The sequence below is a fragment of the Gymnoscopelus microlampas genome, assembly GCF_963454915.1.
Source record: "Gymnoscopelus microlampas genome assembly, chromosome: 22".
Taxonomy (NCBI): Eukaryota; Metazoa; Chordata; class Actinopteri; order Myctophiformes; family Myctophidae; genus Gymnoscopelus; species Gymnoscopelus microlampas.
Genome location: NC_139959.1, coordinates 28,141,481 through 28,285,659, shown reverse-complemented (window position 1 = coordinate 28,285,659; position 144,179 = coordinate 28,141,481). Strand labels below are relative to the sequence as shown.

The following is a 144,179-nucleotide window of genomic DNA, read 5'->3' as shown; positions in this document are numbered from 1 at the left end:
CAGAGAAGAAGCCCCTGGTGCCCCGCGTTCCTCGCACCAATTCCTCATCCACAGCACCCACCACCGCTGGCAGCACGAGAACTACCTCCCGCCCTGGCACGGCATCGGGCCCTGACATACGTAGCGCCCGGTCCAAAATCGGCTCCATAGATAACATGAAGCACCAGCCAGGGGGAGGGAAGGTACGTAAGGCCCTGGTTACTTCAGATGTTATTCTCAATAATCATGTTCCTCCCTCACACACGTCTGTGGGGACCTCTGTTTTAAATGCTGAGAATTGCTGCTTTGAAATGATGTCTGAAAATATTTGATCTAAGAGAGCAGCGGGGTCCGGGCACCTAGGCTGCAATGTAGCCTGACCGCACGTTGCGGGTTCGAGTCCCGATCCCGACGGCCTTTGCTGTGCGTCACACCCCATCTCTCTCTCTCTCCCCATTTCCTGTCAGCCTACTGTCCTATCTATCATAAAACATAAAAAGAATGAAATAAATCTTTAAGAGGGCAGTGGAAGCCATGGAGAAGTTCTCTTCCACCAGAATTTTCCAAATGATTCCTTTCGGCGGCAGTATATCAGGTGATGGGTTCACCTGTAGGTTCTACAAATAAAAAGGAGGCGAGATCAAATTAAAAATAAAATAGCAAGAACAAAGCATAAATAAAATGGAATCAACTAAAAGCAAGAGTAAAAAAGAACAGCCCCAGTAGAGGATGTGATATGTTTAGCAGCATGCATTTTTCTGACAGGTAATGTGTCGAGGATCCACTGATTCACATGCTTCATAAAATACAGCCCGAGCGATTTATCGGCAATTGACTTTTTGGAATATATAATTGTCGGCAATTATGCAGGCAATTGTCCCGATTTTTAACCACTTTCAACCTGACGTCTCTGTTTTTGGGTGTTTCATTATAGGCAAAAGTAGTATAAGTAAAAATGAAAAGGGAATAAGACTGAAGTGGTTGAATACAATAAAGTATATAAATATTATTTATATTTACTTGATTGTTTGTTCATTGCGTAATTAAATGTCCTATTTCAATATATTGATGATGAATGTATGTGCTTAATTTTACAAAATATCAGTCAACACATTGATAACGTGTGGTCTAGGATGCTCCATATTCGTGATCGGCATTAGACAGACCCAAAAATCTGGCATCGGTCGGGCTGTAGTTTAAAACACCATCAGCTCCTCCTACACCTTGCATGGTATATTCATCCATTGACAAGCATTAGTGTCAAGGGGAATAAAGCAGAATAGACAGGCTACTTCCTTGGTATATTCATCTATTAAGCCTGATTCATACTTTGTCAGAAATCAGGCATTTGCGTGATGGCCATTTATGCTCTGGTATGGCTGGGCTGCAGAGTAATCACCCCTTAACAACTACACTCATCTTAAATAACATCTCAATGCACAACCTCTTTCTTGAGTTGCCCTTACTGGATCTCACCATTTCAAACTGCTTTACGTCCTTTCATTGTCTACACACAATCTCTCACTAGTGTTTCATCTTTTCTCCTGGCTGACACCGCTCATGATTGAAACACTCAGTTTCTAACATGCAAATTAGCTTGCTAAATAAACCCTGTGTCACCGCAGTGCCAGAGGATGTGCATGAAAGGCAGCCACGGTGTTGAAGCATGTGTATGGTGGCCCCACCATTTAATGAGCTGACTGCGTAAAGTGGTGTTGCCATTACACTGTAAGTCCAGATATTATCAATTAGTCAGTTGCATTGTGAGTGGAAAAGATGAGAATTGTGCATTTTTCTCTTTCTGTTCACTTTAATTGAATGGTGAAACAGGCTCAAATCACGCTATTAGGTCATTGACAAATGCTAATAAAGTGGATTCTGCAAAGAAAGAAATTATATTATTAAACGTAGGGCAAAATGTTTGGAAATTTGTGTTTGGGAGATTATTTCTCTGCTCCAACAATGCATCTTGGCCAGAATCTTATACTGTTGGAAAGGCTGATTATTTAAATGGTGCCCCATTTGTAAGGAACGTGCATTTGTGGGACAAGCAACTGAGTGTTTTGGTTGCGCCCGTGACAAATCTATGCCAATGCCAAACGTATCCTGCGTATCCTGGTGTTGCTATTGTTTTACTACCCAAGGTTGCCCATGATCCTATGGGGAGACGCAGAGCCCCCCAGAGCACCCCATGTAGCCCCAGGTACAGTACCATGAGCATTGGCCAAACAGCAGAAGATTTGAATTTTTTTTCATGGCCACAACCCAGATACTCAGCTGCTCTGCTCATCACACAAATGCATTTTCCATACAAACGGGGCACCATGTAAAAAGGAGATAAAAATACATGAAATGTATTTTTAAGAAGCATTGTTACAACAGAGAAATAATCTGCCAAACACACATTTTTGTTTCACCATACAATGAGTTTGAATGGAAAGACCTCCAATTCGGCGCAAAAGGGGTAACAAAGAAAAAAAACGGACAATATTTTGACTTACATAATCAAATCTTTGTTCCTACTCTCTCTGGTCATGTGGGTCATGCAAGTTGCCAGTTGAGGTTGTTAGGGCATCTAGTGACCTCCTGGTTGGAAGGTTTTCCAGGCACGTCCAGCTGGGGGGAGGCCACGGGGCACACCGAGAACCAGGTGGAGGAATTATATCTCCACGCTGGCCTCGGGAAGACCTCTGGACCCCCCCTAGTCAGAGCTGGCTAATGTGGCCTGAGGGAAAAGCAAGTCTGGGGTCTCCTGCTGGAACTGCTGCCTCCACAACCCGACTTGCGATAAGTGGTTGAAATGATGTTGGACACTTAAAGAGTGTCCAGGGTTCCAATCCCGTCTTGGTCTTGTGTTGCGAATCCTCCCTCTGTTCTTTCCTGTGCCGCTTCAATGTCTATGAAAAGTGCTTTGAAGATAAACGTTTAAGAACCCCGTGTGAAGCACTTCTCCTCTCCCTTCTCCCATGTTTCTTCACCCAACCTCCTTATCTGTCTTTTCCTCCCTCATCCCTTTCTTCTGTATACCTCATCATTACTCATTGCCTTTTTTCCTCCTAAGCTTCCAACTTTTCTTCCTCGACCTACTACTCCTACCCTACTTCTCTCTCTTCCTCCCCACATTCCTCTCCACCTTCCTCGTTGTTGTTTGTTGTTGTTTGTTGTTGTTGTTGTTGTTGTTGTTGTTGTTGTTGACGTTGACTCAGGCCCGGGCTTGTCTCCTCAGGTGTCCTCTGCCTCTCAGAACAGGGGCGATGCCTCCAAAGAAACCAGCCAGGGCAAAGTGAGTTCATACCCCTCCATTACCACTCCCACCACCACAAACCTCCATTGATCCATCCATCCATCCACCCACCTACCTACTGTACCTACATGTATCTGTCTATATGTCTATCTATCTATGTGTCTGTCTGTCTCTGTCTGTCTGGTGATATTGACACTTTTCCCCATGTGTTCATTTTTGTTACAGACAGACACCTCCAGTTGATCTGGCTGAGTTTAAGCAGAATTACAAAGCAATAAATAGTATCTTCAGGTCATGCTTTGATTTTCACTTGGTGTCACAGATCCCATCAATGGTGTTTTTTTGTGTGTGGTCATTTACTCTCTCCCTGCCTACCGGTTTCACTCATTTTGGCTACAGGTCAAAGATCAGAGGTTAGACCAGATTAGGCCATTCCTGTCGTTGTGGGATGTTGGTCTCTCCTCATGCTTGGTACTGAACTGTATCGTTTCAAAGTTAATACAAAATAATAAGCTCAATAAAAGTTAATATAATCCTTGCATTTTGCAGTTTATTGACAGTGGACACTTCTTTACTGTCTTTACAAAGATGTGCACCTGTCTAAGAATCTAACTGAGCAGTAGCTTTCACCCACTAAAACGGGGAAAGCATCTGTGTCATCTTACATTTTTTGCGTTGGCTATTCAAAATCGTGAAAGCGTGAACTACTGATTTAGGAAGCATTTGTAGAATCAGCCTCAGGTCTTAACCCATTCAATCCGGGAACGCTTCTGGGGGGTCCCTGGAACAAAATATTTTCAGATAGGGGGTCTGCAGCATAATACATTAAAATACCTTGACATGAAAAAGTTTGAGAACCACTGATATAGCAACATAGGGTTTTCATAAAAGGATTTTGAAGACATTTGTAGATGCGTTACCGGATTGAATGGGTTAAGCGCGACGGAGCATAAATTAGGCATTATTCCAGAAAGTTCTTTCTGATGGTGTTAAAGCTGGCTGACAGTAAGGTGCTACAATTGTCTACAAAACATATTGGCTCACCTTGAGCAGGCTACAGTATGTGCTCATGGCCGAAGTGTCCTTGAGCAAGACACTGAACCCCTAACTGCTCCCGATGAGCAGGTTGGTGCCTTGCATGCCTCTGTCGTCGGTGTGTGAATGTGTGTGTGAATGGGTGAATGTAATGGACATTGTAAAGCGCTTTGGATATAAGGCGCTATATAAATGCAACATTTACCATTTATACTGTATGTTTGGGTACAGCTAAAGGCCATGGCAGCCTGTGTGGTCATATGGGCCTCATTAGGCTGCTTAAACTATCACCAACACTCTCTCTCTCTCTGTGTGTGTGTGTGTGTGTGTGTGTGTGTGTGTGTGTGTGTGTGTGTGTGTGGCCTATATATAAGACATTTCACCTTTTCTTAGTTTTTGCTCTTATTTATCGTTCCCTAACATCCATTCTACCAAACAAAACCCTGACATTTGAATACTCAGGTGTTTATTTTTATTTCTGGGTATTTCTGAAAATGTGCAGTGTGGCAAAAGCTTAACAACAAAACAAAACTATGCCTTCACTGAAAACTCCCTCAACTGTGCCCCCTGCAGTCAGAACTTTTACCATTGCAGCTGAAAAACCTTAAAAAATGGTCATGCTTTATCTGAGTGGGTTTCCTTTTTTTTAGGGTAGAACCTTTTGAAACACGTTTGAAGGACCATCATTTTATTTAAAGAAATATGCTCTTTAACAACTACTGTACAGCTGCTGTGCCATTATAGTACTGTACTGGAATTTGCACTGTTAAAGCTATAATCCCCATGTTATATGTCTGTTTTCTCTCTCTGACCGACGCTGAGAGATCATTGCAATGATGGCCGAACTGCAATAAAGATGGTGGTGTGCAATAGTGTGTACAATGCAGTGTGCCGTCGGCTTCAAATAACTATTGACATTGTCAACCAGTAGGTAGCCTACCTGACACCAGGGTTTACATTTCTCAGTGGAAGTAGAGAGACATCCAACCCTGCAGAAGTGCAGTAATAGTTATAATGTATTAACATACTCTGCTATACAGATTTGTTCAAATACAAATGTATTCATTAAAATAAATCCTGGATTGTAGCTTTGACTGCAGTATAGTATTCTATTGTTGCAACAACCTCATATAAAACAGTACAACTGTGGTTTTGGGTTGATCAGTGGCCAGGTTTTGGTATACTATGCTAACCTATTTCTCCTGTGCTATGAAAGAAAAAAGCTGACAGAAATAAAACGGAAGTCTATTTTCCAAAAATCTATTTAATGACTTTCCTAAACAAACGCGTATGTGTTATTCGTTGGAGAATGTACACTGTAACGGAACATCTCTCTCAATATTGGACAGGGGCAGGTCGATAATATATGTGTTTTGATGCATGTGTGTGCTATTAAATATCCTGTGTGGCATCCTGTAGCTCGCTCTATTTCCCACTCCAGATTTGGGCAAATCTATACTTGAGTACTTTTAGTAGTAGTACCATTTTGTCTTCAGTGGTTTGTGATAGTGCACCAAACAAATGCACTTATTATGATATTTGAAGACAAAGGCACTTTCAAATATACTTTTGCCCTGGTCTCAGTTCCTTTCTCTGTCCCCTCTGTCTTTTCCTCTCTAACCATAACCATGGTGTTGAATACTCCCTCCTCCTCTTCCTCTCTCTCCTCCTGTTGTCTCTTGCTGCTGTGCTGTGACCGTTTAGGTTCAGATAGTCTCCAAAAAACTGGACTTCAGCCATGTCACCTCGCGCTTGGGCTCCAAGGACAATATGAAGCATGTTCCTGGTGGAGGGAAAGTAAGTACTGGCCCAGCCGTTGGCTAGAGCTCGTATGCGTTGGGCCATTTGTCACAACAGTAAGTTCTGGCCCAGCCGTTGGCTAGAGCTCGTATGCACTAGGCCATTTGTCACAACAGTAAACCAAGTACTGACCCAGCCGTTGGCTAGAGCTTACAGTATGTCACAACACCTCTGACTGTACTCACTGTTAAAACGTTGCGTACCTGAAAGAGTAAAGATGGGACAGTTGGTGTGTGCAGACTCAGAATTTGGGCAAACGTCACCTGGGAAACGTTGACGGAAGGCATAGCAGGGGGATAAACTATCATTGAAAGTCTTCATTTAGGAACCTGTAGTTAAATGTTATGTATCATAATTCCCCAAAAGGCGAGGCGATAGGCTGCTCGGCGCAGGCGCTTGCTCACCTAGTGGCTCGCTTGTGGGTGAGCCTCGAGGCCTTGGTGTTGTATCGGCCAGCACGCTAATCGTCCTTTTGCACAAGCGCAATCCTTACGTCAAAATGTACCACTGGCATTGCTGAAACTAACACTCAGAATGTTGCTGTGCAGTACTAGCCCTTGCCAAGTCCCATTTCTTCTGTCCCTTGCTTCTGTAGACCCCTCCTTTTCTGTCCTGTCCTGTCCTGTCGCTAACACCAGTCAACCAAACTAGAGCCCCACCGATATATCGGTCTGTCCGATATATACTAATATACGTACTAGCATGACACTTTCTGTGGACATGGCCCCCCTTATGTGGGTTAGTTCTGACCTCCACCGTTACTGGGCTCAGACTTCCTCCACAAAGGCTAACTTGGTTTGATTTTAGGAGAAGCAATGAGAGGTTAATATCGTCACAAGGGCTAATGGTTCACCTGGGAGGTGACAACAACACAAGTCATCACAGACATCCACAGCATCTGGGGACCTTTAACTCTGTTTCTCTGTAACTGTCCTCTCCTGCATTTAATTATTTGGGTTGTAGTGGCTTTATTCTTACTGTTCTTATTGTGCTACAGTGTTTGTTGACACACATGATATCTCTAATGAACTGCTGTCACCTTTAAGTGACACAATGTTTTGATCTTGCTTGGCACAGAAAGGTTTTCTGTTTTGGTCCTTGAAATCCTCCTCCTTAGCTTGTGAGTGATATGTGTTTGTTTTTTGTCATCAAAGAATACTATCTATCAACTTGTTTGCATTGTTGGCCTTACCTTGATGAAACAAAGCAAGCCATGACCATAAAGACAACCAAATGTAATAATGAATAATCCAGTATTGCTGGAAATCACTGGAAATAAGCTTCTGTGCATCAAAAGAATCTGAGAGCAGGTTGTTTGTACAACTATAGTTATAGTTATTATGTACTGTAGAGTAGCTGAAGGGTTCATTACTACTTCTTTAAATCCCCAGTGTGAAATGTGCCTGAATTAGAAACATTCATTCTAAAACATACTAAGAAAATTGGCCTATTGCATGTATACTGCACATATGTGACGATAAAGTCTTTAAATATGAATTAACAGGTGCAAATACTCAACAAGAAGGTGGACCTGAGCAAAGTGCAGTCGAAGTGCGGCTCCAAGGACAACATCAAGCACAAACCTGGTGAGGTGCTGCTGGGAATTGTAGTCCTGTCCGTGCTATGTGACCTATTAAATACTGGCACTATTAGCCAGCTTGTCTTTAACCCATTACCAGACCGGGAACGCATCTGTGTGTCATTTTAAGCCTTTCTTAGGCTATTCAAAAATAGCAGATCTACAAGCTCATAGCGCGGCACTCGGTGCCGCGTTATGAGCTTGTACAATTTGGGGACAATTTGTACAATTTGTAAAAAAAAACATCCACGGACAATTTGGGGGGTCCTTGACATGAAAAAAGTTTGAGAACCACTGATATTATAGCAACATAAGTTCTTCTTTTTTTTTTAAACTGTTAGGATTTAGAAGACCGGAAGCAAAGATTTGAGTTAAGAAAATATATATATTCAGAGGCGTATGGTCATTGGGGCCAACAAGGCCATGGCCCGGTCTGTGTAAACCCAGATCCGCCAGGGCGAAACAACAAAAAAATCAACTTAACAACATTAGCAGCCCCTCACCCTATAAGTCGCCTTTGTATTCAAATGGGGCTCAGTTGCATTCGGCCGAATTGTTAATGAGTGGCCATTAGAAAACCAGTTTCGCCGCAGAGACGCGCACCTCTTTCCATTCAGAAATGTAATAGAAGAAGAACCGTCGTCACAAAACACCCTGCCCCGGGTCTAAACCGGTGGCCTCGGTCCGTCAAAAAAATGGGGCAGTGTGTTTTGGGACTATTTTGAATAGCCCAAAGTATATATATATTTTTTTATTTTATATTCTTTTTAAATGCTTGCCTATAATGTCATGCCCAAGATAGGGATGCCAGGTTGAAAATGGTTAACGTTTTTGGTTGTGCAGGCCTGCACAAGACGCGAGTGCCTATGGTTCGTCCGTGTGAGTCATGACACCAACTTTGTTTGTCTCTCCTAGGCGGTGGGGTCGTGAAGATCGATTCCCAAAAGGTGAGCTTCAAGGACAAGGCTCAGTCCAAAGTGGGCTCTATGGACAACCTGGGCCACGCACCTGGTGGTGGCAACATCAAGGTGACATTATCACTTCCAATTGTCACCCTTTAACCTTTGCCCTGTATAATGGACACATTTTGGATGTTTGCAGCCTCTCTCTTTCAATCTAATTTATTCGACTCTGGCTCACAAAACCTCATTTTTGTGGGGTTTACTGTTATGGGTCAAGTTCCTAAATTGGCTTCAGGCTTACTCCTCATTTGGAAGCAGAACCAAATACAAGCGGATCTGGTGTGATGTCACCTGTCCCCTCAGCCTACAGTATTCCATTTGTGTGTTGTGATCATTGTTTCCATGACCGCATCATTCATATACTTGTTGTCATCATATAATAATTTGCATGTTCAGTCCTCTGGAAATCACTCATGTTCTTTGATAAGCTACGAATGAACAGCAATCTAAAGTGTTACAGGGATGGCGCCTTTTTGACACCTGAATTCCACTTTGGGATTCAATAAAGATTCAATTTATCGTTTTGTAGGCCAGCGTGGGAGTTACCACCACTGCAGTCTTCCAATGGATTTTTTGCTATGGGTTTCAGATACATTACTAAGAAAATAAGCTGTGTAGAAAACAAAGGCTTATGATTTTAAAAGCTTTTATTCAAGATAATCTCCACAAATCAACACAGACTTATGATTGTTGTACCAAGCGCACAATTAATTTCAGTTGCAAAAAAAGATATATATATATATAAATAGATAAATTTCATTTGCAAAAAAAAATAAAATATATATATATATATATATCAATAAAATAATAAAGAATAATGCACAAATTGGCCTCCTGGTGGCGCTGAGGTTAACATTTGCTTTCTGCAAAGACTTTGCCTGAAATGTTGTAGGTCCCAAGCAGGCATAAATGCCGAAACAAGATTGCTGCCACTCAAAATTCAGCTCAATACCTGCACAGATAGCATCAGGTGTTGATATAAAAAAAAATATATATATATATATAGCAGTTATTCATTTTGATCACTTCTGCACCTCTGTCCATATTTTGCTTCATAGCTGACTTATTTTCTTATTCATAATCTATTCTATGCCATGTTTTTCCAATTAATTTCTCTATTATTACATCCAGTGTTGAACAGCCACAACCTGATTTGAGTTATTTTTGTAGCATTAATTCCTTCATCTCTCCACTGTAGCCTGGCTCCAGATCTGTGACAATATAACTTGGATTTTTCTTTTCTTTTTTTTAAATCTGCGTGAACTATTGAACCTACTAGATATTGTCACTGATAGGTAGAAACCGTCCCAAACCGTTTCCTTTCAGTAAACAGGTTTCAGAACCTGTGTTCCAATTGATCCAATGTAGTTATTATGTAGTCACTCTTGTTAGCTCTTGTTAATACTTTCCATTGGTTTAATATTTCTAAAGCCCACAGACATGCTTAAAGGTAGGGTAAGTGATTCACTTTGGTTAAAATAAGTGTTAAATAGCTCTATAGGCTGATAGTACTCATTGCTATAGAGTGTTCAGTAAAAGGAGTCTCCCACGTCTCTCCAGCTCTTTATTAAACAGAAAACGCATTTTCAGTGCTCTCTCCTGATTGGCTTAAATGTTGTCACCTACCTGAAAATGTACTATATTCTGTTTACTAAAAAGCTGGAGAGACCCCTGTGACCGAACAAACGCTCTGTAGCAATGATTACTATCAGAATATAGTACTTTTAACCTTTTTAATAAGAAAGAAATAATAACCAAAAGATATCACTTACCCTACCTTTAACCACTTTGAATCTGGCGTCCCAATTTTTTTGGGGACATTCTCTGCAATTTTTTCGCAAAAACAAGCAGATACAAGCTCACAACTTTTCACATTTCACATTTTACAAGTTTTTTTTTGCTACGTTTGCGCGACAAATCACATGATTAAGTATACAATAGGCCATTCATTTATGAAAAAACATAAAAATGTAATAATAATAGATACAAGGTTTTTATTTTATTGTTACATTAAATAATACATAATAATTATAGACATAATGTTCAGTCAAAAGCCCTACAAGAGTTGGAGCCAGGCTGTTTCCATCCCCATCTCCACCGATTGACACCCCCTGCTGTGTGTTTCTAGGCTGAGGGGGCCAAGGAGACAGAGGAGGGGAATGGGGCTCCACCAAGTGGTACCCCGACCCCAGCCCCAGCCTCCGAGCCGGGGCAGGCAGGGAGCCCTGCTGCCCAGGAGAATGGGCTGAAGGAGGGGGTCCCCTGTGGGAGCGAGGGCCTCCGGGACCCCCAGCCTCTGGACACACGCATCCCAGAGACAAGTAAGTAGTAGTTAGGTTGAAAAGGAGAGAGTTCCTGAGCCCCAGGGAGAGTTCCTGCAATTAAAATAGACTGTGTGTGTGTGTGTGTGTGTGTGTGTGTGTGTGTGTGTGTGTGTGTGTGTGTGTGTGTGTGTGCGCGCACGCGTTAGGGGTGTGGGAAAAAGTCGATACGAATCGCAATTCGTATTCGATATATTATATATATACAGTAGTGGTGTAACTATACGTTTTAACAACGATTCGATACATATCACGATACTTGGTTGTCGATACGATACATGAATGATACAGGTTAATTTAGAACGATACGATACGTTTCGATTCAGTGATTTAGTCGATACGATACATGAACGATACAGGACAGGTTAATTTAGAACGATACGATTCGATTCAATGATTTAAAATCGATATAGTAACTATTTATTTACCCAAAAATTCTGTGTGAAAAAAGAAATACCTGGATACTGGATATAAACCCCTCTTTCTCTTTTTTTCTTCTTAAAAGTACTTAGTATTGATATAATTGATTATTTGCATTGCAGAACGATTCGATACGATTATTTGCATTGCAAAACGATTCGATACGATACAAAGTCGAACGATACGATATTTAGCTGTTTGCATATCGATATAGTAGTTTGTTGAAAATTCAAAAAGATTTTTCGATGCAGTTACTATATCGTTACACCTCTAATATATTTTTGAGAAGTTCTGGGCTGAATCGGGAAAAAACTTTTTTTAATCGAGAATCGTTTTGAATTGGAAAAAAAACGTTTTGGAATCGAGAATCGTTTGTTTTGAAAAAATCGGAAAGAATCGGAATCATGACCCCAAGAATCGGAATCGAATCGTGAGATAGCAGACGATTCACAGCCCTAGTACGCGCGCGCGTGTGCGTGTGTGTGTGTGTGTGTGTGTGTGTGTGTGTGTGTGTGCAAATGGCAAACAGTAAAGGAAGCAACACATGCTGTATGACATATTTTTGGGGGGGTAACACTGATAGACAACAACTGCCTAGGAAACATGTTTAGCAAGTTTCCACTCCTTGTTTTACATTTGGCCATTGGAAGAAACCTCACATACCAGCATTGCATGTTATATTGTTGCCTTCACTGTGTGTCATTTGACACCATGGATTTGGGAAATCTTTCTCTTTCATCTGTTCCAATGTTCTATTTCCTAGTTCTTCTTACCTTTAAATCTTTCACCACATAGCATCCCTATTCTGGGGCCAACATTCAGTTAGGGGGCCTAGTATAAAGCCTCTGGGGACTGGTAAACTAAGTAGGGTAAAGTGTACTGTATACAGTTCATTTTGCTGTAATGTCCAGGTACTTTGCATTGATGCATCTTGATATTTAAGTGTGTTACAAATGGAGCCACGGTTCTCTACCATGTTTATCCTCTGCCTCCACTTTATTCACTTGGAGTTACCTGCCAATCTAGTTCTAATCTCTTTTCTCCCACTGAAAGGTTACAGACTTGCTAGCAGGATATATTAAATGATATAACTCTCATATTAGTACAGTGTACCAAATCCAGTTTTTCTTAACCAGAGTTTCGGTTATTACTTTCTGTGGTTTTCTTTCAGAGGTCATATTCTGCTAATCGCTAGGACTAGTTGGTATCCTCATTTAAAACAGTCAGAAATGTTCATAAACAGAAATACTTTGTGATTGCATGCCTACACTTGTTGTATCTGCTGCTTGTACTGTGTGAAAGACGGGGCAGAGGGATCCCATCGCACTGCAAATTGACACTACGGAAGCAAATGGAAAAAACTAACTACACATGCACTAACCTGACAGCACATAAATGATATTTTGAAATGCGCTGCAAATTCTTGAGCATACAAGAGCAGGGCTGCAACACAATGGAAATAATGCGCTGCAAATACAGCTGTTCTCATGATGATCTACTGATTATCACTTTTATTATTTTGTGACTTTTGCATTGTTTCTGTATTTGCATGAGATTTCTGAATTTGCAGCACATTTCCAAATGCAGTGCATGCGTTGTCAAATTTGTGAATGCGTTCTGATTTTGCGGTGCATTTCTTAAATATTGTCCCTGTGTTGTCAGATTAGTGCATGTGTTGTGTCAGTTTGCAGCATGTCGGGCTCTCACAGCCACTTTAAACGTGTTCTGCAGTCCGACATACCTGACCACCCCGTCATCTTTTGACTTCTTATTTTACAGGCATCTAATTCTGCTTTCTTGCTATCCCTCTATCCTCCTCATTCCAAAACCCCCACAACATCACCTGACCCCTCTTACCCAACTTCCCTCCCCTCCCCTGTCTCTTCTCTTCTCGCTGTCGTTTCTCCTCTGTTTCCAACCTTTCTGATGCAGATTGAGTCTTTCAAGCTCAAATTCCGCGAGAAAGCGCGCTCTCGCACGGACCACGGTGCCGACATCCTCACCTGGCCAGCCCTCGCGGGCGACAGCCCCCATCACCAAACACCCCCCCGCAGTGTCTCCCTCAACGATTCCCTGTACTCCGCAGGCTGTCCGGGTTCCCTCTCTGCCCCCTCCCTTCAGGTGGAGGTTAGGGGGTCGACAGTAGTGCTCTAACAGGACTTGGATTTTGATCCTTCTCTCTATGCCCCTCATCATGTTCCTTCCTCTTCATCCTCATATCCTCACAGCACTGCTCATCCTTAAACCCCACACCTTGTGAATCTGTGAATCAGAGCGCCATCCCCGACCCCACATCACTGGTATAACAGATCTGAAATCCCCCTCTACTGTCAAAATCGTCCTGTCACAGTTTGGTTCATGTGTGAACTTCGTCTTTTAGATAATGAATACACTACCCTCTCTTCCTCCGGCGCTGCTAGTGCCCCCTTTCGCCCCCATTTATTAGGCTGAGCTGACTGTGTATAGACTGAGCATTTGGGGGGCCGGTTATGAGCGTGTGTGTGTGAAGGGAAAAAAAGACGGGATTGCAGGGTTTCAGATGGATCCCCATTACAGTATACACACTGGTGTCGGGCTTCGCATTGTTGGATCCTCTGTTGTTGTCCCCGCCATACCCTACTACAGCCAGTGTTGCCAGATTCTGTGAGAGAAACAAGCAACCAGGTCTAGGAAAACCAGCCCAAAAGAAGCGACTGTGGGCCACATGTACTTTAACATGTACATCAGCTATTTGAAAATAGCAGATCTGCAAGCTCACAACGCGTCGCGATGCGACGCGTTGTGAGCTTGTAGATCGGCTATTTTCAAATAAAATCTTGCGGGGAAATTATTATAAGCAGATCTGGCAACCCCTGACTACAGCTCTCATTTCATCCATGAACTGACCACCACTTCCATAATTATATGGGACACCTTCCTTGGACTCACCTGTGGCTTCCGTATACAGAGTCAAATGTTTAGTGTACCTTTTTATTTGTGACCATAAGCGGGCTGTTGTGTGTTTTCCAGCGATCGCTGACGCAGCATAATTCATACTCACTGTTCATCTCAGCTAGTTCCTCACTTGCCCCCCCGCATATCCACACCTCTCTGTCTCTCCTGTCCATCATAACAGCAGGCACCTATACAAGCTGACGAACACACAGAAGTTACTAGACTACTAGTGGGCTGTTTGAACTGTTTTAGGCTATTTAACTCTTTATTCTCTGTGTTTGTGATGATGTGTTTGAGTGAATAATACTGTAACAATGAACTTTGGTGTTTTGTTTTGTTTTGTTCTGATCTTACTCTTTTGTTTTTTATCTCGTGCTCGATGACTTCTTGTTTCCGTTCCCCTCGTCAGTTTCGTTTTGGTTTAAAAAAAAAGGTTTTATTTCTTTATTTATTATATGTTTCGTCATGTATTAAGTAATACGGTGGATGGTCCTTTCGCCAATAGCACTCGAGAAACTCGTAAACACGCACAGGTTTGTGGAAACCGAGGCACACAGTCATTGAGAGGAAGCAAAAAGTTGAGAGGGCAGAAGGATGTGTAGGAAAAGAGGTGAGGACAACAGAGGTGTGAAGGAAAAGAGAAAAGTGACATTTGAGGAATATTGTACCTTTAGGACAAAATAATAGCTTTCAATAAATGGGGGCAGGGCATGTTACCAACTGAAAGAATATAGAGGACAATAGAGGAAGCCAACTCAAGTGTTGATGGTTTTATTGGGAATGCTGTCCAGAGGGACATGAGGAAGATGTCCCCACACTTTAAGGAACTGTGTGCCTTGTATGTGCCTCCTGTCCCGATTCCCCGAAAACTGCAGTACACAAGCATAATGGACGCTCGCACACAAACAGTGTTGAGCCAATCTCCATGGAGAGACATACGGACAGATAGAATGTCGTAGACATAGTTGACAAAACAACGAGAAACAGTAGAAGAAGCTGCCTGGCGTTGCTGTAGTTAAGATGTACCATCTGTCTGTCTGTCCTGGTAGTCATGAATAGGGTTGTGGACCCATTTGGGGGTGTTTTTTGAGGATTATGGTAGTATGTTTTTGGCAGTTGACAAAACATAAGGTTTGACTGGATGGGAAAAGGATGCATAAATATGTATTCATTGATTTTCTTGTCAAGGTATCGGCAGTGGAACAGTCGATGTGGCTTATCTTCTACTCTTGTAGCAATGTATTGAAGTATTGCCTCCAATTGCCTTTATAGTGCATGGCTAGATAACATAATATGCCCAGAGCTGAACGCCTTTGTGCATTATGACTTGCAGTGTTGTGGTTTAGTACTGTATCTCTGTCCTTGGGGCAATCCTAGATATAGTAGCTTTCCTTGTTATAAAGTCAAATAATGATTGAATGATAAACAGGCAGAAATAATTATTTTGTATTTGTTGGTAGCAGTTCTACATGTTGAACTCTTGAACAGACAATGTAGGATGTATTTACATTGCTGCAATCCATGTGAAGACTTCTACAGCAGGAAAATGGATGCGACATTTGCATTGCAGCACAATAGTGCAGCAATAATGCATTGTCAATCTATTATCCTCCATCATATAACGACTAATTGAATACACCATGGTCCCGAATTATTATTAACATACGTTCCCCAATCAAGTTATTATTTTATTTTTTTCTAAAAAGTATATTTACAAAAGGAAGTACACTGTCCCCCTAACCCCCCCCCCCCCCCCACCCATCATTAATGTAGTCTATCAGGTTATTTGAATCCACAAATGTCCCAGCCCTGATGTCCAAATCACAGATATACAGTACCATGAAACTGCAAAACGCAAATTAAATTGACACTTTAATGTCACTTTGTGTAGAGAGTTGACACAAGAGAGAGGGGCATGAATTAAAATCAATAGCACCTTAATGCTTGAACATCAAAGAACATCCACTGTGATGGAGCAGTGCAATTTGATTTAAAAGAATAAAAGTTGTAATATTACCCAATAAGAGCTTTGCACATGCTCTTTTTTACTAGTAAATACTCCTATTTTTTTTCTTCTTCCCAATGAACAAAATTCTATACATTTGAGGAATAACTTATCAAGCCAACCGAGAAGGATCCAGGTGTTTTGACAGAAATTGGCAATAACCTTTTACTGAGCGAAAGAGTGATTTCTTCTAAAAATTGAAAAGTTTTAAATATGGATGTAGGAATGCTTTTTAAGTCCAGTCCAGGGCAAGATGTTTGAAAATAGCAGCTGACGCCGTGGATAGCTTCTTATGCCACGGTTATCGCCTACAGTAGTTAAAATTTTCCTTGTGCCTGTTTGCAGCCGTGTTATCTTCAGCTTTTATCCCAGGGTTTTTATTTTACTGTTCTTTAGCACTCTATTGAGATTGCACACGGATGTATATATAGATACGTATGTTACCGTTTATGCACTCTGTATCGCCACAGGAACAAAAATAACAACAATAGGGGGCTTAAAGCCTAATTTATACTTTCTCATACAAGTGTTGCTCGCCAAAAATAACTTTCTTTTCTTTCTGATTTTCTTTAAATCGGTTATTTTCACGGAGCGACATAAATTAGGCTTAAGTTTGTTACTAAGTTAGTAACTTTATGTTCATCTACCTTTAATGAGTTAGTGTTTTATCATTCTGACTATTACGATTAATAATATGATACTATTATTATTGGGCAAGTCCAACGTTTTTGTAAGAAAGGGGTCGGTGAAGTGAAAGAATGTCTTTTGAGAAATAATGTACTAAAGATGCAACACTTTTGTATATGTATTTATCGTTGTGTTTCAGTTGCTACGTGGTGGTTGCGCTGAAAGTGTTATATTCCCTGGGTGGTTGCTAATATCAGGAACTTTTAGTGCAGCAACATTGTCTACTACACAGCCTGTTGCACACAAATAGTGCCCTGAAGTTCCACTTTGGAGGGGGGAGGGTGCACACAGCAAGGTTTTGCTCCAGCACACAAGGCTGAAAATCCCACATAACAGGCTTTGAAGCAATGGCTCAGATTTGAAACTTTAGCTGGCATGAAAAAACAAATGTTGTGGTGTGCATTTACCCTTAGAAACAACACCCAGGTAAACTTTTAAAATAATACCAGAAACCCCAGTCTTAAGAACTGAATATATTTTGATTTGCTGGAAATGTATCTTGATATTAACATGCAGGATACAGTGACCTCTGTGGGTTGGTAGGGAAATACAACAAAGAAGGATGGGACTGAATCTAATCTGTATGAGTCACATCGGACATACTGACAGTGGACCAGGGAATTCGTCGTTAAAGCAGGGTTTGGGGCTTGTGTAAAGTTTTTACTTTGGGAGCATTGTTGCCCATGCTGTTTTGGGGCATCAATAGACATTGACCCTTACATATGACAGTCCTACACAATAACACAGCAATACACTTGCATATACCTGCCCTAGAGTGTCACAGACATCCGCACCCTAACACAAACCTTGTTGAAGTTTAAGAAGACTAACTAATAGCTGTCAGGTTTGGCTTGTGTAATAAAGGCTCCCAAGTAATTTATGCTAGGAGTATTGTAGAGCTGCATCTACCACTAGTGCACACATACCCAACATGCAAGTGTACTACTAGTTACAACAACACTTACTGTACCTAAAGATCATCATGCGGAAACACTGGGATGTGTTTGCTAATTGCTAGACCTACATCATTTGCAGAATTTCCTTATCGTTTTATTTTTTGTTTTGTTTTTCATTAATTTCAAACGTTATTTTTTGGTTTGAAAGAAGTGTTTATTGTGATTACTTGTTAATTAGTGATGTGATTATTAAATATGAAATAAAATGCATAAAACTGTTCAACATTAGACTTGATGTCTTGATTGACTCCTTTACTGCTGTATCATATACATACACAGACATTCATGTCATTTATCTACAGTATGAACTGATAAGAATCACGGTAGCACTTTACAATAATGACCCGTTATAAAGCATTTATAAACGTTTATAAGTAGTTTGTAAACTATTAACAAATCATTAACAACCTGTTTGTTGACATTCGTAAATGATTACTAAAACCTTTATAACTACGGTTACAAATCATCTATAAAGGTATTAGTAACTATTCATGAATAAGCCATGTATAATACATCTGTAAATGATTATTAAATCATTTGTAACTGATGTTACATAATATATACAAGCTATTGGTAGCTTGTTCATGTTTAACATATGCTTTGTTAAACATTCCTAAACTATCTATAAATCCTTAGTACATGTTATTATGTGCCCTATAGTAAAGTGAAGACAGTTCATCATTTACAACTGTCTGTTAATGTGTTTGTTCATGTTTAACATGCTTTGTAAAACATTCCTAAAATATCTATAAATCCTTTGTACATGTTATTATGTGCCCTACAGTAAAGTGAAGACAGTTCATCATTTATGACTGTCTGTTAATGTGGACTTTCTCCTTACCTGTTGCAAACTACCTGGCTTTCATGAATGCAGACACCAAACAATTACTAGAATTATCATTCATGTTAAGCAAATGATGCGTAAGACATTCGTAAAGAGTATGTAAACCATTTGTGGTGTTAGGGACCAAAAAAGTCACTACAAAGTACTACCAATCAACTCTAAATTGCCTGAAACGTACTCCTAACAGGTTTTTGGGGGGACAATTTTGGCCTCCACACTTAGTGATTATTTCGGATTTAACTTTCGTTTCGGTGGTGACCAACTTTCGTTTCGGTAGTTTGATTACAAAATGTAAGTTGTGTAAAAAATAATCTGACTATACTAAGTTGTTATTTGTTTGTTTAAGTCAGGCTATACTCTACTCAGAGTCATAAGTTTACAAAATGTACTAAAGTACAGTGAACGTCTGTGCGGTTTGTCTTCATCACTGAAAATAACGTACATGTAAACTGATGTCATGTGCAGTTGGGGTGAAGAAACACAACCATTTCACTCCTAATAATACCTATTTGATTTGACATCCTGACTTGCTGCTGTAGCTGAGGCTTGAACCTGTTACCTGCGGCTCACTAGTCAGTGACTCTATCCATTCACCTACAGCTGTTTCCTTGGAATCTGCGGTTCTGAAACGTTTTGTTGTCAACCCCCCAAATTGACATGTATTTGGGCAGTGGACCCCAATGTGAAAAGATGTAGTGTCAGGGCCCCCCATGAAAAAGATTTATATCTATGCTGTAACACATTTTTTTTAAAGTTATTTGTCTTGTTTGTTGTTCAAGTCAAAGCACCAGGAAGGCTGTACTTGTCAGCCATCTGTTAGCTCAATGGGTTGAGACGCAGTATTCATGATCCAGAGGCCATGAGTTCAAATCCCATTGATGTCTTTCCTATGATTCTTTCCTTTGCAGACTGGCTTCCAGAAGATCAACTGAAAAGTACCAGGAAGGCTATATTTGTCATCCAACTGTTAGCTCAATGGGTTGAGACGCAGTATTCATGATCCAGAGGCCATGAGTTCAAATCCCATTGATGTCTTTCCTATGATTCTTTCCTTTGCAGACTGGCTTCCAGAAGATCAACTGAAAACTACCAGGAAGGCTGTACTTGTCAGCCATCTGTTAGCTCAATGGGTTGAGACGCAGTATACATGATCCAGAGGCCATGCGTTCAAATCCCACTGGTGTCTTTACTGTGATGCTTCCCTTTGCAGACTAACTTCTAGAAAAACAAGCTAAAACCACCAGAAAACCTGCAACTCTCAGCCAACAGCATAGCTCAACTGGTAGAGCGTCTGTCCAATAACATGACTTGACTTGAGTGGGTTCGATTCCCACTCGAGTCAAGTGTCCCCGGTAACTTGGGGCAACGGATAAATTGACTGATATCCTTAGTGATGCTTCCCTTTGCAGACTAACTTCTAGAAAAACAAGTTAAAACCACCAGCAAACCTGTAACTCTCAGCCAACAGCATAGCTCAACTGGTAGAGCGTCTGTCCAATGACTTGACTTGACTTGAGTGGGTTCGATTCCCACTCGAGTCAAGTGTCCCCGGTAACTTGGGGCAACGGATAAATTGACTCATATCCTTAGTGATGCTTCCCTTTGCAGACTAACTTCTAGAAAAACAAGTTAAAACCACCAGGAAACCTGTAACTCTCAGCCTACAGCATAGCTCAACTGGTAGAGCGTCTGTCCAATAACATGACTTGACTTGAGTGGGTTCGATTCCCACTTGAGTCAAGTGTCCCCGTTATCTTGGGGCAACGGATAAATTGACTGATATCCTTAGTGATGCTTCCCTTTGCAGACTAACTTCTAGAAAACAAGTTAAAACCACCAGGAAACCTGTAACTCTCAGCCAACAGCATAGCTCGACTGGTAGAGCGTCTGTCCAATAACATGACTTGACTTGAGTGGGTTCGATTCCCACTCGAGTCAAGTGTCCCAGGTAACTTGGGGCAACGGATAAATTGACTGATATCCGTAGAATAACTTGTAGGAGTGTGCTGGTTCAAATCCAGTACAACCCAGGACCGAGCGGTCCTGGGTTCGATTCCCACTAACGTCAAGTCCCCGGTAAATTGGGGCAGCGGATAAATTGACTGAACCAGGACACTCCTACAAGTTATTCTACGGATATCAGTCAATTTATCCGTTGCCCCAAGTTACCGGGGACACTTGCCTCGAGTGGGAATCGAACCCACTCAAGTCATGTTATTGGACAGACGCTCTACCAGTTGAGCTAAGCTGTTGGCTGAGAGTTACAGGTTTCCTGGTGGTTTTAACTTGTTTTTCTAGAAGTTAGTCTGCAAAGGGAAGCATCACAGTAAAGACACCAGTGGGATTTGAACTCATGGCCTCTGGATCATGTATACTGCGTCTCAACCCATTGAGCTAACAGATGGCTGACAAGTACAGCCTTCCTGGTAGTTTTCAGTTGATCTTCTGGAAGCCAGTCTGCAAAGGAAAGAATCATAGGAAAGACATCAACGGGATTTGAACTCATGGCCTCTGGATCATGAATACTGCGTCTCAACCCATTGAGCTAACAGATGGCTGACAAGTACAGCCTTCCTGGTGCTTTGTCTTGAACAACAAACAAGACAAATAACTTTAAAAAAATGTGTTACAGCATAGATATAAATCTTTTTCATGGGGGGCCCTGACACTACATCTTTTCACATTGGGGTCCACCGCCCAAATACATGTCAATTTGGGGGGTTGACAACAAAACGTTTCAGAACCACAGATTCCAAGGAAGCAGCTGTAGGTGAATGGATAGAGTCACTGACTAGTGAGCCGCAGGTAACAGGTTCAAGCCTCAGCTACAGCAGCAAGTCAGGATGTCAAATCAAATAGGTATTATTAGGAGTGAAATGGTTGTGTTTCTTCACCCCAACTGCACATGACATCAGTTTACATGTACGTTATTTTCAGTGATGAAGACAAACCGCACAGACGTTCACTGTACTTTAGTACATTTTGTAAACTTATGACTCTGAGTAGAGTATAGCCTGACTTAAACAAACAAATAACAACTTAGTATAGTCAGATTATTTTTTACACAACTTACATTTTGTAATCAAACTACCGAAACGAAAGTTGGTCACCACCGAAACGAAAGTTAAATCCGAAATAATAAAGTGTGGAGGCCAAAATCGTCCCCCCAAAAACCTGTTAGGAGTACGTTTCAGGCAATTTAGAGTTGATTGGTAGTACTTTGTAGTGACTTTTTTGGTCCCTAACACCACAAATGGTTTACATACTCTTTACGAATGTCTTACGCATCATTTGCTTAACATGAATGATAATTCTAGTAATTGTTTGGTGTCTGCATTCATGAAAGCCAGGTAGTTTGCAACAGGTAAGGAAAAAGTCCACATTAACAGACAGTCATAAATGATGAACTGTCTTCACTTTACTGTAGGGCACATAATAACATGTACAAAGGATTTATAGATATTTTAGGAATGTTTTACAAAGCATGTTAAACATGAACAAACACATTAACAGACAGTTGTAAATGATGAACTGTCTTCACTTTACTATAGGGCACATAATAACATGTACTAAGGATTTATAGATACTTTAGGAATGTTTAACAAAGCATATGTTAAACATGAACAAGCTACCAATAGCTTGTATATATTATGTAACATCAGTTACAAATGATACCTTTATAGATTTGTAACCGTAGTTATAAAGGTTTTAGTAATCATTTACGAATGTCAATAAACAGGTTGTTAATGATTTGTTAATAGTCTACAAACTGCTTATAAACGTTTATAAATGCTTTAGAATGGGTCGTTACAAATGATTTAATAATCTTTTACAGATGTATATAAATGGCTTATTCATGAATAGTTCACTACTTACTAATACTTTACAAATGATTTGTAACTGTAGTTATAAAGGTTTTAGTAATCATTTACGAATGTCAACAAACAGGTTGTTAATGATTTGTTAATAGTCTACAAACTACTTATAAACGTTTATAAATGCTTTATAACGGGTCATTATTGTAAAGTGCTACCAAATAAATTAACCAAGTCCAGAGCTCGATGAATGTTAGGGACCAAAAAAAGTCACTACGAAGTACTACCAATCAACTCTAAATTGCCTGAAACGTACTACTAGGCGTAAGTATGTAGTCGTAAGCCTGCCTTTAAATGTCCATTGGCCGCATTGACAATACATTGGGCGCTTAAAGTTAAATATCTCCAAAACTACAAATGATTTCAAAGAAAAAAATCTCAAGCATGCATGTCCACAGTAAGGTGGAATTGTTGAACTGTGAATGGAGTTTATAGGTGAAAGTGTTTTTTTGAGGTCCCTTAACCCTAACCCTAACATTCCATCCGCTTCCATTATAAATCTCTGAACTTTTAAAGGAGTACAATTCTAAAACCATTAAACATTTCAAAGATTCCTTTTCAGGCAAACATGTCCACAGTAAGATGAACATTTTAAAGTATGATTGAGGTTACTAGGCTTAAGTATGTAGTTGTAAGCCTGCCTTTAAATGTCCATTGGCCGCATTGACAAGACATTGGGCGCTTAAAGTTAAATATCTCCAAAACTACAAATGATTTCAAAGAAAAACATCTCAAGCATGCATGTCCACAGTAAGGTGGAATTTTTGAACTGTGAATGGAGTTTCTAGGTGAAAGGTTTTTTTTGTGGTCCCAAAATTGTCCATCGACCTCCATTCTAAATCTCTGAACTTTTAAAGGAGTACAATTCTAAAGCTATTAAACATTTCAAAGATTCCTTTTCAGGCAAACATGTCCACAGTAAGATGAACATTTTAAAGTATGATTGAGGTTACTAGGCGTAAGTATGTAGTTGTAAGCCTGCCTTTAAATGTCCATTGGCCGCATTGACAATACATTGGGCACTTAAAGTTAAATATCTCCAAAACTACAAATGATTTCAAAGAAAAACACCTCAAGCATGCATGTCCACAGTAAGGTGGATTTTTTTAACTGTGAATGGAGTTTCTAGGTGAAATCTTTTTTTTGTGGTCCCAAAATCATCCATCGACCTCCATTATAAATCTCTGAACTTTTAAAGGAGTACAATTCTAAAACTATTAAACATTTCAAATATTCCTTTTCAGGCAAACATGTCCACAGTAAGATGAACATTTTAAAGTATGATTGAGGTTACTAGGCGTAAGTATGTAGTTGTAAGCCTGCCTTTAAATGTCCATTGGCCGCATTGACAATACATTGGGCGCTTAAAGTTAAATATCTCCAAAACTACAAATGATTTCAAAGAAAAACATCTCAAGCATGCATGTCCACAGTAAGGTGGAATTTTTGAACTGTGAATGGAGTTTCTAGGTGAAAGTTTTTTTTTGTGGTCCCAAAATCGTCCATCGACCTCCATTCTAAATCTCTGAACTTTTAAAGGAGTACAATTCTAAAACTATTAAACATTTCAAAGATTCCTTTTCAGGCAAACATGTCCACAGTAAGATGAACATTTTAAAGTATGATTGAGGTTACTAGGCGTAAGTATGTAAGCCTGCCTTTAAATGTCCATTGGCCGCATTGACAATACATTGGGCGCTTAAAGTTAAATATATCCAAAACTACAAATGATTTCAAAGAAAAAAATCTCAAGCCTGCATGTCCACAGTAAGGTGGAATCTTTGAACTGTGAATGGAGTTTCTAGGTGAAAGTGTTTTTTTGAGGTCCCAAATTCGTCCATCGACCTCCATTATAAATCTCTGAACTTTTAAAGGAGTACAATTCTAAAACTATTAAACATTTCAAAGATTCCTTTTCAGGCAAACATGTCCATATTAGGATGAACATTTTAAAGTTTGAATGGGGTTTCCATTCTATATATTACATTTTGAATCATTACAGTCAGTTCACCTTCTTTTGGGTCTTGAGTCGAACCAATTACTCCCGCGGAGACATCAAATTTCTCTTTTGGGCCTTGAGTCACTACCGAAACGGGAAAAAAATTACTAAGTCCAGAGCTCGATGAATGTTAGGGACCAAAAAAAAAGACACTACCAATCGACTTTAAATTGCCTGAAACGTACTCCTAACAGGTTTTTGGGGGAACATTTTTTTTTCCGTTTCGGTAGTGACACCATTGTGTCACTACCGAAACGAAAAAAAAAAATACTAAGTCCAGAGCTCGATGAATGTTAGGGACCAAAAAAAAAGTCACTGCCAATCAACTTTTAATTGCCTGAAACGTACTCCTAACAGGTTTTTGGGGGAACAATTTTTTTCCCGTTTCGGTAGTGACACCATTGTGTCACTACCGAAACGGAAAAAAAATTACTAAGTCCAGAGCTCGATGAATGTTAGGGACCAAAAAAAACGTCGCTACCAATCAACTTTAAATTGCCTGAAACGTACTCCTAACAGGTTTTTGGGGGAACAATTTTTTTCCGTTTTGGTAGTGACACAATTGTGTCACTACCGAAACGAAAAAAAAATTAGCCTACTAAGTCCAGAGCTCGATGAATGTTAGGGACAAAAAAAAAAGTCACTACCAATCAACTTTAAATTGCCTGAAACGTACTCCTAACAGGTTTTTGGGGGAACAATTTTTTTCCGTTTTGGTAGTGACACAATTGTGTCACTACCGAAACGAAAAAAAAATTAGCCTACTAAGTCCAGAGCTCGATGAATGTTAGGGACCAAAAAAAAAGTCACTACCAATCAACTTTAAATTGCCTGAAACGTACTCCTAACAGGTTTTTGGGGGAACAATTTTTTTTTTCGTTTCGGTAGTGACACCATTGTGTCACTACCGAAACAAAAAAAAAATACTAAGTCCAGAGCTCGATGAATGTTAGGGACCAAAAAAAAGTCACTACCAATCAACTTTAAATTGCCTGAAACGTACTCCTAACAGGTTTTTGGGGGAACAATTTTTTTTCCGTTTCGGTAGTGACACCATTGTGTCACTACCGAAACGGAAAATGGTCAGTATCATGGTCAGTTTCATGGTCACCATGATACTGACCATGATATTGATGATACTGACCATAATTAACCATGATACCGACCATGATACTGACATTAAACTGACCATGATACTGACATGATACTAACCATGATACTTATGATACTGACATTATATTGACATGATACTGACCATGATACTGACATTTTCATGTTGAATTGTTGTTTAGTCATATCTGTTTTTAAACCGTGCTTTTTAACTTTATATGATTGATGATGTTTTACCTGTGGCACTTTGAGATTCCTTGTGAATGAAAAGCGCATTACAAATAAAATGTATTATTATTATTATTATTATTAAGCTGGCCATGATACTAACCATGATACTGACATTAAACTGACCATGATACTGACATTAAACTGACCATAATACTGTCATGATACTGACATTCTACAGACCATGATACTGACCATCATACTTGCCAGGAAACAACAATTTGAGCCGTTATTGTCTCCGACAGGCCGAGGCATGGCGAGAGAGTATGTTTTACCCCCGTCTGTCCGTCCGTCCGTCCGTCCGTGAACATCTCATCTCCGGCACCGTTAGCCCGGCCGCTGCGAAACTGTGCACACACACTCCCTGGATGCCAAAGCCGAACCTCTGTCCCAAAATGTTCAGATTGTCCTGTTATAGCGCCACCAGGAGGCCGATTTGTGCAAAACACATTTTTGGATATCACTCCTACAGATTTTGTCCAAACCTCACGTAAATCGGTACACAGTATCTATATAGTCATGCGATCAACACGGATCTCCCCGATGTTTTATATTCTATCCTGATTGGCTAAGATTGGCTTCCAAAGTTTGCTGGATTGGTTTGTTTTGAACAAAATGCCTCAAATCATCAACGCAGCGTGCGATTGCCGTGAAATTTTGCGCACACCTTCCCACTAGGCCCAGGAAGAAATGCCACCCTTTTCACATTGGCCTGTTATAGCGCCACCAGCAGGTCTAATTTAGCAAAACACATTATTGGTACAAAATGCCTCAAATCATGAATGCAGTGTCCGATTGAAAGGCCTAAGAAGAAATGGCACCCTTTTCACATTGGCCTGTTATAGCGCCACCAGCAGGTCTAATTTAGCAAAACACATTTTTGGAACAAAATGCCTCAAATCACGAATGCAGTGTCCGATTGAAAGGCCTAAGAAGAAATGGCGCCCTTTTCACATTGGCCTATTATAGCGCCACCAGGAGGCCACAATAACCTACCTGACCTGGCGGAGACCTGTGCTCCGAGGAGCACTTTTTCTAGTTACATTATTAGTTGCTACACACCCCCTTAGATTCACGAGGGATTTGCATAACAGGTTTACCGGTGAGTGTGCACGCGCGTGCATGTGACATCATTAAAATACCGTTCCCCTGAAAAAACTATCACCATTACACACAATACTGGATGTGCCACACCATGGAAGCATTGTAAATCCACTCTGCTTCACTCTTGCTTTTAGTTGATTTTTTCTCTTCTAAATTTCTGTGTTGTTATTCATGTCTTTACTGTTTTGCTCACTGCCTCACTGCCTGTTATGTATTGTTTTAGCCATTAATTTTATGCCAGTGTTTTTTGCCACTGTTTTTTATTGTGTATTAAAAATACGGCCACTGTTGCTTTTAAAGGAACCTCTCTTCTTTAGATCATGGGTCTTCAACAGGGGCTCCTCAGTTACAACAGGGGGGCCACCACATCTTGTATGCTAGGAACTCTTTATATTTTTACATTAACCATTTGAACCCTAGCATCCCTATTCTGGAGGGGAACATTTGCCACAAAATTGCAGATCTACAAGTTTGAGCTTGTAGATCTGATCTTTTTTACCGAAGAGATTTGGTGTAGAGGGAAAGAAGACCAGACCAAGTACAGAGCCAATGGTCAAGTATTGAGGGTTTAAGTGGTTAAATATATGAAAATATACATTAACATGAATCCAACATAATAGAAAACATAGTGTGTAAACAAACAAACACAAAACATAACACTGATGACAGTGCTGTGAAACAAGTCTATGAAGCTATCTAATAGAAATCTATGAAAAGGTTTAATCTGCAATACCGTTTTATACAGTATGTGGTGGGGGTCCCTGCTTCATCTCTCTCTCAGCTCAGGGGTCCTTAGCCTAATTTTGAAGACCCCTGCTTTAGATGGTACGGGGAGAATAAGGCTCAGGGTAAAACACTGTAGATGGTACAGAATAAAATTACAAATTAAATAGAGAGTACAAATGGTAAATATAAAGAACAGAGTAAATAGAGAGTAAATAGAGAGTGAATGTGAATATAACTTAATCCACTTTTCCACTACATTTTAAGTTTGTTTTGAAGACCACAAAGAGCTTATTAGGTCAATAACTGATATCATTGTATCTCTGCTTAAGTAAAACACACATAGCTAGAAAGAAAAAAAAACAGAGTTAACAAAAATGCTAAAAATGTAATTGAAAACACAGCAAGGTAATCATATGGGACATGGCTAAAGCAAGAACTACCTTTTCTTTTGTCCTTATATAGGCAAGTACAGTATGTGTATGCACTTGTGTTGACGTCTACCTGTGTGTATGCATGTGCATTTATCTTAGGTGTGTATGCGCATGTGCATAAGCGATTGTAGGGAGCATGCATGTGTAAACCACAGACTGTATATAAACAGTGTATACTCATAGATGTATTTACAGTACGTGTGTGTGTGTGTGTGTGTGTGTGTGTGTGTGTGTGTGTGTGTGTGTGTGTTAATAATAATAATAATAATTAGACCTATTTCATCCCACAGAGGAAATTCCGTTTTCAGATTCACCCAGCTGAGTGCTTCTCGATACATTGCCGGGGGCCGGGAATCGAACTTAAGACCTTCTGCTTCCCAGACGGGCTCTCTATCCCAGTGGTTCTCAAACCTTTTTTGTGCCAAGGTCCAAATTGATATGTTTTTCGCAATGGACCCCCATCTGAAAATAGTTTGTGCCAGGGACCCCCAGTAGAGAATATTTATATTAAAAATAAAATCCAATTCTAATAGCCCAACGCATAAATGCATAAAGTGGTTAAAATGATTGTGATGCTGTATTAACACATTTAGCTGGCACCCCCTGGAACCCACCCCCAAGGACCCCCCTGGGGGTCCCCGCAACCCACTTTTGAGAACCACCGCTCTACCCATTCAGCTATGGCCACCCCTGTGGCCGTGTGTGTGTGTACAGATTAAGCGTGTCTGTGCGTCGTGCACCACGGTTACACCAAACGAGCGCTAGTTTCATAGTAGTCGTGCATGTCTCCTTCAAAGGGCAGGGACGGAGGGTGGTTGGTGAGGCCCATGCAGAAAATGACGATGGTCCCCAGCGTCATGATCGGGGTGATCAAGAACAGACACAGGCGATCCACTGTACGGGCTATACCACTCCAGTTGTCCTTTTCCTGCAGGCAAGGTACAGGACAAGCACAGGGAAAGAAAGCGGGGATAAGACAGACGTTTCCCAAGAAATAGTACGCAGTACATTTAGGTTTTAGCTAAATCTGAAATAAAATAACATTTGACATTTGTCAGATGTCATTTGATGTCAGATATTTTGTGTTATCCTTTTAGCCTTAATGTCTGACAGTACCTCGTGCTGTTGACATTTCTGACTAATAAAGTATTGTCGTATCTCGGGTCCTGTACTTACAATGGTTGTTACGGCCAGATGCGACTATAGTATTCAATCAATCAATCAATATTCCTTGACAGTGAGAATACACCATGACCTACATTAAGTTACTAGATTTATAAAACAGTTACCACCACAAACAAGGCAATTGCTATCCCTTATATATGAATATTTTTTAACACGCTTTTTAAATAGCCATTGCAAATGTAAAATTAATCAATATTGAGCAACTGCTAATATGTTGAACTGTACAGGTGAAACACTGCACAGGTTTCCAGACAAGCCACAGTTTTTGTTTTTAAAAACTCTCCTCCTAATCCGACTTCATCAAGACTGCAAGTAACAGCTAGGCGACAGTGACACAGCGACACCTACTGGAGCAACAAAGTAGCTGCCAGTGGGCCGGACTTAAATTGTCCTGGTCATCTGGGGTCCCCAGATGACCATGAAGGGACAATTTAATGACTTTTAAGACCTTTTTGATACCCCAAAAGAAATTAAGAAAATAAAAAATACCATAACTGCATCAAAAGTAATCAACAAACTATACTATAAAAACTGGTCAAACATTGGCCAAATTGTCACATAATATAAGAAAGAGGCAAAAAAATAGCCGATCTACAAGCTCACAACACCTCGCGTTTCGAGGCGTTGTGAGCTTGTAGATCTGCTGTTTTCACAATATTTATCTGCGGAACCGAGTCAAACTAAATGTAATGCCTCAACTCCTACAATTCCATGTGCTTGTCAGGGTGGGGGGTCCCCAGTTCAAATATGATTAGGTTGGGGGGTCACGGCCTGAAAAGTTTGAGAATCACTGGATTAAAGCAAAATAAAACACACACACACACACACACACACACACACACACACACACACACACACACACACACACACACACACACACACACACACACACACTAGCGTTGTTTCCTAAACAATTAACACAATATGTAAAATTATGATGTTTTAGTGATATTGTTTCTGCTGTTCTACATACTGCCAACCAGGTGAAGAAATCACACATTTAACTTTTGCTCTTATATGAAATATCAAGGACTGTTAAGATTCTATGGAAGATGCTTCCATTAGAAGACATGCTGGCTTCTATGGAATCCAAATGACTGAAATCACGGCAACTGAGAACTTTAATCCATGGATATAATTGATAGAACAGATATAGTCAGACTTCATAGCCATGGTATGTGGTTCTTACACCCTACCTATTAACCAATTAGATTTTACCAACTCGTTTCATAACTATTTTAGGAAATACAAATGGCCTCAAAATATGTAATTTACTACATTTTATTAAGTGATCTATATGTACCAGTAGTCAATTTTGTCTTAAGATACCTATGCAAACGGTAATCATTATTCATTTAGACGTTTTTCTCTTCTGCGTGTCTCACCGTGTTATAGTCATTCTTGTTGGTCATGTGTTTGATGATGTAGTTGGCTCCATCTATTGCAGGCTTCATCTCACCATACAGCTGGTCTGTGACCTCCTCTGGGGCTTTCACCTCTACACACACACACACACACACACACACACACACACACACACACACACACACACACACACACACACACACACACACACACACACACACACACACACACACACACACACACACACACACACACACACACACACACACACTCTGAGTACACAAGTCTATGTTGGTGTGTTCGAGCCTCATGTTATTATTGAATCATCCAGTATAATATCGTCTCTGTTGGGTGGAAACTGTTACTTTTCAGGATTCAAATAAAGAAATAGCAAAAGTAGCAGATCTACGAGCTCAAAACCTGCGCAAATTTAATAGTGTTTAGAGAAGTTGTCAAAAACACATTTATGTGGTATGGTTATTATGACAAATATGACAGAAGTTAAAATATCAACAAAAGGTTAAAGCTCCAAAACAATTTCATTTAAAGTGCAACGTTTCAACCATATCGGTCTTCATCAGGCAAAAGATTATTTTGTGTGCGGATATCTTTTACTTCTGTTTATGAAACTATTATGAAAAATATACCAGTGAAAAGTTACATAAAAAGTTACACGGTATGGCTTTACGTTTTGCCACATTGTAGAAAACTTAAACTGTGTGTGTGTGCATGCAGAAGTATGTACTGTATATGTAGGCCTGACCTTGACTATTCGAATAGTCGACTAATCAGTCAAGGGGTGTCTGAGTCGACTGGCAATCTCTTAGTCGAATTATGAAAACATTTTTTTTCTTTTTTTCAAATGTATACATTTTTTTGTTTTTTTTTTCAATTATTCGACTGAGAGATTGGCCTAGTTTGTTATATTAATTAAATAATAGTTTGCCAAAAATAGGATATACATCATGATTTATTGGGAGAAACCAAGCAAGTATAAGTTAAATCAGACATTAAGGACCCCTACAGCCCAAACGGAATGTTCCTCTATTGTATAACATCTTTTTTGCATGATTCGACTGAGAGATTGGCAGTCGAATCAGACTGCCAATCTCGGTCAAATCATGCAAAAATATATAAATAAAAAAATTGGTGTTGCATTAGTCGACTATAGGCAACTATTGGCCAATCAGATTCGACTATAGAAATCCTTGGCCTATGTATTATGTGATGTGATTTTCCATGACAATAGTTAGTCATGGATCTGTGTGTATGCATGTGCATGTGCATGTGCGTGTGCGTGTGCGTGTGCGTGTGTGTGTGTGTGTGTGTGTGTGTGTGTTTCTATTACTATAATTGTGAGGATCAAATGTCCCCACAAGTATAGTAGAATATGAGAAATAGACGTTGTGAGGACCATTTTCTTGGTCCTCGCAAGAAAAATGGTTGTTTTATGGTTGAAAAAAGATTTTTAGGGTTACGCTTACAATTGGAAAAAGATTCCGGTTGGGGTTAGGATTAAACATCTAGAAGTGAGGTTTTCAGGGATTTAGAGATATAGGCATGCCTAATTTACTTAGTTGCGTGCTGGTGTCGTTCACTGAAGAATTGCTGATGTACAAGCTTGTGATGTCCTGGTGCGTGTTGCTCTCCATGGGCTTGTGAGCTTGTAAATGTGTGTGTGTGTGTGTGTGTGTGTGTGTGTGTGTGTGTGTGTGTGTGTGTGTGTGTGTGTGTGTGTGTGTGTATGTGTGTGTGTGTGTGTGTGTGTGTGTGTGTGTGTGTGTCCAGTAGCGTACCAACAGCAGGAGTAGCTCTGGTTGTCAGCCCATGTCTCACAGACTGTTTCTCAAACATCAGTTCGCTGCGGGACTTGATGCTGAAGTATTCCTCTGCCTTGGCGATGTAGCCCACCGAGCTGGATCGCCGAGGTAACGCCCCCTCCCAATTCGGCTCCGCCTCGTCAGGGTGGGACATGCGCAGGAGGCGGGGCAACCGCTCAAGGAAGATCTGGTGGAGGAGAGACGGCGATTGTGAGTTGGCGATAAATTGGACACTATGGTACGGCCATAAGGTATACATTTTCAATGTAAACTCACAGCTCTAATGCTTTTTGGGTTCGCGGGTGATTCAATGCCACAACTAGGTTCACATTTGTCAGCTAATGCACATTTACAAGCTCATGCTATGAGCTTGTGTATCTGCTATTTTTGAATAGCCAAAGAAATCTTATAATGACACAGCTGCGTTCTCGGTCTTAATGGATTAAGCCTTGTGCATGTGTGCGTGCACCGTACCCTCTTTGTCCATTCTGTCATGATGTGAGTGCTAGGAGTCCTGAAGTGCAGGTTTAGCACGACAACACAGCTCACCACCACTATCGTCACCAACACCATGATGAACATCAGGTACCTGACAAAACACACACACACACACACACACACACACACACACACACACACACACACACACACACACACACACACACATCATTCACAGTGGGAATCATCAATTATCAGGCAGGCTCTCTGTCTGTGTGTGTGTGTGTGTGTGTGTGTGTGTGTGTGTGTGTGTGTGTGTGTGTGTGTGTGTGTGTGTGTGTGTGTGTGTGTGTGTGTGTGTGTGTGTGTGTGTGTGTGTATTACTATACTTGAGGACCAAATGTGCCCACAAGTCCAGTAGAATATATGAGAAATAGACGTTGTGAGGAAATATTTGTTTTATGATTATGATTTTTTTAGAAGGTCAGGGGTCAGGATTAGACATTTAGGGGTTAGAATTAAGAGTAAAACACGATTTATACATAGTTGCATGCCAGTGTCAAGCTGATCTACAAGCTGACAACGCGTCGCATCGCAACACGTTGTCAGCTTGTAGATCTGCTATTTTACAGCTTTAGGCTTACGGTTAAAAATGCCATTCATAAAATCGGCACCCTAAAATGATGATGTCCTCACAAGTATAGAAATACAAACGTGTGTGTGTGTGTGTGTGTGTGAGACGTACTTGACAATGAGCGGTATGGACATGGAGGTCTCCGGTAGCCTCTGTGAGATCAGCAGCAGGAACACAGACTGAGCCAGCAGCACAGAGATGGACAGAGTCATCTTCTCACCGCCTACGCACGCACGCACGCACACACACACACACACACACACACACACACACACACACACACACACACACACACACACACACACACACACACACACACACACACACACACACACACACACACACACACACACACACACACACACACACACACACACACACACACACACACACACACACACACACACAAAGGAAGCAGGCAACAAACACAGACCAGATCAATATTCCACAGGTATTTAGGCCTGTCAAAATTATTGCCTAATGTCTTAATCGCAATTATTTGAGATGATCGCAATTATTTTTGCATACTCGTTTCCATGTTGGAAGATGTCTTAAACGTATATATATATATATATATATATATATATATATATATATATATATATATATATATATATATATATATATAACGTGCTACTGTTGCACTATCGTCAACCATGAGTGCTATCAGAATATAAAGCAATTTAACACTTATTTTACCAACACCTTTAACGGTAGGAGTAAAAAAGAAGAAAAAAACGTATGTAACACCTCTGTGATTACTTTAAGATTAACCGTTAAAATCACTCACTAAAGTCATCACTAAAATCACAAATCTTCCAAAGTTGAAAGTGGCAACTGACTGTCAGCAGGCAGATAGTAGACCAGCGAGGCGAGGAAAGAGATGAGCACAGAGGGGATGATGACGTTGATGATGTAGAAGAGGGGCTTCCTCTTGATGATGAGGTAGAAGGTGATGTCCTGGTGTTTGTTGCTCTCCATGGGGATGTGCTTGTAGGCGTTCCTCCTGGCCGGCCGGTGGATGACCTCCCACTCGCCGTTCTCTGATGGAGAAGAGAACACGGAACACACGGGTATGAAAATATATGCAAGGGATAATGCATGGGGAGGTAGTCATTATTGAAATTTAAAGCCCGACAGGGCGATTAACCACCGAGGCGCAGCCGAGGTGGTTAATCGCCCTGAAGGGCTTTAAATTTCAATAATGACTACCTCCCCATGCATTATCCCCCTTATTACACGGCTACTTAATAAATACATAAATACATTTACCCAAAAGTAACAACAAAACGAAGTATTTCCTTGCTTACGGCAATGAAAGTATTCCATAAGTATTGGGCTGGGCGGACAAGTTCGCCTCGCAAAAACAAATGACGAAATGGAAAAAAACTCGCCCCAAAACACACTCGCCCCCCATTCTATTTACTGCCGATTTGCCTGTAATACCGCCGGATTTGCCCCGGGGCGACTATGTTTTGGGGCGAGCGTTTTGGTATTCCCCCGTTGTTGCGCCACGATAAACAAGGAAGTGTAGTGGATCAAATAGAATGACTTTTCGGTTATTGCATCGTCTATTTCTCACTTCAAATGTTTTCAAAAACATTCTTGAGAGCAACGTTTAGTTGTAAATGACATTGGTTGTTTGTTTACATGGCTGTCATGTTGGATAAAGCATAAAATCAAGCAGCGCAGGTTGATATGAGCAGGTGTTCTGAGTCTCTGATTAGACAGCGGTCCGTTATTGAGCTCATCGGTCATTATCCAGAAATAATGACCGATGACTGACCAATCAGAATCGAGCATTCAACCAAGCCGTGTAATAAACATATATATTTCTAGATGTTCTCCTGAACTCGTATTTGTTGACCTGGCACTCTCCTACCGTGTATTCACTCCTACCGCGTATTCAGCGGTTATTTTAGGGTGAGGTTTTAGGGTTATTATTAACCCATTAAGACCTGAGGCCGATTCTACAAATGTCTTCTAAATCCTAACAGTTTTCTGAAAAAACTCAAACTATTTCATGTCAAGGACCCCCAAAATGATGTGTATTTGGCCGTAGACCCGCATTTCAAGATATTTTGTACCAGGGAACCCCAGAAGCAAAGATTTTAGTTAAAATGTTGGCTTTAAAAAATAGCCGATGTACTAGCGCATAGTGCAGCACTAAGTGACGCGCTATGAGCTTGTAATTCTGCTATTTTTGAATAGCCTAAGTATCAAATAATGGTTAAAGTGGTTAAAATCTAAAATGACACAGAAGCTTTCCTGGTTTTAATGGGCTAAGGGGAAGAGTTAAGTGATGGTGAGGGTTAAGCACTTTCAACCTGGCATCCCCATTCTGGGCATGTCATTATATGCAATTCTTTCAGAAAAATTCAAAGAGCTTCAAACATTGTGAAAATAGACTCATAATAGACTCATAACCCTTCGCATTGTGTTGTGAGCTTAAAGGGCAAGACCACTTTGGTAGAGGTTTGGGTTGTGTAGTTACCTTGCCATGATGTAACTCCTAAGGTGGGCAAGAAATAAAAAATAATTAATCCATTGATTAGAAATTGATAATTCAAAATATGCTCCTCATTGACTTACATTGTACGGTAAAAGTCCTCTCAAAGTCACTCTTTTAGCCCAAAAACGAACGCAAACAAAGTTGATTCAGACAATATAGAACATCACCATACCCAGTACTGTTTTTTTTATTTTTATGAAAATGTTAACTTCCTGTTGATTTTGCCATTTTTAATAAGTAGAAAACCCGGACTGGATCGGCGGATCCGGATCCAGATCTTCAAATAGTAAAATCAACAGGAAGTTGACATTTTTATTAAAAAAAAAAAACAGTACTGGGTTTGGTGATGCTCTATATTGTCTGAATCAGCTATGTTTGGGTTCATTTATGTGCTAAAAGAGTGACTTTGAGAGCTGTTTTACCGTACAATGTAAGTCAATGAGGAGCATATTTTGAATTAACCATTTCTAATCAATGGAGCAATTATTTTTTATTTCTTCCCCACCTTTAGAGTTACATCATGGCAAGGTAACTACACAACCCAAACCTCTACCAAAGTGGTCTTACCCTTTAAGTGGTTATGGCTGTCACTGATGAAAGTCATTGAAATATCAATGTCTTTACGACTCAGTACCATAATGCAAGTGCGTGCGTGTGTGTGTTGTGGATGGGGATCTACCTGTCCAGCTGGCAGGGTCAATGATGATCCACTCCACCGTAAAAGCATTTTCATCCTCGTCCACATCCTCCTTCAGATGCATGGTGATCTCTTTGGTGTTGTAGGTCAGAGAGCTGCAATGTACCAGGGGGGGATATGGAGTTTATGTTTATTAAAGGATCCCCATTAGAGACAGATGAATGAGCCTCTAGTCTTCCTGGGGTCCTGAACAAAGCAAATACAATGCAGACATACAAGTAAAAAAAACACAAATTCAAGTATAAAAACAATCAAAACAATTCATACAAAAAGACAAATTAACATTGTAAAAATCAAATCAAAAAGTCGAGTCAAATTAAACAAATACGCAAATGACAGTTACATACTTGGCAAGATATCTCTTAATGTATTTTTTAATTTGTTTAGTTTTTAACTCACTGCCAGACTTATTTCTGGCTGCGTTTGCCCACTGCCAGCGATTTTCGTTTTTCTTACCTTTTCAACTGGTCACAGAATATTTATATCCATGTATAATCGATCGCCCGACGGTTGCTAAGCACGGAGGGTATCACTGTGCTGCGTTGAGTCACCGTGACCCCCTCTTCCCTTGTTTACAGGCTCTTTAATATAGCATGTCTCACCAAAGTGCAGGGGGAAAAAAGATACTGCTGATTTCCCAAAAACGCTAAACAGGAAGTGGATCACGTGATCTCCTGAATCTGTTTGACTTGAGGGTGAAAATGGTCACTCAGGTGACACCATAAGTCGTCCTTGGCAGTGAATGTGGACCACGTGCATTTACGACTGCAGGGCGTAAAAGTTACCACCATCACTTTGACAGCAAATACTTATTAGGTTTTAGACATAGTCTTTTGAATAAAATTCCATTTAGTTTTAGTCATATTTTAGTCATCTGAAATTTTTTAGTTTTAGTATAGTTTTAGTTGACTAAAATAAAAAATTGGCGGGCCGTGATGGCGTCGTAATGCCTGATATACACGTAGCTGCATCCGGAAAGTAGCAGATCTACAAGCTCACAGCTTGTAGATCGGCTATTTTAGGAGCACGACAACTGCACGCAACCAACTACCAAGCATAAATTACTTCTACGTCTTTCAGTTCTACTGGATCTCTTCTCCACTAGTCCCTCCCTAACATTTTAATCTAGTTTTTATTTGTTGACAAAATTGTCAATATATCTAGTCATAGTTTTTCTCAACATACCGTAGCTTTTACTTCGTTTTTATTTCGTTTTTAGTCACTGAAAAAAGGTAGTCGCCGAACATTTTTCAACAACTGCTGAAGAGGTGTGTTGTTCAGTCTGCAGTGTGTGCCGTGTCAGAGGTCTTACGTGAATTTGAGGGTGCAGTTCTGCCAGTCGAAGGGGAAGAAGTTGACGTTGATGGAGCAGGAGGACCTGAAGATGGCCGGAGGCAGCCAGTACATCAAACCGTCGGGGTAAATCAGCACGTTGCAGTAGTAAGCCACCTGGAACTGGGCATCATTACTGAAACGCAGGATTATTACATTTTCTTATTTTTAGTTTACCAGGAGGTCTCATTGAGAGCAGAAATGGCCAAGATAGCAGCCATATAAAAACACAAAAAACACAACACATTAAAATACAACATATCTCGTATATTTCTCGTTGAGTTGAGTGAGCCCAACATATTTTTTAATTAACTTGTTGTCGCATTAAATTGTTTGTTTGCACCCAAGCCTCTATTTTGCCCCAGTAGTGTTACAGATTATGTTTGATGTACTGGCCAGTGCGTCTTATATACAAATAAGAGGAATGAAGAGAGAATCTTACTTATTCTCCAGAACAATCTCTGGCAGCCACACCATGTAGGGCGGGAGGCGCAGGACGCCGATGTCATCAAATAACGTGACATTCCACGACAACCTGTAGTCATTCCAAGTCTTTACAAACACACACACACACACACACACACACACACACACACACACACACACACACACACACACACACACAATTATAATGATAACGATAAAACCCTGTTATCCATGATACGTGGTGAAAGGGGAAAAAGTTCTCATTGACTTACATGTTCAATCCAGACATTGGTCAGCAGTGTCTCGTCTACCTCTTTCTAGAGGAGGAAGAAAAAGACAAAAGCAGTTGATCCCTTGCACATCATTTGCTACAGGAGGACTGTTTGGTTTTATAAATCCTTATATTATCCTTATTATTTTGTACAATACAATTACTATATTACGTTTCTATCTCATTCTTTTTGTTATTTTACGGTTATCCACACTGTTGGCTAGCAAGGCAAGGCATTTGCAAGTTTACTTGTGTAGCTGTAGCACTTCAAGGCAATTAAAGGTGCTTTACATAGGCATAAAAGGGCAAAGACGAAGGCATTTAAATGCATAAAGAAATATAGAAATAAAAACAAATGAGATAGGCTTCAAAAGAAACAGGTGTAAGCTGAATTATTTTATTTATTAATTCTTGAATTTAGATTAACAAATTATTTTCTCCCCTTTTTTCTCCCAATTTAAGTGTTAAGTCCCCACACATTTCTGTGTTGCCACTGCTATTGTATCCTACTGGCTCGCCTGCCAGTGAGGAGCCCCCACCAGGAGGACGTAGCACCTCTGTACTACTCCTCCTGTCCCCCGATATGTCCCACCCACCCAAGCCCATAGGTGTCACTAGGCAGTGACAAATATCAAGGGGCAGAGGCTTCTCCTCAAGGACATGGGAATCAAAGGCCAGGCCCAACGTCAGGCCATCAAAGCCCTGTCTAGTGCTGCTGAAAGAGAAAGCTCTGGATCAGGAGGAGAGACAACAGCTGGGCTCCGAAGTGACGCCTAGGTCCAAGACGACATCAAGGGGCGTGAGGTCTAGAAGGGGGTAAGGCAGAGGGGGGCACACCTGGGACACCAGTTGTTGCTGTTGAACCCTCTGGAGGTGTCGTAGGCCTATTCAATGAAACACCCAAGATGGAGGGCGCCCACCTGACGACCCCAAACTCTTAGCCCCTTCCACCCAACCCTGTGATGACTATCATCCCCACCCACGTTTCTCAAGCTATACACAAGGATTGTAACACCTAGTCCCATTCAGGTATGCGGTCAGGCGCAAGCTTGGCTCAGGGAGGAGGACGCCCCTGCCATGCAGAGTCCATGGCACTTTGGGTAATAACATCATATCCTGTGTTTGTAAAACAACATCGCCACCCAGCTTCACTCCCCCGAACACAGCCAATTGTGTTTGTATATACTGTAGATGCTTGGCCAAGCCGGGTGGATGGTGGATTCAAACCCTCTGTGGTGGTGGACACTTTACCCCTGCACTCGGATGAATTGTTTATAATAAAAGGCAGTGGAGAACATACAAGTTATTAGCCTGGATTTCAAAGTAGTCCGAGTTGGTGCAAACCTCAGATCCTCTGGAGGTTTTTCCAACTATGTGTGGCATAATAACGAAATGCTTCCTCACCATGTTTTTTTTTGTCTGGGAAGAGTTACCCGGGAGCAGTATGTGTTGGCGCCCCAGCCTGTGTCTTCCGTGAGGAAGAAGCCCTACAAACCCACGGTGAGGCCTTTCAGGAGGGCCTTTCAGGCAAGCCGCAAGTGGAGCCTGCAGTACCACCACGGCCCAAGACACCATCACGCCAGAGTGAAATGTTTGGAGCGGGGGAGTCTGGTGCAACGCTCAGGTCCTGAACCTGGTTAGACGAAGGAGGGGCCCGGACAGGAGGCCATCCATAGAGCCTAGTCCCTCCACGTGCCAGAGCCTCCACTGGTCCCGGCAGAGTAGTTCCGGAGGAGTGGACAGAGGGGCCCTGTCTTTCCCTAAGAGGACTGACCGTGGGTAGCTACTGGGACGTAAGTCGGGGCTTGATCAACCCCGGCTGGGTCACCTGGGCGAGGGTGTATGTTGCGAGACCCAAAACACCAGTCGACCCCAGGCTACAACACTGATGATACGTCCCAGGTGCATCCATGTGATGTTTTTTTATTTTTATTTAGGTCCCAGATGACCTGAGAGTGAGACTTCTAGTTCTAGTTAGATATCTAGCAGCTACATTCTGAAGGAGACAGCTCCCTGAGACCTGAGAAACGACCATTACAGTAATCTGACAGGAGATACAACTACGAATATCTTCTTGTTTGACATGAATGTTTTAATTACTGCTATGTTTGTAAAATGATAACAGGTTGACTTTGTTATCGACTTGATTAAGATTTAGACCTGTATCCATAATTACACCAGGATTTCTGGTTTGCTTGGCCTTTATCAGAGACAGGGGAGTCGCAAGGTTAGTACCAACACCTAAGATAATTACTGTATCTCCGTTTTGTCTTCATCGTCCCATAACACTTCTGTCATATGAATAACACAATATTACTCCACGATCATCTCAGACCATCTCCTGACTCTGATCCTAATAAAGTGATGGACAGTGCCCACACATAAACACACGCACACACAGCATACCAGAGAGATGAGATTGGAGAGAGTGAGAGCTAGGAACACGTCTACAGAAGTATCTTGATGCTCCACAGGCCGTATCTCTTTGTTGTAGCCTCGCTCTTTGAACAGGTAGTTGATCAGACGCTCTTCCTCGTTCCTGGCCCAGCACTCTTGAAACACACACACACACACACACACACACACACACACACACACACACACACAATCATTCAGAGAGTAAAATGCACACTGCTGAATAGGAGTGAACTCTTGGGTCATATTTCAAACTGTGCCTGATTTATAATGCCCTGCGTGCCGGTGTCGGGCAGTGCGCATCAATTTACAAGCTCACAACGCGTTGCAATGCCACAGGTTGTGAGCTTGTAGATCGTCTATAAATCAGGCATAACATGGCCACTGCTGTCGTGCTGTGTCAAGTGATTCTGTGGGAGGATTTAACCTGTAGCAGTTAGCCAGCTGTTGAAAGCATTTTTTTGGGGGGGGCAAAATAAATTCAAATAATAGACACATACTGTCACGCATCTTAAATTGAGTCAAGTACCCTACATACAGTGGTGTAAAGTAACTAAGTAAATGTACAGGGGCGGCCATAGTGGTTAGTGAGCCCGCCTAGGGAGCCAGAGGCCCTGGTTGCCCCAGGTTCGATTCCAGGCCAGGCCAGCATATGTGTCGATGAAATGAAATTTGTCCCTGAGCAAGACTCTTAACCCCTAATTGCTCACAGGTTCTCATTGGAAACAAGACCGTAAGGACTTTCATGAACGACCTGTTAAAAGGAATTATCCTTATGTACTCAAGTACTGTACTTATGCACACATTTGAAGATTGTTTTACTTTACTGGATTATTTAACATTTTCAATACTTACTTAGTTCTACCCCACTACATCCCAGAGGCAAATATTGTACTTTTTACTCCACTGTCAACGATTTGAAAACTTTAGTTACTAGTTATTTCAAAACACTCATTAACCACTTTATGCCTATATACTTCAGTTATTTGAAAATAGCAGATCTACAAACTCCTTGTAGATCTGCTATTCACATTTTGAACACTTGTGAAACAGGACATTCTACATAATGAGTACTTTTGGTACTTAAAGTACATTTTGATGCCAATACTTTTGTACTTTTTACTCAAGTAAAATTTGGAATACCGGACTTTTAACTGTAATACAGTATTTCTACATTGCAGAATTGATACTTTTACTTAAGTAAAACATTTGAGTACTTTTTTCTTCCTACATAATATGTAGGCAGTGGTGGAAAAAAGTAATCAATTGTTATGTAGTACATAAAAATAAGTACTCAAATGTTATGTAGTGCATACAAAAATTACTCAAATGTTATGTAGTACATTTAAAAAAGTACTCAAACGTTATTTAGTACATACAAAAGTACTCAAATGTTATGTAGTACATAAAAAAAGTACTTAAGTACATAAACATCAAAAATAAACAACATGAAATAACTTTTCATACATACCTGATGACAGGAGAATGAGCAGGAACACAGTGACCTGTCCTGGGACAATCTTAAAGTCCATGCTTGTTGTGTTGTGGACCTTACTGTGTGATCAGTCCTTATACCAAGGACCTCTCTCTGCTTGGTGACTGACAGACAGCAGCAGGTGCAGCAACAGGCGACAGCCGCCGGTATGGTGACAAAATACGAGCCGTGCGTTATCCACCATGGCTATGCTGTCAGTGTCTGTCACGGACACTGGTGACCTATCGAAATTGGTGACCGCGTCGATGCATGCTGTAAATTAGCCCTGGACTCCAGAGCGTTAGTGAGTTCTCTCTTAACGCCCTGCCAGACGCTCGCTGGACGCTCATAGACGAGGAATTCCACTGCCCTGCGAGGGCTCCAACACACTGTAGTAAAAAAATAAACAAAACCACTTCGCTACTCACCGAAACAAAGACTGTTTTGTGTTGTTGAAAGTCTATTCTTGGAGGTGGGAAGCCTCAGCACCCCACTTTCTCTGTAAAAATGCCCTTTTTGGGCAGAAAATAAAATATGTCCGCCAGAGGGAAATGATTGTATTTATTCCACTGCGCCCTCTACAGATCTTGTCAATGGTCATTTATATTGACCAGGTCTGTAGAGGGCACAGTGGAGTACATAAAATAATACACTTTCGCTACTCACCAAAACGAAGACGGTTTTAAGATGTTGAAAGCCTACTTTCCTAAGTGGGAACACCCTGAGCCCCCCACCTCAAGTCTTAAATACACTTTTTGGCCAGAAAAGACAGAAAGAGAGAAGAGAAAGATTAACACTCCACTGCGCCTAGTTGCCTAAATATTGACAAGATATGTAGGGGGCGCAGTGGAGTTCTAACAGGACCAGAGCTAGCTGTAAATACTGTTTTGTTTCTTTCAATGAGAAATAGATTTTATGGGAGAACGACGATAAAGAAAAGAATAGTTTATCGACACGACATAAATATACATTATCAGGATAAATGCTGCACGCAATAGCCAATTCCACCAGCTTAACATTTATATTGACGCCGAATGAAAAAAAGATATAGGCCTATTCATGCCAAAAGAAAAAAGTTTGAGTCTTATTGGCGACACACTTTGATGGGTCACCAATTACTGCGTAACCCGAGTGTGCTGGGATATGGCCGTGATGCAGAGCCTTGTGTCAGGAAGGAGTCAGGACAACATGTCATGGCAGGAAGAACAGCTGTTGTTCAAAACATCCCAGAGACAAGACACATCATCACCTTCAAACGGCGTTTGTGTTGTTTCAGCTCACTGCACCTACACGTGGAAGCCACACTATTTCCACCAAAGTGACATAAGCACCTCAAAAACAAGTGGTGGAAAAAGTTAACGTAAGTACTTAAGTACAAAAGTATTGGTATCAAAATGTACTTAAAGCACCAAAAGTAGAAAGTACCCATTATGCAGAATGTCCCATTTCACAGGTTTCAAACGTATACATTTTTTTTGAAAATAGCAGCTCTATCAGCGATTTCTAAATAGCCAAAGTTTATATAGGGCTGAAGTGGTTAATGTGTTATGTAATAATAATCCAAATCTACGAAGTAACTAAAGTAAAAAAAATAATAGTGGAGCAAAAGTAGAATATTGTGGGGTCCTCAGATTTGCTTAATGTGCAAAATTGTTTTTTTTTTTTCACTCAACAGTAAACAAACCAACATACAGTATGTAAGTGTATACAGGGTATCTGCAAATTTCTGAGGTGATCTTAAAAAGTGACCCAATACCTCTAAAATGGAAAATAAATAAAATAATGCCATTACTGTGTCTCAAGTAATCAACAAACTATACTATCAAAATCTTGAAAATAGTCGATCTACAAGCTCTGGGAGTAAAACAAAATGTAATGCCTCAACTCCATTGCAAATATGATTACTTTGGGAGGTCATGGCCTGAAAGGTTTGTCCTAGTCTACTATTGCTATTCATAATTATTTCTTTATTGCTTCTACAATGATGAGTGATGAAAACCAAAGAATTTTACCAAAGAACATTAAACGAACATTTTGTCAAAAGCAAAACAAATCTTTGTCGTCCAAATTTTCACTGATGAACTTGCAGTGGCATATTTGACCACCAACATCAACTTTTTGATGGATGAAAGGGGTCCCATCAACAGCCAAAACTTCAAGCACTCTGACAAGCAAGGGTTTACTTTAAAAAGCCTTTAATTAGACAGCAGGGCTATACCATTTAAAAACAATAAAACCAAAAATGCATTTGATTTGCTTTGTCCACCACTGGGAATAATTACTTAGTATCTCAAAATGAGAAACTTACTCTCAATAATTACTAGCTTATGTCTGAATAATAATGACTTAGCATCTCAAAATGATGAAAAACCTTTTAAAATATATATTCTTTCCCACTGTAACTCATTTTTCATGAAACAAAACACAAGACATAAGGCAAAAAGTAGACAGTATATGTTGCCAGACATAGATAAAACAGACAATACTAAATAGTTCATTTAATTTACAGTAAATACCATTTAAAATTATTTTATTATTTTGCTTTCTCGTCGTCATCCTCTATCTTTGTGTAGGGGTGTGTTACTGTTTTTCGTATGACTTGTTTGCGGTTGTTAGTGTGTGTGTCCATCACAGTGAGAGGTTGACGTCATTCTTCGCCTTGCCGCTGCTCAGGCTGTGAATCATGGCGATCATGGCAGAGTGTTTGTTAAGCTCGTCCTCCTTCTGTTTCAGCTTGACCTCCACCTGGCTCTTCTGCAGTTCAAGAGATGATGCCTGTTGATGGCCAAGAGATATTAACAAATGCCTGGGCTCAGCTCTGGCTGGGCCTAGCTGGTCCAAACACTATAGGCATTATTGCACTGCCATCTGTGCCCCTCAACTGGAAAATGCAATTGTGCTGGAACTTGGCAGCCAGGAATGTTCTAAACTAACCAACACAATTCCTCCATTACATTTGTTCTCTGTCCACAAGCCTGTCACAACAATCTTCTGATGAACTTCCAGGGGTCCAGACTCACAGGAACTTGCAACATTGGTGACACAGAAACAAAGATGGTTTTAAGGTGTTGAAAGCCTACTCTCCTCGGTGGGAAGACTCTCAATCTTGTCAATAGAAAAATTCCAATGACCAGATCTGTAGGTGGCGCACTGGAGTTACTAAAACATTCATCCGTCCGGTGGAATATTTTATTTTCTGGACAAAAATTACATTTGTTCTCTGTCCACAAGCCTGTCACAACAATCTTCTGATCAACTTCCAGGGGTCCAGACCAAGGGGCCAGCCTGACATATTTACAATGAGGCCGATACGGAAGAGGGACAGTTCATATGAATGGCCTGTATGGCGCTGTTTTACCCCTGCAGGTGTCAGAAGAAATATTCTCTCATTGTAAGTGGATGGGTTTTTGACGAACTTTAGACTAGATTTTCTTACCTTAACACATTTCACGCCAGAGTTTAATATCATAATGTACTCACCAGTGCCAGCGATTTACTGTTGTTTTTTTGTTTTTTTTACGTCGCCACAGACCTCGCTAAATACCTTAAGATCGCGCGTTAAACTGTTTGTAGACACACAGGGTAGCTGTGTGAGTGGCCCAGAGAAGACCGTTTCAATCGGCGACATTCCATTTTGCAGTAGCCGCGGTTTCTGTTAAACAGCGTTCAGTGAGGAGAAAAAAAACTCAGAGATAATGGCGGATTAGGGGAAGATTTAGAGCGCCGGCGGATGGGAAACGAAAATCTCCGGATACGGATATTTCCATATCCGGGTGTGCTACAATGAAATGTGTCACTGCGAGGGAGGCCTACAATGAAATGTGTCACTGCGAGGGAAAAAAAAAAAAAAAAAACTTCGCGTAGAACTACAAAAATTCCAATGACCAGATCTGTAGGTGGCACACTGGAGTTAAACTGGAGAACATTTATCCGTCCGGTGGAATATTTTATTTTCTGGACAAAAAGTGGATTTTACACAAAGGTGGGGGTCTGACTGAAATTATTACAAAACACAGTACAAACAGGGAAATAATGTGAAATTATTAGATGTTAATGTTTTTATTTTCAAAGCACGCGCGTGTCTTACCCTGATGCTGGCGTCCTTCCTCGCCTGCTCCGTTTTGTTGAGTTCCTTCCTCAGAACATCCGCAGTCTCTTCCAGCTCACTCTTCTCTCTCTCCTTTTCCTTCCCTCTGTCCTCCTCCGCTCGCAGTTCCTCCCGCAGACCTGACAGACACGGGGGAAGCAGGGGGATTAGATACGGCACGACCACAGACAACAGCACAGCGAAAGATGAAAGACGATAGGGACACATGAGTGTCAACAGTAGAGACAGTTAAGACAGAGATAAACCAGCAGATTAATAAATATATCAAACAATCTATATACTGTTTTATTTCAATGAATACAATATCTATGTAGATTTCATCTATACAGTTAAAAAAATAAAGATCGTTACCGTACGATAACACAACCCATGACAACACACAGCATTGACCTGCTGACCACACTGTTGGTGTCACAACTGACCTGTGATGTCACCGTCTCTCTGCTGCAGGTCCGACTGGAGGGTCTTTATCTTCTCCTCTCTGTCCTCCAACACCGACACCGTCCTGAGGGTTTCATGATTAGGGATGGGTGTATAATCGTTATTAGCTTTTATCGAAATTAAAAAACGCACACAATAATCGTATTGCAGAGATTTTAAATTATTGTGAAATTGTCCTCCGTCATACACTAGGATCAATCTACAAGCTTAAATGCGTTGCGAGCTTGTAGATCGGCTATTTTTGGCAAGCGTTCCCCCCAGAATAGAGAAGCTGGGGGTTAAAGATGTTAACAAAAGTGGCACTTAATGTTTGCAGCAAATTTTGATTATCGCGATAATATTGTTAATCACAATTATTCTTGCCACAATAATTGTGACATGTCATTTCCATATCGTCCCATCCCTATTCATGATTAGCAATAATAAACGGTAATGGCAGAGATTGTGCACAGATGTCATGCTTGGTTTTAATTCATTCTGTGCATGTGTGTGCGTGCGGTCGTCTTTACTTGTCGTGTTGCTTCCGCAGAGTCTCGTGGTTCTTCTTCAGCGTGTCATTCTGTTTGGTGAGGGAGATGTGAGCTGCCTGCAGCTCCTTCAACAAACGCTCGCTGTCGCTAAACCTGTAAAGACCACATCATCACAACCTTAATATTACAGCTGTAATAGAGCGCCGAAGTCTGACACCACTGCTGCTAGAGGGCGCTGTCCCCCCGGGTCATGGCGTGACCCAATAGGGGAATCTTAGATCAAGTCACATAAGAACTGTGTTCCAGAAATAAACAAATCAGCCAGGCGATCTTATTCAGGTATGTTCATTTTTGGAGCTTAGTTCTTATACGACGCAATCTAAAGATTTCTCTATGGGATTTGTAAGAGAAAAAAATAACGCAATGACCCAGAGGTAGTGGGAGTGACGTCAGGACTTCGGTACTCTATACATAATATTCATGTATGTATGTATGTGTCACAGCTCAAAACACCAAATCCCTAAAAACGTTTCTAACACTGAAAATGACAATGAAAGGTATTTGGTAAAGATTGTTATTTTCTGCTGTATTACAGAGCATGTGAGCGGAGCACTTGACCTAGCCTTGAGGACCATGCAGTCTTTTGATATTGCACTGTTTAGACTGATGCTAGGTTCTTGGTTTACCTATGATCCTAGATTACTGAGGCACTACACGTTTCTATGCATTTGATGTAGGCCTATGAGTTAACTTGCTTATTGTAAATCGCTCTGGATTAAGAGCGACTGCTAAATGCCTAAAGTGTAGGTCTGTTTTGCAAACCATATAGTATGGTACTGTACAGGCTTATGAAACAGCATAGTATGACTAAGTTACAGAAGTGGTAAATTGTATCACCAACTTCTTGTCATGGGTCGACTGAAAACAAAAGTGAGCGTGGGAATATTAATTACTGACACTACTTGCTTCACGTTATGGGAGGAAACCGATTACAAAAAGATAAAATAAGAGAGAAGTGACCAAGTAAAAGAAGGTACATTTTATGTTGAAATTTGTGGACCAGTAGATCATATCTCACACTAAATACAGTATACTGTTAATGGTGCTAAATAGCACTAAAAATGGTTCTCTGGCCCGTAACCATAGGGGAAGTGTGTATGTGCGCGTGTCCACTTTGCAGAAACAAGAAGATACGTAGAAGGAAGTATGGCTGATACAGTATCAATAGTGCAGCAAATGTGTTGCAAATATTCAGATGTATTGAAAAACGTATATTGTGACAACACTAGCCTATGTTTGGTGTTTAAAGTTGTTTAAAACGTATCCAAGACATTTTTATAGGTGGCTTTGACCAAATCCTTTATTATTAGTCTATTTACTATAAATGTAAAAGCTATATTTTATATCACAATCAGCCAAAAATAATCATGGGTCATTTCTGGTGGCCTTTAATGGGTCTGATTTTTTGGGCACTCCTTCTGAAATGGTGAGATACACCTTAAAGAATGTGTGTACCAAATTTGGTGCTTGTATCCGCCGCGTAACGATTTCACCATTTGTTGAGCTTAATTCCCCCTCCTATATGGGAAGGTATTGCAGAGTCCCCATTGGGTTAAAGCAGAATTTTGGACTAAAGTTTTATTACCTTTTCTATGATGTTATGATATCTTAGGATGAATGGTACAGTAGAAAAATGTCATAACTCCACCCCTGGTCCGCCACAGCTTAAAAGCCCTCTAAGCTGCCTCATTCACTAGAATGGGGAATCTCACTTACAGTTGAAGCGGATAGGCCTTAGGTTAGATCACATATTTTAATAGCTTTTTTTTTGGGGGTGAGATCTGATGTTCATAGTGACAGAACACTATGCAACCAAAAAAAAAAACAGAAGTCTCGCTAGACGAGATTGAAATCTCGAGATTGAAATCTCGTCTAGCAAGACTTCTGTTTTTTTTTTTTCTTTTGGACAGTGTTCTGTCACTATGAACGTCAGATCTCAAAAAAAAAAAAAAAAAAGCTATTAAAATATGTGATCTAACCTAAGGCCTATCCGCGCACCTTTTTAAGCTGTGGCGGACCAGGGGTGGAGTTATGACATTTTTCTACTGTACCATTCATCCTAAGATATCATAACATCATAGAGAAGTAATAAAACTTTAGTCTAAAATTATCCTTTAAAGGGCAGCCAATGAGGAAAAAGTGACGCACTGCCGCCTCAAAGCGGAGGGCCCAGGGGTCCTTGAGGGGGTCCGCAGCTAAATAGAGTACAGATTTAACACTTTTCCCATTTTATTTGTCTGCACAAAATTGTTTTAAAAGGTTTTTTTCGAAAAAAAGTTTTTCAATTTTCGATACGGCACATTTCAGTGTAACACCACTGGAAACGGAATTATTCGGGATCCGGTTTTGCCGAGCCCGTTGACTTCCGTTCTAATGACGAAACTGAAACCCCATTTTCTCGTTGTAGTTTTTCTCCTCGCTAATCACTGTTTAACATAAACCGCTCTAACTACAACATGGCGGCTCCGTTTGACACGTGGTTTTCACTGCTCGAACCAGGCAGATCTCCGCGATGTATACAAACAGTGCACAGCTCGATCTTAAGGATTTTAACAAGGTCTATGGCGACGTGAAAAAAACAAAAAAACGTTGGCACTGGTGAGTACATTATGAGATTAACCTCTGGCATGGAATGTGTTAATAGGTTTGCGTAGATCTACGCGACTGGCACTCAATGTGTTAAATGGGGGACCACTGCCAAATACATATCAATTCGGGGGTCCTTGACATGACAATGTTTGAGCACCACTGGCATTAAGAGAGGTACAGACCTGCCATGCAAGGTATTGTACGCTCCTTTGAGGGCGTGGTGTTCCTGGGAGTCCTGCTGCAGTCTGCTGTTGTGCTGCAGCAGAGACTCCATGTCGGCTTTGGACCGCTCCACCTCCGCCACCTGAGCCCCCAGCGCCCCCTGCAGGTCCTCCCGGCCGCGCTCCGCCTCCTTCAGCAGGCTGCCCAGCTTACGAGCCTGGAGGATTATATAGACAAACGCACAGAGGATGAACAGTCAATAATATCTCACATTTGTATATCGTTGCTGTCGGGCAGAAACCTTATCTCCACATTGCAAATGTTTGGTGTTCCGCCTACTTGATTATAATACAGTGTCACACAAAAGTATCAAAGTAGCAGATCCACAAGCTTGTAGAACTGCTACTTTTGAATCCTGAAAAATAACTGTTTTTTTGGACATACAAGGTTTCCACCAGAGAGCGAGAGAGCGAGAGAGAGATATATATATCTATATATATCTCGTGAACCACTCATCCGGTCAAATTCATACTTTGGGAGCTGTAATTTTATCCAGTCTACTTCATACTAGGTGCATTGTCTCTAATCTCTAGTGTGAAGTCTTGAGTAGTTCTCGAGAACACAAGCAGCCATACCACAGTTCCCTTCCAACATCCATTTTGGTGTGTTAGGTCTTAATAATATCCTACCCGAGAGCAAGCAGGTGTGTGTGTGTGTGTGTGTGTGTGTGTGTGTGTGTGTGTGTGTGTGTGTGTGTGTGTGTGTGTGTGTGTGAATGACTGCATGTTACCTCAGCTTCGGCCTGCGCTCGCTGAAAGCGGTACTGAGCAATGAGCCGGTCAGCCTGAGAGAGGGCCATGGCCTTGGCCTCCAACAGGTCCTGCAGACGACTCTCTTTCGACTGAGAGTTGAGAGAGAGACAAAGACAGATAGAGAGACAGAGAGAGAGAACGAGGGAAAAAGAGAGGGATAAATGGAAAGAGAGAGGGGCAGTGAAAAAGTGGTGAGAGGATGAGAGGAAGACAAACAGTGATTAGTTAATGGTTAAGACACACACACACACGGCATTGTTTAGAACTGCACTCCACTCACCGCCAGAGAAGAGAGCTTCTCCTCGTACACATCGATGATCTGGGACACGCGCACGTCTTCCTGCAACTGCAAAAGAAAATTAGCAGAGACAAAATGCATTACACTATGAGCCGATACATTCAAGGCCCATCTTCTGTCTATTCCAACATGGAAACGGATCAAATTGGGAAAACAGATTATTATACTCGTTTTTCAGCGCTGATTGTCAGGATGGATCTTGGGAAAATTAAAACAAACATTTAGTACTTCCAAGGACCAACACAGATGTAAACCCTCACGATTCCAAAATATCAGCATTCCTTAAAGGGCAATTTTACACTCTGTGTTATTATTATTATATATTATTATTGCAATATACATGTTCTTTCTCTTGTTGTGCATGCCCTCCCATAGGAGTACATGCCCTCTTCCCTTCCCAGAACACAGGCCAATTGTGTTCGTATAGATGCTCCACAAAGCCAGATGCACCTCGGTGGATTTGAACCCACAACCTCCGTGGTGGTGGTGGGCAGGCACTTAAACACTGCACCACCCTAGTGCCTCAGAATTACTTTCCCTTAATTTGTATTTCATTCCCACATATTTCCAGGCAGGCCTACTTGTATACACCTGCATCGGCGATCCAAAATACAGATAATCGTCCAACACACCTCCATGCCATTCTGGATTCTCTCAATGAGGCTGTTGACAGTTTTGTTGGAATTCATGGATGAATCCGATAGGCTGATATTTGTCCAGGGGGGTGAGACTTCCTGCACAGCGACACGCTTCATGGACACCTCAGCATCCCTCTGGCGATAGGCATTGTTGGCAGCCATGCTTTCCCCTAGACTTTAACAGAAACACTTGTGGCTATTGGATGAATGCAGAGGTAACATGCGTGCCAAATTTTAATAATGGCACTGTGTATGACTGAGCGTATGCGCTGGGCATGTGTAATGTCTCACTCACACCAGCAAGGGGAAATCTGGCAAAGGCGTGGCTTCAAACAATAAGGAAAGGCCACATTGTACTCGCTCTCTGTCATTGGATGTCAGGCCCAGAGAGAAAGGGGTCACCATCCTTTGGTCCTGTTAAGAGAGACAGAGAGAGACAGACAGACAGAGAGAGGGACGAGAGGATGGGATATGAATAAATAACCCTTCGCTAACATAAGAATGGGAGAACGAGACTAAGAGGTTCTGCTACTGGCCTCTAACACCCAAGGTAGCAGTTCTAGAAATTGTTTTAAGTTGTCAAGTGTCAATCTGTCCTTCAAGTGAAAATGTTGGATTACGGGTGGTGCTAGAGGAAAGGCCATTAGGCCACCAAAATCAGTAGGTTTCATGCCTTGGTAAAATATCACATTAAATAAAGGTGAGGAACAGTTACAGAGAGACAGTCTGTGTAAACCTACCTGCAGGATCTTGTAGAAGCTAGTCTCCATGTCTTTCACCTGCTGTCTCAGTTTGCTCATCAGCTCCAGAGTCTTCAGGATAGCCTCGGCACACACCTGGCTGAAACACATCACAGTTCATCTTGTGAGTTGCCACACTTCTATTGGCATCTCAATAGCATTTTAGTAGTGGTAGTATAGTGATTCTCATTAGGAGTGATTGGGAAAGTAAAAGAGAAGAGGTTGAGATGGTTTGGACTTGTGCGGAGGAATGGTATACTGGGAGAAGGATGCTGAAGATGGAGCTGCCAGGCAACGGAAGAAGAGGAAGGCCATAGGGGAGGTTTATGGATGCAGTGAGAGAGGACATGAAGGTGGCTGGAGTGACAGAGGACGATGCAGGACAGGAACATATGGAAACAGATGACTCGCTGTGGCAACCTCTAATTATCCAAATTAACCAAAAGAAGAGTGGTAGTGTTTAGACACCATTGAGGTACCAAATATGCACACAACACTAATTATCATCATAAGACCAAATACTAACATACTACTGTACAGTATGTCATTTTTCTTTGTTTCTTTTTATCCCTTTTTCTGCCCAATTTAGTTGTTATGCCAATTGATTCCTCCCCACACACACACACATTTGTGTGCTGTCACTGCTGTTGTATCCTACTACTCACCTGCCAGCGAGTAGCCCCCACCGGGAGGACGTAGGGCCTTTGTCCTACCTCTCCTGACCAACACTCACTGCTGATAGGTGGAATAGGAATACATGGCCGTACATGCCTGTAGTAATACATGCAGTGACAAATGTCACCCTCCGTGCCCGGGTTCCCAACCCCGAACACGGGCCAATTGTGTTCGTATAGACGCTCGACAAAGCCGGATGCACCAGGGTGGAGTCGCACCCACAACCTTCCTTAAAGGGCTTTTTTTTTTGTGGTGGGCAGGTCCGGGGAACCCCACTTTGAGAACCACTGCCCTAAAGAATCAGGGTTTAGCTTTGAGAACCACTGCCCTAAAGAATCGGGGTTTAGCTATACCTAAACATGAAATAAACTAGGCTAAGAAATTAATGTTTTCTGGGGTTTCCTTGACATTGTCTACTGTAAGTATTAGACTGTATGTATCACTGATATACATTTTTACAGAAATGGGAACCATGTCTGCTTATGACTAATTACTGGCATTGCTGCTAACGTGATGGGAAATAAACTGACGCCACTGACAGCCAAATATTGTCTGCCAGTAAATAGTGGCTATGAGTATACATATACGTATGTCAGGATCTGCCAAAGACCAAGTTTGTGGTCAAAGTGTGTTTTGCTCAGTGGAAGTGGTGGAGAAGGAAGCTGATAAGCAGACTTTCTTTATATCTTGGTTTGCTTTCTTGTCATTCTATTGATCTCTTGTCGTGAAGTGGTGAAGGAAATTGTACTCAGATCCACTATCTGGATGACATGATTAAAATGATTTTGAAACTGTCACAAAGACAGTTGCACTAGCTAGTGGACGCATTGAATGTAGAGAACATGAAATTAATCCAAAAACCCAGCTGTGAGAAGAACATCACCTGAGGTCATCGCCTGAGCCAGGAGGGGGACAGGTGAGGGGGCTGCTGTTTTGGCTACACGAGAGCAGCGATTCAACCAATGAGAGGCAGAGCTGAGCGGTCAACTGGCGCGCAACCAGACACCTGGTGGAGTCCTCGTCACACAGGAGTGGAGCAGTTAAGGCTTTAACACACGTGCGCTGACACACCAGGCAGACACACACACACACACACACACTCACAAAATGACCAACACAAGGAAGCTGTTCACACGACATGTACGCACAGACACACTGAAAGTGGACAGCTACAAACACACAGAGTCCCACAGTGGAGTGGAAAAAAGGCGAGTGGACACGATGTGAAGGATATCCAGCAGCAGGTTGTTAACGTGTGAGAAGAGTACGCAGCGCTTCCTCAGCTGACTGTCTCCCTGTGAGGCATCAACGCCCTTCAATAGACCCAAAACCACAGGGAGCAGCATCTCCACAAAGCTTAACAAACAGCCTGGCACACTCTCTGCTTCAAGTGCTTCCTAGAGAGGGGAAGAGAGAGAGAGAGAGTGAGATTGAATTGAGGGAATCAAAAAAATGTGAGAATAACTGCATTACTTTTACATTGTTCAATTGAGAGGACCTCCCCGGGACCCAAAGTTTTCTTAGATTTTTTTAAATTGACCTATGAATTATTTTTGAAAAATGTTTGAATTTGTCTTGAATTCATGAAAATGTGTGAATTTTGTGGGGATATTTTGGAATAATAAATAAAGGGATATTAACATCAACTAGAGACTGGTCTAGTTGATGTTCTCATAGAGTGACATACAATGAGTTAGCAGGCAGGGATTCCATATTTTACTGGAGGACATTATGATAGGACACAGCTGTTGTGGGGTCGGAACCTCTCTGACCTTTCAGTCATAAGACGCTCTCTCTAACCGGATGACTTATAGGGGATTTAGGGGAGTTTTAGCATGGTGTCGTCTTTCCATTCCACCAACGGACATTTTGGAGGGGCAACACTGAGGTGGGACATCAATGGGTGTGTGAGTAAAGTGATTTTATCAAACAGGTTTTTGACTATGTGCTTCACAACGTTTTCATGCGAAGGACCCCCAAATTGATCTCTATATGAAAATGTTTTGTGCCAGAGAGCATAAGATTTACAAAGTGTCACGCTGTGAGCTTGTATATCTACTATTTTTGAATAGCAAATGTATGAATTATGGATAAAGTGGTTCGAAATGATTGTAATGCTACATTAACTACTTTTGCTGGGGACCCCCTGGAATCCCCAAAGGACCTCTAGTACCCCACTTTGAGAACCAATGCTTTACAGAACAAAAAACAACATGCACTCAATACAAACTATAACGTTCTATAGGTCCTTGTCATACCTCCAGTAGCTCATTCAACAGCTGCAGGGCTTGGGAAAAGCAGCTCTCCATTCCTTCCGCAGGTGAGCTCAGCAACTGGACTAGAGCTAGCCCAGGCTCCGCCTTCTGTCCACAGTCGACGCCCACCCCCTGTCTCCGACTAGCAGCTCTGAGTTTAGGGCCCACCGGTTTGAACATCACGTCACATAGAAGAGAGCGGAGCCCTGACACACTGCATACAGCCAAGAGCAGCTCCAACACCTAGAGACAACATCCATCCATATATTATCTGAATTAAAGGGCCTAAATCATGATTGATTGATTCATTATACTAGTGTGTCGATTTGTGATGGTTCGCCTTGCCTCTCACCTTGGCTGCAGAGTCTGGGTCTTTTCCATGGAGCAGGCCCAAAACTTGAGACACGCATGCAGTGAAATGTTCATACCTAGAGAGACAGAAATGTTCCTTTGTTGTTTATGCAACCAGAGTGACTTACGCCGAGTAGGTAGGTAGTGCTTCAGTAACTTACTTATATCTTCTCTGTTGATTGGAAACGTCATGTGTCCAAAACTGTTACTTTTCAGGATTGAAATTCAAAAATAGCAAAAGTTGCAGAACTACAAGCTATAGCTTGCGGATCAGCTACTTTTGATGTGTGTGTGTGTGTGTGTGTGTGTATGTGTATGTGTGTGTGTGTGTGTGTGTGTGTGCGCGCACCTGGTGAGATAGTCGGCTATCTTGGGATTCTTTAGTAGGTCAACCAAGAGGTCAACTGCGTAGTTCCGTGTCAGTGTGCCATCGCCGTTGACGATGATGTTGAAGACAAGCTGGAAAGTCTGGTGGATGTTCTTTGCATCAAATAGCTAAAAGCCAAACACATTTAATATACTTTACTACAATGTTGTAAACCAATATATCAACCTACTGTACTAGCTAGCAATCTCAGAGTTTTAGCACCCAAAAATGGGTACATGGTACAGTTAGACTGTACCATGTTTGTGACCGAGTGTTTGTTTGCTCCGAGAGTGTACAAAATAGAACCAAATGGAACCTTATAGCATGCCGTCTTTTCTTTTTGTATATTTTAATCCATTGCACTCATAAATATAGCACATAGCAGTTTTAGACTACGATTGTTTTTGTCTAGTTTATGGGCTTAAGTTTAGTGAATTCCTTTCGTGTTTTTGTTTTGTAGCAGTCCAGATAGCCTGTTTCCTCACATGGCTAGTTTGGGTATTTGTTATTATTTTGGCCAGGTTCATTCTGATGTTAATGTTGTGAATATAAATGGGGGAATAAATGGGGGAAAATCGTGCATTTATTTAATTCTCAGTCTTTGTGTTGTACCATTATCAGATCCATAGCAAAGGGCATTCAACTATTACAAAATGTTTAAACTAGATGTTATAAATGAGAAATGAATGGCTAGCAAGTGCATAGCCTATTTCTTGCCTTAATGTTACCAAAAACTGTTTTTTATAGGCTGTATAGCTTAGAATGGAAATGGTTAGCGATGGTGGTACTAAAAAGTGGGTATAAGCTTCAGTGGAAAGGCAATGATAAGTGGGGCTAAGTAGAGGTTAGTCCTCTAGTGTCTGGTATTTTGTTTTCTAATGCAATTTCGGGTCATGGGTGGGATGGCCGACTTTGATTAGTCAAGACACGCCAAAACGAGGCAGGATGATACTACAATCGAAAAGCGGCATTAGAGGCTAATATGGTGCCCATTCTAAACAATAATGAGAAATCAGATGTCGGACGTGTGCTGCACCTACCTTTTCTCCAACCTTTTCATTTAGAGTGAGGCTGGCCAGTATATTCAGGGTGAACACCACCACAGTCAGACTGTTGTGATCGAGGAAGTTGAGCAGAGTACGGTAGAACTGCTTCACATTGTCCTGTAAAATGCACGAATACACACACAAACACCAAGATGAGAAATGAATCCTGACCACCGACAGTGAAGCAATAGTCAGACGTTCGGATATCTCCGCCTTCCAAATGGTCTGGATACATTAAATTCATTGTATGGGCTTGGACGGATGATGAAGGAACCAGTGTCAAAGCTACGCCCACTGTTTCTTTTTTAGGACACGCCATTACCCCCTTTACCACACAGTGTGAAAGCCTCTGCACAGATTAGGAAGGACCACACTCAGTCCTTTGAATTGGTTCTGCAATGCAGGGATTTTATTAAATCTCCAAATTACAATGACACCAGACAGAGATCTCTGAAAATCTGGCTCCTATGTGAGACTAGTGAAGGGCAGGTAAATGGTTGCTACGGCTGACTGTTCTCCTACCAGTGATTTCACAACAAACAATGCATTAGGGAGAGGATCCATTCTAGTACAAATACAACTAGCTGATCAAATAGAAAGTGGCATATTAATTGTAGGAAATGCACCAGCCACTTGGCCTCTAGACAAGGAGGTTAGTGTTTATTGTTTATCTATTAGTTCCCCTATGCTGCTACTAACACCTACAGTATGCATTCTATCGCCCTTTTTGCATTGGATTGGTGCCATCAAGATTCTTTGGTTGTACACTTGTGTTCAATGACAAAATAACATCATCCATCCATCCATCCGTCATATTCTAACACACACACACACACTCTAATGTGTTCAAAATTGTCTTGGCAAAGCTGCATCATAGATTAGGTGGTACAGACTCACCAGGGACTTGATCTGATTCTGTACTGAGGGGCTGTAGCGACACAGGTTGGCCATGAGTCCCAGGCACGGCAAAATTATGTCCTCATTACAGGATTGACTGTGGTGAGAAACATAAAGCAATCATGTGTGTAACAAGCAGTACAGGCCGACATCCACTCGGCATGATTGTATTAGGACAATATATTGTCACTTACATGTTTGACATCAGAAAAGCTATTAGCTCATGGATGTAGTTAGTAGAGTGGAATATCCGTGTGTTGTAAGTCAGTTTCTGCAGCAACTGCAAACACTGATACATACATAAACCGCAAAATGATTATACATCAATAGACGTGTGTAATGTCTACATTGGCAGCACAGAGAGCAAATGCAATTTTCAGGTCTCTCAGCCATACTAGATCATGGTTTCACCAGGCTCCAAGCACAAAATGGTCAGTCAACTTTACTTGGATAAATAAGCCATTTAAAAGAGGGAAATTGAAAGAAAAAAAAACTCACGAGTCATGACACTTACTTGCAGTACCAGCGGTTGTGTAGGTGTGGCGCTGTGCCAGTGAATGATGGAGGACAGACTGCTGGTCAGGTTGTAGCTGCTGTGGAGCAGCACTCTGCTCTCATCATCACAGGCTGAGGGAAAGGACAAACAACTAGCACCAAACTACACACACACACAACAAGCCAAGACTTGTCGACTGGTCAGCTTGTCTACTCCAGTGGTTCTCAACCTTTTCTGGCCGTGCCCCCCCCCCCAAAATAATTATATTTGAACTGGGGACCCCCACCCCCCACCCTGATAAGCACTTGGAATGTTGAAGTGAGGCATTACATATTGTTCGACTCAGTTCCACAGATAGATATTGTGAAAATAGTCGATCTACACCTCGCAATGTGAGCTTGTAGATCGGCTTTTTTCAAAAACTTTTTAAAATTTCACCAATGTTTTAATTTTTTCTATAGTATTGTTAAAGGTAGGGTAAGTGATATTTTTTGGTTAAAACAAAAAGTATTTTGTTAAAAGGTTAAAGCACTATATTCTGATAGTAATCATTGCTATAGAGTGTTTGTTCAGTAACAGGAGTCTCCCCGTCTCTCCAGCTCTTTAATAAACAGAAAATACATTTTCCGGTAGGTGTCAAAATCTCAGCCAATCAGGAGAAAGTACCAATTTTTAAGCATCATTTTTATAGTGTTCCAGTTCCAATTTTGCCTGCTCATTTCTTAGTGTCATCACTTCCAATTTCACTTGTTTAATCTATATCCTGATTGAGTTCTCTATCCTGATTGGATAAAATTGGAAATGAAACTGAAACGAAAATGCATTTTCTGTTTTATAAAGAGCTGGAGAGACAAGGACACTCCTTTTACTGAACAAACACTCTATAGCAATGAGTACTATCAGAATATAGAGCTATTTAACACTTATTTTAACCAAAGAAAATCACTTACCCTACCTTTAATTGGTCTCTTATTTTGTTTTTTAAAAAGGTGTTAAAAGTCCTTAAATTGTCACTTAGCTGTCATCTGGGGACCCCCCAAAAATCATGTGGGGGATCCACAGGTTGAGAGCCCCTGGTCTACTCTACCAGCTGCATTGTCAGAAAACCTGTCTTCCTTTGTATTCATACATATCGTTGCGGGTGGAAACCTTGCATGTCCAAAACCGTTCCCTTTTTTATTATCATAATTTTTTGCTACAAGCTCACAACGCCTCGCATTGCGACGCGTTGTGAGCTTGTAGATCAGCTATTTTCACAACTTGTGTGTGACACTCCTGTATGATGAAGTAGGGCATTCATGTACACAAAACAATATGAATTGAATACATAGGACCACAATGGAAACAAGTCCCCCGGGCTTTTTGTGTTATCCTATTAGCATTATTGTATAACTGTACTTTTTGCAAACTGTTCATAAAGTATTCAATCAATCAATCCCACCCTGAGAACACCACAAGACAGTCCAAGTTTAAGTATGTAAACAGTACCTAGTTGTCCCAACAGGGAGATGATGGTGCCTGTGAGGGCTGGACTGCAGTTTGGGTCCCCCGCCACCTCAACCAAGCCACTCACACAATCACTGGGCAGCACCTGGCCCGATGACAGCAGACGCGTACATTTCAGCTCTGATAACTCCTGCAAATGAACACACACACACACACACACACACACACACACACACACACACACACACACACAGACACACACGCACACAATTACCATTGTGTTCCCCTTTAGTGATTATTAATTCCCTGACCTAAGTAAGCCTAAGGCAGTGGTGGAAAGTAACTAAGTACAGGACATTTACTTAAGTACTGTACTTCAGTTCAATTATTTCTGAGGTATTCTTTTACTTTACTGGAGTACTTCCAATTGTTAATATTTTTTACTTCTACTCCGCTACATGTCAGAGGCAAATATTGTACTTTTAATCCACTACAATTATTTGAAAACATTAGTTACTTTGTAGATTTTGATAATTGCAAAACCACTTCAGACCTATAGGCCTATATACTTTGGCCATTTGAAAATAGCCGATCTACCAGTTCAAAATGTGTCGCTTTGCGACATGTAGTAAGCTTGTAGGTCTGCTATTTTCAAAGGATCTTTATACATTTTATACATTGGAAAACTTGCGAAATGAGACCTTCTGCAAAATGAGTACTTTTACTTTGGGTACTTTAGGTACACTTTTTTACTTTTACTCAAGTACATTTTTAATACCGAACTTGTAACAGACTATTTCTACGATAGGGTACTGATACTTTTACTTAAGTGTCCTTCTTCCGTATTTTCGTATTTTCTTATCACTGGCCTAAGAAAATACAACAAAATAGGACATTTTCTCAGGAAGACAGGGAGACTCACCTCTACTTGTTTCTGAAGTTGGCTGGTACTTTGTGATGACTTGTTATCCCTGTACTGCCGGATGGCCAGCACCAGAGACTTTAAACAAGTCGTTACGTCCATGATCCCCCCTGTCAAGAACAGCCGATCTAACAAAACCAAACAAAAATGCATGGGTGAGTGTTTTCTCTTCCTTTGAAACGCTATAACAAAACAGAAAGGGTCAAAATGGTGCTCTAACTAAATGTACAAACGTTCCTAGCTCTGGTCCATAGCGTTAGAAGGAGTTGTAGATATGCTATTTTCAAAGGATCTTTATACATTTGAAAACGTGTGAAATGGGACATTCTGCATAATGAGTATTTTCTACCTTTGGTACTTAAAGGAGAGTTCCGGTCATTTTAGGTTGTATGTTTGATGTGTCGCTAATCACTACAAGGCCTTAAAAACAAGGCTCCAAACATCCCAAAACAAACTTGTAAGGCTACTTCTTGGCCTCAATCACAAAACCCATCTAACCCCTGCTCATTTTGCTAGGATTGGATGGCTTAGGGTTGAGGACAGAGTACAGCAACTTGCTATGGGCCTGGTCTTCAAGATACACCACAACATTGGGATCCCCCTGTATTTGTCAAAATACTTCAAAAATGTTAATGAAGTCCATGATCATAACACCAGAGGCAGCTCCACAAATCATGTGCAACCTAGCCATGGTTCACATGACGCTTGTAGACAGTCATGTTTCAGGGCTATGTTCAACCCAGATTTGGCTCAACAAAGGGAATGAACTCGTTCTCATGCTATTCATCAAAAATGTGGAATGCCCTACCAAAAGGAGTAAAGGAGTGTAAAACCCTACTAACTTTCAAAACAGCCCTAAAGATACACCTTCAGGAGGCTGCAATACAAAAATGTCCCCTGTCCAAGTCCTAACCTAACCCATGTCCTAACCTAACGTACCCCCCCCCCCCCTCTCTCTTTCTTCTTTTGTACATATTTTTCACTTTTCATACCAGTAACCTGTAAGCTGATTGTATGACGTTCTGTATAGTAGTGTGTATATCTGTCTGTCTCTTATATGTCATCATGATTTGTGTGCATGGGGATCTCATCTTAAACAAGCTTAGTACTTAATGAGCTTTCCAGTTTAGTAGACCTTGTATTGTGAATTTGTATTTCCATGTACTGTTATGTACTGTCATGTACTGTTTTCATATCTTACTAAATAAAGTACATCAATCAATCACTCACCAACATACAAAGGAACGTTGAATATTACTTTTGGTACTTTTACTCATGTACATTTTGTATTCCAGACGTTTTACTTGTAACAGAGTATTTCTACATTGCAGTATTGATACTTGTACTTACAGTGAGTACTATTTCTACCTCTGTTGACAGTTTGCTGCTGGTGCTGTTCCTCCTGTCAAAAGCTAACGTTGCCTGTGTGGCTACTAGCGTTAGCTGATGTCTTATTGTCCTGACAGAGACAGACGGCTTGGTGATATAAACCGTTACTTCAGTCAAATAACGTCATTTTATATTCCTCAGACGTGCAACCTTACGTTATACTTTCCTTCGTCCACAGTCTTTAAACAGTAACAGTATGAGATACGTTGTTGTTGATAATGATGATGATGATGAATGAAGTGAAAACAAACAGCAGTCACTTCCTCCCGGTTTTATTTCGAACGTGACGGAAGTAGGAACGGTCCATTATGTCCCAGAGCAGGGGGGTGCGACGTGAACCAAGGTATATAAAACGAAGGTCTAATCACCTACGTCATTTTTTGTCGACAGGGAGCCAAACCGTGAGAACCATGGTGGATCAGCTCTTGACTGGTTCTCAAACTTTTTCATGTCAAGGACCCCCAAATTGACACTTATTAGCCCGCGGACCCCCATTTGAAAAAATATGCCCAGGACCCCCATAAGAGAAGATCTTTATGTCTCTAGCAGTGATTTTCAACCATTTTAATTTGAAGGACCCCCAGTTTGACATGCATTTGGCTGCGGACCCCCATTTAATGGCATTTCTATCTCTGGGACCCCAATTTATATTGAAAAATCAATGTTAATTTAACTCTGAGAGTGTACAAATGGAACCAAATGGACCCGTTAGGGTCCATTTGGTTCCATTTGTACGCTTTCAGAGTTACAGACCCCTAAGGGTCCATTTGGTTCATATCCATCATTTAGCTGGGGACCCCCTGGAACCCCCTCAAGTACCCCTGGGGGTCCCCGGACCCCACTTTGAGAACCAATGACTTAGAACAAACAATATTTCTGAACGAGTAACGACTGTGACCTTTGTGAAATACTCCGCCCAGGAAAATAAAATAAGACATGTATCATTGTTTCCTGCTGTGTTGCTTTTCGATGTGTACACACAGTACACTGTATAAGTTTATTGAGCTATCAAAGAGCACAAAGTAAGTTTCTGAATGTGCCAAGGTATCGCCAGACTGTCCATCATTGACCGTCTGACAACCAAATCTGCTGATACAGAGCCAGAAAGAAATGATACATGCCACTGTTTAGATGCCTCAATAACATTACACACTACAGTGTGCAAAAATTAAAGGGATAGTTCAACCAAAAAAAAACTTTTTTCCTATTGATTAGTCACCCCATGTGACTTGAATTCATGGATATTTTTTTGTTTTTATCACATTCCTAACTCCTAAGCCAATAATTTGATGGCAGCGGACCAGTAGGCAGCGGTTCCGATAGGAGACACAAGGGAAACTGCCAGTCATCAAATTATTGGCTTAGCAAAATGCGACAAGAACAAAAAAATATCCATGAAATCAAGTCTCCATATGTGGTGACTAATCGATAGAAAAAAAGTCATTTTGGGTGAACTATCCCTTTAAATGACAAAGGAATCAATCATTCAGAAATAGTGTTTGTTCACAAGCTGGTCCAGCCAGCTGCCATAGACTTCAATGTATTTCACAGAACTTCCGGTTCCAGTTTTGTCTCCCATGCACGTCTATGGTAGCCTGGAATCCAGACTGATTGCTACGTTCTGCTTTTTCTTCTTTTTTAGCGTCGCTAGCCGCTCTATACCTTTAGGTATAGAGCGGATATTAGCCCTCTATACCTGACTTTTGCGTCAACGTTCTGATTGGTCAGGCTCGCCAAGGTTCTGATTGGTCAGGGTCCGTCAACGTTCTGATTGGTCAGGCTCGCCAAGGTTCTGATTGGTCAGGTCCGTCAACGTTCTGATTGGTCAGGTCCGTCAACGTTCTGATTGGTCACTATTCATGACATCATAGTGATGTCATGAATAGTAACATAGTGATGTCATGAATAGTGACCAATCAGAACGTTGACGGACCTGACCAATCAGAACGTTGACGGACCTGACCAATCAGAACCTTGGCGAGCCTGACCAATCAGAACGTTGACGCAAAAGCCAGGTATAGAGGGCTAATATCCGCTCTATACCTAGAGCGCGAAGTTTGTATATCTGCTACAAAAAGCTACGAAGATAGAAGCTGATAGAGTGGGTACCTACAGTTTATTTTTTAGGTACCCACTCTATCAGCTATGACAGATCAGTTTTTGCCACTTACCTTGGAATGCATTTGGTGATTCGCTTCCAATGGCACTATTTAGTGCCACTGGAAGCCTTTTAATATTGTTTCTCTAGTAGAAACACATATCTATGACAAAATATATCAAAGGTGCCGCTACCTTCACACAGGTGTGATTTTTTGTTTTTGTGTGAGAAAAATCACACAACCACACAATAATTTTAACCATATTTTATACAGTGGCTATTAAAAAAGGAGATATACAAGCTCATAGCGCCAGTATGCTTTTTCTTTTTCTTTTTTCAATTTTTTTATCCCACGATTTTGTAACCCCTATTTTTTTACCCTGGTGCCAATGCCTAAGCGTGTAATCCTGGGCACTACCTTCCCTCTGCCAACCTAGGGAGGCCAGGGCCGAGCTCATGCCTCCTTCAATGCATGAGAGCCAACTGACCTTCTTATCACCTGACAGGGGAGAGTTTCCCTGGTTGGACGTAGAGCGTGGAAGGAACACGTTATTCCAATCAGTTCCCTTCCCCTCCATCAGGCGCCCCGGCTGGCCAGGGGGAGGCAGTATAGTGACCAGGATTACTGCATGTTTTTTTGTGAGGGTACCTACCCTAGGAGACACGGGGAGAACATGCAAACTCCACACAGAAAGGCCCTTTCGCCAACCCCACCTAGGGTGTGCGCACTGATGACGCGGAGGATAGAACACGCCCCCCAGCGCCCACAGCGTCCCCTGCGGGAATCGAACCCAGGACCTTCTAGCTGTGAGGTGCCAGTATGCTTTTTTAATGAGCTTGTAGATTGTATTTTTGTATTTTGTATTTTTTTTGTCTTGAAAATGTGTGCAAACATTTTAACTAAAATCTTTGCTTCTGGGGGGTCCTTGGCACAAAATATTTTCAGATAGGGGTCACAGCCATATACTGTACATATCAATTTGTGAGTCCTTGGCACGAAAAGGTTTGAGAACTACTGCTCTAAGGTCTTGCAAGCCTTTTAAAGAGCTACCACTGGCTCTCATCATTTAAATCGCTTTTGAAAACCTTCATGTTCAGAAAAGCCTTATAGGCTACTAAACCATCCTCCCGTTATATTATCTTCATTTAGTTTTTTTTCTCAATGTTTTGGTACTGCTACTTATTTGTTTGTTATAATTGCTGAATTTTGTACTAGTTCCTCTTATGTTATCTTTTTTTGAAGCACTCTTATATTTTTGTGTTCCCTTTTTATGTTCCCTTTTGTCATTTTAATCTTTGGGATTTTGTGCAGCACTTTGTAACTTCTGTTTAGAAAAGTGCTATTTAAATAGTTATTATTAATATTATTATTATAACTGTACTGACATATAGATGTTTATATGTTTGTAACTTATGAGTAAGAACCTTGCACACAGCACCTTCAAGTAGGCTAAATGATAGAATCAAGATACAAACTGTTTTGATACTGTTTGAAGCTACTCTCTGATTCTTGATTATTCCTTGTTTTAAAGAAAAATTCATATTCTCCTTGTTGTTGTAGATACATTATGTTTACTATTATTATAAAGGGTTAGGCATGTATCTATTAAAGTGGTTGTTGCATATTATGCAACAACATACAGATGCACACATAGCACGTCAAAAGGATAAGTCACCAAAAAGCCTGAAGGCTTATTTCCATTGTGGTCCTTTTTTTTGGTGTAAATATGCGGTGTGTGTGTGTGTGTGTGTGTGTGTGTGTGTGTGTGTGTGTGTGTGTGTGTGTGTGTGTGTGTGTGTGTGTGTGTGTGTGTGTGTGTGTGTGTGTGAGTGTGTGAGTGTTGTCTTTACTTGCCGTGTTGCTTCTGTTTGGTGAGGGGGATGTGAAAACCACATTTGTTCACGTGTTGTTTGTGCACCCAGACTCTGATGGTCTAAATCGCTCTGGGTCCCAGAGTGATTTAGACAGAGTAGGTGGTGCTACCAAACCTGTGATCATTCCTGTGGTCTATTGACTAAAATGATGTTCTCAGAGGCATAAAGCTTCTATGCCTCTATAAGTACTGTGTCTGTGGTAGCAGTGCGTGCGTGTGTGTGCGTGTATCACATGGGGGAGGTGTAGAGACCATTAATGTAATCAAATTAAGACAATAAAAAATACATCTGTTTAAAAAGAGAGGTCATCGCACAGCTCTACCCACGATGCAATAGCTTTTTTAAATTTGATTTAGAAAGACACCAACGTTTTAACACAATATGTCTTCTTCAGGGTATGGAATAAAACATACATATAATTGGTGTCGTGATTTGACAGCTGATAAAAAGTGGTCCACGTCTTAAGTGCATAACTGCCTTTTTGTGTGCCTTTTTTTAGCACATATATATACTAGAACTGACCAGAAACTGGAAACGTCTATATTTTGTCACTAAAATAATATAGGCCTATTGCTGCTGTCTGTCAGAAACCTGTTATCTCCATATTCTAACTTTTTGTGTTTTCTTTTGTAAATTAACGCCCTACTTGATCACACTACAGCGTCACACAAAAGTAGCACATCTGCAAGCTCGAAACATGGCGTGAAGCAACACTTGCAGATCTGCTACTTTTGCTATTTCTGAATTTGAATCCTGAAAAGTAGCCTAACAGTTTCGGACATAATGAGGTTTCCACCTGACAGAGACGATATAATATCGAGTGAGTAAGCATAAAGAAATTGAACATACGACTTGATTATTTCATTTTAATTCAAGTTGAATGTATGAATACATTTTGCTTAAAATATACATCAAGCATAATTACTATTGAATCTAATTAGTTTTATTATTAAAACCTCACTCAATACAAAAAATAAAAAGGTTTATCTTGGAGACGCAAAATGTACCCGCAATTCTGCCGTGACCCATACGGTAGGTCCTATATACCGTACAGCAATGTACAGCCTCAGGTTGTCAGATTTCCTGTGTTTGCGACCAGCGCAGAAATGATGAACAAAGGAGGAGCTGTGGTCTGAGAAAAAGTCAGACCACAAAAAGCACAATAAACCCAACTGTCAGTATAACAGTATTAAGTCTGAGTTTTGTATCACCGGAAGCTAGCTGCAAAAGACCTGAACTGAACTGGAAGCTGAAGACTTGGGGGTGTAAGGGGTACTACTACAGTATATGTCATGAAATGGAATCTTGGGGGGTGGAGTACTCTATGCGTCACCTTTGGCCATTTGGAATCAGCACGTCAACACCAGACATAAACACATGACGTGCAACACTTCGACAGAACTGCAGCAGCAGTAATTCAACCCACTTACGGCATTGTCAACAGATTTTAAGACAAAAAGAACATAATTGTGAAGCCTTTTCCAGGGCACGTTGATGCTGCATTCACAGACAGTTGTCTCATTTGGAAACTTCGTCTGACACATTTCCTCATCATTGGTGAGTCGACATTAACACAATACCACATCACCCACACCAGCTGATGAACCACATGTCAGTGATGGGTCAGGGGGCAAGAACTTCAACATAATCGTCTGAATCAGGAACATCTACGGGACAGAGAGACAGAGAGAGCATGGGCTCTTAGTTTTCTTATACACCACTGACTGTGAGAAACAGATAAACATACAGCATAACTAAAATGATAACTGAAATGACCACATGCTAAAGGTGGAATGCACACACGCACACGCACACGCACGCGCACACACACACACACACACACACACACACACACGGACAAGGACGAAAAACATAGTCTCCAGCCATCTGGCGTTCGGGCCATCCAGCCTGGCAGAGACAATAAAAGCTTGCGCCTTCCTATTCAGCAAGTAAATGAATGTCGTGCCATATGGGCACTAAGTAACATACTTGCATATAGTGCAGACTCATCGTCAATCGGATGCTGAAATTGTACGAGCTGCTCCCGTAGCCTTTCTACATCTTCCTCAACTAATCTGCGTGGGGACTCTTCTATTTTGGGCGGGGGTTCTTGTATTGTGGGTGGGGGCGCTTCTATTTTGGGTGGGCGGATCAGCAGTGCAGTCTTTCTCTTGATAGAATGCCGCAGATGAATGGCCAGGCCCTGGTCCTTTCTCTTGAAGTGGTGGATCAGATCGTCCAAGGCTTTGAAGAATTTCTCCTCCACACCTGCTGCTGTCTACAAAAAATAAAACACACAGAATAAAATAAATCGCATGAAAAAGTGTGTTGGCCTACTGTTATATTCACGGCAGTGCTACAACTCTCAAGTATCTTGTGATTAGTTTTGGCATGCATGCATACAGTGTAAGGTCCAATATGGTGAACAGGTGTCAACCTATGGCATCATTGGCCTACTGATTTTACACATACTTTTTTGTGTGTTTTTACATTCATTCCCTTCAGTGTTGTCGCACGCGCATTATGCATGCAGAATGCATTTCTTTTGTGTGTGTGTGTGTGTGTGTGTGTGTGTGTGTGTGTGTGTGTGTGTGTGTGTGTGTGTGTGTGTGTGTGTGTGTGTGTGTGTGTGTGTGTGTGTGTGTGCGTGTGTGTGTGTGTGTGTGTGCGTATGGGTTGGTTCAGAGAGAAATAATGACTGAAATAGCTTTCAGTGGTTTTAAGTAGCTTTTGAAAATCCTAAAAAAAAGTATCCTTTTGAGTGTACCTGAACAGTGTAGCTTCCAGAACGTGTCAGGAGAATTCTGTAAGTATACACCACCTTCTTTTTGCTGCAGACAGCGATACATACATTGGGAAACAAAGTGTGCAGAAGAGTCAGTCAAGGACTGGAGGTTAGAGTTCAGTTAATGATCATTTTAATGCAAATCATAGTCACAGACATTTTAGTTGTTTACATTGCACATTTTGTGATTCCTTCCAGAAAAGTACTGTATTAAACAGGCATTTTGTTTATAAAAGGGATTGTTTCGTAATTTAACGCCCTACTCGATCATACTACAGGGTCACACAAAAGCATCAAAAGTAGCAGATCGACAAGCTCGAACCGCGGCACGAAACGGTGCGTTTTGAGCAGGGGTGCAATGCTCACTGGACGGCCTTACACGCCGTGCCGGAACCTATTTGACCAGGAGCACACGCAGGCACACGCATAGATTTAAAACTACTTTAAATTCGCACCTCAACAAAGTTTTCAAATGCTCCCAACTCACACCTAGCGAATTAACATAGGAATAAGCCTAGATGCATATCAAATGTCCATTGTGTGACTTGCAGTGTAGGTCTTAAGCGACGTGCGCGTCATTGAAATAGAGTGCAAGAACATACCAAATGAGCATTGCATGCCTGGTTTTGAGCTTGTAGATCTACTACTTTTGCCGTTTTTGAATTTGAATCCATGACATTGGACATATGAGGTTTCCACCGGACAGAGATGATATGCTCTGACCTCTGAGGCCACAGTAGCCTTGATGCCCCACCCACACTGCCCCAGCTGATTTCACGGTTTTCTTCTCTGCCTCTTTCCTGAAGTTTTTAAACACCAGGGTCTTTTCTTAAGATTCTGAATTCTTAACTCCCCCCCTCAACATCCCAATCTTCAAATGAGTCCAGTGATTGGTAATTGGTAAATACCAATACATTATTTTATGAAATAAACTGCTTATTCATTTACTTATTTCACTGATAGTTATACTATTGAAAAATGTATACATTAAATTAATTATATCCGTGCACTTAAGAATGCCCTGGCATTTGGCCTTTGTGCCTTCAAAAAAATGTACAACACGGAAGGCCAAGTAGTTAAAAGAGATCAGGGGTGTAACGTATACTCACTAGACACACAGACACATGGCTCCCTGGATGGTCTCACTGTCTCTGATGAGATAGGCTCCGTCTTTCTTCTTCTTGCTGAGCAGGTCCTCGCTCTCCTGCTTGGTGAGGGCACCATGGTAGCACAGTGGCATAGACGCTGCCATGACAACCCAAGTAAAGTGTAACGCACACGCACACAACACACAAACACTCACACACGAACGTGACTTTCAACTTGCATAAGGACCCCCCTCTCCATCGTTGCCAAGTGTGTAATCCTCTTTCTAATGCACGTCTTGGGTGTATATGTTGTCCTCTCCTTCGTCTTTGCTTCTCCTATAAGGCCAGAAACAAAAAGGCACACGATAGGATGTATGCATAAAACTACAGGCAGAGTGGCAGACAGTCTGGTCTCCTGGCTGCACTAAACAAAAACAAAACAAAAAGCAAAGAGTTCACATAGCCAAAGTTCCACAGGAAGCGTGTGTGTGTGTGTGTGTGTGTGTGTGTGTGTGTGTGTGTGTGTGTGTGTGTGTGTGTGTGTGTGTGTGTGTGTGTGTGTGTGTGTGTGTGTGTGTGTGTGTGTGTGTGTGTGTGTGTGTGTGTGTGTGTGTGTGTGTGTGTGTGTGTGTGTGTGTGTGTGTGTGTGTGTGTGTGTGTGTGTGTGTGTGTGTGTGGTTGGTGCATATGGGTTGGTTCAGAGAGAAATAATGACTGAAATAGCTTTCAGTGGTTTCAAGAAGCTTTTGAGTATCCTTCAAAAGCTGAGTCAGTGTGGCCATCTGCCGTTTGTTCAAATTATGCCAACAGCCACTTGTAAACTGCTGGTATATTGTTTACTTCAAGCACCTGTACTTCAACGACCAACTTAAATTTAATTGAGTTGAATATTTTTATTGACACATTTGTACAGTACAAAAAGATGCAAACAGTGGCAGTGGATGCTAAGGGGGAGCTTGTCAGCTTGACTATTAATTGGGGGTGCTACAGAACTGTGGCTATTGGCTACCAATATCGGTTCTTGAGCACCCGTAAAAAGGGACAAAAACCTGGTATGGAGGTACGTACATGTAAACAATACATATAAAGTGACATCTGCATGCTTCAATATCTGCAGTAGGGTGGTTTCTGCTTTGTAGGCCAACATCTGTATTTTGTAATCTGTGCCGGCAGTACATGCGAGAGAGATAACATTGATAACATAACAGTGATAAGACACATTGTGAGCAGAGATGAGATTTAGTGTACAGGGAGAAAAGGAGGGGGCCAAGAACAGATCCCGGGGGGACCCCAGTGAGTTACCTTGCCCTGATGTATCTCCAAATATTAGTTAAGTTGTCGTCTTCTCAGTTGATAAAACATTTATTATCAAATATGTTCTCCTCAATGACTTATGGTTAAACACATCTCAAAGTCACAATTTTAGCACACAAGCGAGCATGGATCATGGATTGGAACGTGGATACATTGTCAGAATCCGCGTTGTGTTAATTTGTGTGCTAAAAGAGGAGACAATGAGACCTGTTTCAGGTACTGTGCAAACTCAATGTGGAAACTATTGTATGATATGTATTCATTGAATCTATGCATGGAGCAAATACTTTAGACATCTCACTAGTATTGCGAGTTAAAGCATGGCAAGGTAACTACACAACCTAAATCTCTACCCAAATTTACAGTGCTTTAAGACAACTGACTGAACTTTGAACAGTGGTTCTGCAATGAGATAAGAAATTGTGTGTGTGTGTGTGTGTGTGTGTGTGTGTGTGTGTGTGTGTGTGTGTGTGTGTGTGTGTGTGTGTGTGTGTGTGTGTGTGTGTGTGTGTGTCAGCCTAGCAGCGGATGTACTTACTTACTTACTGCCCTTTATGCCGGCTGGCATGTAGGGCAGCAACAAAGGATCTCCACTCCTGTCTGTTCTGGGCCAGCGTCTTTATAGAACCCCAGGTGTGATGCAGGTTCTTCAGCTCTCCCTCTACTGTCCTACGCCAGGTGTTCTTGGGTCGGCCTCTCTTACGTAGCGGATGTGGTGGAGGACAATTATTTTATAGTGGTTGGGTTGGAAGCTCAGCAACCTGCAAGAGAGAGTCAAATTAATTCAAAATAGTTACATACTGTTAGTGTTCATGAAGGTCACCCCAAACTAGTGAATAACACAAGAATGTGTTCTCTTCGTCTGACCTGAAGTAGTGCAAAATTGCTGCATTTACCCCAGATTCACCTGGTGATACAATGTAAGAGTTCATACTGACCAATGCTATAACATAACCATAGCACATATACTTATTTATGTTTTTAATTAACACTTGCCCCTGTTTCCCTGATTAACCTCATGTTAATTTATCCTGTGCAGATCATTAGCCCATATTTAAACTACCCAGTCCATTTGGTTCTGGGCCTATTTGTGCACCCTTAGGAGTTAAATAACTCCAACTGAATTTTACTCAAATCTAAATCATTTGAACTTGTTCTACCCCAAATTCTTGACAATGCCCAAATCAGTTTTTAGATTAAAGTGTGTCTTCTTCTTCTATAAGCTTTTGTTAGCCTAAACCACAATCAAACGTTTTTTTTTCATGTATTTTTTTTAAATCATCATAAAGACGTTCTCTTTTGGCTTGAGCCTTGAACCTTCCTCTTTGACGGCATCAGAATGTGACAGTGCTCAAATCATTTAGTGCCATCTTGTGGCGAGATTTATATTTGCACTTTGCAGTGCTTCCACTCATCCGGTCCACTCGGGTTTTACTTTAAGCTCTCATTACACCTGGGCAAAACGGAATGCATCCTCTTTGGGTCCACTCCTAACCTCAGAAAGGCAGAGAGCTTCACGATCAAAGCGGGTGATGATATCATCAAAAGAAAAAACGAAATTACCTACCTGGGCTCTATCTTGGAGGCTGACCTCTCTGGTGACAAAAATGCTGAAAAAACGATCAAAACGATCCACAAAAAAACACGCTATTTGCGGAGTATTGATCGTAAAGTCAGTAAGAAGACTCTGAAGACTCTTGGAGTGGCCCTCATACAAGGTCATTACGATTATGCATGTACTTCATGGTATCACAACACCTCCAAGGCCTTAAAAACAAGGCTCCAAACATCCCAAAACAAACTTGTAAGGCTACTTCTTGGCCTCAACTACAAAACCCATCTAACCCCTGATCATTTTGATAGGATTGGATGGCTTAGGGTTGCGGACAGAGTACAGCAACTTGCTATGGGCCTGGTCTTCAAGATATATCACAACATTGGGATCCCCCTGTATTTGTCAAAATACTTCCAAAATGTTAATGATGTCCATGATCACAATACCAGAGGCAGCTCCACAAACCTTGTCCAACCCTTTTTTGGCTCAACAAAGGGAAGTAACTCGTTCTCATGCTATTCATCAAAAATGTGGAACGCCCTACCAAAAGGAGTAAAGGAGTGTAAAACCCTACTCTCTTTCAAAACAGCCCTAAAGATACACCTTCAGGAGGCTGCAATTGGAAAATGGCCCCTGTCTAAGTCCTAACCTAACCTACCCCCTACCCCCCCCCCTCTCTCCTTCTCCTTCTGTACATATTTCTCACTCTTCATACCAGTAACCTGTAAACTGATTGTATGACATTCTATAGTAGTTGTGTATATCTGTCTGTCTCTTATATGTCATCATGATTTGTGTGCATGGGGAACTCATTTGAAACAAGCTCAGTGCTTTTATGAGTCTTCCAGTTTAGTAGACCTTGTATTGTGAATTTGTACTTCCATGTACTGTTGTTCTCATGTCTTACTAAATAAAGTACATCAATCAATCAATCAATCAAACCACGTGTTGTTGTTTGGTTCTTCTCACAGAATAAGTGGTTGGTGCAGTAGCCTAAAGACAGGGGTCTTCAACGTTTTCAGGCCAAGGACCCCCTAGCTGAGAGAGAGATGAAGCAGGGACCCACTCTATATTGTATAAAATTGTGTTTCAGATCAACTTTTGCTGCTTTTTTCCCCTCTACACCTATAACTCTTTGCCAAAAATAGCCGATCTACAAGCTCACAACGTTATCTATGTTGTGAGCTTGTAGATCTGCTATTTTTGGCTAAAGTTCTCCTCAGAAAAGGGATGCTAGGGTTCAAGTGGTTAATGTAAAAAAAAAAAAATCATATCACACAAAGATTTGGCGGACCCCCTGTAGTAACTCTGAGGACCCCCTAGGGGTCCCGGACCCCCTGTTGAAGACCCCTGGCCTAAGACAATAGGTGGCCTACCCTGAAATTGATGACTGGATCCCCCTTGGTCCGCTCTGACTGTGAAATGACGGGTCCAACTAGAAATGTCGGAGAGCCAGATGGTCATCACTGCGACGCCGTTGCTAAGCAACGTGACGCGGAAGTAGTGCGAATGAGGCTATGGAATTAGGCCAAGACGGCCAAGACTAAGCTGGAGTCGGATCCTGTGGTCGGTGGCTGTGGTGTCATAATTATGTTGATAACAAACACATTTAATCGTCCTCCAAGATGAATAATGATGACACCATAGAGTTGAAAATAAGGATGACACGCAGCAATCGAGTTCGACATGGTGATGTCAACGAGTTTGACGACGGAGGAGGAGCCCATAAAGGTAGGCTATTTCCAGTGGTGGAAAAAGTACTCAAATGTTTTACTTGCTATGTAGATATGCTCTGTTACAAGTAGAAGTCCCGTATTCAAAATGTACTCGAGTAAAAAAGTACAAAAGTATTGCTATCAAAATGTATTTAAAGTACCAAAAGACTTGTAGAAAGTACTCATTGTGCAGAATGTCCCATTCCAGCTCACAATTCGTCGCATGGCGATGCATTGTTTGTGAGCTTGTAGATTGGCTATTTTCAAAAAAAAATTGACAAAGTAACTAGTATAGCCTAACTCAAGTTTTCAAATAATTGTAGTGGAGTAAAAGTACAATATTTGCCTCTGAGATGTAGTAGTGCAGTAAGTAGTAAGTAAGTAAAAGTACTGAACACTAAAGTAAAAAATACCACAACATTGTATTTAAGTATTGTACTTGAGTAAATGTACTTAGTTACTTTACACCACTGGCTATTTCTTGTCAAGTGACTCAGTGATTTTTCATGAATCCGTAATGTCAGTTGTAAATCCACTTTGTTTCCTATAGATGTGAGAAACGGGCCCAGTCAGCGTGCAGCAGACGTGTTGGTGACCATCCTGACCATGTTATCTATCCTCTATATCATTGTTACGTTCCCCGTAACAGTCTGGCACTGTGTCAAGGTGAGATGGGGTGGGTGGGTCCTTAGGTACCTTCAGGCTGCTCAGTGACATCATTGAAGGTAGGCTCGTTTCCCTCCCTGTCCCCATCCCTGGTTTTTGGGTGATTGTTTTGATGATTGGGTGATTTTCACCCGACGTTAGTGATAGAGAGTAAAAGATATTGGGTGGGCTCTCCCACAGTTGTCAGTCATGTAGGGCAGGGGTCTTCAACGTTTTCAGGCCAAGGACCCCCTAGCTGAGAGAGAGATGAAGCAGGGACCCCCTCTATATTGTATAAAATTGTGTTTCAGATCAACTTTTGCTGCTTTTTTCCCTCTACACCTATAACTCTTTGCCAAAAATAGCCGATCTACAAGCTCACAACGCCTCGCGCTGCGAGGCGTTGTGAGCTTGTAGATCGGCTATTTTTGGCTAAAGTTCTCCTCAGAAAAGGGATGCTAGGGTTCAAGTGGTTAATGTAAAAAAAATAAATCATATCACACAAAGATTTGGCGGACCCCCTGTAGTAACTCTGAGGACCCCCTAGGGGTCCCGGACCCCCTGTTGAAGACCCCTGATGTAGGGAGACTGTGCCTTCACTGGACAAGACTCACATGTCCCAGGAATGAGTGGACCAAAGAAAAAGTTCCCAGCTCCATTTTATTTTTTTGGGGGAATTCTTTGTTAACAATTCCGACATTTTTCACTGATTTTGCCTACGTGAGGTCTTATTATGGTATTGCTTTTTATAGGGCCCCCCGATGATGTTTTAAATGTTTTATGATATTTTATATTGAAACATTAACGAAGAGTACCTCAATTTGCCATGTATTGTTGTACTTTAAGTAAGTAGTATTTTTTATGGAATATATTATATTGGGTAAAATATACCCAACGTCAGTGATGGTGTGATAATATTCAACATTAGTGTTCTAGGGCCAGAACATCTATGCCAGAAACAATAGTTTCCTGAGCCAAAAATGTAATAGTCCATACATGGACTAGTAGTAACTCATATGTCACACATTAGCCTATACGGTTGCCAGTATCATCATCATATTGTTTTAAAAAAATCATCATATAATGCATAATGCCCCACTTTTCATATACTCCTCTTCTACATGCGTGTGATGAGTGTTTTTGCAGGTGTATTGTGTATGTGCATGAACCACACTATGGTCTCACTCTCCATATCCACAAATGTTGGTCGTACAGTTTATGTTCATTAATAAGCCGTGGTCCTCTCTTCAACAGGTGGTGCAGGAGTATGAGAGGGCTGTTATTTTCCGCCTGGGTCGGCTCCTTAAAGGACACGCCAAAGGACCAGGTATATAAGCCTCTCTGGACTCCTGTGTGTGACATGGGTTCAATGATGGTGGACATGCATTTGACTTAAAAAGCTACTTTATTGTCCCGTGCGATACAAAGTTATCCAGGGCTGTTTGACATGCTGTGGGGTAACAGGATATACAATGTTACATGGGAGAGCTTCCTTGAGTGGGGCAAAGTTATCTAAAATTATCTCTAACCCCTTAAGACCTGAGGCCGATTCTACAAATGCTTTCTGAATCAGTAGTTCTCAAACTTCTTTGTGGCAAGGACCCCAACATGGATATATATATGGCCGCGGACCCCATCTGAAAATGTTTTGTGCCAAAATCTTTCAACATTTTTCAAACACTCGAGATCTTTCAAAGATATTCAAAAATAACAGATGTACAAGCTCGCTGTGAGCTTGTATATCTGTTCTTTTTGAGAACCACTGACAAATCCTAAGAGTTTTATTTGAAACTTATGCTGATACCGGTATATATCTACAATCTAAAAGGACACATGCTTTCCTGGTTTTAATGAGTAGAGGAAGCGTTCTATGCTTGGCATGCGGCATTGATGCACCTGGGTGGCAAACTGGAGCCAGATGTTCAATGGAAAGTTCATCAACGTTGAACCTGACGATTTACTTCATGCGCTTCAGGACCGGCAACGTGCCACTCCGTCCCTTTTGTTCCTTTTGTCCCATATAATGGAAGTGAACGGGGAAGGTGCCATGTCTGATGCAGATGTTTGACAGGGGCTTTATCCTGTGTTCTATTCTTTAGCTCAATGCCGCTACAGGCCAACCGGGAAGCAGTCACACCCAGCTCTGAGTCCAGTTGGTTTGACTCTGGCCAGGGATGACTGCTTATGGCAGGACTTACACATGTGCTTCAGCCAACGCATCTGAAACGCAAGCTGAGACTTCAAACTCATTGAAGTGCGGTCAACATGCGGTGCTTCTGTCCTATTGGCTGGCGGGTTGAACCTGACACTTCACACGCGTCAGACTTCACATGCTACAACGTGCCGCAACGGGACACTCCGCCCCGTTTCTCCCATAAAATGGAAGTTAGCGGGGAAGCTGATGCTTTGAAGCGTTTACATTTTGCTTTTGCCTTTTTTTTTGTGAAAATCTTTTGAAATAATAATTATAATTAAAAAAACAAACCAAAAAAAGGGGGATAGTTAATCGCAAGTAGCGACCCACAAATATCGGGCCGCGACCCACAAATGGGTCCCGACCCAGTGTTTGGGAAACAGTGGTCTATACTGTGTGTGTGTGTGTGTGTGTGTGTGTGTGTGTTTCAACTGGGATGGTCTCTTGTAATTTCTGCAGGTCTGTTCTGGGTCATCCCCTGGCTGGATGTCATCCAGATAGTGGATCTGAGAACAAATTCCTTCACCACTTCACGACAAGAGGTCAATAGGAGGACAAGAAAGAAAACCTAGATAGAAAAGAAAAGTCTGCTCAACAGCTTGCTGCTCCACCACTTCCACTGAGCAAAACAGACTTGTTTTTTGTCAGATCCCATTTACCAACATTTGGCTGTCAGTTGTGTCAGTTTATTTCCCATCACGTTAGCAGCAATAGTTAGTCATAAGCAGACATGGTTTCCGTTTCTGTAAAAATGTATAATATGAGACATTGTCTATCTTAATAGCTAGACAATGTCAATGAAACCACAGAAAGCATACATTTCTTAGCCTAGTTTATTTCATGTTTAGAGATAGCCAACTCCCCGATTCTTTAGCGCATGCAAACATTTTTGCAAATGTTAATACTTTTTTTTGCTAAAGTAAACCTTACTTATTAAAATTATGATAATTTCCTCTGCCTATAGGTGCTGACAGCAGATCTAGTGCCGCTGAGCGTGGATGCTGTCATGTTCTATCGAGTATTAGATCCTGCCCTCTGGGTGACGCGGTTGGCTGATGGCTACCTGGCCACACACACCCTGGCAGAGACCACCCTAAGGAGCACACTGGGCATGTTCTCACTGGGAGACATCCTCGCACGAAGGAAAGCTGTCGCACAGAGAATGGAAGTGAGTGATATGTGAATTCATTACATCAGTGGTTCACAAACTGTATTTCAGTTCCCCGAATGATTGGGGGGGGGGTTTGTTTAATGTGCAACAGTGTTCTCTCACTCAACAGTGTTTTCTCACTCAACAGTAAACAAACCAACATATAGTATAAGTGTATACAGGATATCTGCACATTTCTAAAGTGACAAACTAAAAAGACCATTACTGCGTCAAACTATAACATAAATTATACTATAAATGGTCAAACATTGGCCATAAGGTCAAATACAAAAACAAGTGAAAATAGCCGATGTACAAGCTCACAACGCCTCGCAATTAGCTATTTTCACAATATGTACGCCTATCTGTGGAACCGAGTCAAACTAAATGTAATGCCTCAACTCCTACAATTCCAACGGCTTGTCAGGGTGGGGGGTCCTCAGTTCAAATATGATTATTTTGGGGGGTCACAGCCTGAAGTTTGAGAACCACTGCATTACATATATAGCCTACTGCATGTGTATTATAGTCAGCGAGGACCGCTGGATGTGTTTTGTTGTAAATAAGTCTTCATTCCTTGGTTCTCATTTGCTCCACAGGAGATTCTGTATGCTGCGTCCAGGGGGTGGGGCTTACAGGTTCAGAGGGTGGAGCTTAAAGACGTGAGCCTTCCCCTCAGCCTGCAGCGCAGCATGGGTTTAGAGGCCGAGGCTGCCCGGCAGGCTAGAGCTAAGGTACATGCCACACGCACGCATATGCGCACGTGCGCACGTACGCACTCACTCACACAAACACACACACACACACACACACACACACACACACACACACACACACACACAATATATACAGTACATACACAGACAGACACGTGTATACGCTTACAGTAAACAGACTCTGACACAACGTGCAATCATCCTTCTTCCCGCCCATCCACTTTGTATGGAGTTGCTCAACCAGCGCATACTTCCTTTTCACCCCTTCTTCCGGTTGGGAAATGTGACGGGCGGGGCCTATGTGACACGTTTTGCGTCATGGAGGTGATGCGTTTTGTGTCACCTCCGTGCGCAAACCCGTGCGCAAGCTTGTGCACAAGCTTGTGAGTCGAGCCCATTTTCGCTCGTTCATGCGTTTGGCCCCAGCCGTAATAAGCTGCAGTACCTATGATTGGCCAGCATGGCCAATGCACTTCACTGATCCGTCTCGGTTCTGGGGGCTTGGCCTAAATGCATCGAGCTACTGCCATGTGATTGGCTGATAAGACATTTTTATTAACGTGCAGTTGGACAAGTCAAGTGTGACTAATAAAGTGGCTGGCCAGTGAGTGTAGTTTCATCACTGTGTGTTTTATAAAGTACACATACAGATGAAACAGAGATAAAACTGGCCAGTGAGTGTAGTTTCATCACTGTGTGTTTTATAAAGTACACATACAGATGAAACATAGATAAAACATACAAGTCACTAAATATGAGGAAAGTGCACTCTAAGGCAGTGGTTCTCAAACCTTTTCATGTCAAGGACACATAAGGGTCCATTTAGCTCCCAACAATCAATCATTTGGTTGGGGACCCCCTGGAACCCCTTCAAGGACCCCTGGGGGTCCCCGGACCCCACTTTAAGAATCACTGCTCTAAGGTACACAACAACACATGCACACATGTGTACCCCTGCGTGGCACACGCAAGTCACGCCTCGTCTGATTGCGTTCAAAAGGTTAATCTAGGCTTGTCTAGACATAATCTTTCTCTGTGTCTGTGTGTCTAGATGATAGCTGCGGAGGGAGAGGTGAAGGCGTCCTGGTCCCTCAAGGAGGCGGCGTCGGGCATGTCTCCCGTGGCTTTCCAGCTGCGCTACCTCCAGACGCTGGACTCCACCGCCTCGGACCACACCTCCACCGTGGTCTTCCCCTGGCCTGTCGACCTCCTGGAAGCCTTCATCCTCTAATACTCCTAGCCCAGGGACGCGCAGAGAATGTTAGTAGGGGCTGAAATTTCTAAAAGGGCACTTTGCGCGAAAATAGCGAAAATAGCCAATCTACAAGTTCACAATGTCGCAGTGCAACGAGTTGTGAGCTTGTAGATTAAGTATAATCAAGCTTTACTGGAGATTCGGTGCACGGCATTGATTTCTACACTGAGTGCAATTCTGTCAATATAAAATGCTGCATTTAAGTTCATAAAAATAAATGATATTGTTCCCCAGCTATATAAATTCACCATTTACCATTTACCAGTAATGGTAGAGAGGTATTTGCATTTCTTTCACCATAGTAAATGCTGCATTCATGGTCTGGAGAGGCACAGCTAAAAGGCCCCCTTTGATGTCAAGAAAACAAGTATCTCAGGAAACCATTTATGTCACTACAGAAGTGAAAGTAACGCCGTTCTACTACGATTTTTTTCTATTTTTTAAACGGATGGATGACTAAATATCTTTCCACTTCCTGTAATCAGCGGTCACACATACATGTGAATGTGTGTGTGTGTGTGTGTGTGTGTGTGTGTGTGTGTGTGTGTGTGTGTGTGTGTGTGTGTGTGTGTGTGTGTGTGTGTGTGTGTGTGTGTGTGTGAGCCATACTGTTTATGTGTGTTTATATAAGTGAATATTCAATGTTGTACATAAATGTGTGCAGTATCCAGCCTGTTTGTCATATCTCACTCTTTTTTTCCTTTGTTGCCCATACTCTTACATTAGTCCCCTGCATGGCCAATAAGTAGGGCCTAGACCAGTGGTTCTAAAAAAGTTCAAACCTTTTAATTTCCAGGACCCCCATAACTCTTTGTATTTGTACACTAGTCTCTCAAAAGTATTACTTTGAAACCCCTTCAAATAACCCAGAGGGTCCCTGGACCACCGACAGATGCATTGACTAGACACTAGACTCGAGGCATGTCCGTTTGCTTTGGAACAATGGATCCTAACAATGCAGCAGCCACCATGTCGAAGTGCTTTAATTTCTAGATGAGCTGCATAGTAACATTCTTCCAACAGGAACTGGAGCTATAGGGCAACCAGAGCGTGCCCAATATGTCAGGTTCAACATTCTGTTTTTACCAGCATATTTCTCATTTCTGAATGTTATTTTCAGCATGGTTATTATTCTCAGATGGGTGGGCCGCGAACACTTTTAAGATTTTCAAGTGGGCAGAAGAGGTTGAGAACCACTGATACAAATGATAATGAAAAAAACAACAACAGGGTGCTCTGCCCTGACCAAAAGTTTAGCTTATATTAAAGATCCAAGTATGCAGAACCTGCTTCCCTTATGCTATATAGTTTTACCTTTCTAGCACTGTGGCCCATTCTATAGTAATTATTAGTGTGGTGATTTAGACACATATACTCTGCTACTTCCCATACATCGTCTAATGCTACTATAGCAGCTATCATACGCTGTCTGTGTGTTGAACACCAGTAGAGAATACCAAATGCTACTGCAACTGCATTACATTTAATTACCAATGAAACTCAAAGTACGGTTTGGATTTTGCCAATGATTTGAGATGGTGAAATGCATAGGTATCAGAAGAAATACAACTTGCCTCAAAACACCTAATGAAGTCAACCACGGTCACACTGACACCCAGGCCAGTAGTAATACTCTGGGTCTCAGCTTAAAGGGTAAGACCACTTTGGTAGAGGTTTGGGTTGTGTAGTTACCTTGCCATGATGTAACTCCAAAGGTGGGCAAGAAATCAAAAATAATTGCTCCATTGATTAGAAATTGATCATTCAAAATATGCTCCTCATTGACTTACATTGTACGGTAAAACAGCTCTCAAAGTCACTCTTTTAGCACATAAATGAACCCAAACATAGCTGATTCAGACAATATAGAGCATCACCAAACCCAGTACTGTTTTGTTTTTTAATAAAAATGTCAACTTCCTGTTCATTTTACTATTTGAAGATCTGGATCCGGATCCGCCGATCCAGTCCGGGTTTTCTACTAATTAAAAATGGCAAAATCAACAGGAAGTTGACATTTTTATTTAAAAAAAAAACAGTACTGGGTTTGGTGATGTTCTATATTGTCTGAATCAACTTTGTTTTTGTGCTAAAAGAGTGACTTTGAGAGCTGTTTTACCGTACAATGTAAGTCAATGAGGAGCATATTTTGAATTATCAATTTCTAATCAATGGAGCAATTATTTTTTATTTCTTGCCCACCTTTGGAGTTACATCATGGCAAGGTAACTACACAACCCAAACCTCTAACAAAGTGGTCTTGCCCTTTAAGTCACAGTATATGTGTTAGCAGGTCATCTGTTCGGTTCATCGTTACCTAATGCTCCAGTTCCTCGCATAGAATGGTTTAGCTCAATTACCTAATCAGGTAGCTTTAAATGCACTACGTAACAGACCAGCATCACCCTCTGACCTTCTCTGTCCCAGAAGAACAAGAAGAACAACAACATGAGGCAAATTTACCTTTTTGTAGGTAACTTCAAGACCACCGGCTTCGAATGCTCAGGTGCCAAGACCAGGTTTTTTGCCCTTCATTTTTTGATTTTACACACTTAGCTGACATTGCCTTTTAATCAGAGGGGCATAGAACGAGTGAAAGGGGATCTTCAGCAATACTCCAACAGAATATGTGAATCTTGGAAATTAGCTGTTATGGAGATCACTTCAAATAAGACCTATATTGTTACGCCAAATAAAATCAAGTATAGATACACGCTGACTAACAACAAACCTGTTGTTTGTGTCATTGAAATCTACATCAACAAAGGATAACAGGAAATCTACTCCACTAACGTTTACCATTGAATTAACCGACATTAATGTTTCTTTTGGTCAGCCTGTTCATTCATTTTTTCCATGTTTTAAAATGAATTCTCAGGGTATAATTTGTCAACCCCTATCTGCTCACAAAGGGATTTAAAATTAACTGTCTCAAGGCCTGTTATGGTTATTTGAATATGATGTACACAGTGGCTGTAATGACTCAATATACTCACTGAACACAACTAAATATTACTATCCAGCTGGACCAGCTGTATTTTTGGTAGAACAGGAGATCAACTTTCTCTTGGGCTTTGTAGAGCAGTATCGAAAGACAGTTGACACTGAAACATCACTCCATCTCCTATCCATTGGCCTCTGTGATGTGTTATCTAACCAACAAGTCAGATGACTGATGAGAGGCCACGACCTTGTCTAAAGTTAAGCTCTTTAACTTGCTAGAACAAAGTGACCTCAGCGTGCCCTTTTACCTGGGCTGTTTTGTACAAGTGCAGGTCAACACTGTCAGACCCCTTAACACGCGCAGGTGTGTAAATGCAGCACAATTAACTGCATAAACTGACCTGCACTAGGTGGTATCCTTAATACATTAAGTAATTCATCAAGAAAGTAATTAAGTAACTAGGTCATAGTGGCTTATTGTCGGTATTGGCAGATAATGAGGGTGTCTATCCCCTTTTCAGTGTTCTAGACCCCTGAGAGATGGATTGCTGAGGTTAGTGAGGTAGAGCGCTACATCTACCATCAGCTCCCAGTACTTACTGCACAACTTATTTACCAAAGACGTGATTTGATTTGAGTTTGGTAAAAGAAATACAAGTGGCCCAGACTGCTGGCGTCGCGGTCCGGGCACCTAGGCTACCATGTAGTCCCGATCCTGACGGCCGTTGCCATGTCACTCCCCATCTCTCGCCATTTCCTGTTAGCCTACTGTCCTATCCATAAAAATGCCCCAAAAAAGAAAGAAATACAAGTAAACACAAGTAAAAACTTAAATCCAGGATATACACATAAAAGCGTAATTAAATAAGCGTACATAACATTTAAATAAATATTCTTTTTTTGTTTTGTTTTTTTACTTGGTGAACTCAGTACGATGCATGGTAACACTAAAGGGTTTAATGCATGCAATTTGTGTATTTAGTGGAAGTTAGCTCAGTATAATGTCAAAAGTATTAGCACACTAAATACTGGACATACAGAGATTAAGCTGTCAACAACCTAATGGCTGTACAGTCTTAAATTATTCAGAGCTAATTGACAACAAACAGTATGTGTATCGGTATCCTCAATTTAACAGATTTCACAAAGTAAATCATTTCTCTATGGTTGACATACAAGTGAGTAGACTGTATGAACACAAAGCAGGCATACAACCCTCACCATACTAACAAACAAATAACTATGACACGTTATGAAAAACGTTTACACATACTTACTAACAGGGCAAGTAAATATATCACAGCAACCAAATGAAACAATCTAGAACATTAGTATAAATGAGTAATAGCAAAATAAAAAGACAAAGAACCAAAATATTATAAATAATGACGTGAAAGCCTTTCTGTGCAGGTGTGTTTTCAGACAAAATGCCGGTTTTGCCTTCCAAAGTCTGTTGGAACCGTTGGCAAAGGCCTCATCCATACTACACTACACATACTGTACATTATTATTCGGCCTAGTTTCATCACTTTACATGTTTTTGAAGCACTTGCCTCTTGATGTAAATTACATGTATTTATCTATGTACAGTATGTTTAATGTAGCCAGTTACAGGGCAGGGCAGGGCTGGGTGCAGCATGCGGTCAAACCCTCTGTGGAGCTATTATTAACCAAAGCTAGAGTGGCTCCAATGTTTGCCAGTGAAACTAAACCCACAATCAAACCTTTTACTCTCAATATTCAGTGATTAGGACTCCTGTAACTTATGTGCCACCTACTACTTATAGTTGTGCTATTCTGGTCTTTGTAAACATGCGGTACCTATTATGTATATTATTCACTGTACTCAGTCATACGTAACTAACCATGGATGGTCATTAGAGTTTCACGTTTAAATGAAAGTCTATCAGGCAGTAACTGAAGTGTGAGGTAACTGTAGGTGGTCTTTTCACCCTCTCACCTTGCACAGAAAGTGAGAGGGTGAGAGGTGCCCGGGTTTCATTGTGCTGGAATGGATGGTACTGTAGTAGTATTGGTTTTCATGCAGCTGCAGCAGGTTCCTTCCTCGGTTAAGTGGACCTCACATGAAATCTGAGTGGCAGCGATACTATTTATAACTATACTACAGGCCACAAGACAACAATGGAACGAGCGGAACATTGAGCACAGGGGCTGTGGGCGAGCACTTTGGCGAGCAGTGTGGGTATGGGACGTTTCTGGCACATGATGGTAGAGTTGGGACCCTTCAATCAGATCGATTTAAGCCTGTGGTAGCATGAGTCCACAGCCTGATGACAGGGTGAACAGGGCAGGCTAAGATAGTCTGGACACGGTGTAGTGTATAAGGTCTGTACTCCACAGCTACAGCACGTACACACTATACCAGTGGTTCTCAAAGTGGATTCCAGGGAGTCTCCTTCAGGGAGTTCCTTTAGGTTTAGGGGGTTCTAAATGGACCCTTACAAGTCTATAACTCTGACAGGGTCCATTTGGTTCCATTTGTATACTGTCAGAATGTATACTGTTCTCTGCTTCCACAAATGAACAGCTCACTTCCATTGCTTGCTTTACTGTATTTGCTATTTCTTCCCCCTAAGCTCTGTTTCCCGCTCTATTTAAATCTCTCCCGCTTCTCTCAATCTCTCCATCCTTCTCGACATTATCCTTACTGTAACTGAGCTCTAGCCTGTCCCTCCCTCCCTCCCTCCCTCCCTCTCTCTCTCTCTCTCTCTCTCTCCCTCCCTCCCTCCCTCCCTCTCCCTGCATGACTTGAGATCTCTTAGCTGCTCTCTCTCTCTGTCAGACTGCCTGCACTGGTCTAGTTTCCCCACTCTCTCTCTCTCTCTCTCTCTCTCTCTCTCTCTCTCCCTCTTGTCTTCCCCCGTGGTCTAGTTGTTGGAAGGATGTTCCCCTGGCGACTCCTGTGTCTGGTAGGCCTGCTCATGCTCTGCAAAGGTAAAGCAAATTGTCAAAGTTGTCTTCGATGCTTCTCACCCCTACAGATTAGGATCTGTCGTTGTTGTTGGATGTTCTTGTTGTTGTTGTTGATGAGATTGAATGTCCTGAGCCAATCATCCCTGCAGCTGACGCCTCCATTTATTCAAGGGCTTAACAGCGGAGTGGAGTTTATTTTGGTACATTTATATGAGTGAAGGTTACAGATGTAAAATGGTAATTATATCCTGCCGGGTTAGATATATGTATATGTTTTTTTCCCCAAAGACTCTTAGTATACTGAGACAAATACAGCTGTGAATGCCGGTCAGTATGTGATGTGGAAGTGGGTGTGTCTCTGTGTGTAAGGGCTCATTGATGTGTCTAGGTCAGTGGTTCCCAAACTTTTGAGCTCAAGACCCAAAAGAGAAATTAGACGTTTGCCCGGGACCTAAACCAGTGAAAGTAGCAGATCTACAAGCTCACAATGCGTTGCTTCGTGCCGCTATGCAAGCTTGTACATCTGCTATTTTCACTACTTCTTAATTATTACTTCTATAAATTATAAAATGTTGGAATTGTTTAGAGTCGTGTTGGTCTGTAATGAATAGGTCTGGTTAGATTCAAATGCGGACAGACAGACAGGTGTGTGGATGTGTGTGTGTGTGTGTGTGTGTGTGTGTGTGTGTGTGTGTGTGTGTGTGTGTGTGTGTGTGTGTGTGTGTGTGTGTGTGTGTGTGTGTGTGTGTGTGCGTGCGTGCGTGCGTGCGTGCGTGCGTGCGTGCGTGCGTGCGTGCGTGCGTGCGTGCGTGCGTGTGCTCTCGCGCAGAGAGGTTGAGAACAGCATCGGGGCCACTTCCTGAGTTTGCTCCACAATCCAAGCATGATTGACAGCTGTAATCACCTCTTGCATTTGGGAAAGGGAAGAGGAGGGGCGGGCCAACGGGATGAGACGTCTTTTTTTAAGGCAGCATGATCCAATTGAGGCCAGAAAGGGGCCTGTGTGTGCTAATTACAGTGCACTGATCACCTGTTATAGCCAGGTATAGAGGCAGGTGTGAGGCAGTGATAAGATATGCAAACTGCTGCATATTGTGACAGGCTGACAGCTGTCTGACATAAGAGTGGTATAATCAGCTCAGTGTGACATACATAACATGAACCGTAACACACATAAGAGCATTTACACATAACAGGCAATATCCAATCCACCCTGAGCGAACTCTATTTGTTTTCTTTCAGTGCAGATTTTCGAGTTTCTGGTACTATATGTCCAATGAGGAGATCCGTGTTCGATTCCTGGGGGTTATAATTGCACAGACGACCTGACGACTGACGATTGATTATGCTTCAGTGACCTTTGACTTCATCTGCACATGCTCTGTTGGGTCACATTTGCGTGTCAATCTCCATTTTGTTTTGTTTTTGTTTGTTTTGTTTTTTGTGAGTGAACTTAATAGTTGACTCGTGTTGCTCAAGGTCAAGAGGTCAATAAGCTGTTGTTCCCAGCCATCATCTCCTGGTGTAGTCCAAGTCCACACAAAAGTAATAGAACATCAACAATGCATATTTTATTTAACAACAAAAATTTAATGAAAGCAAAGGTCACAGTCCTCCAACTCCAACCATTTCTCTCAGACCAAATGTGTGTGTACAGGCCAGGGGGAAAGCTGGGAAACGTGATTTATCCTGTCTTAGTTGAGTGCCAGTGTCACACACCCGGTTGCCTTTTGTGATGTGGCAGGCTTTGGGAATGACCAAGAGGGCCACGTCTGAGATATAACTGGGAGCCTGCGAAACGCTGATTCGAACCCAGGTCTTCCGCATGGAAAGCTTATCCACTAGCCTAAAGGGGAATTCCTTCTTGGCCGGGGGAGATATTAGGCATTTGGTCATCAGGCAGAGGCTCTGAGCTACTACTGCTTCACTTGTCCATTCACAGCTTTAAAAGTCATTGCTTTTTTCTCTCTTGTGTCTGTGTTGTTCAGGCCAGGAGGAGAGTGGGTCGGGCGAGTCCTGCGACAACTTCACAGACCTGGACCTCTCCCACTGCCTCATGGGAACCAGCCTCTACGTGCGCCTGCTGCTCTACACCCGCCACAACCTCCACTGCGGCCGCGAGCTCGACCACCACCACCTGTCCTCCCAGCCCCTCTTCAACCTCTCCTTGCCCACCGCCTTCGTCATCCACGGCTACCGGCCCACGGGCGCGCCCCCCATCTGGATAGACCACATTGTGAGCCTGCTGGCGCAGCAGGAGGACATGAACGTGATCGTGGTGGACTGGAACCGCGGAGCGGCCAACCTCAACTACTTCACCGCCGTGACCAACACGCGGCAGGCCGCGCACAACCTGACCGGGTTTATCATGACCATGCAGGTGAGTGAGTGTGTGAACTCAGGCCATCTTTTTATGAGCAAGGCCACTTGGCCTTTGGTCTTGTAAATGTTTTGAGGCCACAAAGGCCAAATGCCAGGACAGCAAGGCCATCAAATAAAACACTGATATTAAGACACTATACACTATATTAATAATTAATTGAATTTAAGGGTTAAGAATTAATTTGTATTAAATACGTAGTATAACCCTCAGTGAGATAAATAAATTATCGGTATTTACAAATTACCAATATTTGTACAAACTCATGAAAGGGGGTTCAAAAGTTCATACTCAGAGTCACTGGACTGGTTTGAAGATGGAAATTAGGACTCAGGGGGGAGTTCAGAATCTCAACAAAAGACACTGATGTCAAAATAGGTTTAACTGTAATAATGTACCCTGTCTGCCTTATGTCCTGTAACTGTTGGCCCAACAGCGCGTGTATGTTCTGTTTGTCAGAGAAGTCACATAGACTGTCTGAGTTGCCTTTGCACTTTGCACATGACTTTAGATTTACTGTGACTATTTTTGTACGTCCTTTTTGTCACCTTTTCGGAAATCTACGCTCTTGTAACGGCCTAGTTCAGTTGTATGTGTCCTTCTCTGACCACAAACATCCTGTTCTACAGTAGTACGATGTAGTCTGTGAAGACAACAGGAAAGACAGAGGAGAAAACTGTGAAATCAGCTAGGGCAAATAATAAATAAATAAAAATAAAAAAGTATGCTATTGTTTGTGACAGAGAGCGAGATAGAGGGAGAGAGAGGGTTGTGAGTGAGAGAAAAACAAATAGGAGACAGTGAAATAGAATGACAAAAAAAGAGAAATAGAGGTGAGATGAAATGGTGTAAGGTGAGGAGAGAGCGAGCGAGAGAGAGAGAGAGAGAGAGAGAGAGAGAGAGAGAGAGAGAGAGAGAGCACTGCTCGTTCACGTCTGGCGGTGTTTTTAGCTGGTCGAAATATTTTCAACTCTGGCCATTTGGAAGAGAGTGCCTTGCATTCTCTGCTGGGGAAAATAAGAAAATCCAGCCTCAGCAACGCCAGACATGAACGTGCAGTGCAGAATAAACACTGCTGCTGGCATTTCCAGCATAGCGTAAAAATACGGCACTCGCAAAAAAAAAACTATTCAAAATATAGGCTACTCAGGAAAAATGACACATTGGTGGACAAAGCCCCTGACTATAACATTATTTCTATTGTCAGTAGAGTGTTTGACAGTAACTGACAGTAACTATAATCTTTCTATTGTCTGCATCTAGGAAGAGGGCGCCTGTCTGAGCTCTGTCCACTTGATCGGTGTGAGTCTGGGTGCTCACCTGGCCGGCTTCGTGGGAGCTTATCTGAAGGGAAAGATTGGACGCATCACAGGTGTGTGGGTGAAATGTGAACCATGGGTGGGGCAACGTGAATAAAGAAAATAAAGCAGTAGATAAGAAAAATACTGATTGAGTGTGAACATAAAAATAAATAGGACAGGAAAACAACGTGTCAAGGATGACAACAAAATATAATTCTAAATATGTCACAAAAGAGAAATAGTGTGAACGAAGAGAGAGAAATAGAGAACAATATACAATTGTTGATCAGGTTCTTCAAATAGGGTAAATGATATTATTTTGTGAAAATAAGTGTTAAATAGCTCTTTATTCTGATACTCATTGCTATAGTGTTTGTTCAGTAACAGGAGCCTCACTGTCTTTCCTGCTCTTTAGTTAACAGAAAATGCATTTTCAGGTGGAGATACCTATTTACAAAATTGGAACTGGAACACTATAAAATGGAAGCTGATAAATGGGTACTCTTTCCTGATTGGCAGAAATGTTCAACCCACTTGAAATGTTATGTTCTGTTTATTAAAGAGCTGAAGAGACAGGGAGACCCCTGTTTCTGAACAAACACTCTATAACAATGACTACTACCACAATATAGAGCTTTAACCTTTTAACAAAAAAACGTTTTGTTTTAAACAAAAAATATCACATACCCTACCTTTCAAGAAAGCATTAAGAGAGTTTAAATAATGTTCCATGCTCTCCCTTCTCTAGGTTTGGACCCCGCTGGGCCCATGTTCACCGGGGCTACACCAGACGAGAGGCTGGACCCCTCGGACGCCATGTTTGTAGATGTGCTGCACACTGATATGAACTGTAAGTACCAAGATGCTTTTGTATTTGACTTGACAGGGGGAGAAACGGAGGAAACCTTTGTGTTGTATACACAGTACAAGAGCTTCTTTAAGTTATGAGTGTGTGAATCACTGTGTGTCGTGTATGCATGTTAGCGAAAGAGTCTGTTTGCTTTCTCTAGCCGTATACTATGAAAACTGATTAATTCGACACTACTTGAACAGTGAATCTACCTATTGACAAGGCAGCATGTCACACCACACTCCATGTGTGTTCTCTGTTTCTTATGTGTAGCATTTGGACTCAACGGGGCACATGGCCATATTGACTACTATGCCAATGGTGGGTTTGACCAGCCAGGCTGCCCCAAAACCATCTTCTCAGGTGAACACACACACACACACACACACACACACACACACACACACACCTACCTATACATTACCACCAGACACATCAACCCCACTGCTGTGCTGCCATAGAGGGAGCAACCATGATCTGGTACCACCCAAATTTCGAACAAACATGGGGAAATTCTCTTTCTAATGCTCTGCCACCAAAATGTGGAATGCCCTCACTCACACCATCCATAAAGGATGTGTAACACTGGTTTCTTTCTAAATTGGCCTGAAAAAAACACCCACCAGGAGACCACAAGGGGATGTCATTTTCCCATCTCTTTTGTACATAGTGTTTGTATTTGATGTTGATTATTGTTTGTGTAATTTCTCTATGCTTGGTTGATGCATTCAATACATACGACCACAATGGAAACAAGTCCCCAGGACTTTTTTTTGTGTCATCCTTTTAGCCTTTATGTCTTAATGTACCACTGTGCCGTTTACATGTCTGACTAATAAAGTATTCAATCAATCAAATCCAACAGGGAAGTCGTATTTCGTGTGTGACCACCAGCGCTCCATGTTCCTGTACTTGTGTGCTCTCAACCGCACCTGCAGCATCACGGGCTACCCCTGTGCATCCTACAGTGACTTCATTGATGGGCGGTGCCTGCAGTGTGAGGCATTCAAGCCTGCGCCCTGCCCTATGCTCGGTGAGAGGCAGTTTGGCAATACAAACTAATCTAACACGATCACTGATGTTCAAATGCTTATCGTGTCTGTCGGGTTGAAACCTCATATGTCTTTTCAGGATTCAAATTCAAAAAGGGCAAAAGTAGCAGATCTACAAGCTCGAAAAGCGTCGCTTGTGGATCTGCTACTTTTGAGTGAAACAGTAGTATGATGAAGTAGAGCGTTAATTTACCAAAACACACAAATAATTAGAATATGGAGATAAGAGGTTTCTGCCCGATAGCAACAATATTATAGTTTATTGAAAAACACTGAACTGAAGCTAATCAGTATTGCTCTGGTTTCATCTGCAGGATATGATCAGAGCAGGTGGAGGGACACTCTGCTGCGACTAGGCCAGACTAAAGTGTTCTTCAGCACCACTGCCACACTGCCTTATAGAAGTAAGTCATTAGGGCTCATTTATGTCATAAATGAAGTGTCTCGCTTTCTATGACTCACTTCAGCATCAACATCTTAATGGTAATTCATGTCTTTGTTCTACTGAGGAAGTGAAATTCACTAATTCCACCCCTCTTGGCCAAATCCATGTATGGTCTGTGTTGCTGTTGAGAGTGTAAAACCTTGTGTGCTCTGGCAGGGCCGACCTACAGAGTGGACATGGTGACTTGGAACCAGTACCTTCGCTGGGGGGTCATCTACATCAGACTGCACAGTGGACGGAGCTATACAGAGACACGTATAGACCAGTGAGTCTCATACCCAACTAAAAACACACACTTTATTGTAACTCAAACTCAGTAGTTCCTCTTGAATATGACGTTTCTGTCGGGTGGAAATGTCCAAAACTGTCAATCTCCAAGCTTCAAGCTCAAAACACGCTGCGTTGCGCCGCGTTTCGAGCTTGTGGATCTGCTACTTTTGATGCTTTTGTGTGACGCCGTAGTATGATCAAGTAGGGCGTTAATTTACGAAGAAAAAACACAAAGTTAAAATATGGAAGTAAGAGGTTTCTGCCCGACAGCAACGCTGAGTGACTTGTTCTACACCAAGTCGCCAACATGAAATGTGCCACTTGGAGGTAGACACTTTTATGCCAAAGCACAGCCACAGTTTAGGAGATTGTATACATTTTGGCCAAGATTTTGGCAAACCAGGTAGCCATGTTTTTGCTACATTTAGACCGCTTCTTGCCACACTTTAAATCTAGAAAAATGTCAGCTTAACTCGTTTTCGCTCTCCCAGTAAGCTGTTCAGGTTCGAGCAGTACACATCCACACGTCTGCTGGCTCAATTTGACGAAGATCTGCAGCCTGTGCAGAAAATCTCCCTGCGCATCGGTACCGGCAATGTGATCGGCCCTCGCTACAAGATCAGACTTCTACAAATACGCTTCACTCCTCTAGAACAGCCTGACAGGTATGTCCATTTCCCTTATCCAGTATCACAGTTATAACTATAAAATGTGCTCCTCGGAGCACAGGTCTCCGACAGTACTGTTCCTGATTAATCCTGTCTTACCTATTTATATTACATATTGTCACGTGTCACTTGTTAGCTTGGCTGAGACGGACACACACACAGAGGGTAAAACTCTCCTGGCGGAGACAAAAAAATCACACCCCATTCATATTTAGAAACAACAGTGGTCATCACAGTGATGGAAGCTCACTTCAAAAAATATAAATGTTTTTTTGAAGTGCGTGGTGCTATTTATAGGTTTTTATTTCATCATGCGTCTCGCTAGCCAATCAAAGCATTGGTGACAACATATTGTCACGTGTAGCTTGACCAATGTTAGCTTGGCTGAGACGGACGGACGGACGGAGACGAAAACATACTCTCCACCATACTGGCGGAGACAATAATACTGAGAGGAAATGAGCATAGGGAAGGCACCATAGGAAAGGTTCTCTCAGGATTTAATCCATTAAAACCGGGAAAGAATCTGTGTCATTCTAGATTTTAGCGTTGGCTATTCAAAAATAGCAGATCTACAAGTACATCTGCTACATTTTTGAGAAACATATCGAAAGTGTTTTTTTTTTTTTTACACATCTGCAAACCTAATTTATGCTTTGTAACATGACTCGGGGTGGGGAAATTACTTAATAAGCCAAATTGTTGCTTGCTGTAATAAACTTGTTCGTGCAGTAAACGGCAAGCAATAGTTGTGTGACTATGTATAAATTAGGCTTTACAAAGAGGCATTCTTGTTTGAAAATACTTGAAAAGATAGGCTACTCTGCTGCCATCTCTGAATTGTTAACCCTACTCTGCTGCCATCTCTCAATTTTTAACCCAACACATACAGTACATTGACAATATATCAGCAAGTTGTTCTTCCCATGGATTAAAGTTCTCAGTCACCACAACTGATTTCAGTCATTTGGATTCCATAGAAGCCAGCAGGTCTATGAAAGCATGTTGCGCAGCGAAAATATCCCATCTACGAGTTCTCAATGCGTCTGCGACGCATGAGAGCTTGTAGATAGGCTGTTTTCGGTTATTTCTTTTAAAGAACAGCAGGAACAATATTACTAAACATCCTAATTTTACATAGTGTTAATTGTTCAGCAAACAGCACTAGTGTGGGGCTCGTTTCACTCAGTTTTGCTTTAATCCATATTTTCCACTGTCTCACACTCAGGCCTTTGATGTGCCGTTATGACATCATCATGGAGGAGAACATGGAGGTTGCCTTCCGCCCACTGCCTTGCAACTCTAACCATTGAGGCCCTTTTACAAACATACACGCCTCTCTCCGACACTAAACAACATTTCCATCAAACCCACCCACTGCTAACAGAGGTTGCCCCACACCACAGGAACCAAGTCACCACCCATCACATGGGTTCTACAGGGGCATCCTGGCACTTCAAGCTGACTGCACTGGGTTCGGGTCTACTCTACAGTGTATGACAGCAGAGGGTGATGCAACAGGGACAAGCTCAAGTACTGTACCAGTCTTAGAATGCTTTTATATAAGTATTCCTGGTTGTCACTTCTCTGTTAACACTTACTGAGTGGCTGACTGGCTGTTTTGACAAGTGAAACGGGTGACTCTTAATGCTTGTAAACACCAAAACCCTGTTCTGAAGAGGATTTGGAAGAATCCTGGACCACAGGATGGTGAGATCTGTTGTCTAGTTCCATCTTGATTAATGTTTCACTCTAGAAAAAGGCAGGGGGCACTTCGAATGTGACTATTCATCTGTAACTACTTACGGGTTTACATAAACACCATGATACAAAACAATCCTAAAATGAAGGGAAATCGAAGGGAAATTAAAATTGCATGGGCAAATGTTCAAGGACCACACCTCCCAGCATTTTACTGATGTTGTGAGAGTTAGTTTCAAAGGAAGTACATCAAGATACGGTTTTATTTGCACTTGCCAATATAGTTACTTCTTGGATACATTTCAGTGCCAGCCTCTGTCACTGTGCCTTACACTACTGGTATGATGTCATAACCAGTCCATAAGCTGTGATTATCGAACATTCTATCAAGACTGTTTTTTACTTTACAGGGCAGCTCCTGAAAAGAAACCATTCCGTTGTTTTTTTTTCCTTTATATATAAACTGATGTAAAACCTGCTACATCACAGAAATGTATATATTTTGTCGCATTTTTTATGTTTTACACATTTTCACTCAATCCGTTTGGAAATAAAAGCTTCAACTCAAGCTCAATGTCAATTGATATTTTGATTTACATTTAGGCCAGACTTGGCTGTAATATGTCTGTTACGCTTTATTTGAGCTAACCACTTTCCAATAGTTGTTCCCCAGATGTTAGATGTATCTATCCAACAGCTACAGCAAGACTATGCCTAACTCAAATCTTCAGATCAGGTCATGGATCATCATGACATCCACACTCATCTGTACTGTACCTCTGTACCTTTTGCAAACTTTCAATAAAATATTCAATCAATCAACCACCCACCCAAAGCACAGAGAGATCCAGGTTGAAGAAGACAAATATTTTTATTTTGGACGATCGTATATATATACAGCTCTGTAGGGCACTTGGTCATAAGTACTCCAAGCGAGATCTACTTCAGAAAAATGAGACGGCAATGTTAAGGCTGGCACAAAAGGGATAAAACAATACAGAAATTAAAAGATTATAACAAAACATTTAACGGCAGCAGCCGGGGAGAGACACGGCTCCCCACATATCTGCAAACAAAAGCATACATAAACTTTCTTCATCAAAATAACTCAATGCCATAATTGGTAAAGATTTAAACGCTGAATGAAAAATAGCCGTTATGTTCATCAGGGATTGGCAGTTCCTTGATATGCAGATGGAGGGATAGATTAACAAGTGACGGTGGGCGATATTGACTGAATATACAATAGGGGAAGATATAACACTTGATTTACAGTAACAGATATCTGCCCTTCTGCAAACAAGTGGGGTCAACAACAGACTTGTACGTAAGTGTTTAACGGGAATTGGCATAACGAATAATGTGGGGAGAAAAATGTATTAAAATAAATGTATTAAAGAAAACGAATCATAAAAAGATAATGCAAATTATTGTGCTACATATTGTGATTACGGTTACTAAAATGAGATCTTGCTTTGAAGATCCAGTCAACAAAATCATTTAATAGATTTTAGGATATATATAATCATCATATTGACCGTTTTCTACCAGAGCATATTAAAAAAAATCAAAGATACAATAAATTCTGCTGAAGCTACCTGAATACAAGTGGATTTCAATACACTGAAATTGACACTTAACATTTGAACACCATCTTCCCTCAGTAGCCCAATTCTCTCCCTGGACACTTTCTTCCCAGTGCTGTATTATGTCAACCGTGTGCCGAGTCAGCTCACCTGCGAGAGCAATTAGTAGTCATTCTGTCTCCTATTTGGTCAGTTTTAAAATTGGCTTGATCTCAGCCGATAGCATCAGAGCGGAGATCTGAGCGTTGATTTTTCTTCATGTTGTCCAATCACCAGTTTGCACCTACAGGTGCTGTACAAGACAGAAAGGTGGAAAAAGAGTTAATCAAGGAGAAAGGAGAGGTGGCTTGTGTGTATGTGAGGCGAGAGAGAGAACAAGATGAGAGAAGAGGCGAGAGAAAGAGAGACAGACAGACAAGCAATGGCATAGATAGTATAAAAAGCAAAATGTGATGCAGCAGAAATGAAATTAAGACATCAAGTACAGGAAATTAAACAAAGGCGAGACATGGAGTGAAACAGAGCAAAGGAAGGCGAGTCAGAACTGCCATTTGAATTTATTAAGTCTCCTATCTTAAAAGGTAGGGTAAGTGATATTTTTTGTTAAATAGCTCTATATTCTGGTAGTCCTCATTGTTATAGAGTGTTTGTTCAGTAACAGGAGTCTCTCTGTCTCTCCAGCTCTTTGGTAAACAGAAATAGCGTTTTCATGTCAGGATACCAATGTTAACCAATCAGGAGAAAGAACTCACACAGGATACAGATTAAACAAGTGAAATTGGAGGTAATGACAAATAAATGAGCAGACAAAATTGGAACTGGAACAGTATAAAATTTAAGCTGATAAATGGGTACTCTCCTGATTACCAGGTTTTATTATCAGAATATAGTGCTTTAGCTTTTTAACAAAAAACGTTTTGTTTTAACCAAATAATATCACTTACCATTTTTGTAAAGTATTTATCTTGATATCTTTCTAGAATCTATCTATAAATGCACGGAATCTCTGCACATCTGTCCGTTCCCCATGTAGTAAGTAAAAATGGTTCAAAGATTATGCAGTATGCTCTGTATTTTCTATTGTGAGACTGATGTTAGGAGAGCTGTAATAGGAAACAGCCCAGGGAAGGCAAAGTGAAAAAGAAAGGTTTCAGGAACATTCACAAATAGTGAAAATAGTACATAGTTGTGAGCATGTTCAACAACAACCAATGTTATGTCCACCTTCGGTCAGTAGAAGGCTATGATGCACTATGATTACATGCTCATTTTGATTTACAAGATCAACTTTGTATATAACTCTCACCAATAAAGTAAAGCAGTAAGAAAAGTAAAGTATTTCCACACTGTGGACTAAGCCATTAATTTTGAATGCCTTTTTCTACATGTCTGCTGTTTTGGCGCCCCACGCTGGCTGCACAGTGTCACGTATGACAACTATGACTTGTTTGACAACAATTACCCATATGGATGCATTAGAGAACCAATTACCCAACATCAGCACCCCCAGCTGCATATATGGTGTAGATATATTGCCACTGCAAATAAATGAATATGTTTAAAAAGAAATTAAGCTCTGTTGTTGGTGTAGTGGCAAACACCTAAACATAGACAGGTTGAAATCCTATGATGCAGTCAGGAGGCCTCCAGATCAAAGATTTACCTACAGGTAGGTAAGGTACAGGTAGGCAAGGTACTACAGTAGTGAGGCTAAATGCCTCAGAGGGAGGAATGTAGTCACCAGTTTGCACCTAAATATAGACAGGTTGAAATCCTATGATACAGTCAGAAGGCCTCCAGATGTTTCAGTACTTGAGTAAATGTACTTCACGGTTATACAGATGTTTCTACTTGAGGCAGCAGCACTCAGAGCATCTGGGAAGGCAGTGGTGTGTTCTAGAAGCAGGGTTTGTACCGTAAGTTCCCAGAAATGAGATGATCAACAATGTTATTGTGTTGTTGCGCAAGAACAGGACCAGACCAAAAAAGGAGGGGGCGAATCAAAAGAAGAATTGCAAGATCGGGTCCTTTAAATGTGAGGAGAGGGTTTCTGCAAGAGTTCTGAGGATGAGAGGGAGGGGGTAGTTGAACTATGAGGGCTTGGGAGCTGACTGCCTGCTAACTTCTATGCTGTAACCTGCCTGCATGCAAATAAAGAGATGATCTGTCTGGACTAAGATTCTTTCCATCCATCCATACACCTGGTGATAGAATATCCTAGTCTACAGATATCCACTTCATTGGCCTCCGGATGGATGGGCTGCAGTTAGTCACAGAGAGGAGGATGAGGGACAAACTAAACTCCATTCTGGAGAACCCCTCCCATCCACTCTATGGAGAGCTGCAGAAGAGGGTGAGCACCGTCAGCCAGAGGCTCACTCTCCCGCTGATGAAAATGGAGCGGTACAGACCTTCCTTTGTGCCAACTGCCATCAGACTGCAAAATGCATGAGAACTCTCTCCCTGGTACTAAATGCATGTGGTTCTGTGTAGGCTTTGTTCATGTGTGATTGTGTCCATGTGTGTGTCTGATGTGTTTTTGTATCGTCTCGTATATTTATTTTATCACATTATGCTGCTGTAACGCCTCAATTTCACTTCGGAGATTAATAAAGTATATCTCATCTCTCATAAATGGAAAAAAATGTTTATTCATAGTGTTGGATAGTGGATTTGATGGTCAGTTAATCAACTAGTAGACTTTATTCTGAGAAACCCCATGAAGATGCCGGTGAGATTCAATCCCAGGTGGAGTTACTCATGGCTCCAGAGACATAGGTTTAAATCACTACACAATGACTGGGCCTGACGACCAAAACGATATGAATGCAGTGCAAAGATTTTTTTAATATTTACCAGCATGCGACCTACCGTCTCCATTGTTGCGGTTATTCTGCCATCTCATTTGCCCAGGACGGGTGCCAGGGCGATGGTTCCTCCTCTGGGGTCCCGAGTTCTGTCTGTTAGGACCCCCTCTTCTTGGTCCCTGGGGCGAGGAGGGAAAGGCCACTGTAACTTTAGACGCCTCCAACATTTACTCACATTAGAGTATTCTTTACGATTGCGTGTGTGTGTTACTACACTTGTGAGGACCAAATGTCCCCACAAGTATAATAGAATTTGAGAAATAGACGTTGGACAATGTTTCTGGTCCTCACAAGAAAAATGGTTGTTTTATGGTTGAAAATATATTTTTTGAATTTTTTAATTAAACTAAACTAAATTTATTATAGAGAGACTACTGACATTAATGACCCATAAATTGACCCCACTGACTTTTTTGTATAATTCTTTTGTGTATTTTTTTTAATTCATTTTAAATCTTTCTTTAATAATATATATATTCTACTGTGTATACTTTATTTTTTATTTATTTTGACTTGTTTTCATTTTTCATCGCAATTGTGTCTTATTTGTTTGTATTGTCCTTTGTGTTAATGGAACATTAAGATACTAGGGTTGTGGCTTACATATACATACATTCACTGTTTTTGTATGCCTTTAGTTATAGACCTGTATGTGAAAATATAAAATAAAAAAACCTTGAACAAAAAAAAAAAAAAACTAAATTTATAATTAGAAAATATATATATATCTCTGCTGTCCAGCCCGAAACTGCTAACTCCAAAACGTTCATTGTTCAGGAAACGAAAAAACAAAATATAAGTTTTTCAGAAAATGAAGAAAACCTTATATTTTTAAAACAAAGCAATACTACCTCGTCAAAGTTGGTATAGTGACTGTATATATTGTGAGATACTTGCATGTGTCATTATATTATCAACACTTTACCCAAATCGCGGGTAAATCAACACTTTACCCAGCGCGAGTGGAGTTAGAAGTTTCAGACGAGCAGAAATCAAGCTGAAATGGAGTTAGGTGTCCAAACAACAGTAGCTCCACTCGCTGCTGAGAGAGGTTTCAAAAGGGTACAGATTCCCAAAAGCTAACAATGGATCTCCAAGCTCACAATGCATCACAACAACGTGTGAATTAATGCCCTGATGCTTCATGACACTTATTATATAGGCCTACAACAATAAACAGGACTTTAAATATTACAATAACTTCTGCTAAGAGGTAGTAGAACACTAGCGCGACAGAAATGCTATGAACGTCTTTCTTCTTATCACAATGCTCTCCTCATTAAACACTTCATAGATTTTAGAAATATAATTACTTGTTTTCATAACATTAGCGTCAGTGCTGTTTGATAAACAGGTACACTGCATAGTTTTTAACAGACTACGGGGAGTCTGTTTACGTGTTGTTCCTCCTCGTTCACTGCGCACCGTGCACTGCTAATGCTGTGCTGTAGCACTGTGTAGAGGAGAGGGGGGAGTTGTTTGTTTTTGACGGACAGTTTGAGGATCCAATGGAGTTGGGAGTTTTCGTCTGAGGCGCTTTTTAATACTTTTCATTGGTTCAAATGTTTAGATTTTTTACGCAGATGTGAAGGGTGTTCAATAGCGTCGATTTATGAAAAAAAAAACCTGAAAATGGAGTTAGCTGTTGTGTATGTGTATGTTTGTATATTGTTTTTGTTGAAAAATGTATCTATTCGAATATAATTGTATTGTCGATATGATAATAAAAACAATTGATAACAAAACAAAAAAAAGAAAAATATTCCAGCTGGGGTTATGTTTAAGATTACACTTAATTGCGTGCTGGTGTCGTGAACCGAAAATTTCAGATCTACAAGCTCTTGTGGGCTTGTAGATCAGCTATTTTCGGTTTTAGGCTTATGGTTACAAATGGCATCCATAAAATCTTTAAGTCTTAAAATGTTGATGTCATCAACAAGTAATACAGACGTGTGTGTGTGTATGTGTGCGTGCATGCCACACTTGTGTGGAGGAGGGGGTATGTCACTCTGGACAAGAGTAAAGGCTCAAAGCCATGTACACGTAACATCCAAAATACACATGGTATAGTTGGTTGCAATACTGCTAAAATAACAATCCTGATTACACTCGTCTTATCTATGATGATAGATTATACTGAGAAAGATTATTGTATCTCAATGTGTCAATATTGTACAATTATCAATACTGGAGACAAAAAACATATACATTTGTAGTGTTCTGCTACTAACCATGTTTCCTCTCCATCTCCTCTCTTGCTGCTCCTCCCCTGACAAGCTGGAAAATTCTCCTTTCTCCCCCTGATCACTGGATTCATCATACTCTGCATTCTGATCACTGACAAGAGAGACAGAGCAGAGTTAGTAGAGAGTTAGAACAAAGGTCACATATATCTTTCCATTTAACATGGATTCAGCTGAACAATATGCCCTCTGTAGTGTCACCTCCAGGTACATTGGGGGTGCCGTCAAAGACTTCATGGACACTGGATAGTAACCATAGACTGTAACCCATGAAAAGATCTATTCTCCCCCTATCGGTTCACAACTCGGACGGCGCTGATTCGACTAGCAGACCTTCGTAGGGGGGCACTCGCGCCTGGAGGGCGAGGGCGCGCCTCCTCGGACTCAAGCTCAGCTGAGTCGGCGCGCCTCCGTCATGGACAATAACTATTATCACGCGTGCGTGTGAACGCGTGTTCAGCGTTCCCCTAGCGTAGCTTCCTGGTTGCCATGTGGGGGGGGACAACAAAAGCCAGGTCGGCCTCGCATCAAAGCCACGCCTCGCGCCTCCTCCTCGCGCCGCCTCGTATCAAAGCCCCGCCTCGCGCCTCCTCCTCGCCAGCCTCGCGTAAAAAACCCTGTCTCGAAAAGCCCCGCGCCGAAGCCCAGTGCCTATAAGCGAGCGCTCCTCTTTCAATTTCCCTGGAATGCCAATTTCCCTGTGACATATATACACACAGCTCAATATTGTGATTACCATAACAAATTCACTACTATTGCTTTTCGTCTGCGCATCTATTCAACTGTCTTAGGTACCTTAGGTAGATTAGGTAACACATACATTTGCACCATAAAATTAAATCTAAACACCACATTAGGGTTAGGAGGGGCAATATTTGATGTGAAAAATATCAGCACAAGCCAATTTGTTTCATGTTATGATCCTAAACTAAATTAATGCAAAAAAGGGGGGGAGGGAGATCAATTACATTTCAATTACAAATCTGCCAAGTGGCCTTTTAAATGCATCTCGCCTCAAAACGCAAACAACCTACTAATAATCATATTCATGTAGTCTCACCTCCTGACCCCCTGGGGGTACTGTTTGAGACTTCCTCCAGGTATGGTCACCTTCACCCCCTCCAGCCTCTCCTGCCTCCTCCGCTCCAGATCGTACCTCAGGTCCCCAGGGTCTCGGACCATCTGTTGCTGCTGCTGCTGCTGCTGTCTGGGGGGCTGTTCACACACTCAAACCAATCAAAACTCTACACATCATCATCACAGACCAATCTCAACAGATGAGGTTAATTCATTCTACATTACAAGCTGTATCCAATACAGAAGTTTTTTCACTGCCTAGTCAACAAAAAACACTGCATATTGTTGCTGTCAGGCAGAAACCTCTTATCTCCAATTGTTTACTTTTTTCGTAGATTTAACGCCCTATGATCATACTACAGCGTCACACAAAAGTATCAAAAGTAGCAGATCCACAAGCTCAAAACACCGCACGAAGCGTGCTTGTAGATCTGCTATTTTTGCCATTATTGAATTTGAACCCTGAAAAGTAACAGTTTTGGACATATGAGGTTTCCACCCGACAGAGACGATATCCTGTATACATATTCAGGAAATATAGGTTCAATGGGATGTTTTGAGGTATTTGTGTCAAATAGATTGAGCTGTTGTTATACCTGCATGTCTCCCAATCTGGAAAACAGAGAATCATCGTGCATGTCTCCCAGTCTGGAGAACAGGGGTTCGTCTTCAGGTAATGCAGTCATATTCATATTGAAGCGCCTGAGGAAGGAAAAAAAGAATTGCACACGCTTTTCAGAAGCACTTTTAGATTGCCACTATTGTTGTCCATATAGTTTTCATAATAATATTGTATGATATTTATTGTATTGTTTGGTTAAGGTGCATTAAGACCGGACCCAGAAATAAAATAATCAGCAACGGCGATGTAAGTCACCAGTGTTTGTGTTTAACATGGTAAAAATAGCAAGTAAAACATGTGCTTAAGGTCCAAGAGATTAGTCTTGGCGCTCTTTTCCTAGTACCAATACATCTAAATCCACTGCTTTTAAAACCAATCCTAACATCCCATTATTTTTTGAGAGAGATTAGGCAGATCTCTCTGATCGTGGGGCCCAGAGTTCAATTAATCCATATCAGAGTGGATCAGATTTGGAATTTGTGTCATTCAAAAACTAACAGGGATCTCTTTGATATCGGATCTGCGATCATAGACTGATTTCAGAAAACATGTCAATAAAAAAATCTAAATCTGATCAGATATGGATTAAAAGTTTTGCTGGCTATGTGTGCGAGATTAACCAGAGATTCTCTCTCTCACTAATCCATTCAGTCTTCACATTGACTTAACATTGAATAACATCTACCGTGGAAACAATAAACCTTTACCTTTTATAATTCTGGTTCTGTGCTTTCGTGGCCAGCACCTAAAACATTCAGGAGTGCATCGCCCCTTTTCTATCTTAACTGGTTAGTAAGTGAAACTGTGTGGTCAGCTGGAGACTGTGTTCATTTCGTCAACTAGAATTATGATGAAAAATGTTCGTTGACTACCTTTTTTCACTGATAAAAACTAGACTAAAACTGCAACATTTCAGATGACTAAAATGCGACTAAAACTAAATGGAATTTTAATCGAAAGACTGACTAAAACTAAATGAATATTTGCTGTCAAAATGAACACTGTTGGGAGACATACCTGTTCAGAGTTAGCTGCTCCACTGCCTGCTCCTTCTCGGGGGAGACGGCCTCCTTGAGAACCCTAAAACGCTCATTCAGTGTGGTTCCATAACCTCCAAAATACACCTCTGTGGAGATGAAGGCAAAAATGGGCAAAAGATTAAGTCCACAAAATAAGCGGGTACTTTCAACATCATTTATCCTTTATTAGGATCCCTGGTAGCCATTACCAAGGCAATGTGGGGTTCACAGGAATAGACCATTCTGAATTGAATTAACGCATTACTGAAATTACAAGTAGAACGACACTAGCAGCCACAGACATAACTGACAAGTAGTCACTAGAACCTTACTTTAAATAGACGTTGTGTGCCTCATTAACTGAGGTGTTGTTTACATTGGTTAGGTATTTACCCAACTCCCTCATATAGTGACTCACTGAATATGGAGGGCAGTGTTGTGCCTTGCTCAAGGACACTTACATACTGCATGGCTTTTTTTAGGACCACAATGGAAACAAGTCCCCAGGACTTTAATGTCTTAGTGTACCACGTGCTGTTTACAGTTCTGACTAATAAAGTATTCAATTTTGTTGGATCAATCCTGTTAAAAATGCAGTGCCATGATTTTTTATGAATTTCGAGGCAATACTCCTAGTCCACTCAATGTTAAAATCTGCAAAGATGTCATGGCTGTGTATTACCCATTTGTCATTGTAAGTTGCACGTTTCTCTGATAAATGGGCAGATAGGAACAGGTCCTAATTTGTGAATTTGTGAAACCTGCGATTTGTGAAACCTGCGATTTGTGAAACCCATATACTAGGGCTGAGTTTAATAAACTAGCAAAATATGTAAAATAATTATGTTTTGGTAGCCATACAGCCAACCAGTTGAAGAAAATGCATATTGAACATGTATTCTATTGCTAGTTTGACCACTATAAATACTATTTAATCTTAAGATAACTAATAACCAAAAATAGGCTATTTTCGGAGAGTGACGCTTCCATTGATGACATGCTGACTTCTATGTAATCCAAATGACTGAAATCAGTCGTGGCTACTGAGAACTTTAATCCATGCAATCAATGTTTAACCATGCCCACTCTGCCAAGTGAATGTTTATACACTGCACACACACCTTTAACCTGATGCACCAGTGTGATGATCTCCTGGGCAAACGTCCCAGTGTGCATGGAGCTCTCGTGGTAGGTTCCAGAATGCTCCAGCATGGGCAGGAAGTCGAGACGCTGGCGGCCCACGTTGACCAGGTCCAGAGACAACTGTCTGTCTGAGGAGTAACACAGCAGGCTGCAGGAGGAGGAAACGGGAATCAGAACCAGCGTTAAAAGGGATGGGGGAGATAGCTGCTGGGTTGATGAGCCCAAATGGTATAAAGAATGTGAACAGTTTAAGATTATAAACATGCTCTGACGAGTGACGACTTAAGGCTAGCAACATAATGTTTTAGTCCAATTGCTCAAATGCATAACTAGAAATTTTGGCTATCATATCTGAATTTGAAACAAAAGTGACTTCATTACCATACCGCAGAAACTTACCTGTCACACAACCTCATGGACAGAACAGCCTGCCTATCCTAACAACATGCTATATAAATCCTAAAACCAAAAGTATATAGCTTCTGAAGGAAGCGAATAAAAGAGGGAGATTAAAACGACTCTGAATATGGTTTTCTTTTAAATGAAAAGGTTTGAAATGTCAGCCGGAAACTGAAAAGTTCACTTTCAGTAACTGTGACAGTTCAGAGGTCAGTGTAAGGGGGCCGGGGTGAAAGTTCACACTTCTTTCCCTTTCATTGCTCAGTCTCCATGTCCTTCTTGAACCTCTTGTCTCGGAGCTGGACGATGTTTCAAATGGACAGAATTAAATCACCTCTCAAGCTTCTCTTCTCCTGTTCACGGCACATCAAATATCTTCATGCATTGAGCCCACTGGAATGCCAGTTATTCATGCCACCAGTTATACCAGCTTTTTAAGCTTCACAGGAGCCATCTTGTCTGCTTGTTTCATGATGCATTCAGGTTTCTCCAGCCTGATGTGTTCTACACCTTCTTCAGAGCAGTAAGCGAGGTCCTGATAAAATCCTCAGAATCCACAGAAATGTACCACCAATTATACATAACCCAATGATTTGTTTATCTTCAAGCATTTTCACTTTAGCTTCCAATCATCATCAGCATCATCAATGTGGCTGAGTGGTTTGAGAAACAATCAGTAACTTGAAGATCAGCTCCATCACAGGTAATGTCTACATAATGATCAGCCATGTGTTTTGTTCTGTCAGGCATCCTTGAGGAAGATCTCACACCTGTTCAATCATTGCAGGCTGCTCTGGTAAATGTTTTATACATAAATAAATACATCTTCAAATGTCCACTTCCTCTCCTTAGTTTCCGTGAGAATGTTCTTGACGTGCATGGCCAACATCCTCGCCATGTTTTCCCTCAGTATGAGAAAGGCCAAAAAAGCACTTGTGAGTCTTGTCAATCCATTGTTGCACCACAGCTGGACTTGCCTTGGTAAAGCGATATAGCTGTACAGCACCGCCTGGCCCTGGACACACAAAAATACTTGGTGACAGAGCCATAACATTTAACACAACGACACTTTCAGTTTGGGTCATGATCTGTAATGTTGCATCTTCATAATGGGAAAAGTTCTCAGCCGATGCCATTTCTTCTTTTATGCAATTACAGAAGGTCGAGTGAGTCCAGATCAGATTTCTCCATGTGGAAAATTGTTGGCTGCTGGTATATCAAATTTCTCCATTTGTTGCTCAGGCATCCTGAACAATGGTGAAGGTCTCAATTCTTCAGATGGCAAGAGAAGCATAAATGGTCATCATGGGTCAGTCGGCCAGTTCAGCCTCAGGCAGATGGTGTAGCATCAATCAATTCCAAAGCTGCTGGACTCACATTGGCCTTTAAAGTTAGTGATGTTTAATACATACTGTCTATCCAGTGTGATGATATCATGAGATCAAGACGTCGAAGGAGCACTCCTGTTCTTTAAGTATGAGAGGTTTTGCACCACTGAGGTTCATCCAGATTTATGGTGTGAGATAGATATTTACGCCCCATTGTTTTGTCCTCCAAAAACCAGAAGATGCTATGGACAGGTGATGTTAAAAATACACTACACCCATTCCTACATGAGAATGGTAATTTCCGTATTCTTCTTAGTAACCTTTATCTCTAAAAAGAAAAAAGGGGGGGTGGGGGGGTAAAGTAAAAAAAAAAAAAAAAGTCTGGAGTAGTGTTCAGTCAAAAAAATAATCATCAAGTTGATTACTTCAGAGGAACAAGAATGTTCTTGGGTTGAAAAACACTCAATACCAGAAATTCAGCATTGCTTTTTCTTCCTGGTAGTTATTGATGACATCTTCACCAAAACATCATCAGTGCTACGGTTTTCCTTGGAGAAAACAACACAGTCAGGTCATTTGAATCATATGTGCCATTGCCCAGTTGTCCTCATGAAAGTTCTAGCTTGGAAGGTTTGTTTGTTTGTTTGTTGTTGTTTGTTGGGGGGGGGGGTATTTCTTCTCCTTCCCTCCTTGCAAAAAACTGCCTCAGAATGTGATTCTCCCTCCTCATTCCTTTGTGGTTTCTCTTCATCTCTGTGATCTTCTGTAGCATGTAGGGATGCGAGGACCTTATGTAGCTTCAGTCATTTCTTCTTTTTTTTTTAAGATTTTCTTTGGGGGCTTTTTATACCTTTATTTAGAGAGGGACAGGGAAAGTAGGCTGACAGGAAATGGGGATAGAGATGGGGGGTGACATGCAGCAAAGGTCATCGGGAACGGGAGTCGAACCCGCGACACGCTGTCAGGCTGGCATTGCAGCCTAGGGTGCCTGGACCGTCACGCTACGGCCCAGGCCTGCTTCAGTCATTTCTTTATGTAACTCCCTTCATTTCTAGTCGACTAGTCTGTCCTGGGATCTATTGTAGGAATGCAAGGCTTCTCTGCAGTGTCGGTCTCTTCCATGTTCAAGTTACGAATCCATCCATTTGTCAGCTTAATACCAGCAGTCTGGTAGCATGTCTCACAACAATCTCAATGGAGGTGGATGATGTTTCCAGGTTTGTTGTTGATAACAGGCAGGCACAAATCAGCATCTCAAATTCCTGATTATTCCTCCACATTTTCTTCTTGTAATCGAGAGGAATACCTTTGTGAACCATTACCATTAGTGTACATCTTCTTTTGACAAATGTAAGTTTCCACATGTGCTCAAAAATGCATGTAGAACAGTGAAGTTGAAATGATGCAGCATAAGTGAGCCATGTGTCCATTACCTAGGGGGGCAAATGGAAGTATGTGGCAAACCATGGTCAGACACTCCTCAAATCTTTTCAGCAAGGCATTATTTTAAAGTCTTTAGGGACTTTTTCAATTTTTCTTTCCTTCGTGAGGAAAAGGGCAAGGCCTACTTCCAAAAGCTTTTGAAATGTAAGAGATTTCCCTTTCTCATAAGATGAGTGGTTTACAATTCAGAGGTGCTGGTGATGTCTACAGCCGTGCAGTCTCATGAAAGTCATCTGTATTATCAGTGTTTTTCCAACTGTAGCATGTGATCTTCATGGGTTTTCTGTAAACTCTTCTCACAGTATCGTTCAGTGAGCTCTGGGGAAAAAAGCATGAACTTCCACCCTTCTCCTTAGTATTTTTTAAAAACAATATACTCTACCTGTTTCGATTCACGGGCCGACTCATGTCCACTTTGATGGTCAGCGTCTCCTCGGTTACAACGGTCATTTCATTGGTGTTTTGCTGGCTGTTCCATTTGTGCTCCCGCCCACGGGGAATTTTAGGCTCCATGTCTTCTTCATTGGCGTTTTGCTGGCTGTTCCATTTGTCCGCCCGCCCACGGGGCATTTTAGGCTCCATGTCCTCCTCTGTCCAGCCGGGATCCTCTTCCCTGGAGTCCATGTAAAAGTCTCCCACACCAGCAGAGCGGTTCTCCCGCCTTTGGGGTTGCTGCGGAGGACCGTGCCGCTCCTGAGGAAGCTGCTGTAAAGGAGGGTGATTTCTAGGGGGACCATTTCCCATCCTTCCCCTGCCCCAGCTGGAGTTCATCCTCCCTCTTCCTGGATCAGGGGGGCTTCTGTCTCTGTAATTCGACGGACCGCCTCCGTCAGGAAAGCCTGTGGGGCTGGTTCTGTCTCGTCGCATAGGGCTCCTACTTGATTCACGATCACGACCAGGGTCTCCACCGTCATCGTGAAGGGGTCGATGCCTCAATTCTTCCCTGGCGTTGGATCTGTTCAGCATCCTGAACTGCTCATGCAAGGAACCTTTTTGTAGGGGCCGACTCTCTCCATCCAAGTCCAGGTCACGGTCCCATTGCGGCGGTCCACTGTTTGTGATGCCGTGATCGTGTTCAACGATAACTGGTCGTGCACCCCGATCCTCCCTGTGGGAGAAGCCTTTCTGGGGACCCCTGAGTTCTCGATCACCTCCTCCAAACCCATCTCTAGGCTTCTCTGGTGAACTAAACTCCTCTTCTTCATTCCCGTACCTGTGTTGACATAAGAGCAGGTGAAACTGTTCAACAATGATATACAAGAACAGTGATGTTATTTGCCTCACTCGTATAGTGAGATTTATTCTATTTCAAAAGAAATTAACTAAATCAACAGTCAGAAATTACCTTTAGGATTAGAATTGGCAAAATGGTGGACAGTTAATTAACATCTATGTTCACCATATCAAGACAATTTACAAGGGTTAGAATATAAAAAGCAAGAAATAATGCTTCTAAAGAATGTGACAATAGCGAACGACGAATGAGGTGCAGGTCAGGTTTTCCTGAAAAGCAGGAAAGACGGCAGCTCCTCAGCATTCTTCTTTTCTGTTTTCCCCCTTGATAGCAGCATGAACCACTCTTATTTTAAACTTTACCCATGGTTCAAAGCATCATCCATCTCTCTTCTTTGCCTGTTTGAGAAGGCAGGGCTTCTTTCATGGTGTGGTTCTGCTCTTCGTTGTTCCTTGTACGGACCCTGTGGGTCTTTCCTTCCCTCTCTTTGTCCATGGTCATGCGATCTTGACCGGGCACCTCTGTCCCTTGACCTCCCGCGACCCTCTCTCGCCCAGTTTATCACAGGCTGCTCTCTCTGTTGTTGGTGGTTGGGATGTGATGGAGCTGTGGGGTTCGGCAAGAATCTCTCCCTAGGCAGCCTCTGAGGCGACAGGTGTTGCCTTTCCTCATCTTCAAAGACCCTCAAGTCTCCTCTTCCTCTGTCACCACCTTCATGTCTGTGGAAAGGCTGCTTTGGAGACAGCCTCCTACGCTCTGCATAGCTTGGCTCTCGAGGCTGGGAGGGCGGTGTTCTCCGGCAGAACTCTTCTGGATGGGGGTGATGTTGTTGCCCAGGCTGACGTGTTTCCCGGAAGGGAGGGCTTCGTCTCTTGCCCGCTTGGCGAGTCTCTTCTCTGAAGGGAGGCGTTCGTCTCTTTGGCGCTTGGCGAGTCTCCTCTCTGAAATAGTTCCAATGTTCTCCAGAATCGTCTCTAGGGTGTCTGTTACGCTCGAACGGTATCCCATCCGTTTCTGCCGGCCCCATGTGCGATCCCGAGTCAACATTCCAAGGAGGCCTCCGTGAATGGCTTCCTGCGCCTTCATGCCTTGGGGGACTCGATCTGTAAAAGGAACATTTGACAGGGCAATTAATAAAAACATCTTTTTTAAATAGTCCAAGCATACTCAATACAGTTCTGAAATTGTTCGTGAGGAATCAGTTATGCAGATCAATATGATGAAAATGTATTCACCTGTAGCGTGGCGATCGCGACCTCTGTCTTGACATTTTATCCACCTTAGAGAAAAAAAGAAAAGTATAAATATATAAAAGAAAAACACAGCAAATATGTTGTTGTAAGCAAAACAAACCGTGCAGCTTAACAAGTGCAAAGAAATGTTAATTATTTAATAATTATGCAGAAAACCTTGTTTGTAGTGGAAGTGCCCGGAGGCCTAAACAATCTAGTGACCAGTATTTCCAAGTCTGCTTATTTGCTGCAACTTTTGGCTTGTTTTTTTTCCAGACTTGCGGCTTGTCGCGGGTTGCCGCTTTTTATGCTCATTGTAAAAACGCGGTGGCTTCTTTGGCAAATCTAACAAGCCAACATTTCTTTGATGTATATACTATAATTCCCCATAGGTTTGTGGAGAAGTGTGAATCACATTGATTAACAGAATCGTTCTGGTGTCTACTTATTAAGCCCCTGGCTCAAATGTGTGTAATGCTCTAATAAATAACCAAAACTAAATGATAATAAATTATTAGGAATACATAGCCATATTTTAGGGCTTGTTATGGCTTGTTTTTCGAGGTGCGATGTGGCTTATTTCTCTAGCAAGATTTGGCTCATTAGCTTATTTCTCTCACGAGACCTGGCAACACTGCTTGTGACCAAGCCAAGGTAGAAACCATCTCAAACCGATGGAACACAACGCACTTCATTTTTGTAGCATTGTGGCCCAACTGCAAAATATGTTAGACCTAGCCTTGGATCAAGACCATCATGGATGTATTTGATCAAGTCTTGACTTTTACTTTCATATCTACAAAAGTAAAAGTCAAGACTTGATCAGATACATCTATGGTAAGTCTTGATCCAAGGCTAATGTAGTGCTGTTCCTCGCCAGAGCTGGCGAAAACTTCTGGGAACTCAGATTAATGTAGTGCTAAAAGTATTTAGCACGAGGGTGTGTCACAGTGCAAAAAAACTTAAGAAAAAGGGCTTGCCTTGTATATCATTCAGTTATTTTCGGCAGGCTAACTTGTGACACCGTCGTACTTACGTATAAACGAAGCTTAACCGCGTAGCATTAGCATAATATAGTTACTACAGCAACACAAAGCATCTACATGTAGCATGCAGTCAGTGGTATAAAGTTACTACGTACATTTACTCAAAATACCGTACTTAAGTACCATTTTGAGCCGTTTTTAACTTCACTTGAGTATTTCCATTTTTCTGTACTTTTACCTCTACATCTCAGAGGCAAATATTGCACTTTTACTCCACTACAATTATTTAAAAACTTGACATACTTTTTACAAAACATACATTAAACCCTTCAGCCCTACATACACTTCGGCCATATGAAAATGGCAGATCTACACGCTCACTCTCAATGCGACTTATTGTGAAACTGCAATTTTCAAAAGATTTTTATACATTTTAAAAAACGTGTGAAGTGGGACATTGTGCATAATGAGTACTTTTGGTACTTTAAGTACATTTTGATGCCAATACTTTTGTATTTTGTACCTTTACTTAATTTTGAATTCCTTACTTTGAAACAGAGTCTGTTGAGTGTTTCTACATTGCAGTATTGATACTATTGATACTAAAAAAATGTGAATACTTTTTCCACCACCGTATATCATGCACTTTAACAACCAAGAAGCCCCGGTCTTAATGCAAACCGTTGTAAAACTCTTTAACCAAACTGTTCATGAGGTGAAAGTTACAATATTCAGCTGCGACACGCATGTGCCACATGAAGCTAACAGGCTAACGTTAGCCGACGTCCAACTCCTAACTAAAGACTCGTTTATACTGAAGTCTCGTCAATAACACATTTTCACTTGTAAATGCTTCACTTTTTTTGTCGATATAATGAATACATAACATTAACATAATAAATGTTTATATGATATATCTTACCTCAGTGCACGTCCCCCGGGCTCAGTGACTATAACTAAACTAAATGTCTATCTAGAGGATATTATTACACGACGACAGCAACGCATTGAAACAACCACAAATAGCAACAGAACAGAAGGATAATGGTAAATGTTGTTGTGCTATAATGTGTGTAAAACAAAGTATAGTCTTTATAATATAATGCAGAGCTGTTGTTGATGTGGATGGACGTCCTCCTTTTCCGCCTTGCACAGCAATGCCAGTGTTGCCAGGTTTTGTGAGACAAATGAGCAACCAGGTCCAGGGAAACGTGCCCAAAAAGAAGCACCTTGGGTCACGAGCAGGGTTGCCAGATCCGCTTGTTATAATTTCACCGCAATGTTTTATTTGAAAATAGCCGATCTACATCGCGACGCGTTGTGAGCTTGTAGATCTGCTATTTTCAAATAGCTGACGTATATGTTAAAGTGCTCATGTGGCCCATATAGTCGCTTCTTTTGGGATGGTTTTCCTAGACCTGGTTGCTTGTTTCTCTCACAGAATCTGGCGACACTGCACACGAGCACTTTAAACCTGGAAAGTCTGGTGGTGACGCGAGGTTACTTTAAAGTTTAAAGTAACCTCGCGTCACCAGACTTTAGGTTTAATGTTTAAACCTGTATGCATCGGCTATTTGAACATAGCAGATCTACAAGCTTGTTGTAGATCTGCTATGTTTGTACTTCCATGTACTGTTATGTACTGTCATGTACTGTTCTCATGTCTTACTAAATAAAGTACATCAATCAATCAATGTCCAAACAAATCGTGGGGAAAACATTTTGAATGTTTTTAGATTTAATATATTTTTAACACATGGGGGTCCCTGGCACAAAATGTTTTCAAATGGGGGTCCGCAGACAAAGACAAATTAATGTGGGGGTCCTTGACATGAAAATGTTTAAGAAACACTGGTTTAAACAACATTAGGAAACAAGCCCAAATAAGCAACTACACGAGACAATTAAGCCGGAAAAACCGCAACCCGCAGCTATCAATATTTACAAGCAACTTTACAGAAAAAACAAGCCCAAAGTCGCTTATAGTAAGCCGATCTGGCAACATTGCTTCCTCCTCATGGAATGATGGCGGGTTGCAACCAGCGTTGCCAGATTGTGCGAGAGAAATAAGCAACCATGTCTGTGAAAACAAGCGAGCTTGTAGATTGGCTATTTAAAAAAAGAAAAAATCTGGTACAGGGTCTGGAACAGAAATATTTTCAGATAGGGGTCCGTGGAAAAATACTAAACTTGAAAAAATATTAAACTTGGGGCCGGGGGTCCTTGACATGAAAATGTTTATGAAACACTGGTTTAAACAACATTAGGAAACAAGCCCAAATAAGCAACTACACTTAACACTTTAGAAACAAGCCCAAAAACCCAACCTGCAACTATCAATATTTACAAGCAACTTCACAGAAAAAGAAGCCCAAAGCCGCTTATAATAAGCGGACGTGGCAACACTGATGATGGCGGGTTATATTTTACAGTCTATGGCAGTAGTAGTAGTCCATGCACTCCGCCCTTGTTTGTGCCAAATCTGGGTTGAACATGATCAGTGGAGCTGCCTCTGGTGTTATGATCATGGACTTCATTTACGTTTTTGAAGTATTATACTTGTACTTAGCACAAAATACAGGGGGATCCCAATTTTGTGTCGAATCTTGTAGACCAGGCCCATATAGCAAGTTGCTGTACTCTGTCCTCTGATAACTTATCCAATTGGGGTGGTTGTATTTGGTCTGGTCTCCCTGCTCTTCTAGTGAGACATACTGAGACATTGACATATGTCTCATACTGGTTTGAGTTTGACACAAATTTTGACCTGAAGGTCAAATTTTTATTTCTCCCCAGAGCAAGCAGGCAGGCTCTTAGCTCAGTGGTGGAAATAATGTCAGCATTTGCATAGGAGACTTGCAAAGCAGACCCAGGACCTCAAATCCTGGGTAGAATAGAAAAGTTACATAACAAAGCTTTAATTGTGATTTCTTTATTTCAGTGGTTCTCAAACATGTTTTAATTTCAAGGACCCCATAACTCTGGACCACACTTTGAGAACCACTGCTCTATTTAATAGAGAATTAACATATTTTGATAATAATAGTTATGTGCATCCATGTGATGTTTTTCGTTATAGTTGTTCTATTTATAGTGGCTCATAGGAATAGACTATGTGACAAACAGGAATAGTTTGGTGACCACCGGAGAGACGGGTGACAGCCGGAATGTAGACGGCATCCGAGAGCAGTATGGGTTGGCGCCCCAGCCTGTGTCTTCCATGAGGAAGAAGCCCAACAAATCCACGGTGAGGCCTTTACGTCGGGGCTCGATCAACCCCGGCTGGGTCACCTGGGCGAGGGTGTATGTTGCGAGACCCGGAACCCCTGTTGACCCTAGGCTACAACACTGATGATACGTCCCAGGTGCATCCATGTGATGTTTTTTCGTTATAGTTATACCCCCTTGTCAAAGTCCAACAATTGTAATTTAGATGATGATTCGGAAAATGATAAATATTCATAACAGAGATGGACATTAAACAACTTCCAAGCCCAGCCACATTGTCACTCAAATTGCCTACCCTGAAAGAAATGCAGTGATATTGTTTTCACATCGCACAATGTTTTTGTGGGAGAATATAAGGCTAATCAGTTTTTAAAGTGGGATTTACTGATGGATAAATAAAAGCCTTTAACGATCACCCACCTATGGAAGACCATCAGTTCCTAAATTAAATAAATAAGAACCACCATGAAATAACAGAGAAAAAACAGAGAAATACACACATAAACTTATTTAATTAATTGTATGTTTTTTTTCTCCAACTTTTTATTTCATGAGACATATTTATTTTATCTATTTCATGGCATGGCCGTCTGTAATTCAGCAAGGACAGTGCTGGTGCTGGATCATTCCGGTGATCAGGTTAAACAGTGTGCTTCTATTGTGCATGTTGGCTCTACCCTACAATTTCATGTCAATAAGTCTGACGTGAAAAAGGTCTATTAGTAGATGATGGTTAGAAGTAATAATTACAGAATAAATGCTAAGGAGTACTGAATACATGAATATACTCAGCCTCAACAGTAAGTGTTGCCAAAACAGCAGCTCCTACTTATTCTATTGAGAGATTCCATACAAATAAAAATGAGTGTGTTATTTGGTATTATTCTTCACATTATGTTTATGTTGATGACAGCTGTGGAACCCGGTGTGTTGCACTGCGCTCTCTGTTGACCAACCTGAAAATCCTGCACTGCTGGATTTGTGAAATGACAGGGACCAGCTAAAACTGACAAATGAACTGTTCTATTCCAACACGTAAGGGTGATTTATGCTTACTTAGGCCCCGGTGTTGCGCAGGCATTACTGTCACAAAATGGTGTAAAAGCAACCCAAAAAAAGCGTGACATTTATGTTAAGCATTTTATGTATAAAGAAACTCCATTTTGCGTGTGCAAAGTCATCTATATTTGGAAAGCTGACTGACTTTGTGACCTATGACTATTTCAGGTGTTGGTCATGGTGTTGTGGGAATTTATCAATTTCACTGACACAAAAGGCTTGATGAAGTTTTATTGTTCTTTTTCAGCAGTTATCCATGCACCACATCTACAATATCATATTCCACCAAGCTGCAGTGACATAGAATTATGTAATATTGTTTGTTAAACATTCTGTTCCTTATTTTTAATCTGTATACAAGGGAACCCTTACAACCAAAATTACCCAGGAAACCTTTATACCATGAACATCAATAGAATCTGGAAAATAACGATCGAATATGGAAGGATTACTGACACACACATGGTAACAAAAAAAACAATAGATTTAGGATTAGTGTGATAAACACTTAATTCTTCTCCAATAATGACCGTCCCTTGACGTGACACCTTACAGCAGTACTAAAATAGCGAGCACCCATGCTGTGCGACGCAGACCCTGAGAGCAAAGCAAAGTCAAACAGGTGTTACGCAAACATGTGTGCAGCAACAGAAAGCAAAGGAGTGACTCGTCTGATAGTCACAGCAGAGAGCGAAGTCCCGCCAAGTGAGATCTTTGAGAGGTTTAAGGCCTCATGGTAATGACATTACAGTATGCATGTGGTGATGGCTATTGATAAACGTTGCAGTCTGTTTTTTTTTTATAGGTGAGGTACAGCATATTTTAATACTAATTGTTTGAGTTACAGAATGAGAAATCCGGACCATGTGTGGAGCAGAGGTATACGTAGCTTCAGAGCAGTGACACACATCAAAGTGCGAGCTAAGCTACATGTACAGTAGCACAGTTGCAGTGAGTCTTAAGAGGTTCATACTCAAGTTGCGTGACGGTGTGTTTTCTCTGCACGACACTGACACGCAATCTAGTATAAATCGGGCATTAAATAAACAAACAGAATGCACAGTGTCAGTATCTTCCACCCTGCACATAAAGATACAGGACAATTAAAACCCGCTACCTAGTCGTTGCCCCCTCCCCCCTCCAGCCCCTGATTGATAATTGTTTTGTATTCTGACAATGGAATGTTATTCCTCTCCTCTACCCTTGCTTCGGTTCCAATAGATCAAGGGATGAGCAGCAGAGAAACCCAAAGCTATAGGCTACGTTTTAAGGATTAACAGCAGGATTATAACATCAGTGGTCAATAGGTTTTCTCCAGTCTTCAGGATGATAGCATATCTACATTAGTACAACCGATTAGCTGGATTTGAATATAGGTGGTCATGATAAAGTGGTCCAGTAGACCTTAGTGTCAATGGAACAGCAGGTCTGTGGTGGCATGACCACACAACAACCACCAGAAACACTGACAAAGACAAGTCAGAGAGAAATTCCCAGACATAGTTTAGCTACACAGCCACAACTACAGCCTAAAACAGACCCCCCCCCCCCCCATTTCAGTGTATGTATAATGGTATAAACAGGAAATGTATCTAGTCTCCAACTAAAGATGCTACACAAGAATCACAGAATAAGTCTCCCACCATTTGCCACTGGACAAAATGCTACAGTCACACACCCTAAACCCACCCAGAGACACTGTGTTCATTATCATCAGGTTCCAACACATTGAGACAGATCTATATACAGAGTGTTACATAGGCAGAGACGAGAGTGAAAGCTTTACACTTAAGAGAGTATCACTACGAAATGTTTGCGTGTGTGTGTGTGTCTGTGTGTGTGTGTTTGTGTGTGTGTGTGTGTGTGTGTCTGTCTCTCCAGGGTATTGCGCAAAAGTGTGAGTAATATAGATGAAGAACCGGACGTTCAGCAGCAGTTCTGTCCTTCTTGCAATTGCTTGGAGGGGTAGAGACAGTAGGGCGATGGTCTCTCACCCTCTATTTCCCTGCACTCAACCTAAAAGTCTCAGCAACGCTGTGATCCTGGAGGAAGAGGAGATGACAGATGAGATAAAGAAATGCAGCACAAGAATAATAGCTTATTGATATCGTTGCTGTCGGGCAGAAACCTCTCATCTCCATGTTGTACAATGTAAAATGTTTTTTTTTATTTCTTTTTTTTTCGTAAATTAACGTCACACAAAAGCATCAAAAGTAGCAGATCTGGAAGCTGTTTTGGACATAAGAGCTTTCCACCCCGACAGAGACGATCTGTGCAAACATCGACATCATCCTGACTTGTTTTGAGTCGAGACTTTGTTTATAAGCCACTCGTCGGGTTCTTTAACAAATTTCCTTTTTCTAGCGTTTGGTATTATATCACAGTTTGTTTCAAACTCTCATTGTGATTGGCTGAGAGGCATTGCAATTAGTGCCAATATCTCGACAACAAGCACTCCGAACGCCACCTTGTTACCTTACCTGTACCTAGCAACGGCCGCCGCCAGCTGTATTTTATTTTTTATTATCATTTTAATAAATATTGATAATTAAACTGTGGTATAATCACAATAATACACTCACGGTTGTGCTATACCATGATATTGGTACTGGGAGTAGAGGTACTCTGTCTATGTGAGTGTGTTCCTCTACCTGGCTACTGGACGTCCAGTTTGCCAGGACTGATGCTGTGGATGAGCTGAGAGGATTCGGAGGCGGCGGCATTGCAGGCCTGTATCAGCAGGTTCTTGTTGAGGTCCCCCAGCTTGGGGTACGAAGGCATTTCCTCACCCTGCCCTGGGCCCCGCCCCTGGGCAGCGAGGTCCAACAGGTGCTCCAGGGTGCGGGCGTTGCTCATGTCGCCCTCTATTCCCTCAATGACCGGTGAGAAGTCCTGAGCGCTGGCTTGCTCGTCCCTGGACACCGGGCTGCATGGAGACACAAAGACCTGTGTTTACACTACAATACCAGTATTGCCAGCTAAAACATTCATATAAATTGCCGGCATAGGCAAGGAGGGGGGGGGGGGGGGGGGGCGACTCGTTCACACATTGTGCTCCTTACCGCCATGTGACTGTTCTCACTAGAGATGAATGTTTCCGGTACAGTACTTCATTCTCTCGCAAGAGGTGTCTATAAGCATTCGAGACTAGGCATTTGGGGATGATAAAATATGATATGTAATTGGGATGAAGATAAACAATAAATATGCATCTGCAGACTGGAAGACCGTTGAATTTCCTCTAATGCGCAGAGCAAGTTCTGCATGGGAACTGGCCGACGATTGGTAAGTCTCAGCTACATGCTTCTATTCTCAACCAATGACATACTGCCTTCATAATAGAGCACACTATTTAAATGGGTTTCATTGCTCATTCCTTGCTTGCTGTTTGTTGCTGCCTACTGCTGTCTGTGCTGCTGCTTGCTGCTTCTGTTTTAAAACTTGCTGCTCACCCTCCACCACCCCAGCTACCATCTGTCGTTTTGGATCTACTTTTATGTACTATGGGGATTCCCTATTGGTAGGGAGATGTGAAGTGCTTTCTCTGAGTACCTCAAAGCAGATCAAATTCATCACCAAACCAAAATAAATATATTGCTCACTTTATATTCAATACAAATATTTAACCATTCATGAGTTTGACCTAACTGATCTCTGGTCACAAATCTCCCTCTCTCACTCTCTCTCTTGCCCACGCACACATGCATGAGCACACGCACACATACACACACGGACACTCTCTTTCTCGCCTCAGTATAAGTAGTGGTAGTAGTACAGATATCCTACCTGACATCCATGGACTGTACTCCGTCAGAGAGTTCGTCCACACAGCTCTTAGTCTCCAGGGGTCCCAGTGAGATGATGGGGGCCTCGGGCCCTGGAATCAGGGCCTCCTCCTCTAAAGCCCCGTCAGCTTCACTCCTTACCTCAGGCACTGGAGGAACACACATGGTTGTAATAAAGTAAATCTACAAGGTCACAGCGTAGATCGGCTAAAAACCTACAGCGGGTGGTGAGGACGGCTGAGTGCATAATGGGAGGTGAGCTTCCCTTCCTTCCAGGAACTGTATGAGAAGCGGTGCATACTAATAGTCCGCTCACCGTATCATCAAGGACATTCACCACCCCAACCACAATCTGTTCACACCTGTAGAGCGGCTGGCACCGCTAAAAATAGCAGATCTACAAGCTTGTACATCTGCTATTTTTGAAAATCTTCGTAATTTCTTTAACATAAATCTTGTCTTCTGGGCGTCCCTGGCACAAGGTATTTTTCAGATGTGGGTCCGCAGCCAAATACATATCATTTTGGGGGTCCTTGACATGAAGAAGTTTGAGAACCACTGCTGTAGACCTTTGGTAAAACGTCATGCTCTTTCTGACCATGGGAGGGAGCTGCAGTCCAGCTCTACAGGACACTGCTGAGTCACACTGCAGCTGACTCACATCACATCACACCACACACTGCACACACACACGCATGCACGCACGCACGCACAAACACACACTTTACTGTTTGTGTCTTTTTGTGCTTTCTTTATTATGTGTGCTGTTTATTGTTTATGATGTCTTTGTATATTTGAAATTGGCAATATAATTATTTTGTTTTAACACAAACATACAATTTCACCAAAAGCAATTAAATGTGTTTGTGTGTATGCATTGAAACAAAATTCCTTTAGCTCAAGTAAAAAGGACATATCCAATCATTTTCCACCGTCAGTGAGAATGTACAAACATTCCTGTGTCAAACATTACATGTTTCAACTATTATTGTTAATCCTGAAATCTTTGCACATCTTTCTGCCAATACACCAGATGTTGTTTTTGTTGTCAACAAAGTCTCCAAATCAGTTTTGATTCTTGAAGTCATTAAATGCTAGCCACTCCTCCATACCATCACAGAGCTAGGTTATAGGTGCAATTCTACTTGTGTTTGGCAGGCTAGTAGGACATGGTTCATAGGTTGGTTGTAAGAGGCTTCAAACAACCTGGGATGCCAAAAAAAGCAGCTAAACGGCTTGCAAAATTCAGGGCACTCTATTTTATCAATAGCCGCCAAACCTGGCAAAGATGCTGTTATTTGTACCCCTGAGGGGTGTTTGGGTAGTTGTCCATGATTTGCTGACTGCACTTTTTTACAGCATCTTTTAAATATCTGTGTCCTTGTATTGTGTTTCTTATGTGGACATAAATACATGATTAAAATGTGTGTGTGTGTGTGTGTGTGTGTGTGTGTGTGTGTGTGTGTGTGTGTGTGTGTGTGTGTGTGTGTGTGTGTGTGTGTGTGTGTGTGTGTGTGTGTGTGTGTGTGTGTGTGTGTGTGTGTGTGTGTGTGTGTGTGTGTGTGTGTGTACTGTGAAGCCGAGCATGTTTAACCTGTGTAACGATGATTCTGTGTTCTCTAACATTTCAGCTAACACCCCTGATGTCATTGTTGTTAATGAGAACCATAGGGAGGTGTTCATTCTCGAGGTCGGCTGTACTTTTGATTACAGCTTAGAGGAAGCCTTCCTAACCAAAGTGCTAAAATATCAACAGCTAGAGCAGACCATCTCTCAGCTAGGCTACAGATGTGACTGCACTGGCAGTGTTTATGTCCTTTGTACATCCTGTACTTCTTATTATGTGGACATAAATAAATATTTCAAATGTGTGTGTGTGTGTGTGTGTGTGTGTGTGTGTGTGTGTGTGTGTGTGTGTGTGTGTGTGTGTGTGTGTGTGTGTGTGTGTGTGTGTGTGTGTGTGTACATAAGTTAGAGATGGTATACAGTTGTATGTACGCATCACGGTACCTGGAGCAGGAGAAGGCATGTCTACTTCACTCTTCCGTGTCCTCTTCATAATCTCCTCAATTCTCTGCAGGGTTGGATGAGACACGGGAAAAGAAGGCAAACAAAACAAACACATTTTTACTATTTGAGGTAGATGTGAAGACTATAAGGTATCAACAGAAATGTATCATCATTCGGTACAGATGGACATGTTGCTTTTTATCACAGGCTGTAGCGCTCGCAATCACCATTGAAAATTACTATTATATGCCGGAGTTCGGTGACCTTCATAATCAGACTAATTGATAAAGAATCTATTAGAATGTATTTGTGTAAAAGCAGTCCTCAGTGGCCACAGTTACATGGACACTCATGTATTCATTCAGAATGAATTCATTCCGAATGAACTCATTCTGAATAGAGGAATCTGATCCACTCACCTGTTTACATGGGACCTGAATAAAAGTATTCCTCGTTTATATGACCAAAGCATTCATTCAGAATATAACTTTTGACATGCGCAAAGTGGTTCCCGCCTACGCCCGGGCATGGACCAGGGGCCACTACCCGGAGCAGAGCTTCCCCTGGTGGGCATGGGAGGAGGCAATAGCCCCCTTGTGCCTCCCCGGCGGAGGTCTATCGGTCGTAGGCAGGCCGGTAAGCAACGCACCGACTCCTGGCCAGGCAGCGTTGTATGCGGTGCAAGCCTGTGTTCCTTTGTCATCGCCGTTTTAATGCAAAAGTAGCAGATCTACAAGTTCAGACCAGTTTCTTTTTTTGTATTGGTACCAGACACGGTAAAACGTAGGCTAGCCTATAGTATTTGTCACATTTCTCATGTAGGTACCGTACGATGATGTCATCGCGCATTCGCACATGGTCATTATAATAATAAATGGAGAGAGAGAGAGAAAGAGAAAGAGAGAGAGAGAGAGAGAGAGAGAGAGAGAGCGCGCGCGCGCAACACTACAGTCTATGATCAATGCGTTTCTGCGTTAACGTGTGGATAGGGATTTAAAAAAAAAATCTTTGTCATGTGGCCAGGGATTCTTTTTAAAAACTGAGGACTAAAATACCTGTTTAGAAAAAGATCCATATAAGTGTAGCCTAGGCCAGCAATCCTCGGAGCGTCCGTTCTCCTGGACAAGTCTGGGCTTAACCATTACAGGCTTATTAAATGACGCTATTAGAATCATTCATTTTATCCCGCAGGAGCGAGCGCTTCTCAGCACCAACCGTGGCCGAATTAGAGATTTGATAGGTCATTTTTGGACAATTCTGACAGCCCTACTAAGCACGGACATGCGCAAAGGAATGCATGTATTCCAAACAGACAGGAGCGTTTGGAATAAAGTGTTTACATGGTCAATTCCGATTGATTTAACCCGATTCAAACGGTCTATACCACCCCTCCTATTCCGAATGAAAATGCATTCGGGTCAGACTGGAATGGAATATTCTATTCCAATTGGGGTGTTTACATGAGCAAATCTATTCGGAATGAATTCATCCATTCATTCATTCCGAATAGAAGTGTATTCATTCCGAATACAACTGTCCATGTAACCGCAGCCAGTGTTACTCCAGGAGAAAGGAACATGTTTTTACACATTAATAATGAATTCAACATATTATAGCAAATACAATGTGTAAATAGACAAACAAAAAACATTTTATTTACACAGCACCGATGACAGTGCTGTCAAATCACCAAAGCTGCAGCATCACTTAAAATAAAAACCTGTGGAATATTTCCACGCTAGTCTTAAATCTCTCAACTGTTAACAGACATTGATCACGTTGCATGGACTTTCTTCGTCTCTCTCAACTAGACTCCTTGGCCTGAAAAATATTGAAGAACCCTGCTGTATAGTACTGTAGACATAGATAGATATACAGTACCTAGATAGATAGATAGATAGATAGATAGATAGATAGATAGATAGATAGTTAGATAGATAGATAGATAGATAGATAGATAGATAGATAGATAGATAGATAGATAGATAGATAGATAGATAGATAGATAGATAGATAGATAGATAGATAGATAGATAGATAGATAGCGCTGTACATTTTTTATCTAAATCTTTTTTGTTCTTCAGTGAGTGTAAATGTACTGAAATCCAATGCGAGGGGAACGTTAACAATCGATGAGTGCATACTATGTGTGTATACCTTCTTCCTCACTAGTCTCTCCTGTTCCTCCTGGATGTGCAGTAGCTCTCGTTCCTGCATCTTCCTCTCTGCCTCCCGCTGAGCGCGCAGGAAAGCCTCCTCTCTCTGAAAGCAGTATAGTCGATTCAATTGTTATGAGAGAGTTATGAATTACTGATGACTCTTTTCATTGGTTTGTTTCTACAGTAGGCTGCTGGTTCATTCGCCGGAGCCCCCTAAGTGAGGGCAACAGCCTGATTAAATGTTAATTGAAGATAAGCCAACATTAGCACAAACATAAGCTAAGCTATACTCGGATAAACCCAATACCGTTTCTGTCAAGTGAGAGAAATTACCGGACAGATAGTAACAGATAGATTTGTAAGGGTAATATATAAACATCACAGTAGTAATAGTAGTACACAGGCTCCCTGTGTGTCAAATAATTTATTTCAAAATACTACTGTTGGACTATAAAGCTTTGAATGTTTTAGGGCCAAAACAAAATACATTTCTGATCTTGTGCTACTTTAGATACATTTGCGTGACGCTGTGGTAGGCTATGATCAAGTGGGGCATTAATTTACGAAAAAACACAAAAAGTTATGCTAGATAAGAGGTTTCTGCCCGACAGCAACAATATGAATTAAATTCATTTCTACTCTTGATCACCATCGTTACTCTGACCTCTCTGTCCAGCTGGTCCTGCATGTCCTTCCATCGTTGCTCCTTCTGTCTTCGCTCTTCCTCCTCCCTGGTCCTCCTTTCCTCCTCACGCCTCACTTTATCCTCTTCTGCTTGTAGTGCAGCTCTCTCTTGGCGCACGCGCTCCTCTTCCTGTCTCCTCTGCTCCTCCTCGGCCCTCAGCCTTACGGAGGAGGCAGAGAGAAACAAAGAATGAAACACACAAATGCATTAAGAGATACATGACACATAGAGACACTACAGGAAAGGTATTGGCTAAATGTCATATTGTCAAAATCTTATGCAGAATATTGCGATTGTGATATGAATCACAATACTTGTTGCTAATCAATTGCTAATCAATATGTTTTTTCAGCACCAAAAATAGGGAGTTAAATGGAGAATGTAATCCTAATCCTTGATCAATAAGTTTCAAAATAGTTTTCCTGTAATGAACAAGTAGCTCTAATTACCAAATTGCAGCTCCTTACAAATTGAAAATAGCACTAGTGCATAATCAGGATTAGTTTAGTTTGCTTTTCAAGTTGCATTCAAAGCACTATCAACATGCTTGAGTGCCAACCCCACACAAAATTAACATAAAAACAAGAACGCATTATGCAAGACAACAACAAATAGCACTATGATGATCAAAATGTACAAAATGCACAAAACTCCCCACACACATACCTCTCTTCCTCCTGCCTTTGTCTCTCCTCCTGCTCCTTCTGTACTCTGGCCAGACGGCGTCTTTCGGTCAGCAGTCTGGACGCCTCCTCTGCGTCCGTTGTTCCGCCGAAACTCCTGCCTCCTGTAGGTGTGCCTGGAGACTCTGTGGGGGGGGGGGGGGGGGGGGTCACAAGGAAGTCAAGAGTCAAGAGTGGGGCATTGAATTGAATTGATGACAGGACAAGCGAACTGGTAGACAAACAGAAATGTTTCTGCTTTTATATTGCTCGGTTTGTTCCAGTAGATAGTAAATTCTTCTGTATTGCTAATTATCCAGGACCATTTCTATTTTAAATCATACACCTATTTGACATTGTATATTTGATTTGGCTCTGTGCCTTCCGGAAGGCACAGAGCGTTCCGCCCTGTGCCGACCTGTTCTTTGTTCCTTTCTTCTCTATTCTAGCTCTTCCTTGTAACTGCAAACACTGAGAGCCTGCTGTAACCTGTAACCATGTGATGTGACAAATCATAAAGCTGATTCTGATTCCGATGTGAGCGGACTTCGAGAAATCCAGACAGAGGTCAACAACAGACAAACCGATCGGTAAACCAGTGGTTCTCAACCTGTGGGCTGGGACCCCCCACATGATTTGGGGCGGGGAGGGGGGGGCAGGATCCCCAGATGACAGTGAAGTGACAATGTAATAAAAGATTTAAAAAAGAAAGAAAAGAAAAGAAAAGAAAAAAGAAAACAATTGCTGCATCAAAAGTAATCAACACACTATACTGGTCAAACATTGGCCAAATTGTCAAATAATATAAGAAAGAGGCAATAAAATAAATAAATAGCCGATATACAACGTTGCGAGGCATTGTGAGCTTGTAGATCGGCTATTTTCACAACATTTATCTGTGGAACCGAGCCTCAACTCCTACAATTCCAAGTGCTTGTCAGAGTGGGGGGTCCCCAGTTCAAATATGATTATTTTTGGGGGGTCACGGTCTGAAAAGGTTGAGAACCATAGCGGTAGACTGAGGGATAGAAATGCCTATATGACATCTCTGTCATATAGACAGAGAATCCAGCAGCCGGACTGATAGATGTAAACATATAGACAGAGATATACTGTAGATAGAGTCATCAGAAGGCTGACAGACAGGCTGACAGACAGGCAGACAGACACATTTTCTGTTTAATAGACACTTGGACAGGAAGGCCATCAGACAGGCAGACCTAGAGGCCGGCATCGAGAGACATACTGTATAGCACAGTCTATCAAAGTTGATACATAGATATATACCAACACATACTGTACATATAGATTTAATGCAGACCGGAAAGAGAGGAGGGAGAGAGAGAGAGAAATAGAGATAGAGACTGCAGCCAAATAGGGGATGTTCTATCCCACAGGGTAGTTCAAATTACACTCTCTTTCACTCTCTCTCTCTCTCTCTCTCTCTCTCTCTCTCTCTCTCTCTCTCTGTCTCTCGTTCTCTCTCTATTCAAGGACAGAACATCATTCTGAGGCAGCGGGCTCTGAAAACATCATCATAATTCAGCTCATTGGACACTCTGAGATGAAACAGTGGCTCCATGATGCCAGTGCTCCGTTAAGTGCTCCTTCAAATTAGCTGAGGTGGACATTGAAAAAGGTGGGCTCGGACTTAAACACACACATAGACACACACACGCAAGCATTCACAGGTTGCTGCCTCACCTGCAGCCAGTTCTCTGCTGGTGGACTTGGGGATCTTCTTCTCTGACGTTTCGGACTTGGAGATCTTCCTCTCCAGGCTCCCGTGACCTTTGCCCTCGACGTGGCCCCTGTCATCGCTGCCGGGGGTGGAGGGCCGCTGTCGGAGAGGGGACGGAGGGTACTGTCCCGGGGAGCACGGAGACTGTGGCCGGTTCTTGGCCGACCTCACCCTTAAAACCACAACATCAAGATAGAAAAATGCTCCAGACGCTACTGTACATGTCAAGACTAGAGTTTATGTAACGTAACCACGAAGAAACGGTGATGCTGCGATCGCACTGGCATATACAAATGATACAAAGCATATCTGTCGCTTTGAAGCTTTGTCTCTGAAGATGAAGCCTGCTCAACTTATGTGTAGCTTTGTAGCTGTTGTAAATGTTGTAGCAGCTACAAATGTCGGATGTATCTTTGTGTCTTCATGTTGGTTGGCTTCCATTGAAAATGAATAGACTGTATCTTTGTTGCTGCCAGTGTGAACGCAGCCTGATGGGTGGGCTTCCAAACTGACCCAAAACAAAGAGAAATAATTAAGTTGGAAGCTCCTCGAATTAGCGCTATTAAAATACTGCAGAGTGTTACCGTCAGATCCAACGTCCCTATTGGCTAATATGAATTATGCCATGACTTGATCCCATTATTAACCTATTGGCTGTTGCATAGAGCTGTCCTGACTACAGGTAATGTGGGCCCAACCACAGGGAAGTGGAGCCACTGATTGGAAAGGGTTGACAGCTGCCCAGAAGAGGAGCATGCAGCAGAGCACGCCAGAACACCAGGGACCGACTACAAGAGGTAAGCAAATCGTGCTGTGCCGTGAAACACATTTCACGGGTTCTGGATTTGTTTCCGTATGCTATGGCTTGGTGGTAAGTACCTCCCCTTTCTGGTTATAATGGAAATGTAAACAAACAAAAAAAAGTTAAGTTAACCCTTTTGTTGTCGAAAAGTGCCATTAGAGAGTTACAAAGAAACTAAGCTCTCAGAACCACGTGTTGTTGAATATGCACAGCCAATTAAACTGTTCTGGGAGCCTAGACAACAAGTGCTGATCATAGACTGTAAGGAAATATGGACAAGGGGAGCCGTGATGTCATCCATTGGTTTCGACTCGTTTTGAAGCTACGACTTCACCAAATTGAAATCCACCATCATGGCTGCGCTCAGTAGAACCAGTAGAAGCTAGAAGCCCTAGAGGCATACCCTACTTTATCGTCAATTTTAAAATGAATAGGACCATCATTTCCAAAAACGCATTTTGATAATTGAAAGAAGACTTTAAACTAGCAACTGGAAGCATTAAGTATTTATGACAATGACAAAGTCGCGTCAAATCACCATTGACTCTAATGGAATGTAAAATCAGCGTTTTAATGACTTCCTTTTTATTGTCTTCATATCCAGAACCGGATGCTTGCCACCCGCGGCTGATTGATAAGATAATGACATTAATGCCCAGCATTGCATCGTAACAAGAGTTCAAACAGCACTTAAACAGTGCTATGAACTCCTATAGTGCTGATGGAACTCTGTTTGCTGCATTCAAGGAGCTTCTTGCTTTGTTGTTACTTCAATGTTATAGAAATGCAACTACAAAGTCATAACCCTAAATGTTACTAAAATATAAAGTGTGTGTGTGTGTGTGTGTGTGTGTGTGTGTGTGTGTGTGTGTGTGTGTGTGTGTGTGTGTGTGTGTGTGTGTGTGTGTGTGTGTGTGTGTGTGTGAGTGTGTGTGTGTGTGTGTGTGTGTGTGTGTGTGTGTGTGTGTGGGTGTGGTACCGTTTAGGTGTGCCAGGGCCTTTGCTCTGGGACCTGAATGAAGCACTGCGGACAGGTGTGGTCGGAGATTCTGTCTGGAAATCACAAAATATAATAGAACATTAATGTTTATATTTCAGTACATTCAAGGACCATACTGTACCACCGTCCATACTGTACATGTCATTGCCTATATTCACAGTGTTGGCTATACATCATTCATCACTTTCCCGTTAATGGCTTCATTTTTAGATTGTGCATTTGTTTACATTTTCTCCATAGTCATTACATCAGGGGTCTTTAACGTTTTTCAGGCCAAGGACCCCTTGGCCCAGAAAATTGTGTTGCAGATTAAACGTTTTCGTAGATTTCATACATAGCTATTTTCAGACATTTAACCATTTAAACCGTCATCAATACTCAGTAAACTGCTCTTTTTTCCCCTCTACACCAAACCTCTTTGCCGAAAATAGCCGACCTACAAGCTCACAACGCCTCGCAAGGAGTCGCAGCACGAGGCGTTGTGAGCTTGTAGATCTGCTATATTTGGCAAAATAATTCTCCTCAGAATAGGGATGCTAGGGTTCAAGTGGTTATTGTAAAAAAAATATCCTATCACTCAAATATTTGGCGACCCCCCTGTTGTAACTCTGAGGACCCCCTAGGGGTCCCGGACCCCCTGTTGAAGACCCCTGCATTAAAGCTTTACCGAAATAAATGGAGCGTAGTGTGAGTTCAGGCTAACTGAACAAACCATGCCCCGCCCTGATTCTTGCCAAGGTGTTCCAAGCTTCATCTTGCTTACTCATGCTACAGCGTACGCATACCCACCCACAAGCTTCCACTAATCCCACCTCCACCCCAGCTCCTCCTTTTATGTCTGCTTTCATCAGTGTCATTGTTACTGCTCTGTCATGTAGGGGGGGGGTCTTTGCTAGCTACTCTCCCTGCCCCTGGCATTCTGTAACCTCATTCTCACATGCTCCTTGAATTTAGACATGAACCGGTGGTGGGGCTGTATGTGTGAACGCAAATGTCAAACTCAGTAGACCTGACATGCAACAGACTTGACAATCCACAGACTTGACAACTCCTTTGGGTTAAGTCACTGTAATGTCCGATTCAGCCCAAACAGCTTAATGTATGAATGGACCCGGTGCATTGAGTTCATGGGTATGTCGATGACATTCCGAGGACAGAGGAGCCTCCCCAAGGGAGAGAGAGATTTGAGAATTTACCGGGACAAATTGCTAAGGTGAGCCAGGGAACGCTATTTGGGGAAAATAGCACACACACCTGGTGTGTGGAGGGGTGGAACATTGATAGCGAACTTCTGCCTCAGCTTTGTGCTGTGAGTACTTAGTTATACTTCTGATGAATAAAAGCTTATAGGTCTCTCAAAGCACACAAACAGTTCACAAATGGATGGGATCTATTCATGTATATTTCTGTGAAATGAAAGGTGAAAGGTGAAGGTGAAGGTGTCAAAGTAACTGTCAAACTGGGGTCAACTGTCCAAAGTAACGGGGAGGTGGAAAAGAGAGTGCAGGCAGGGTGGAACGGATGGAGAAGAATGTCAGGAGTGATTTGTCACAGATTTGTCACAGAAGGGTACCAGCAAGAGCGAAAGGGAAGGTGTATAAGATAGTAATGAGACCAGCCATACTGTACGGCTTTGCAACGGTGGCACTGATGAAAAGACAGGAGGACGTGACGAGGATGGACAAGATCAGAAATACATATCAATTTGGGGGTCCTTGACCTGAAAACGTTTGAGAACCACTGCTTTAACAACATTAATTATAATAGTGTGTGTGAGTGTGTGCGTGTGTGTGCATGTGTGTGTGTGAGAGAGAGAGTACTGACTGTGGGAGTCTTGGCTCCCGCGTTCTCCTCAGGGTACCCAGCGACACTCCTTCTGTTGGAGGAACTTCTGTGCGGCTTCGGCGCACTGGGGGCCGCTAAACGGTGGGACACACCAGAGACTGACAGGTCACAGACAGACACAGACAGAAGAACCGCCACCCACATACATACACACACACACACACACGCGCGCGCGCGCGCGCGCGCACACACACGCACACACACAGAAAAACACACACACACACACACACACACACACACACACACACACACACACACACACACACACACACACACACACACACACACACACACACACACACACACACACACACACACACACACACACACACACAGAAAAACACAAATACAAACACACATCCAGACAGTAAGTCAATAGAACACATTCGCAATTTACAAAAGTCCTTCCCCCTTAAAAGTATAAGAGGATATAGAGCACCGAAGTCTGACATCACTGCCACTAGAGGCCACTATCGCCCTGGATCATGGAGTTATTTTCTCTATTGAAAATCCACATAGGGAGATCTTAGATCATTGTCATGTCATATATATAAGCACTGCATTACAAAATAAACAAATCAGCCCGGCAATTTCACTGATATGGATATGAATGAATAATCAACTGACGGTGAAAAAGTACTAATTTATCCAAAGAGTAAGAAAATAAATACATTTAGTTATTATTAAATACATGAAGTTATCAAATGTAACTCAATATCATAAACCACACAGAGTCACATACAGAACCGCAGGGCTGATTTGTTTATTTTTGGAACACGCAATCTGATTTCCCAATGGTGTTTTCAATAGGAAAAATACTTCAGTGACCCAAGGGTAGTGGGAGTGACGTCAGGACTTCGGTACTCTATTATGGCTACTGTATTCATCAAGAGTCTCACTCCATAATGAGATAAATCAAAGAAATGTATCCATAATACAATATTGGAACAGATTGTGGTACTTTTGTACAGGAAAGTATTTCACAACACAGATTGGATCCTCTATCAGTAATAACAAAGCAATGTAAGGTATTGAGTTTGTTTTGTTTTCCCCAAAGTGGGTATACAACATTTAGAAAAGGAAGTCTTCATACGTAGAATCTCACAGTCCCATTGTTGGGACATAATATGGGACATAACATGAAAGCCTCTTCACATTTTCATGCAACATAGAATCCCTTGATTTGGTCTCCACTTTTAACATGCTATGAAGAATGTTCACAGCATTACTAAAGTAATTAAATTCAATGAGACCATTTTAACTGCCCTTTAAAGTCAATTCAGAAGGCCATGCTTGGGAGTGAAGGGGCATGGTTAATGGGGTCAGCCGATGAGTAGTTAGAACGTTAAGTGCAACATTTTATGGCTACATGGAAGACAATTGGGACTTTTTGAGATGTGAACACAGGGGGTTAAGTAAAATAGATGCAAGCCATCGACCATATTCAGACAGCGTGTGTGACAGAATCATATCTGAATGACAGCAGTCCTCACCTCTCTCTGGTGAGTGGAGAGTGGCTGAGGAGTTAGAAAGACGTTTGTTGACTGGTTGATCCGAGCTGGGAGGAGTCAGGAAGTCATTGACTGACCGAAGAAAACCACATAAGTAACAAGTCAGTGATGTACAGCACGCGCTCACACACACACACACACACACACACACACACACACACACACACACACACACACACACACACACACACACACACACACACACACACACACACACACACACACACACACACACACACACACACACACTGCCAGACAGACACACACAGCCAGACACAAACGGATGCACACATAAACACAGATGCACAGCCACACACAATGCTGAACACTGTACACAGATGCCCATATGTTTGTGTTTCATTTCAACCTTTGTGACAGAGGAACAATGCAACAAGCTGCTTCTGTATTGACCGCTGAGGTTCAAAGACGCACTTTCCACATTCATTTGAAAACAAAAGCTTTTGCCACGTGACATGACGAAGAAAAAAACTGCCACTTCACACAGAAAATAACCCCACAGATCAATGGACACACAGTCATGCAGGCAGGTGGAGAATTCATTAACCTTGGTGATGTAAGAGCACGCACACGCACACGCGCACACACACACACACACACACACACACACACACACACACACACACACACACACACACACACACACATATATGAAAGCTGCAGAACGTTGATGCGGCTGCAACACAATGCGTCCAAACTAGGGATGGCACAAAAAAAATCGTAGAGATTTTAATTTATTGTGAAATTGTCCTTCGTCATACACTAGGATGAAGCTTTTGTTGAGCTGCAAATTCAGGACCACTTAAACCCTCTATACTTGATAAAACGGACCTGTAAAAGAACGCATTTGGTACGCTCTTATTTCACTCTACTCAAATCGATTAGCCAAAAATAGCACAATTATTTTTGCCACAATACACGTGACATGTCATTTTCACATCGTCCTATCCCTAATCCAAACTGAGATTCAGCATTGTGTGTGTGTGTGTGTGTGTGTGTGTGTGTGTGTGTGTGTGTGTGTGTGTGTGTGTGTGTGTGTGTGTGTGTGTGTGTGTGTGTGTGTGTGTGTGTGTGTGTGTGTGTGTGTGTGTGCGCGTGTGTGCGTGTGCGTGTGTGTGTGTGTGTGTGTGTGTGTGTGTGTGCGTGAGTGAGGAGAGGCTAGGCGTGTCTACTGGTTGTGATCAATCTAGGAGGAGATTCAATAACTCGGGTCTGATATTGTAGGGTAGAGAGAGAGAAGGAAATGGCCTGTGGTGTATGTGTGTCTATGTGCATGTCTGTGTGTCCGTGTGTGCCCGTGCGTGCGTGCGTGCGTGCGTGCGTGCGTGCGTGCGTGCAATGCATGAGTGTAGATGGGGTATATTACAGTAAGTATCCCTGGAAGCTGCAGGGGATATGTCTGCTATGATGTATGGTGTGTGTGTGTGTGTGTGTGTGTGTGTGTGTGTGTGTGTGTGTGTGTGTGTGTGTGTGTGTGTGTGTGTGTGTGTGTGTGTGTGTGTGTGTGTGTGTGTGTTTGTATTACTATACTTGTGAGGACCAAATGTATGGTAGAAAATGAGAAATAGACCATTTTCCTGGACCTCACAAGAAAAATGGTTTTAAGGTTGAAAAATGTTTTTTTGAGAAACGTTTACAATTAGAAAAAGATTCAAGTTGGGGTTAGGGCTAGGATTAGAAATGTAGAGGTTAGGTTTAGGGGTTGGAATTAGAGTTAAACATGATTTATACTTAGTTGCGTGCCAGTGTCGTGCTGACCTACAAGCTTGTAGATCTGCTATTTTTCGGCATTAAGCTTACGGTTAAAAATGGCTACATTTCTTAAAAAAATGTTGATGTCCTCACAAGTGTAGTAATACAATAAATACTGTGTATGTGTGTGTGTGTGTGTGTGTGTGTGTGTGTGTGTGTGTGTGTGTGTGTGTGTGTGTGTGTGTGTGTGTGTGTGTGTGTGTGTGTGTGTGTGTGTGTGTGTGTGTGTGTGTGTGTGTGTGTGTGTGTGTGTGTGTGTGTGTCAGTGTGCTGGGGGAAGGACTGGCTCCCTGGTGAGAGCTGTGCATGCATCGCTAAACACTGCCATGGGCGCAGGATGACAGGAAGTGCATCAGCCCTTTGTTGTGATAGGGTGGGGGGGCGGGCGGGGGGGGGGGGGGGTCGGAGAGGAAAAGGACTTGAGCGATGAGGTCGTTGGAAGCAGAGCATCGATGCAGAGCCCTGGTCCTGTATCGTCTTTCTAATGAGAACCATGAAACCACGACATGACTGAACATGTGTCCAATCCAAACCCTGACATGAATTAATGAACGCTTTTGTTCCAAAGAAGAGAAAACACACATGGATGCGTGGATGATCAAAACCATAAGTAAGTGTGCTTAAAGGAGAAGTTCACCCAAAAAATAACTTATTTTCTGTCAATTACACACCCCATGAAGCCTTGAATTCATGGAGATTTGTTTGTTTTTGCCACATTCCTAAGCCAATAATTTGATGACCCAGCGGAGGATCCTACTGACCAGCCACCCCGACCATCGAATTAGTGACTTAGGGAATGCAACAAAAAAAAAATCTCCATGAATAGAAGGCTTCATGGGGTGTGCAATTGATAGAAAATAAGTAATTTTTTGGGTGAACTACTCAAAACAGACGATGTATTATACACCTGTCTCACTCCCATCTCTTTGGCATTGCTCTGTCTCACTCACTGTCACACACAAATTCTCACAAACACACCACACTCGCACAAACAAAAAACGCATATGTATACAAATAGAGGAGCTTGATAATGCAGGCTGGACTTCAGCAGGATTGTGCGGCACAATTAACACACACACACACACACACACACACACACACACACACACACACACACACACACACACACACACACACACACACACACACACACACACACACACACACACACACACACACACACACACTTATGGACTGTGATTTAACCAGTGTTGCCAGATTTTTGCGAGAGAAATGAGCAACCAGGTCTATGAAAACTAGTGACTATAGGCCACAGGAGCACTTTGAACCTATATACATTGCCTATTTGAAAATAGCTGATCTACAAGCTCTGTGAGCTTGTTGATCTGCTATTTTCAAAGAAATATTGAAAAAAGTGCAAAATGTGGAATATTTTTGAAACATTTTAACAACACAAATCTGGTACGGGGGTCCCCCTGGCACAAAATAATTTCAGATGGGGGTCCGTGGACGAATACATATTAATTTGGGGGTTTGTGAACCACTGGTTTAAAACAATAATTAAAAAAAATGGAAGCAAGCCCAAATAAGCAACTACACTTTAAAAACAAGCCCCAAAAAAACACAACCCGCAACTACCAATATTTACAAGCGACTTAACAGAAAAACAAGCCGAAGTAAGTAAGTAAGAAAGCTTATAATAAGCAGACTTGGCAACACTGGATTTAACAAGCACTGTGAAAGCACACAGATGTTCACAGATGTTCACACACATCATGCAGACAAAGGCAGAACGACAGCCTTATGGGTCTTATGGGCGTGGCACACAGAGAGTCACATGGTCTTTCTGTACCGTTCCGGGATTTGCTGCTGGGACTTGAAGCGGCGGGAAGCTCATTGGCCGCCTGAGCTGAGCCAATGGCATGGCAAGGCGGTTTCTTAGGGTTACCTGGGAAGCAGGTGTAGCAGAGTGGGAAAAAGCAAAGCATTACACTCACGCGCATGCGCACATGTACAGACTCACTCACTCACTCACACACACACACACACACACACACACACACACACACACACACACACACACACACACACACACACACACACACACACACACACACACACACACACACACACACACACACACACACACACACACACACACACACACACACACCCAGACAACACGTCTGCGTTGCTAGCACACAGCCGGCGTCATACAGTACAAACTGGTAATGATGAACAGCTTTGAAACGAGGACAACAACTTCCGAACTGAAACTAGTGAAGATGGCAAAGACGCTGTTGAATCAAAATGGTGTCTTTTTGTGTCTCAATAAACAGTTAAGAGAGAGTTCATAGTCCAATATTCTGTCATTTGTATACCTCACAAAAATGTGCCTTTCAAATACAAAAATGTCTCTTTCTCTCAAACACACGCGCACGCACACGCACACGCACACGCACACGCACACGCACACGCACACGCACACACACACACACACACACTCACACACAGAAAGACATTAATGCCCTGACAGTCACAGCCACTTTCTCACATACACGCAAACCTTCCACTGATACACAAACACACACACACGCACACGCACGCACACACACACACACACACACACACACACACACACACACACACACACACACACACACACACACACACACACACAAGGACGCACACACAGCCCCTGTCCTTTAGTTTAATGCAACACTGTCCCCTCCAATGCAACAACAATGTAAGTTGAGCTTCTGCTCTGCTGTGTTTCTGCTGCAGTGGGCATTATCTCTGATACGGCCCCCGAGAGCTGATCTCAGACCAGCTCTTCTCCACCTCCACCCCCCGGCCTGGTAGCCAGGACACGCAACAGCTACAGTACCCGAGGTGTGGGCACCGATCCTCGGGCAGCAGTAGGTGACGGACGGGCCCCCGACTTGCTTCGATGTGTGTGTGTGTGTGTGTGTGTGTGTGCCGCTGTGAATAATTGATGGCATTATGAATGCACCACAGAGCTATACAGCTAGCGTTCAGCCATGTTCCAGGGCAGGCCCATGCATCACTGCTGGCCTGGGATGAGGATGACCTACGTGGAGATGTGCATGTGCAACATGGGCAAGAGGTTGCAGACTTTGTTGTGTGGGTGACGTAACAATAAGAGGCTGTCACGATTTTATTTGACGATTAGCTGTCATACAAATAATCGCGATTAAACAATTTAATTGTGTGGCTTTTAGGTCTTTGTAAACAAAGGTTGCACAGGGGGCAAGAAAAAGACTGAAATACGCAAATAAATGACAATGACCGACACCAATGATCAAAATAAATAATGTATTATGGCCAAAATACACAAAATGTAATATTTCCTTCCTAAAAATTTAAAAAAAAAAAGTGGAAATAGATGATCTACAAGCTCACAACGTGTCGCATTGCAGGAGTTAATAAAATCGAGTGTAAAGTTCGGCAAAAACCCATCCGCTTGAATGGAGCCTATTTGCTTCTGACACCAGCAGCGGTGAAACAGCGAGACTACAGGCCATTCATATGAACTGTCACTTCCTATACAGCCTCAATTTTCAACATACTTCGGAGGAATACTACCCCAAATTCACAAAAATAACAAAAACTAATCCCCTACTTACTAGGTGAGGAAGCCAAATGTTGGCTATAACATGTAATTTTGTCCAATCTTTATGGTAGAGTATGTTAAGCAAGGGATAATTGACGGGTCGCCGGTCATAAATCTTGACAGGGTGATTAGGGAACCGACGCGTAGCGGAGGTGCCTAATCACCCTGAAGGGATTTATTTCTCAATAATGACTGGCGACCCGTCAATTTTCCCGCTTATTACACGGTTACTTATTAAATGAACTAATAGATTTATCCAAAAGTAACAACAAAACAAAGTATTTCCTTGCTTGCGGCAAGTGTTGCGCTGGGCGGACACGGTCGCCTCGGAAAACAAGGAAGTGTTGATCAAATAGAATACATTTTCAGCTACTGCATTGTGTATTTCTCGCTTCCAATGTTTTCCAAAACATTCTTGAGAGCAATGTTTAGTTGTAAATGACATGGTGTGTTTGTTTACATGGCTGTCATGTTGGATACAGCATAAAATTCAAAAAGCGCAGCAGGTGCTCTGAGTCTTTGATTAGACAGCGATCTGTTATAGAACTCATCGGTCATTATTCAGAAATAATACACAGCTGAATTCAGCGATTGACCAATCAGAATCAAGCATTCAACCAAGCCGTGTAATAATACAATATAACTTATACAATTGGGGTTGTTGTATTTTGTCTCCCTGCTCTTCTATTGAGACATTTAGATCGTGTCAAGGGTCGTGTCTCACCTAGACATTGGATCTGACACAAATCTTAACCTGATGGTCAAGATTCAATTTATCCCCTGAGCAAGCAGGCCGGCTCTATTAGCTGAATGGTAAAAATGTCAACACTTGCCCAGGAAACCAGGTTCAAATCCAGGGTAGAAGAGGAAAGTTACATAGTGCAGCTTTTTTACGGGGCCAGGCTTCCAGCATGGACCCGTATTGTTATTCTGATTATTCCGTTTCTTCTTCTGCCACTTTTGGCAGTTCTGGCTGAACCGTGCAGTCGCTTTTTATGAAACTCGGCCATATGATAGATGGTCATGAAAAACGATCAAGAAATAATTCTCACAATCTTTCGTCAAAAGGTGGCGCTATAGCACTCAATTGAAAAATGCCAACTTTGAACAGGTACAACTCATGCCCTGTTTCACCTACAGCCATGAAACTTCGATGCACACATGCGTCTCCTCATGCTGAACAACTTTCACACTCTGACTTTTGACCTCTGACCTTTAGATCTCCCACCATTTTGAATTATATGAAAAACAGTTAAAACCTATCTCCTCCTGGGATTTTTGAGTAATCTGCACGAAACTTTTTACACATGAACTTTGGACCTATGCCAAAAAATGTTTGCAAAATATTTTCCATAAGTGAAAAAATGAAGCTTTAATGAGCCAATGAATATTGCAGTTTTATGACAATTATTCATCTGCCCCTAACACATACATGCAGACTTACCATTCTTTGAAACTTTGCAGAAATGTAAAGGGCCATTCCAAATATCACTGAAACCAATCTTACTCCAATTGGTCAAACGGGGGCGCTATAGCAATTTTTTGAAAATGCAAACTTTAAACAGGCAAAAGTCATGCCTCGTTTGGCCGACAGCCATTAGACCTGCTTACACATGTGCCTTGACTAATGAGGAACACATCTATCACGTTGACCAGTAAGCACCGCCCTTAGATTGTCCGCAATCTTGAGCAGTTTGAAAAACACTTAAAACCAGGATTTTTCAGCTATTTGCGTGAAACTGTATCATCTGTGTGATCTCCTTTCACAGGTTCTTGTCTGTTGGTGGCTTCTCGCTTAAATGTGTGCCCCACAACCTGAAGGTCACCAGTTCAAGCCACACTTGGTGCAGACTTCATCTAAGTTGCATTTCACACAACATGACTATCAATGAATACATCTGCAATTGTTAAAGATAACATGAAATACTTAATTGAGTGTTTTTTACGTACAGCTGATCTACAATCTCACAACTTTTCAGATAGCAATGAGAGTATGTTTTTTCAATGTATAACATACTTCATTGTGAAAATAGCCGATGTACAATCTGACAACTTTTAATGGTTTGTGAGCTTGTAGATCGGCTACTTTCACTAGTTTTGCTTCTGAGGAGATGTACAATTTCTTCATTGGTAAATGGTTTGTGAACGAGTGATCTTAGTGTTAGTGAAACAGGGGCTTGGGTCATGACAGAAGGCAAGCGTTTGTCATCCTCAACAGACAACATCAGCCTGGTCAAAGCTATAGCACTATAGGTAGTGTTGCAGCTACCTAAGAGTGCCTCACGACCGCAAGGTTGCTGGTTCAAGCCTCACTTGATGCACACTCATTTAAGTTGAATTGCAAAAAACATGACTCAATCTATTCCGTTTCCATGGCTCTCTCTCTCTCTCTTCAATCTATTCCGTTTCCATGTCTTTCTCTTCAATCTATTCCGTTTCCATGTCTCTCTCTCTGTCTCTTCAATCTATTCCGTTTCCATCTCTCTCTCTCTCTCTCTCTCTCTCTCTCTCTCTCTCTCTCTCTCTCTCTCTCTCTCTCTCTCTCTCTCTCTCTCTCTCTCTCTCTCTCTCTCTCTCTCTCTCTCTCTCTCGGCCATAGCTGAGTGGTTAGGGAGCCAGAGGCTCTGGTTGCCCCAGGTACGATTCCAGGCCAGGTCAGCAAATGTGTCGATGAAATTTGTCATCGACACAAGCAAGACTCTCAACCCCTAATTGCTCACAGGCCCTCATTGGAAATAAGACCGCAAGGACTTTCATGAACTGACCTGTTAAAGGAATTATCATTTCTCTTTCTCTCTCCTGGCCCCGTATTATCGCTGCTTGCAGCTATATTAATGTAATTGTATTTATGTTTTTCCTTGTCTTGTTTGTATTATTTGTTCTGAATGTATATTATTATGATTAATATGATTATTATTATTATTATCATTTATTTATTTTGTATCATACTGTATGTCATTAATGCTTTGGCAATATAAGAATACTAATCATGCCAATAAACCATATTTGAATTGAATGAGATGAGAGGAAAGAGAGAGACCGAGAGAGAGACAGATACAGAGACAGAGCTATAGATGGATAGTAAATGAAAAACACAATGCCAGTGGGTGTCTACGCAGTAAATATCCCCACATGCAAGGCCTCTGTTGGTTTCAAGGTTAACACTTTATTTATGTCACGCTCCAAAGGGAAACACTCCCAAGGCGCCCGTCTGACTCTGAAATAAACAACACGCGTGCATCCGCTCACAAGTGCACATGTACGCACACGTGCACACACACACACACACACACACAAACACACGCACAAATCACCTCGGCCCCAACCTCCTCCAGAGAAGACAGTACACAAACACATGCACGCACCTGTGGCACGTCAATGAGCTAGCTACGCTGTTTGCTAACACCGCTGTCTTCAACATCATGTGTCATAATCCTACTGACATATACTGTACGTGACATACATTATAACTCTCACGCAGTGTATAGCATCTAATTCTAGTCTCTCTAGTGTCTAACCAGGACCAAATGACATGACACAGTATGGCGGTAAGTGCCATTGTAGCTAGTAGCATTGTCACATTGTATATTAGAGAGGCAGGAAATAAGTGCTGTAAACATGACGATACACACACATAAACATACACACACACATTTTATATTATATTTATATATAATCAAGCACACAGCCTCTCCCAGTCTGTTGGGGTTTCAAGATAAAAACACCAGTCACCCCCCCGCATTGCAGCCTCCACACCCTTCTTCCTCCGATGTCAACCTCTCCTCTCCTCTCCTCTCCTCTCCTCTCCTCTCCTCTCCTCTCCTCGCTTTGCCTCACTTCGCATTTCCTCTCCCCTCTCTCCCTCTCTCCCAATTCAATTCAATTCAATTCAAAGCGCTTTATTGGCATGAGAAAACTTACGTTTACATTGCCAAAGCAAAAGTGGAACAATACAATCAAAATAATGTATGTACAACCCTCTCAATCTTCTGTGATTGAATTGTTTCAGGCACGTCTTGCCCCCGACCCTTTCACCCCTGCCCCCAAACAACGACCCCTAGATACCCCTTCTTGACCCTTCCTTCTTAACCAGATCACAAGTACACGCACACGCACGCACACACACACACACACACACACACACACACACACACACACACACACACACACACACACACACACACACACACACACACACACACACACACACACACACACACTCCCCAAAACAGATCATCTTCAGATCACCTCTGTATCCACCCCAGCTGCCCTCCTAGCTGCCCAATACACCCTCCATACCCAATCTACAACCTCCACCAATATGGCTGTCTAGTGTCTAGGCTAGTACCCATTAGCATCCGCCCACACACACTTCAATTCCCTGTCCTCTGCTCTCTCCCTCGCCTCCAATCCCTGTGATCAACAACCCCCACCTGACCTGAAAATTTTAACCCCCAACGCACACACACACACACACACACACACACACACACACACACACACACACACACACACACACACACACACACACACACACACACACACACACACACACACACATCAAGTGTGTGCGTATTCACCATCATGTCAGATCGCCATCATCAACACCCAAACATGCCCAAGAAAGAATCCGCCTCCGCCGGCGTAGCGTACGGTACTCACCCTCCATTCCGTCGGGGGGTCCTCCCCACGTCCAGCGCTTGGGCCTGTTCTCCAGGAGGTCCTGGTGCTCCCCCCCTGCCGCTCCCCCTGCTCCTCCTGCTCCTCCTCCTCCTCCTCCCGTGCGCCTGTTCTCCGCTCCCCCTGTCCTCCGGCGCACCATGGCCTCCAGTCTCTCCTGCTCGTTGCGTTCAAGGACAGGGAAGAAGAGACACTCTCTCACCGAGCCGTCGCTACGGCGACGTGCGCCCGGTGACGTGCCTGGCGACGGCTGCTGCAGCATGGTTACCTACCGCAGCACTGCCTCGCCCTCTCTCTCTCTCTCCCTCGTCCTTGCCCTTTCTTTCTCTCTGTGCCTCCACTCCCCTGGCTGCCGAGTATATCTCTCCTTCGCTTAACCGGAGCTCCGCTGCTGTCTCTCGTTCAATGATAAATAAAACAAGGGGTTCTGCTCTCTCTCTCTCTCTCTCTGCCACTCCCTCTAGATAGCACTGATTCGCTGTCTCTCTCTTTCTCGCTCGCTCTCTTCTACCTCTCAATTGTTCACCCCACCCACTGTCTATCTCCCTCCCTGCCTCTCCCTCT

General features: G+C 41.9%; 8 protein-coding genes across 12 annotated transcripts in view; 3 read left to right on the top strand and 5 right to left on the bottom strand.

The window, feature by feature from the left end:
- Positions 1 to 13,266, top strand: part of LOC311039249 (uncharacterized protein) — a 134,246-nt gene extending 120,980 nt beyond the window's left edge. Inside the window, exons 12-18 of the mRNA XM_084048969.1 lie at positions 1 to 182; positions 3,206 to 3,262; positions 5,963 to 6,055; positions 7,563 to 7,644; positions 8,553 to 8,665; positions 10,728 to 10,920; positions 13,120 to 13,266. The exon at positions 1 to 182 is cut by the window's left edge and continues 117 nt beyond it. Of these exons, the coding sequence (XP_083905095.1) occupies positions 1 to 182; positions 3,206 to 3,262; positions 5,963 to 6,055; positions 7,563 to 7,644; positions 8,553 to 8,665; positions 10,728 to 10,920; positions 13,120 to 13,127 (728 nt within the window). The 3' untranslated portion in view covers positions 13,128 to 13,266. The remainder of the gene's footprint in view (positions 183 to 3,205; positions 3,263 to 5,962; positions 6,056 to 7,562; positions 7,645 to 8,552; positions 8,666 to 10,727; positions 10,921 to 13,119) is intronic.
- Positions 13,267 to 27,635: 14,369 nt separating this feature from the next.
- Positions 27,636 to 42,967, bottom strand: LOC311038517 (acetylcholine receptor subunit delta-like). Its single transcript, XM_084048090.1, has 12 exons — positions 42,806 to 42,967; positions 41,326 to 41,471; positions 38,921 to 38,965; positions 38,665 to 38,774; positions 38,203 to 38,358; positions 36,873 to 36,985; positions 34,524 to 34,724; positions 33,793 to 33,904; positions 33,084 to 33,198; positions 32,586 to 32,796; positions 30,810 to 30,922; positions 27,636 to 29,167 (listed from the first exon to the last, which is right to left on the bottom strand). Exons 1-12 carry the CDS (start codon positions 42,864 to 42,866, stop codon positions 28,985 to 28,987), a joined length of 1,566 nt encoding a protein of 521 aa, XP_083904216.1. The 5' UTR covers positions 42,867 to 42,967; the 3' UTR covers positions 27,636 to 28,984.
- A 2,019-nt stretch (positions 42,968 to 44,986) lies between these two features.
- On the bottom strand, positions 44,987 to 63,224 carry cip2a (cellular inhibitor of PP2A). 2 transcript variants are annotated; one of them, XM_084049285.1, is made up of 22 exons: positions 62,932 to 63,224; positions 61,582 to 61,709; positions 60,702 to 60,849; positions 59,232 to 59,344; positions 58,912 to 59,006; positions 58,718 to 58,814; positions 57,815 to 57,937; positions 56,757 to 56,902; positions 56,409 to 56,484; positions 56,060 to 56,299; positions 55,036 to 55,198; positions 54,685 to 54,832; positions 53,127 to 53,226; positions 52,682 to 52,800; positions 52,330 to 52,561; positions 51,731 to 51,796; positions 51,429 to 51,539; positions 50,659 to 50,855; positions 47,867 to 47,980; positions 47,339 to 47,421; positions 46,896 to 47,035; positions 44,987 to 45,583 (listed from the first exon to the last, which is right to left on the bottom strand). In XM_084049285.1, exons 2-22 carry the CDS (start codon positions 61,681 to 61,683, stop codon positions 45,437 to 45,439), a joined length of 2,760 nt encoding a protein of 919 aa, XP_083905411.1. In that variant the 5' UTR covers positions 61,684 to 61,709; positions 62,932 to 63,224; the 3' UTR covers positions 44,987 to 45,436. The 2 variants fall into 2 exon arrangements, with proteins under 2 accessions (XP_083905411.1, XP_083905412.1); XM_084049286.1 differs by having other exon boundaries at positions 52,381 to 52,561.
- A 4,705-nt stretch (positions 63,225 to 67,929) lies between these two features.
- LOC311038970 (SH2 domain-containing protein 1B) lies at positions 67,930 to 71,223 on the bottom strand. Its single transcript, XM_084048603.1, has 4 exons — positions 70,838 to 71,223; positions 69,711 to 69,774; positions 68,933 to 69,221; positions 67,930 to 68,610 (listed from the first exon to the last, which is right to left on the bottom strand). The coding sequence occupies exons 1-4, from the start codon at positions 70,978 to 70,980 to the stop codon at positions 68,567 to 68,569; spliced, it is 540 nt and encodes a 179-aa protein (XP_083904729.1). The 5' UTR covers positions 70,981 to 71,223; the 3' UTR covers positions 67,930 to 68,566.
- A 4,087-nt stretch (positions 71,224 to 75,310) lies between these two features.
- LOC311038574 (stomatin) lies at positions 75,311 to 81,336 on the top strand (the record flags this gene model as incomplete). Its single annotated transcript, XM_084048147.1, has 7 exons — positions 75,311 to 75,416; positions 75,951 to 76,066; positions 77,300 to 77,372; positions 78,145 to 78,197; positions 79,204 to 79,407; positions 79,989 to 80,123; positions 81,157 to 81,336. The coding sequence occupies 7 exons, from the start codon at positions 75,311 to 75,313 to the stop codon at positions 81,334 to 81,336; spliced, it is 867 nt and encodes a 288-aa protein (XP_083904273.1).
- A 5,870-nt stretch (positions 81,337 to 87,206) lies between these two features.
- On the top strand, positions 87,207 to 95,535 carry lipib (lipase, member Ib; the record flags this gene model as incomplete). Its single annotated transcript, XM_084048270.1, has 10 exons — positions 87,207 to 87,258; positions 89,226 to 89,617; positions 90,881 to 90,989; positions 91,667 to 91,768; positions 92,042 to 92,131; positions 92,634 to 92,801; positions 93,135 to 93,224; positions 93,422 to 93,530; positions 94,027 to 94,200; positions 95,432 to 95,535. The coding sequence occupies 10 exons, from the start codon at positions 87,207 to 87,209 to the stop codon at positions 95,514 to 95,516; spliced, it is 1,371 nt and encodes a 456-aa protein (XP_083904396.1). The 3' UTR covers positions 95,517 to 95,535.
- Positions 95,536 to 96,761: 1,226 nt separating this feature from the next.
- On the bottom strand, positions 96,762 to 114,234 carry LOC311039413 (uncharacterized protein). 2 transcript variants are annotated; one of them, XM_084049287.1, is made up of 11 exons: positions 114,006 to 114,234; positions 112,101 to 112,144; positions 111,228 to 111,968; positions 110,014 to 110,844; positions 106,440 to 106,609; positions 105,317 to 105,425; positions 104,274 to 104,379; positions 103,661 to 103,815; positions 102,589 to 102,694; positions 100,362 to 100,476; positions 96,762 to 97,782 (listed from the first exon to the last, which is right to left on the bottom strand). In XM_084049287.1, the coding sequence occupies exons 2-11, from the start codon at positions 112,133 to 112,135 to the stop codon at positions 97,760 to 97,762; spliced, it is 2,391 nt and encodes a 796-aa protein (XP_083905413.1). In that variant the 5' UTR covers positions 112,136 to 112,144; positions 114,006 to 114,234; the 3' UTR covers positions 96,762 to 97,759. The 2 variants fall into 2 exon arrangements, with proteins under 2 accessions (XP_083905413.1, XP_083905414.1); XM_084049288.1 differs by having other exon boundaries at positions 96,762 to 97,773.
- A 3,421-nt stretch (positions 114,235 to 117,655) lies between these two features.
- On the bottom strand, positions 117,656 to 143,927 carry map7d2b (MAP7 domain containing 2b). Of its 3 annotated transcripts, none has more exons than XM_084049310.1 (13): positions 143,598 to 143,927; positions 137,154 to 137,249; positions 133,553 to 133,642; positions 132,039 to 132,157; positions 130,194 to 130,267; positions 128,376 to 128,584; positions 126,676 to 126,817; positions 125,989 to 126,169; positions 125,323 to 125,427; positions 123,166 to 123,229; positions 121,157 to 121,304; positions 120,022 to 120,296; positions 117,656 to 119,412 (listed from the first exon to the last, which is right to left on the bottom strand). In XM_084049310.1, the coding sequence occupies exons 1-12, from the start codon at positions 143,875 to 143,877 to the stop codon at positions 120,026 to 120,028; spliced, it is 1,779 nt and encodes a 592-aa protein (XP_083905436.1). In that variant the 5' UTR covers positions 143,878 to 143,927; the 3' UTR covers positions 117,656 to 119,412; positions 120,022 to 120,025. The 3 variants fall into 3 exon arrangements, with proteins under 3 accessions (XP_083905436.1, XP_083905437.1, XP_083905438.1); XM_084049311.1 differs by having other exon boundaries at positions 132,039 to 132,133; XM_084049312.1 differs by lacking the exon at positions 137,154 to 137,249.
- Positions 143,928 to 144,179: the final 252 nt, after the last annotated feature.

Coding starts and splice junctions, on each gene's coding strand:
- LOC311039413 (XM_084049287.1), bottom strand. CDS start 112,135: ATGTCAAGACAGAGGTCGCGATCGCCACGCTACAG. Junction 102,695..103,660: donor TACCCCCAGGGGGTCAGGAG/GTGAGACTACAT, acceptor CTCTCTTGTCAG/TGATCAGAATGCAGAGTATG. Junction 97,783..100,361: donor TAACCGCAACAATGGAGACG/GTAGGTCGCATG, acceptor TGTCTTGTACAG/CACCTGTAGGTGCAAACTGG.
- LOC311038970 (XM_084048603.1), bottom strand. CDS start 70,980: ATGGCAGCGTCTATGCCACTGTGCTACCATGGTGCCCTCACCAAGCAG. Junction 69,775..70,837: donor GCCATGTGTCTGTGTGTCTA/GTGAGTATACGT, acceptor CGCTGTCTGCAG/CAAAAAGAAGGTGGTGTATA. Junction 68,611..68,932: donor TGAGTCTGCACTATATGCAA/GTATGTTACTTA, acceptor TCTGTCCCGTAG/ATGTTCCTGATTCAGACGAT.
- map7d2b (XM_084049310.1), bottom strand. CDS start 143,877: ATGCTGCAGCAGCCGTCGCCAGGCACGTCACCGGGCGCACGTCGCCGT. Junction 132,158..133,552: donor TCTCCACTCACCAGAGAGAG/GTGAGGACTGCT, acceptor GTGACCTGTCAG/TCTCTGGTGTGTCCCACCGT. Junction 123,230..125,322: donor AGAGACTAGTGAGGAAGAAG/GTATACACACAT, acceptor CCAACCCTGCAG/AGAATTGAGGAGATTATGAA.
- LOC311038517 (XM_084048090.1), bottom strand. CDS start 42,866: ATGGACTTTAAGATTGTCCCAGGACAGGTCACTGTGTTCCTGCTCATT. Junction 34,725..36,872: donor TGACCCTGCCAGCTGGACAG/GTAGATCCCCAT, acceptor CTTCTCCATCAG/AGAACGGCGAGTGGGAGGTC. Junction 29,168..30,809: donor ACAAGAATGACTATAACACG/GTGAGACACGCA, acceptor CCTTGCCTGCAG/GAAAAGGACAACTGGAGTGG.
- cip2a (XM_084049285.1), bottom strand. CDS start 61,683: ATGGACGTAACGACTTGTTTAAAGTCTCTGGTGCTGGCCATCCGGCAG. Junction 59,007..59,231: donor CACAACCGCTGGTACTGCAA/GTAAGTGTCATG, acceptor TGTATGTATCAG/TGTTTGCAGTTGCTGCAGAA. Junction 53,227..54,684: donor GGCTCAGGCGATGACCTCAG/GTGATGTTCTTC, acceptor GATGTGTTTCAG/CCAGGTGTGTGCCGAGGCTA.